Source organism: Sceloporus occidentalis, unplaced genomic scaffold (genome assembly GCF_023333645.1).
Source record: "Sceloporus occidentalis isolate IW3139 unplaced genomic scaffold, rSceOcc1.0.p SCAF_2, whole genome shotgun sequence".
Taxonomy (NCBI): Eukaryota; Metazoa; Chordata; class Lepidosauria; order Squamata; family Phrynosomatidae; genus Sceloporus; species Sceloporus occidentalis.
The window spans coordinates 186,558,103-186,691,489 of record NW_028316982.1 but is presented as its reverse complement, the minus strand read 5'-3'; the positions used below and the strand labels follow the sequence as shown (position 1 = coordinate 186,691,489).

The following is a 133,387-nucleotide window of genomic DNA, read 5'->3' as shown; positions in this document are numbered from 1 at the left end:
GGTGCGTGATCTGGTGCCTCCCTGTTTGTTCAGGTAGTACATCACCGTGGTGTTGTCCGTCCGGAGTTGTACGACCTTGTGGGAGAGGGAGGATTCGAATGCTCTTAGGGCCTTTTCCACTGACGTTAGTTCCAGGGCATTGATATGTAGGGTCCTTTCGTAGGGTGACCACACGCCTTTCGCCCAGAGATCTAGAGCGTGGGCTCCCCATCCGTCCTCCGACGCATCCGTGGTTAACACCACCTCTGGCTGAGGCTGTGAAAATGGCATGCCTGCGCAAACGTTCCAGGAATCGAGCCACCAATGGAGGGAACGGGCGACTGGTCTCGGAATGGTGAGGCGACGGGATGGAGCGTCGGTCTCCGGGTCGAAGACTGACAGGAACCAAGATTGGAGGGTTCGGGATCGAAGCCTTGCCCACAGTGTGACAAAAGTTGTCGAGGCCATGTGTCCGAGGGCCACCTGTACGTCTCTGGCGATGACTCGTCTTCGGTCCGTGCACCGTCGGATGGCCACGCAAAGGGCCCCAAAACGGTCAAGGGGTAGGGAGGCCATGCAGTTGTTGGAGTCTAGGATGGATCCAATGAATCTTATTTGTTTGGTGGGAAGGAGCTGTGACTTTTCGAGGTTGACCACTAGCCCTAAGTCCTTTAGAAGCGTTAGGGTTTCCGAGGTGTGTCGGTGAAGCTCTTGACTTGAAGGGGCCACTATCAACCAGTCGTCTAGGTACGGGAAGATCCTGATGCCCCGGCGATGGAGATGGGATACGACCGGTGCCATGCACTTGGTGAAGACCCGTGGGGCCGTGGCAAGGCCGAAGGGCAGAACATTGTAGCTGTAGACGTCCGTCCCGACTGCAAAGGCTAGGAACCGGCGGTGGCTCTCCCGGATGCTGACATGAAAGTAGGCGTCCTTCAGGTCGATGGTTGCGAACCACAGGCCCTGGTGTAACAAAGGCAAAATAGAGGCAAGTGTTACCATCCGGAACCGGTGGTAGGAGAGGTAAGTATTCAGGGCTCTCAGGTCCAAAATGGGTCTGATGCCTCCATCAGTCTTAGGAACCGTAAAATAGCGGGAGAAAAAACATCAAGGGACGTCGGCGGCATCGACGGGCGAGATGGCACCCTTGGACAGCAAGGTGCGTACTTCGTCGAGAAGGGTGTCTGAGGGGGGGTGGATAGGAAAGCTCCGGTCGGAGGGAGCTCTTCGAATTCGAGGGCATAACCCCTACAGACGATGGTGAGGGCCCAAGAATCGGTAGAGATCGAGGCCCAGTTGTTGGAGAAGGGCCTCAGTCTGTCCAGAAAACAGAGGGGAGAGGAGACGACGGAGTACGCGGCACCACTTCAGTTCCTCTTTTTATTCTGGTCGGGATCCTGCCTCCGGTAATTTTTCTTATACTTGGGAGCGGAACGGCGACCTGAAGAGGAGGAGGACTGCAAAGGGTACCTCTGCCTGGGCTGATCCTGGCGCTGGTAGGGGCGATCTTGTTGGTAGGATCTCTGGCCTTGCCCGTACCATGGACGGACGCCGGTGAAACGCTTACGGGAAGTCTGGGGAGAGGATGACATACTGTGCTTCTTCGCAGCGGTCCGCATGCGGTATTTGAAATTGAGTTTTTCATCCGTCTCCCGGTGGAAGAGGCCGTCTTCATCAAATGGCATGTCTTCAATGGTGGTACGGGCATTTTGGTTGAGGTCCGAAGATCTCAGCCAAGCATGTCTGCGCAGGGCAATCGCCGCGGCCATGGATCTTACCGAGCAATCCGTGGAGTGCCTGGCTGACGTTATCAACCAACTCCCAATGGAGTGTGCCTCATCCCGGACCTCAGAAAGAGTGGCCTGGGACTCATCAGGAAGGTCGGGAATAAGCAGGGAGATCTTCTCCATCAGCCACTGGATATAAGCTCCCATGCAGGCGTTATAGTTGGCCACTCTGATCCCCAGGGCTGATGAGAAATAGGCCTTCTTGGCCAAAGCGTCCACCTTCTTTGCCTCCTTGTCCACTGGCATCACGGACGATTTTGGGGTCGATGTCCTCGACGATAGCTGAATTTTGCCTCGGGTGTCCAAAGAGCCATGAGGGAGTGGAAGGAGCAATCCTGTAGAGGGACTCTATCCTGCGGTTGCTGGAAGCCGTCGAAGCGGGAGCTTCCCACGAGCGTCTCGCCAGCTTTTCCAGCGACAGTAGCAAGGGAATTGCGGGTGGAGTGGGAAGCTTTCCGTGGATCCTCCTCTCGATGGGGTCAGAGGCCTCATCCTCTACCTGGGAGGTTTGGATGTCAAGTGTGTTTGACATCTTGATGACGTGTTCAGCAAAGGTGCAGACATCATCAGTGGGCGACACGGCACCAGGCTGGGCAAACTCCTGGACGGAAGGCTGGTAATCCTCGGCATCCGAGGCGCCAGAGTCACTCTGGGGACGGTACCGGGTGTGAGAGAGAGTCTCCTCATCGGGGTCTAGGTCCACCACTTGGAGGTCTGGGGCCGCGCCTGCCCAACAGGAAGAAGCTGAGACGTCACGAGTAGACTTAGTGAATGGCTCTGGCCTGGACTTTCGAGATGGAGACCCAAGGCGGGATGCAACGGCGTTCCGTGGGACAGCCATGTAGTAGGTGTCCGTCTCGCTGTCATAAAGGTAGTCTGGTCTTTTCGGCTCCTTTGGAAGGGAAGGGGAGGCGGCCCGGTGGACCATGGCGGTATGGACAACCGATCTGGGCATCGGGGTGACCGAGCATTGACTATGTGTGGAGCTCGCTGGAGAGGCCGGTTCCGAGATGACGTCGATGGTGTCATCTGGCATGTGGCGAAAACTAGGCAGGGCACGACCCTCCGAGGGAGAGCTGCGACGGCGATCTGGACGAGTAGAGGGAGCCTCTGTAGTCTTGGAGCTCCCAACCCTGGAGGCCTTGTCCAGAGGGCGAGATTCCCGGGGTCTGCGCTTGGAAGCCGGCCGGTCCCGAGAGGTCTCCCTGTGCCGGGAGCCGTCGGAATCCCGCTTGTCAGAGCGGTGTCGTTTGGCCAATGGGTGCTGGTCTCCCGATGGAGGCGTATGTGTCCTCTTGGAGGCCGAGGGCGACGCGATAGCCGGAGTCGTCACCTTGGTGGTCGAAGACCTCGGAGCCGAGTCCGCTGAAGCTGAAGGCTTCGGGACCGAAGGTGTGGAACCCGAGCCCTTAGTTGAGCTCGCTGAGGTCGAGGCCTTCGGGGCCGAGGATCTCGAGGCTGACCCCTTCTGGGCGCTCGAGTCCTTTCCAGAAGCACGGCTCTCCTTAGAGCTCTTCGGGCGCTTATCCTTCTTGGACGGCCGGGAAACGTCCACCGAAGGAGTGTCGGCGTCCGGTCCCTCGCGGGGAGCCACCTCAGAGAGAGTTGGAGGGTCGGCCATGAGCTGGGTTGGGGCCTCGGGGAGAGCTGGTAACGGCACCGACCCGGTGGAAGAGGGGGCCCTAGAGAAGACATGGCACCCGCGGCAAAGACCTTGGAATAGATGGCCGCCTTTAGTCTGGTCTCTCGATTTTTTCTCGCTTGGGGAGTGAGGGATTTACACAAGGCGCAGGATGATGGGATGTGCGCCTCTCCCAAGCACAGAAGACAAGCCGAATGGGGGTCCTGGCCGGGGATTTTACCTCCGCAAACGGTGCACTTTTTGAAAGGCACCGATGGCATGATCCGCTTACGGTTCGTGGTCAACAAGCCTAGGTCAGTAACAAGAGTCAGTCCGGAGAAGAAACGCAGTCAAGGGTCAAGCAAAGAGTGGTCAAAAAACGGTCCATGGTCAAGCTACCAGTGATTCCGATGACAATAAGAAGAGCGAAGTTCCCAAAGGCAGCAAACGCGGCGGAAAAAAGGAACTGGGGAAAGAGCGGGAAAGCAGGGGCTTTATAAGGGATGGGCGGAGCTACCGCCAAAAAGTTTCTATATGTTGCAAAGAGTACTTTGCCCAGTGATTCTAGAAGTTTCCGAAGGCACTGCGCAGGCGCAGTACAACCCATTTGTATGATTCGCAGAGACCACGAAGAAGAATAATGTATACAGTATTCATGGTCTGCCAAGGCTGTGTTTGCACAACAGTACAGCAAAAAACTAGATATGAAGAACAACTGTATTTGTTTTATAAAGAGCAGACAGATTTATCATGAGTCAAACTTCTCAAATATCTTCAGCATGTAGTGATTTGGACCAATCATATAGTCTCACTGCTTCTTGCTCCCAGTCTTCATCTGAAAATAGACTTTCATTCTCAGCCAATGAACGATCACTTCCTGAACGATCACTTAAAAATGCACGATGTAGCTCCTCCTCCTGAGTGACAAAGAATATACTATTAAAAGAAGAAATTGACGTTTTGTAATTATTAGTCTCTTCTCTCCCAATTAAGTCCCTTTTTTTTTGGCACTGTTAAGGATGTGTCAGTAAAAAATGAATAATCTAATATAAAAATATAATTGCATTGGGTTTAATTAAACTATGCATTTTCAAGCTGTACAGATCCCTCTGTAATCCTCCTCCTTCCCCTGGAAATCAAACTTTATTTTGAGAAAATACGATCCAATAGTTAAGTCTTGGATTTGGGACACCAGAATTAAAATGCCAGTTATGTCATGAAACCTAGAACCTCTATATAAGTTTATATAAGTTTATATAAGGCTGACTCTGCACATCTGTTCTATTACTTTTCCTGCCATTTGTAGGCCCTGTACATATCACCTAGAGGCGGCATCCAGGCAGCGATGCTAGGGTTAGGAACTGTGCACCAACCGCACGGTCCCTAACCCTAGGACGTCCCAGCGGTGGTGTAATGGCGGGGCCGCCATCATGACATAAGCAACACGCAGCATATAGATATCGCTGTGTGTCACTTATGTCACAAGTGCACCAATGGCGCACTCGTGACGTCCACGCAGCTTCGGAAGAAGAATCCGTTTTTCCCAGGTTCTTTTTGGGGCTGAGGGACGCCACACAGTTTGGCTGCTGTGACGTCCCTCCGGAAGAAAACTGGATGCCTCCAGCCCGCCCTTTCGGAGCAGTATGTATTGGGCCTAAGTGGGAACTAATGATCCTTTGTCTCAGACAATCTACTCAAAGGAATGGTTTGAAAAATCTGGAATAGAAATAAATGTATGTTAACTTAATACATAATGAAAGACTATAGACATGATGTACACAATAACCTTCCACACATAATGTCTAAGTGTCATTTTCACCATCAGTAAAACAGTTTGTTAAGATTCAACTGTTTTCACATTGAAATTAGTAAGTTGCATATAATTCTTCCTCAAACATGTTCAAGAAAAAAAGGTAGTTAAGCACAGTATTTGTCTGTTTCCTTCATTTATCTGATGTGTCATTTGTATAGAACAAAATGCTGTCACTATCATAATATCTGAAAGGTCTTGAAATGTCCTAACAACAAAGTAGACAGTTTTCAAAGAAGAAAACACACTGGCAGAATCTTAACTGGTGAGATGGATCAGCACGTATCTGAACATTTTTCATTCATTGTACATGCTCACCTGTTTTTTCTTGGCCCTATATACTTTCCTCATTTTTGCAATCTTCTGCCGCGCTTGGTATGAGCGACGTTCAGAATGTCTGCTGACTGACATTCGATCTGCTTTTGAGAGACAGGCAGTTGTGGGACATGGTACTGGAGATCTAGAAAAGAGCCCATGTTTTTGTTTTGTTTTTACAAAACTTTAACAACATTCAACAGCCTTACATGTAGATGACGACATTGCTGGGTTAATTGTTTTACAGCTATACCTTCAATTTGTGAGTAATCTTAATGTTCTGAGAAATACGCAGAAATAAAATATGAAATCGAATGCATCAAGACATGTCTGTGCAAAGACAGACTTGCTTTCATGGCACTGCTACTTAAAACACTGTGCTATCTATTAAATGAACACATTTTTTACTAATGTGGTGCAACGTGACGGTCAATAAAATCAAAGCATTGTAAAAGCACACTTGTGTCATATTAAAATATTCACGCCACACAAAACAAAACCAACATGGGTGCAGGACACATAACCCCCCATGTGATTTTAGACTTCAAGTCCGATCAAGACAGCAGAGTTGATGTGAGTTGCAGTTTAACAACATCTGGAGGAACACAAGTTACTCCATCCTGATTGACAGCAAGAAAACAGTATCAAGAAATGAAGAATGTAGAGTAAAACTACTTAGCATTCCATGGGAGCCATGTCAAAAGAACAGCCGTTAAACACTATATGAAATTGTCTGGATCATAATAATGTATTAATCATAGCCATATGTGGGTAGTTGAGGGACAAGTAATGCATGCCTGCCTGCCTGCCTGCCTGTCTATAGAAATAAAGGCTGAATATCAGTCTTATAAACATATTCCATTCCTCATTAATCATACACTTGAGATATCCAATTATTCATTTAGGCCAGCTTATTGTTAAACAGTTTTTCCATTAATTATACAGAATGCTCATTCTGTGTAGGTGCCCCAGTCTAAGTCTGTGACCATCTGTTAAATGTGTGCCTGATTTTATTAGTCATTATTCCATAAAAGTCTTCCTATCTTGTGATGCAACTGTTCTTTACCCTGTGAGGATTGTGTTTTGTTTTGATGCAAATATACTATTTAGAGATGTGCATATACACAATAGCTTTGCAATAAAAGTTTCTATTCCTCATGCATACAGTACACAATCTGAATAACAACAGGAAATAAAAGATGCATTGGTAGAAGAAAAAATAGTGGAACAGAACTGTACTGGTTCCCCTCTTTGGCTGCATCAGCACTACAGAAATGATGCACTTTAACTACCATGGCTCCATGCTATGGAATCCTGGGATTTGTAGTTTTGTGAGAGATTTCGCCTTCTCTTTCAGAGAGCTCTGGTGCCACAACAAACTACAAATCCCAGGATTACATAGGATGGAGCCATGGCAGCTAAAGCAGGGTCAAACTGTATTAATGCTGCAGTGCAGATGCAGCTTTAGTTTGTAGTTTCTGAACAAAAAGAACAGGAAAAGGTAATCAGCACTTAAAATAATGCAATCTGATCACTAACACCTCAGTCCTGCAATAGAATATGGAGGTAATTTTGCCCAGTCTGTTATATTCAGTTCCAGTCATGAAGCCTGATGCTGGTGACAAGATCACATTTTTGGGAAATGGCTGTGCTAAGATTTCTTATGAGGCACATTATCTCTCCCAAGTGTGGTTTACCTGTGTGGGGTGCAAACACAAGTGTTGTTAAGCTAATGAATGTTTCGTACAAAATACACTGCAGAAATAATCCAGTTTGAGATCGCTTTAACTGCCCTGGTTCTGTGCTAGGGAATTGTGGGAACTGTAGTTTAATGTAGCACCAGAGATCTCTGATTGAGAAGGCTAAATGTCTCACAAAACTAAAGTTCCCAGAATTTCCTAGCACTGAGCCATGGCAGTCTCAAACTGGATTATTTCTGCAGTGTGTTTTGACATTAGTGTCTGGAGTCTTAAAAGAGGGCGTGTTTACAAGGCTTCTGAGAAGTTATGAATCCAACCTTTTTTTTTGGTCACCCTTCCCAGTGAGAAATTTTTGTTCATGCTAACCATGCCCTTTGTGCTAAATGTTTTACCACCAAAATCCCATTTGTGTTCTTACAACTATAAATGTATAGAGGTAAAGTGTTTTACTCAAATGCTATGCTATGTGATACATGAAATTTGTTCACTTCCTGGAGATTATTTAGGTTCTGGTAGTGTGCAATGTTTAGCAGCAGAATTAGTTAGAATCCTGCCGTATATACTCGACTATAAGTCGATGTTATGTATAAGTTGAGGGGAGGTTTTGGGGCTAAAATTATGAATTTTGATATTACCAGTGGGTAAATTGAGGGTAAAACATAGGGGTGTGTAACAAAAGATCTAAAAGATGAAGCAAAGGAAAACAATGCTAAAGAACACAGAATCATAGAATCGCAGAGTTGGAAGACACCACAAGGGCCATCCAGTCCAAACCCGTCATGCAGGAACTCTCAGTCAAAGTATCCCTGACCGATGGCTATCCAGCCTCTGTTTAAAGACCTCCAAGGAGGGAGACTCCATTACACTCTGAGGAAAAGTGTTCCACTGTCAAACAGCCCTTACTATCAGGAAGTTCCTCTTAATGTTGAGGTGGAATCTCTTTTCCTGTAGTTTGCATCCATTGTTCCGGGTCCTGTTCTCTGGAGCAGCAGAAAACAAGCTTGCTCCCTCCTCAATATGACATCCCTTCAAATATTTAAACAGAGCTATCATATCACCTCTTAACCTTCTTTTCTCCAGGCTAAACACCCCCAGTTCCCTAAGTCGTTCCTCATAGGACATGGTTTCCAGACCCTTCACCATTTTAGTCACCCTCCTTTGGACACACTCCAGTTTCTCAACATCCTTTTTGAATTGTGGTTCCCAGAACTGGACACAATATTCCATGTGGAGCCTGACCAAACATATGCTGCCTTTTTGTTGGTATAACAGTATACTGTATCATGAGGAGATATGAATGAGTTGGGGGTGATGGAAAACACTTTCAAAATTTTACTGTTCCCACACCACAATTTGATCTGCTACTCCTAGTTTGATCCCTGTATTCCTTTAGTGTCTTACTGCCGTACTGTTCTCCCTGTAGTAGTTTGTTAGCTGTCATGTTGGTGTAGATACATGGTCAGTGTACATTTGTTTAGTTCACATGAACTGCAGTCTAAATATCCTAAAGCCATCAGAGCCTGTCTGATCTTGGAAGCCAAGCAGGGTTACCCCTGGTTAGTATTTGGATGGGAGACTGTCAATGAATACTGGGTTCTGTGGGCTAAATTTTTAAAGAAAGAAACTGGCAAAACCATCTCTGTATTCCTTGGCTAAGAAAAGCTTATGAATTTAATGAATTCACCATAAGCTGGCAGGCAACTTGAAGATGCATACAAACACACACACACACACACACACACACACACACACACACACACAGAGGGACATGATCAGACAGAAAACTGGTTTCCCAGAATACAGGATAAAGCATATAGAGGAAAACTAATTTAAAATCCTTGATACGGTTCATTTGCTAACAACGAGGCATATCATAGACTCATGTCTGCTCCAGAACTGGAAGGGATTCCTGCACCTTGCAGATGTAGTAAGAATGGCTATAAGCCTTACTCCATCTGATACAGGCTAAGGGAGTGCAACTAGTTGTGATTGACCTACTAAAAGGTAGCACCCACTTGGCCACGAAAAGGTGGAAACTGTTACTGGTCTTCCTTTTTGTTATTTTCAAAGGAAAGTAGATGTTTAAAGTAGGAAAACCAACCAACAGGATAACCACTGATAAACATTTACCTGATTTGACAAACAGCCAGGAGCTGAGCACGAGATGTTTCTTCATTCTGTGGCCTCAGCAGCAGAAAAGGCAGCTCCAGCCTCAGTCTCTCAGACAGCTTCCCAGACTGTGCATAGTCCATGATGTCATACATTATCATTGTTCTGGGAAAGTTTTCTAATGACAGCTTTCTCCAATAGTTATGCCTACCCCCAACATATGCTGGGGTCTCATCCATGTGGCTGACATACTAGAGAGTCATAGAAGAACAATATTTATTAGAACTTGATTATACAGAATTTCTTCCTAAACCTACATTTTTGTGTACAAACATTCACTATAGTCAGCCTTAGCCCAAGAAAAAAAGTTACAATTCTATTTCCATTTACAGAAGAGTAAACCTTACTCAGTACAGTGAAAATTACTGTAGAGAAAACATAGATATGGCTGCTCTATAAATGCTTGCTTCTGCAATAATCTCTGTAGAATCTGTTTCCGGTTGATACATTTAACTGAATTCTGAAAAAATTAATTTCCTATATAATCACAGTATAATTGCTGAAGTCCAGCTCTTTTGCATATTGAGTTATTTGGCTTTGGGCTTGTTCTGATGTTACATCTTCCTTTGAACCCTTCCTTGATTTGCAATTGAGAGCAATTTGTGAATCCATTCCCTCCTTCTTCCCTTGCCACCTGTGTGTCTTCATAATTTATATTGCCATGACCTATCTTTATAGAAAATAAAACTGAACTGACTTGTTTTTCATTACCTGATCCCATAAAGGATGTGAAGAAGGAATAAGTGATGCTTACTTGGACATAATCTCTTATTGTAGCAACATCCATCTGATCTATTATTCCATATTTTTTATACTGTATTTCATCCCACAGCATTTGATTGTAATACTTCCGATACCCCATTAATTTGCAAGCATCAACAGCCGCCTATCAAACATGAGAAAACATAGAATAAAACAACCTCAGCTTCATTATAATTCCAAACCATTCTGAAATCCTCGTATGTTTTACCTCGATGGCAAACCTGGTCTGATTTAACAATTATAATGAAAAATCAGCATCAAATTTATAATTTAAAAATCCTGGGATCATTTGAAGGTGCATTTTCTAAAGCACAGTTTGTATAATTATTTGGAAGTGATCCTATTTCAGTAATGGAGGGACAGGTGCACTGTCTTTCTCCATCACAAACCTGATATAAGATGCATCAGAGACATTCCACTGGGAGGTCAAAGATCCTTAAATCTGATTTATGCAATCTTCTCTCACAAAGTGTATGAATAAGTTCTCCAAATAGAATGTCTATATCATGCATTACATGTGATTTGGTGTTTTAGTATTTTATTGTAAGTGATGGGCAAAAATTATAAATAATAAATAAATAGAAATGAAAGAGTAATGGATGGAAAGTCACATACCTATACTTTACAAGAAAAGAATTCCCAGTAAACACATGAACCTTGGTTTGAGAAGGAAAAAAGGACAATGTGAAAACTGTGACAGGGAACCAATAACAATAAGAACTGAAAGGAATCTAATGAAAATGGATAATTAAGGAACCAGTGTGGTGTAGTGGTTTGCGCATTGGACTATGAGAGCAGGCTTCGATTCCCAGCCTGGCCATGTCACACACTCTCAGCCTCAGAAAATCCTGTGATAGGTTCACCTTAGGGTCGCTGTAAATCACAACACTAATTTCAAACACAACTTGAGGAGATGGTGTGACATCTCCTGAAATGAAAACTGCAGCCAGTAGATACATACTATTTTCCCACAAGTTTTCATTTCACAGCTCTGCATACAAGCTGAAGTCTCGTTTAAAATACACAGGACCATTAGTTCAACTTGACAAGGAAAGAGTTTCAAACTTCATTTTTTATTCCTCTGGTAAAAGTGTGAAGAACAAAACCTATTTATAAAAACCCTCTAGTGAGTATATGTGGTGATTACAGTATATCACATGAAAAAGGAGCTCTGGGGCGCAGTGGTTAAATGCCTGTACTGCAGCCACTCACTCACAAAGCACAAGGTTGTGAATTCAATACTAGCCAGGGGCTCAGGGTCGACTCAGCCTGGCATTCTTCCAAGGTTGGTAAAATGAGCACCCGGTTTGTTTACACGTTGTAAACTGCTCAAAGATTGCTTAAGTGTACTAATAAGCAATATAGAAATGTACTTGCTATTGCTATATGGGGAATCACAAAGCTATCTCTTGATAGTCCATATGGCTATTTAATTCTTGTTAGAATAAGGATTATTTATTTAAATAATATCATTTAAATAATATTTATTAAAATACTGGGTTATTCACTAAGGTATTCCTTGCCACTTAACACTACAAAATAGCAAAACTGTAAACAGAGCTTGGATAAGTTAATTATTTGGGCAACAACTCCTAGAATGTGCCAAGTCAGTATCACCAGCGGTGATTATGGTTGGAGAGTTCTGGTCCAAAAACTGTAATTGTTTAAAGCTTGTAGACCATAAATCTGAACACAGTTTTCAAGGCTGCATGATGGCGTTATTTATTGCATTAATTTTTTTATTTATATCCCTCCTTCTTCTCAAAATGGGACTCAAAATGGTAAATAAACCGAACAGTGGGTTTGTTTCAAATATGTTTTTAGGATTTGTGTTACAGTTGTTTCATCTGTTAAAGAGCTGAATCCAGCAGTGTCAACCCACTGACCAAGGCATCTTTGTTATGAGAACCAGGATGGGAATTACTCCTTCTCCCACCTAAAATTCTGATATTACACCAAAACCAGCTCTGGAATCTTTCTGGATCAGATTTTTGGGCAGCACGGAGAGCTGCAAGAAAGGAGGAGAAAAGGAGAAAGTTCTGCTAACTAGCTGATTTCTAGTACAGTGTATTGCAAAGCTCAATTTAAATGGAATGTTTTAATACAATAAATATTCAGAATTTTATTGGGTAGGACTGCGAGTAGATACTATATTGATCGGAAGATACGCTAGAATCTTGGTATCCAATTGGCAAAGCAATAATTCTGCAATCAAGGATGGAAACCCCTTTTATAATGCTGGGAGCTAAAAGGAGACAGTAGAATTGTTAGCTGGTGAGGAATGTTCCAGGAGATGAGTACAGTAAAAATAAAATAAAGATGATCACTAGGTTATAGAAGGAGATCGTTTTTAATATTAGATACATTAAGATTATAAATAAATTATATAAACTATACATAATACACACACATATGTTTAAAATATATAAATCCTAAACACACTTACTGGGAAATGATCCCCAATGAACTCCATAGGACTTATTTATGGATAAAGATGTAAATGTTATTAATGTAATAATATTTGTTAGAGTTAGTCTACAAATGAATAATCTGAGGAGATAAATAAATGTATTTTAATTATCTTAATTGCAAGGTATTTATTAATCCTAAAGTTGCCACCACTACCATCATAATAATCACTGCATTCTTTTTTTTTAAAAAAATACCTAGGACATATATCTTGCTAAGCTCTCACACTAAACACTCATTTATGAGAAAGGAGACAAAAAGTGATTTTGTTTTTATACAATTTAAAGAAGCTTGTTGGAGAACACACGCTGAAGTGTATTTACAAGGCAATGATAAGTGATGGTAGCTAAATATATGAAGAGGCTGATGATAGGACAGGCAATAGTACAGCCATCCAACCCTCCCCACACCATCTGCCCCCACCCCATTTTTTAAAATGGCCAATAAAATCTTCCCTAATGCCCTCCATCCCTGTGGCCTTTTAAAGGTTGTTGTTATGCATGGTCAAGTTGGCTTCGACTTAGGATGACCTTATGATTATCAATAGATCTGTGCAAGGTCTTGCAAATTCTATCATGGATTCTTTGACTGAGGTGACCCACCAGCAATGCCATTTTATCTTGATCTACTTCTTTAAACTTTACTGAACATTATCATTTTCCCCAATGAGACATGTCATCTCATGATACGTCCGAACTATGATAGTCTCAGTTTAGTCATTAGGACTTCTAATGAAAGATCAGGATTGGTTTACTCTCAAATCCATTTATTTATCTTTTTGGTGGTCCATGGGATCTACAGAACTTTCCTCCAGAATCCCATTAAGGGCCTCTTTTTCTCAAACCAGAAGTAACTTCTGTATATTTCTTGGCTGAGAAAAAAAAAAACCCTCTGTCTTAGGCCTAAAACGCACCAGAGGTCTCAAAACAATGAAGACGTCCCCCATGCCTTGAGAGGGCACAAGGGAGTGTTGGAGCCAAAAATAAATTTTAAAAATGCTTTCCTGTGGTGGGGAGAATGAGGAAATTGCAGACCTCCCAGATTCAGCCCCTACACACAGCGGAGCAGCCTATCCCTTGATTTTTCGACGAGTCTCTGTAGCTGCTTCCACACTGCAGAATTCATGCAGTTTGACACCACTTTAACTGTCATGAGATTTGTAATTTATTGTGGCACCAGAACGCTGACAGAGCAAGCTAAATCTCTCACAAAACTACATATCCCAGAATGAGCAAGGAAGGAAACATAGTGTCTCGATCTGGCCACAGGATGAGAGACCTCACATGCTCAGAACATGTGAGAATGGAAGAAATATATAGTCCTTAGTATAGTTCTGGAAGAAAAAGTATTGTATTTTTATAACTAACAAAAATGATTCTTGAGTAGAAGAAATAACATAATACAAGTCAGTTGCATGACCATCCAAGCTTAAGTAACATAAAGTCAATATGACAGAATATCAAATAAGACTCAGTAAATAGAAAATGATCAAGATAAATAGCCAGTAAGTTACCTCACTTGTTGACGTTATTACTGTCTTCCCACTGATGTACTGATTGCCGTGCTTTGCTGATTTGCAAAATATCTTGAACACAATAAAAGGGGGGAACTCAGATCCAGCAAATCTGAAGAAGGAAAAAACACCAAGAGGTAGGATTACAGAAAAGCTTGTGGTCATATTCAGCCATGGAAAATACCATTTTCACTAAGTTTTAAACTTAAATTATATGTTTGGCAACTATTTTAAACATTCTTTTGCGGTCTACATTAACAAAGGCAACCAAAAGAATTACACCCTCAAACCTTAGTGCAGTACGTTCTCCTGAAATAAAGAGATCTGACTTCCATGTTGCCCTCCAGACGCTGTTGGGACAGCAACTGCCAGGAACCCCAACCAGCAGAGCCAGTAGTGAGCAATGTAGAGAGTTCCAGTTCAACATCATCTGGAAGGCCAAAAAGTTATCTAGCCAGATCAAGGACAGTTAAGCACTCTTGTAAGATTAAAATCTACCAACCACTCTTCTTTAAGTGACTTTAGTGACTTTTAGTAAAGCATACATAGAATATCATATATGGAACATTATCAGGTGGTGAGATACAGCATAGTAAAGTTTTTAGCAATAAGATTACACAATTCTCGAAACTCATGTAACATTTAAAATATCAGCAACATATTCAGCTCATTTCAGTTCAAATCTGAAAGACCCCCCAATCATGCCAGTAAGATACTTACCACAACTAGTCATTTTATACAGTATTCAGAACGGTGATTCAGATAATGTTAATTCTGAGAAGTACAAGCTTCATTTCCCTAGAAAAATACCTTCCCAAAAATGTTGGGTCCGGTTCCTTATGTGTAAAACATGTAGCAAAACTCCAAGGAGGAGAAAATATGAGTGATTATTTTTGCCATGTGGTTCACAATAAAGATTTCAGCTCATCATAACTTATGGATTACTGTATCTGAGCTGGCTCACTGAGTCTTTCCGACTTCCATTTTTTACTTCAGTCCAACATATGTTTTCAAATTACTGTGTTTGATAGGACTAGTTTCCTGGCTGCGTGAAAGCTGGTGATGGTATGTCTGAATGCTCTGCCCCATGTAAAAACAAATCTTGTACATGCTATATGCTAGCTCATAAAGGAGAAAAGGTCTAATTATTCTTCTCCTTGGTTGATTAGATTTCTGCTTTATGGAAAAGGGGTGTATTTAATCTGAGAAGAGCATTCAGACATATGATCTCCTACTGATTGTTTGTGAGTTTGCAACAGACAGCTTTTAAGATTTATTGAGCACAGAAGGACTTCAGTGTAAACGTATTTGATGGGACTTGTTAAGGAAGTTCTATAGAAAACATGAGCCTCAGTTGTCACTGCAGACTTTTCAAAACTGGGTATATATTGCGCCAGCTAAACATAAGTTGTTTAAAATTAGACTTCTGACTCCAAAATTACATCCAAATATAGTCTGGAATATGTGGCAGAAAACAAAAATAGTAGACCAAATATCTAAAACCTCTTAATGATTTAGTTATTTGCCTTCAGCAAAAAATAAGGTTCTGCAGGTTAACATCATACTGCTAATTCTTTTCACAGTAAACTCTTACTATAAAATTTAAAATCCCTGCAATTCTTCTCTTGCTACTATTATTACAACGCTGCTGCCACATGATAAAATAGAATAAAAAATTGGTAATTTATCAATAGTAAAAATTAATCTCTAGTCATTCTTCTTTGGAAGAAAAAGACTCCATTGAAATCAGTCTATGTGGCACTAAAGTAATGAATAAAGACAAAAAATTGTGTTAAACTGAACAATAATCATCTTGAATACCAGTGTACTGTTACCTGAATCGGACTCTATACTGAATAGTAGGGTCTTTAAGAAGTTCAGCCTCTAAAGGACTCACTCTTCTCAAAATCTCATAGCTAATGCAGTGCTCCTGAAAGAAATAATTTTTCATTCAATTACTGTATATACTCATACAGAAGACTAGAAATTTTAGTCAAAAAACTGACTCAAAACACCTAAGTCGACTTATCCATGGGTTAATGTAAGTACTGTACTTTAACTCTTATAAAAAGGGAACCTTCCCCTGGTGAAAGGCAAAAGCGTAATCTGTCCTGAAAGCACTGACACCCCCCCCCACCCGCTCTCTCTCATATATCTGGCCTTTAGTGGATAGAATTCTGTTAAGTTCTTCGGCGTCATTTTCCTTTGCTTCATCCTATAGATCCTTTGTTATGTGCCCCTAAATTTTACCCTCAACTTATACATGGGTCATATCAAAATCCGTAATTTTAGTCCCAAAACCTGCCCTCGATTTATACGTAAGGTTGATACGTATGGGCAATATGCAGTAACTTTTGTTTTTATAATCATCTTCGTTGTCGTATTACTAAGAAACTGAGATGCTGAGTTATTATGGTTTTGTAGCAAAATGAGCCTACTGGTAATGCCAGAGAGACATGTCACCATGTTCAGTTTAACTTCTATATTACATAACCTGAGTAGGTTATCCACCAAAGCAACCAAAGCTGCCTCCATCCCCAGGCCTAATTTTCATGGCCAGTGCATCTGCAGTTAGGGGACCTACTTTGAAAGCAGGGAGAGTGATAAGAAAAAATGACTGGCAAATAAAATGATTCAAATACATCAGGTCAGACATCACCAAGTATAAGGACCTACCGCGGCACAAATGGTGTGTTTCAGAAGTTTAAATAGTCTTTTCCTTATTTGAGTCCCCCATGACTTCTGAATAATGCGAACTGCAACCTCTTCATCAATCCTGCTAGGAAAGAAGCAAGAGGTAAATTGTATGACACTGAGGTAAATTTCTATGTGAAACAACTGAACAATTATTTGAATAAAAACATTGAAATCACAGAAATGTGTAGGCTGAACTCTTGTTACCACAAAGTTGGCAATATTTTAACAAGCTTGGCATGACTACATTGTCATGGAAGCCTGAATCTGAGTTGATTATCTCTATTTGAAAGTTGTTGATGGTTGTATGTCTTCAAGCCATTTCTGACTTATGTTGACTTACGGCAGTGATGGCGAACCTATGGCACGCATGCCAGAGTTGGCACTCAGAGCCCTCTCTGTGGGCACATGTGCCATCGCCCCAGCACAGAGTTTGCCAGAGTTTGTTACTAGAAAGCCAGAGGGACATGGCACTTTGCAATAGATAAGTGGGTTTTGGGTTGCAGTTTGGGCACTCGGCCTTTAAAAGGTTCACCATCACTGACTTATGGGGTTTTCTTGGCAAGATTTATTCAGAAAGGGGTTGCCATTATCTTTCTCTGAGGCTGAGAAAGTGTGGCTTGTCCAAGGTCACCCAAGAGGCTTTAGTCCAAAGCTCAAACCACTGCACCACGCTGGCTCATCTCTATTGCAATAGATACATGGAATGCCTCCAAACTAAGATGACAAATTCAAAGTGGTCCTAGGCAAAGTGGATTAGTCCGGATACGTAGGGGCCCATTCACAATATGGAAATAACCTGGTATGAAACTTGCACCTGGTGTGGTTGGGGGGGGATGCTGGTGAAGAACCCATTTAACCCGGTGCATTTTGCACCAGGTACCTAACCGCATCTTTTTTTAAGAGCCAGAGCGATCCGAATCTTTGGTAGTGCGAATGTGCTACCAAATCAATCCGGATTGCTAGGATTGTTCCTGGCCATGAGGCAAGGCCATGCTGATGTGAGGGAGTACCATTGTGAATGCCAGACTGGGTTAGAATGCCTTGGAGAGATTCGATCACAGTAAATGGTGGCTGTGAACTGCATTTATGGCAACCCTAAGGTGAACCTATCATGGGGTTTTGACATTTATTCAGAAAGCGTTTGCCTATGCCTTTGCCTTCCTCTGAGGCTGAGAGTGTGTGACTTGCCCAAGGGCAACCAGGGTCTTTCACGGCCGAGCCAGGAACCGAACCATGGTCTCCGGAGCCACGGTCAAACCACAACACCACAATGCTTCTCTATGATTCAAAGGCCTAGAACAGCGGCTTTAACTCATTGTCTGGCTCTTTGCTATGGAATTCTGGGAGTTGGAGTTTGTTGTGGGGCCCAGAGCGGCCCAGAATTCCATAGCAAAGAGCCAGGGCAGTTAAAGCGCTCCGAAACCGGGTTATTTCTCCAGTGTGGACGCAGCCAACCAGAACCATCCACAGTACTGTGCTTTGACCCCCATTCAGGGAATGTAATAAAGGGCGCCTTTGCCTCCGCCCCGCTTCTTCTCCCTGCAGTTTATCGTCGTCATCAGGCAGCACGATCCGAATAGTGCGGGAGATAGCTGCGGTCATTTCCCTCCAAGGCCTAGGGTCCCTTCTTTCCCTTGGTTGCCTAGATACCAGGACGCGCCGGCGCACCGGAAATGACGTCGGGCGCCGCCTTTCGAGTTTATGCCTAGAGCGCCCCATGCGGGTCGCTTAGCGCATGACGTCATCGCTGCTGCTGCAGCGCCGCTGTCCCCGCTATGCTCAAGGCGAGTACGTTTTCCCAGTTTATGCCTAGAGCGGCCCGATCCGGGGGCCCTTGCGCGTCGCTTTGCGTTTTACGTCATCGCCGCTGCGCCGCCATTCAGGAGCGGCGCTGTCCTCGCTGCTATGTTCAAGGTGAGAAAGTTTTCATTAGGGAGAGAAGTAGTTGGGTCCATGCCTTTTTGTTCCTTATAGGACGCCGTCGCCGTCCGCTGTTTGCTTTTGTGGGTTGCGGCGATGAGAAAAAGCCGCCCTCCTCTTTCCCAGGGTTGCCATGGAAAGGTGCCAGTGATAGCGGGGGCTGGTGCATCCATTGAGGGACTGAGGAGAAACTGGGGCGGGGCTTTCTGAGGCTGAGAGAGTGTGACTTCTTGCCCAAGGTCACCCCTGTGGGTTTATATATGGCAGAGCAAGGATTCAAACCCTGGTCTCCAGAGTCATAGAATCATAGAGTTGGAAGACACCCCAAGGGCCCTGATCCAGCCCAGCCCCATTCTGCCATGCAGGAACTCTCAGTCAAAGCATCCCTGACAGATGGCCATCCAGCCCCTGTTTAAAGACCTCCAAGGAGGGAGACTCCACGACACTTCGAGGAAGGAGAAGAGAAGGTTAAGAGGTGGTATGATAGCCCTGTTTAAGTATTTGAAAGGATGTCATATTGAGGAGGGAGCAAGCTTGTTTTCTGCTGCTCCAGAGACTAGGACCCAGAACAATGGATGCAAGCTACAGGAAAAGAGATTCCACCTCAACATTGGGAGGAACTTCCTGACAGTGAGGGCTGTTTGACAGTGGAACACACTTCCCCGGAGTGTAGTGGAGTCTCCTTCCTTAGAGGTCTTCAAACAGAGGCTGGATGGCCATCTGTTGGGGATGCTTTGATTTGGATTTCCTGCATGGCAGAATAGGGCTGGGCTTGATGGCCCTTGGGGTCTCTTCCAACTCTACACTTCTATGATTCTTTGTAGTCTGATGCTGGTGACAAGATCACATTTTTGGAAAATGGCTGTGCTAAGATTTCTTATGAGGCACACTATGTATTTCTCCCAAGTGTGGTTTACCTGTGTGGGGCACAAACACAAGTGTTGTTAAGATGTCTAATGAATCTTAGGTCCAAAACACAGTACAGCAGCCATAGTGTTGGCCTTAAGTGAGTTCAGTCCTCATAATTCAGTTTCTGTTTTCTCCCTTTAACAAGAGGCACATAATGGCTTTACTATGATACAGCAACCAAATTTACATGGAGTGAAATAAATAATAAATCAGGCTCTTGACTGTTGAAGCGTCTCTTACAGTAATATAACAGTCCTGCGGTTATGTAATCAGAAACATGTCCTAAGTTCAATGGTGTTTACTCTCAAGACAGTAGATGTATGCTTACAGCCTTAAAATATATTACTGTGGAGTAGGTTTTCTGAATTGGAAGCAACAAAAGCACCTTTAGCGTCTTAAAGAAACAGGTTTATTTTAACTAGACATTCAGTAAAAATTAATCGGCCTCAAGTAACGTAGTTTACATTTTGTGATTTTTGGTATCTTGCAGCAGATATTGTAGAAACAAACAAAACAATTTCTTCTTTGAAAGAAAAACATATGCAATACAAATGTATCAGTCATCTACCTTCATTTTTTAGCATGGTGACTGATCTTCATAGACACTGTGCAGCAGTTTAGCTTCAAGGCGGTTTTGCTTCTGATAAGAATGCACATATAGGCTGTTATAGTCTACTTGTTAAAGTAATTTACTATGCTTTAGTGACTGATGTGTATTTGTTAGTTCTCTGTTTTGTCTTCTGCTTTCCTACAGGGGGAGCTATAGGCTTAAATTCTGAATCAGAAGCGTGTTTTTAAGAAACAATATAATCCTGAAGTGAATTCCTTCAAGTGGTTTCATGCAGTTCATATTTCTGATCAGTTTCTTGGGGGGGGGGGGGGGACCACATGTGCTCTTAACATGACTTTGGTTAAATCATCCACACATACATCATTAAGCAATTGGATGGATAGATAGATAGATAGATAGATAGATAGATAGATATCCTTCCAGCATTATTCCACTGTTCCAAAATGTCATCCCCCCCCCAAGAATCCTGCTAAATTGTATTATTCATGATACATTTATTTTTTGTGCCAAACATTACTTCCCTATTCTCTTAAAGGTCTTTTTTGTTGTTGTTGATCCTTCTTCAGTTCTTCATTTTTATTATTAGTGTCCAAACTGAAATTAATACATTGACAACCCTGTTTCTACTTTTGAATGCTCCTTGTCCACCCAAGAGGAACGTTAAGCCCATTATACCAAATAACTCTTTCAACACACCTGTTTACAGAAACTCAGAACTTGTTTAGGTTTTTCACTTTGAAAATCCTAGAGGTTTATGATACTGTAGTGCTAAGAACAAGAAAATGCAATCAGTTTGCATAATAAACAATAAAATAATGATAACCTTTTGAGAATGATGAGATAAGAATGCTGTGATCAAAGAATAGAAATCCAATGGAATGAGATGTAAATTGACTTGAATGGTGCTTACAGTCAAAATACAGTTAGGATTGCAGCCTTAATGAGAGCAAATTACACAAATAAAAGATAACTGATTACCTGTTACCTTCTGAATATCATATATTTTGTTACTAAAGCTTTGGTTTTTAATAGAGAAATAAGTAGCAGTATTTGTGGTTTGTACATCGCCTGAAGGCACAAAGCAACAATAAATTAAACAGTAAATTAATAGAATATAAGAATTAATATAAATTTTTGATTATGCACTTTCCCCCCAAGATCTAAGTGGCATCAGTTGCTCAGGTAATTAGTCCAGTCTTTTTGTATGACCCACTGTAACAGGGTTTTCCCATTCAATTATATGCTGTGACCATGATATAAAAATTAATAGGTGGAGGTTTACAGCCTTGAACTGAGCTAGTGTGGTGGGAGACTTGTATGTACAAGATCATATCTTCATGGCCTAAATAATTGTTTCTAAGAATTGCCAACCTGCTGGAGGAAAAGGACTGAAAAGTCTTAAAGGAGATTCTGAATTATGATTGTGTTTTTAAATCCTACAGTACAGTCTTGTACATGCTTCCCCAGAAGTAAGTTCCTTCAAGTTCAGCAATATTTGATTTCAGGTACCATAGGATTACACTGCAGGGAGGCAGGAGTATTGTACTTTGGTCACTTATTTGTGTTGAGGATTTCTTGGGTGTGGGCAACATGTGTGCCACAGGTACCTCTCCAGCTCTTGTTACAGCTTCTGTCAAGGTTCCCTGTTCCCCACTACTGAAGATGCAGTGAATTTTTGATGCCATGATAACTGCTTTTCAGCATGTAAACAAGACACAAAAAGTTGCTCGTTTTGCTTGTAAGTAAAATTACATTTTCAGGAGCTTGATTACTTTAAAACAATACACTCCCCCCCCCGCCCCGTGTAGTTTGTTTACGTGGAAGGAACAAATGATTTTCCTACTACCACTGAGTTAAAAATTGCTACCTGTCTGACTGTAAACAAAATGTGTGGAGCCTGTTTGTGATTTTGTTGCCACCATTGGCAGTGAATTCAGCAGGGTGTGGTATCACCCTGAGGGTTTTTAGAAGGCGACACTGTGGATCCCTTGTCTCTGGAAATTGTCTACCACTCCTTCAAGAAACACACACACACACCACCACCACCATTTTACTCTTATTGTTTAAACTGTTCAGTCCTGTTCAGCAATGCTATACACAGACTGCAGCGTGAGTGAAGGTTATGTACTTAGAGTTTTTCCATTTGTTTTGAATACTGTAAAGGGATGGCTAAATCTTCACAGAACTGAAAGCAGTGTTTTCTTGAGATTATTTTTTATTATTTTTAATACAATTAATCTAATTTACAATCAAAATATTATACAATCAAAGATAAAGAAATGGGGGGGGGGGCAGAAAAAGAAGGGGTAAAAAAATTAAAAAAGGGAAGCAGGAAGGAAAGAAAAGGGACAAAACATAGAAAGGAAAAAGAAAACCCATACATAGTAGGGATCTGACCTCCCCAATCCTGACTGTAATGAAAATAAAAAGAGAAAAAATGTATTAGTTTACCATTACAGATCTGATTAAATAATCCTAAAATTACTAATAACAATATCTTCAGATTATCATAACATTAGATTTCTTATTGTTCAAAATGTCTATATAAGGTTTCCAATCTTTCAAAGGGTCTTCAATGGGCTTATCTTTTGGAACCCATCTTAATTTGGACATTTGAGGTAACAACTTTAACAATCTATTCTTCCATGATCAGTACTTCAGTTCATTTCCATGTTTGAGCAAACATATTCTTGCTACTGCTGCCATATATCAAATAAGTGATCTATGTTTACTATCCAGTTTTTTCTCCATAATGCCCGACAAAAACATTTCTAGTAACATTACAAAATTTAGCTTTCAATTTTTTGTATTAAAATCTAAATCTAAGGCAGTAACCTTTCACCTTCTTACAAGTCCACTACAGATGAAAAAGGTGCCTTCCTTTTCTTGAAAACCCTAACACTGATTTGAAATGTTTTGGGCCATTTTTGACAGTATATTTGGCTTCAGAAATCATGTACTCTTACAGGCTTACCTTCTGTCCTAGAATCAGAAGTTATTTATATACTTTTTAATTACATGGTGATCATCTTTACACAACTCTAAATAAAACTAATTTTCTCTAACCTCTGTGGCTGCATTTCTCTTGCTTTGATTAAATTTGTCCTTCAGTTGCATGCAAGCAAACCAATTAAGATCTTTGCCTCCCTTAAGAATCTTCTTTCTTGATTTAAATTTCCAGCTATCTTATTCAAAATACAAAAGATCATCATAGAACAACCATCTCTAATTTTTAACCCATTCTTTCATTAAAAAAAAAAGGTTTCCTGAAGTGAGATGGGCAATACTATCTTAGGAAGAAAGTCTCTGGTCTTAAACACATTGCATAAATAATCCAGTTTGAAACCACTTTAACTGCCCTGGCTCAGTGGTAGGGAATTCTGGGAACTGTAGTTTTTGGAGGCTAGGAACTTTGCTTATCATTAAGCAGTGTTGTAAACTTTATCTGGGTTTCTTTGCTTGCTGCCAGATCTAGAAATCTCTTTTTGCCATTGCACAAAAGGTATTCCTTTTCTCATAATTGGGATCTTTTGAAAGCGAAATAGGCCTGGACAAAACATTTGCCTTATTACTCCAATTCTACCCAAAAGGGACAAGTTTAATTTCTTCCATTTAGTCACTTTCAGTTTCTTTGCAGATGTTTTCATAGTTTTGAAATAATATGAATTTAACTGCCAAATATTTCATCTCCTTTTTTCTACTTCAAAATTGGAAAAAAGCAGTTAATCGTCCTCTTCTGAAGTAATATTTTTAGTCAGCAATTTTGTTGTTTTCACTTCAAGTCTGGAGCATGTCCCAAAGACCTTACCCCCCTCCCCCCCCCCCCAAAAAAAAGAGGCTTCATTGAGTCCAGTGGATTTCATGTCATTATCACACAGTCATTTGCATAGTCTCTCAGTTTTTACCCTCACCCCATAGATTCTGTCCTTGAAAGCAATGTTTTTCATATTGGACTTTCTTGAAAGCTTATCAGGGTTTACTGATTTATCTACACTGTCCAGGTTTAGCTGCCAACACAAATGTGACTAACATACTAACCTCAAGCAATGCCAACAAAGATAAACTATGGATGAAACTGAAGATCAGTAGTGGTCAACATGTTTTTCTGAAAGCTGGTTTGCCCAGCTTCTCTCTTCTACTATGGACTGTAGCCAAATATGTTTTCTAAAATGTGCCCTTGGTTTGTGCAGGACAACAGTGGGTCACAATATGCCATCAAAGATGGCTGTGTACTCTTGATAATACTCCAGAATAGCAGAATATACAGATTCATTAGTAGATGAATTGGCATAGTAAGAGTTCCCTGAGTTAGAAAGTCTGTAAGCTGAAAATGTTGACTACTTTGAATATTGTATAACTTAGTAAACACAAGGTGTTTTTTTTAAATGTTCTATGAATGTGAATAATATCTCTTTAAGATATCTGTGTTTTACCAGATTTTTGTTGTGCTGTGCATTTCTACAAGATGTGTCAGTACTTGTAGGTTGGGGGAACAGATCAAATATACAAAGAATGCCTGTGAAAAGGTGTCTTTTTAAAATGGCTTTTAAAATATGAGCAAACTGACTACAAACAAAACTGAGCATTCCAGGAATATTCATTATTGTCCTCCAAGTGGTATATTTTAGATGACACTAATGAATAATTAAGGACTAATTATGATTTTTTAAACTTCAGACCACTTTTTATGCGACTAATTGTTGATCCTGCATGCCACTTCCACATATAACAACCTGATGTGGGAAGGTGGAAAATACTGGTGAAATGAAGAGTACCTTCTGAATCAAGGTCTGCCTGCACAGGTGTTACTATATGAGCAGTTCTCCCCCAAATGTTGCATGTTTTCCTAGCCAGAGAATGGCATACGGTCACTTCACTGTATCCATGGATCCTGCATCCACAGATTTTAAAACATTTACTACTCCATTGTATACAGTGGGACTTAAGCATCTGTGGATTTTGGTATCTGCAGGAGATCCTGGAACCAAATACCAGCAGATACCAAGGAAACCATTGTATAATGTTTATAATACTGTACCTGGTTCCTGAGTTCTTATTGATATGCTGGTCTTTCTAACAAACCTGTTTAAATGGAATCTTTTCTAAATAATGCCCAAATAGTTCTAACAGCAGAATATTACATACCTTTTTCTTGAGCAGAAACTAAGACTTTTTGCTACTTCTTTGTATCAATAGTCCCCCCCCCCCCATTTACTTTGGCTTAATTATTATTGCCTGTAGGAGAGAAAAAGTTATTTTCTTACTCTGAAACAGCTTTAAGAGAACCAAGGCAGCAATACATCAAAGAAGCACAGTAATAGAGTTCAGTAATAAATGTTGCAACATCTGATTGTCCTGATCTGGACAAGAAGCCACAGTCAGGGCACAATATGGAGACTCAGTCAGAATGGTTTCCCATTGGCAAGGAAGTCAGACAAGGCTGTGCTTTATTATTTCATCTGTTTAATTTATATGCAGAACATATCATTTGGAAAGCTGGATTAGACTCAGAGGATGCAGCCAGGAAAAATGAATGAAGGAACATAAAAAATTTAAGATATGCAGATAATACCATATTGTATGCAGAAAATACCAAATAAAATATTGATATTATTGTTGATGAAAGTTACAGAAGAAAATGCAAAAGTAGGGTTATAGTAGAATATTAAGAAGACACCATAATAACCACAGGTGATTTGCATAACTTTAAAAGTAGGCAACAAAGGCACTATAATAGTGAAAAGAATTTCTGTATTTTGACTCAGGTCATTAATGAAATGGAGACTTCTGTCAAGAAATCAGAAGAAGGTTAAGGCTGCATCTGAACTGCAGAAATAATCCAGATTGACATTTCTTTAAGTGCTGTGGCTCAATGCTGTGGAATTCTGGGAATGGTTGTTTGTTGCTCCGCTCTGGTTCTGCAACAAATGACCATTCCCAGAATTTTATAGCACTGAGCCACGGCACTTAAAGCAATGTGAAACTGGATTAGTTTTGCAGTGTAGATGCAGCCTAAGACTTGGAAAGGTAGCCATAACACAGTCGGTTCTTCTTATACATGGATTTTTTATACACGGATTCAAGCACCCACTGTTTGAAAATGTTCCAAAAAAGTATAAATTTCAAATAGCAAACCTTGATTTTCCATTTTTTATAAGGGACACCATTTTTCTATGTTATTATATTTAATGGGACTTGAGCATACATGGATTTTATTATACACAAGAGTTCTTGGATCCAAACCCCAGCGTATAACAAGGGTCCACTGTAGAATGAAATAAAATCCACAAATGTAAAGGCATATCATTCAATAAAAGGTCAGAATCGTACAGGCCATGTATGGGTGTGACAGCTGGACAATGAAGAAAGTTGACAGGAAGAAAATAAATTTATTGGAGACATGCTGCTGGAGGACTTTTCTATGGATTCTATGTGCTGCCAAAAAGACAAATGAATGGGTCTTAGAGAAAATCAAGCTAGAACTTTTTCTAAAGGCCAAACTGCGTAAATTGAGGACATAGCATGAAACAACGTTACTCATTAGAAAAAACAATAATGCTCAGTAAACTGGAAGGCCACTGGAAATGAGGAAGACCATATTACAGGCAAATTTGTCGTGGCAAGGAGACGCAGAGACGAGAGTGGGGTTCACAAGCCTCCTCACAAGCTTCCCCCAGCCATATCTTGGCTGGGCCTTTTATTGTCATCTTGCTTACTTCCGTCCATTCTTTTCCTTACAATCATTGATGATAGCCTTGCTCCTAGGTCATCTGACTGGCATGCCAGGTGCATGATCAGTGCATGCTAGGTGCGTGCTTCAGAGGCAAGGAAGCAGGATATGGAGACCAGCTAAGCTAGCCGAATCAACATGGGCTTATCTATCTAATTATGGATAAAGCATTGTCATCTCGAGAGGGGGTCACCCTTCCGTGGTTTGCCAGCGGAACTGTGACATCTCAATCTTGATGAACATTGCTATCCTGGGAGGGGGTCGCATCCCCGGGACTTGCCAGGGAATGCTACATCTCCCTCTTTTTTGTTTTTTATGAGCTGGCATACATATCCTGCGAACCGCTGCTTTTCTGCGGCCGTCATTACCTTTACGAAGGCATAGCGCATAAGGTATGAATACATTGGATGAAACAGCAAAATAGGATCATAATACAAAAGTGACAATGCCATATACAAGAAGTTGTTTCAGCCAATGAAAGTCTGGCAAACAGTAAATCAAGCAGCTTCATAGTCCAGAATATCCAATGTTTTGGTGGACCTGAGTCAGGTAAATCATGTAGTTCTTCAATCCAATTATTAATGGAACAAGAGTTATCTGACAATTTGAAACAACACATATCTTGACGTCTTCACACAGCAAAAGTATTCAGTTGGGCTATGGAGGTATATTGTAGAGTCATAGTCAGGGGTGAGTGTTACTGCTCTTTGAACCCTGGAAACATCCAAGATAAAAGGGTGTTCATGGAGTCCTCTCTTTCATAGGGTCACAATAAGTGGTAGTAGACTTGACAGCAAACAACAACAATTGGCAATCATGGAAATGATTAGGTTCTGTTTGTTTGCCTGTGCAGGTTACCTCTGTCCCTTTTCTGCCATGGCAGCAGACAAATAATGCATAATTGAATATATAAATTTTCTTCTGGGAGTGGCAGCAATTGGAGACCTTGCCAAGCACTGCATGATGAGAATGACATGATTACCCCCTCTTGGGCTCAAATGCTCAACCCCCCCCCCTTTTCTCTCTCTCTCTTCAGCCCACAATGAAGAGGAGTTCACATTTCATTTCTGGTTTTGTGTAACCACATCCTGTGGTATCATCCAAACTGAATCTGTCACCAACTGGAATTTCTTTGAAACAAGTCACCTTGAAAACATCTCCCCACCAAATTTGTGGTAAATGGCCTGGAAAAATGTTTTGAATTACATCTTTCACAATTCCCAACCCTTAGCAATGTTAAGAGATAGAAACATCTGGAGGGTATTGGATAGTGTACCCTTGCATGGAACATAATGTTTGAATAAGGGCAGAAACATTTCAGTCTTATAGTCCTGTTTGCATGATTTCATACACATTTCTACATAGGCAATGAATGTGGACATGCTGTCTGGAAAGGGAGGGATGCATACAGTTCAGTTGATAAATATTCCGCTACTGGGCTCTGGCAGTTATGAAAAGGGACTGTTTAGAAAGGTTACAGCAAAGAATCATTGTTTAAAAACATTTAGGGCAGTGTTCTTTTAATACTTTATTTTAAAAAAATAGTTGTCAAGTTTTTAAAATTAAAATTTGTAAACCTCATGCTCTCCAATTGTCCCGGTTTGTCAGGGACAGTCCCAGTTTATCTTAGGTCATCCCGTTTTTTCAGCTGCTTTTAAAATGTCCCAGTTTCTCTCTCCTCTTCTTTTCCTCCTTTGTCTTCAACTTATTGCTTCAAACAGAGTTCAAAGTGCAAAATGATTTGTACTTAACCTGAGAAAGAGCACAGAAGGGGGCAGAGTCTTGCCCTTTCCCCTTTGCAGAAGGGGAAAAAGCAGGAGGTCAGGCAAAGGCAAACTACTGCAGCCTCTCCTGGTTTGTGTGTTATTCATTAATAAACTTTGCCATGTTGCTCATATTCTGGTCTTGCTTGTCTACCTGTGTCCCAGTTTTTATCTGTGAAATGATAGAGAGTGTACCACATAGAAGAAATGGCCCTTATAGCACTGGAGTACAATATAACTGCTTCAGCACATCAGTAGTCTGCTTTAGCTATAGAATTAAAGAGCTTGTCTCCCAGTGAGCTCCAGTTTGTAACAATTCTTTAGCATTCTAAGAAGTTGCCTGCACAGGTGGAAAAAATTGGAAAAATCCCAGTTCTGTAGGAAGACACAACATGCACCCTGTTTCACAGTGAAATTGTTTCTTTTAGGCATTAATACAAATGTTACAAACTCCCTTTTTAAAACATGTATGCCAAGATTGGGGTGATATCAGGCTGGTTGAGCTAATTGGAGGGCAGGACTAGTATGGCAAGCTTGGTATGTATTGCCTTTTTAGGGCTTCTGAAATTAATCCATATTTAGTGTTTTATTGTTTTATATACTTTCATACCTGACGTTGTCCCTCTGTATTTGTGGGGTTGGTATCCCCAGCCACATGTGTTCTCCCTTGCTTATCCACTTATTTGCTCACTTGGTCCGGCAGCAATTTCTGCAGTGATTCGTCAAAATAAATGTGTTTCCATGTTTGTTCTTGCTTTCTCTCTGAATGTATTTACACTCTGAGCAAGATAACTTGTAAAAGTTCAGGATGAAAGGATGTGTCTGTATTTCCCAGAACTGTTGTTGAACTAGAATGCAAATTGAAAGTCCAAGCTCTTAAGCTTGCTTTTTGGTTCTTGTACACCCTAAGATGTCTTGCAAGGCTTAGGACTGAGCAATTGACATCTTTCATTAATTGATATCATGTTAAAGAGCTCTATGTCTGTCTAGTAGAGAGGTCTGACTTAGACACTAGGGAGACTTCAAGCCAGCCGTCACAAGTCAGAGATTGTAAGGGAGGGGGGTTGCAGGGGATCAGAAAACATAAAAAGCAGGAGTATATGTCTGAGGAGAATCAGAGAAAAGAGGGAGAATTAGCAGAAAGAGACCTCAAAGAAATAGGTATAAGTGGGGTTAAAACCAGCACTTTCAGAAGGAAGGGGCCGAGGTTGTGTGTGATGTGATAAAAGATTCAGAGGAAGTAGCAGCTGAAGGGGAACTGCTTGTTATGTACAGTCAGCCCTCCATATCCACGGGTTCTTTATCCATGGATTCAAGTATCCACGGCTTGAATATATTTACAAATATATGTAACTTCTAAAATACAAACTTTGGTTTTGCCATTTAATCTAAGGGACACCATTTTACTAGCTATTGTATTTAATAGGACTTGAACTTCCATGGATTTTGGAATCCACAGGGGGTCCTGGAACCAAAGCTCAGTAGATACCAAGGGCCCACTGTAAATAGCTAGTGTGCTGACACTTGATATAACTAAAGGGTTACTGAGTTTGAAATAAATTAAGACATCTTATACTTGTTACTTCGATTAAAATTACTGTTTGTTTTCATATAAACACCAAGACAGTCTGTGTGCTTTATTTTTCAGAAATACGCTACCAGTTACACCAACATATTTGGTTACTGGAGTAAACAGTAGGGTTCTTAGACCTGGGACACAAAGGGGGTGTCTGGTGAAGTTAAGTAGGAGAAAGTGCTGGGGAAAGGACAAGAGCAGGGCTTTTATTCAAGGTGAGACTGAGAGCCAGTCTAAGAAGGAATAAGGGTCTGTCCCTGCCTGTCACAAGAGATAAAGAACCTCTGGCTGTCTGGATGTTTTAGATTCCCAACTCCCACAATCCCTTATCATTAGCCAAGCTGCTGGGGCTTCTGGTTGTTGGTGGTGATGGTGTGAGGAAGGAGGAATCATCAAACATTCCCTCCCTTGGTCTTGTATACACAGTGCATCTCGGTTAAAAAAATGAGTTTGGCCAAAGTGGTTTAATGGGATGACTTCTAACCCAGAATGTGATCACATTTTCAGAAGTCCTTTTCTGTAAATCAGTGGTTCTCATCCTTTGGTCCTCTAGATTTTTGAGACTTCAACTCCCAGAATTCCTGAACAATGAGCATACTGACTGGGACTTCTGGGAACTGAAGTCCAAAACATCTGGAGGCCCAAAGGTTGAGAACCACTGCTGTAAATGGTACAATCTAGAGTCTTGATTTTTTACTCTTCATCTTTAGACAAACAGGGTAAATCCATTCACAGGTTCACAGGCCATCTATCTCTCCAGCTGGGCACCTTCAAAGTATCGCCTAATGATAACGATCATAGTAATGAATGTACTATATCTATAGCTACTTTCTGTTTTTGCTCAGGCAGTTCTGTCTTGTTAACTGGAAAGTTTTAGAATCAAATCTTCAAGAACACAGGTTTCTTTTTATATGCTTCTTAGCAAAGTGTCTGAAATTTTTCTAAAGGAAAAAACTTGATTTATTTTTTGTGGATGTGGGTGTGGTGGGGAGTGTTGCCCTCCAAAATCTCCTGGGGTGCTAATGCTTGCTCCTAGCATTCCACATTTTTGCACCCCTGATTTAGTGAGTCTATTCTGCTGGTGACTATGGTGGCAAGGCCATAAATGCCTTCCTTCCCATATCAGACAGGTTAATCTGAAGACCTACCCACTCAGAGCAGTTAGTTGCTAGTGAAATGCCACTCTTCCCTATAACTAGCACCAGTTTGCCACTAAGTTCTTGTGAGTATTTGGTTATGTGACTGTCAAGAGCAAATAGCAGATAACATCATTAAAGGCAAGATGTTCAGGTTGCAGTTACACTAGTGAAATGTCTCCTTGTTCATTTTAACATCTAGCTTACTTCTTTCAGTATTTTGTGGAATAATCGATATGTTAGGTCTTCAAAAAGAGCCTTACTCCTGTTTAAACATTTGGAAAAAAGATGATTTTTTTTAATGTGGGGAAAATGGCATGTCATTATTTTATTTGTAGCGTTGATCATTTTGTCCATTTGAGAGTATGTTCGTACTTTTGGGAGAGGCAGTGAATAGTTCCATTGTAGTTTGATGAACAAGTAAAATGTCTTTCAAAATTATGTTTAAATCTTGCTTTGTCAACATCTACAGTGCAGAAATAATCCAGTTTGACACCACATTAACTGCCATGGCTCATGGAATTCTGGAAATGGTAGTTTGTTGTGGCACCAGAGCTCTCTGACAGAGAAGTCTAAATGTCTCATAAAACTACAATTCCCAAAAATTCCAATTAAAGTGGTGTCAATCTGGATTATTTCTGCAGTGCAGATGCAGCCCTTGTAAAATGTGGCTGCATGTTTCTCCATCTTCTATTTCAGTAGTGCCCTTTGTTCTAGGTGCTTGGCTCCTGTGCAGTAATGTAGTTCCACTAAAAGAGATTGTTACTCAACAAGGTCTTATATACCATCTCTAACAAACTCAACATGTACCTAATAGACTGTGCCTCTCAATTTACATGTAGATTTGATATGTAGTGTGTGATCATGTATCTGTATTATATATTTAATTTAGTCACATAAAATGCATATACTTTCATTATATTTAGGTTAAGCAGTTGGTGGCTGCTCCTGCTAGCCTGAGTTTCCTTACTGTCCAGGTATATGCTGCTGCTCCAGAAAAAGAAGCTTCCAAAAAGAACCTACTGAGAGTTGATGAGGTAAGATTTGTTCCCCTTTGTAAACAACAGGCTGAGAATACCCCCCCCCCCCCAGTTTCTCTGGGTAGATTCATAATAAAGATGGTTTCTATTTCTTGTTATCTGAATCTTTTCACACAAAGAAGGGTTTTGCAGTGAAGAGTATTGCATAATGCTTGTTTATTGTACATTAGATAGGGATTGAGAGCTTCCCAAATTCTTAGTTTCACTGCAAAGTAAATAACTGTGTGCTGCTTTTCACAGCTTTCACTCTATACTAGTCCAGCAGCAAAATCAAAGTATGTGGAAGATCCACGAACACAGTTGGAGGAAGGCATTGGTCATGTGCGGCACTCCTTGGAGCCATATACAGGCTGGTTTCAGGTACAGTAGTTTGTAATCCTGAGAGAAGTCCCAGAAACTGAATAATTCATGTCAGTATATAGCTTTTACTCCATAAATTGTGATGGAGATTTTTTGTGAATGTCAAACTTGGGGACCAAACCTAAAATTTAAAATTTTGATTTTTGTATACAGAGTTAAAGCTTATGGCTCAGTTGACCTTTGTCACTGTGGCCCTTGTCACAGATGGTAAACATCCAGTTGATGAGAGTTCTGACCAACCAGCTTCTCTCCCAAACATATTCACTTGCTCAGTGCTAGAGAAAGGTTATCTTTCACTAGCACTGAACAAGAAAAGACAAGCATTTTGTGCAAGGAGAGATAGAGACAGAACAATCACTCTGTCTCTCTCATCACGGAGAAAGAGACTCTGATACCATAAGGGGAAAGGGGAGTTTTGTGTTGCTCATCCTTGCCCTGTGCCTACTGGTATTTTCCTCTTGTGCATGGGTAGTAGCATAGGCCTGAAGCCAGATATAAGGAAAATTATTCATTTGCTATAATAGGTTGTAAAATTACTACATACCAGTTCTCACTGAATCTGTAGCAAGTCTTAAATCTTGTTGTTTTGTACTAGGTAAATATGTCAGTGTTCATGCTGTCTTCATAAGCTGTTTATTTTATAGCTGCATGGTATTAGCCAGTTGTTTATGAAATTGATTTAATGATTCAAAGGATGAAGAGCAAACCAAGTCAGAAAAAAAACACACATTCAGATTATATTTATACCTCAGTTAACAAAGTAGATGTGTTCCTGGGATTTACTTCTTTAGTGGAAACCTTGTTACCAAAGGCAGAAATTACAGTATGTGGAAAGAATAGGGATAAGTTCCTACACCATTAAAAAGAAGAGCATTTTGCTATGTTTCAGCAAATCTTTTATTCAAAACTAACAATATGCACATGTGAAATGAAACAGTTAGGTCAGACAAGCCTTGCATGAGTAAGCAAAAACATTTTGAACCTTCTAGAGGTCATTTCAAGGCTTATTTTAAAAATTATTCTGGGGTGACTTTCTTTCACTAGTCTCCACTTTTCTTTTGGTTTTTATTTTAGAAATTTAGAAATGTTTGTATTGTGAGAATCACTGGATTTGATTCCTTTCTGTTATTGCAATTCATTTGGAAGGCTGGAGCCAGTGTGTAGTTAGCAGTTCTGCCCCTTAATTATACTATACATTGACTTAATATCTGCAAAAGTTCTATTTAATTAGATTGGAAATAAATGTACATTCGCCTTTCCTTTCTCATGGACTTGAGATCCGTGTTCTTGCTTATACACAGAGGGGTGACCTCCGTTAACCCCAAATGTACACCCCATTCAAGCCTATGGGACTTGAATACATGCAAGTCTCTATTTTCATGGGGGGGTGTCCAGAACGGATCCCCCACAAAAACAGAGAGTCGACTGTAATGTTAAGTGCTTACAACACAGGAATGAATAGCCGTTTTACCTTTTACTCCTTTGCTTTAGGATTTTTCTGGTAAAGCCAAGCCCAAAGTAGAAATGGCAGCTGAATATGGTAGAGGTAAGATCAGTGTTTTGTAGTCTGCTTTACAATTCTACTGAATGTTCTGCTTTATGTTTGCGACCATTGTTTTACAATTATAACTGCAATCATATGCCTGTCTTAAAATAACAGTAGAGGATTACATAAATTTTGGATCATAAAAGTGTCATGTGGGTACCATTTAATATAATTGACCCAGTCAAACAACTAGATTGTATCTATGCATTCAAGTCAAAGAATACTGTATATCATCAACTGGTGAGCAGTTTCATAAAGCTTCATTTTGAACAGGGATGTAACCTGCCTAATGGTGCAGGGGAAAGGGATTAAGGATTCTAAACACTCAAAACATAGTTTAACTCGGATAGTAAATATGACAGCCTGTTTTGTTATTTTATAGTCTATAATAGTACGGTATTATACTTGAATTGTGTATTATAAAATACATAAATCTACTGTTAAAAATCCATAGTACCATTGAGATTAATTGTGAAAAAGAAATTTCTGGCATAATCTTTTGTGAATTCCAGTCTCTCAGATATATCTGATGTAGTATAGAAAGGGATGAAGTGCCAATTATTTATGACATATTCATTTCCTGCAGTGCATTGGGATTTATTGGAGCATATTAGACTCAAAACAAAGTGAAACAGAAAGATAAAATATCTATTTGAACCAAGTCAAGTCACTTTATTATGGTCATAGACCAGCACAGGTAAAAAGGGGATGCAGAATAAAAGAAGGTAAAGCAAGGTAAAAATAAGGTAAAATACAGGTTAAAAACAGTATTTAAAGTATCTTTTTTAAAAATCCAGTGTGGCAGGGTAAGATTGGTACTAGCTTACTGTGGAGGTCATTGCCTGACTGATTTTAACCGCAGCTGCACAGAATCTGGCATCATTATTTGTTATATCGGGGTTGGTGTCTGCAAGCAGCGAATACCAAGGGATGACTGTAATGCTAAGGAAGGTAGAGGACAGTAAAAAAAAAAAAAGAACACTACATGCCAGATGGATAGACTCAATCAGGGAGGTTATGGGTCTGAATTTACAGGGCCTAAGCAGAGCAGTGGAGGATAGGGAGCTAGGAGACCACAGGGTTGCCACAAGTCAGTGCTGACTTGAGGGCAGTTGACAACAACAACAAGCACATAAAGATTCTGGCTCAAATCCCCACTTGCTTGTTGTGGTCGTGGACAATGGTGGGCTAGTCACTACCTCTCAGACTGACCTACCTCATGAGATGGACTGTGAGGACAAAATACAGGTTAGAATTGCTTACATTACCTTGATCTCCTTGGAGAAAAAGTAGGACATAAAAAAAAAAATTAAGTAAGAAAGAGAAATACAAATAATACTTTTTGGTGATATTATGGTAGATATTTCCTGCATGCATTTGTGCAATGTCCTGTGGTTTACTTTTATTTTAAAAGGATATGACCTACTCAAAAACCCACCTCCAGGATTTTACCCAAGGCTTGGTGTCATAGGTTTTGCTGGTGTTATTGGATTGTTCCTGGCTAGAGGTATGCAATATTTTACCACATCTGTATTTACTCTGAATTTACTCCTCCAGTGAGGCAATGATAATAATAATAATAATAATAATAATAATAATAATAGTTTATTTGTATTTTCCCGCTTCTCCCACTGGATCGAAGCGGGATTACAACCAGACTATAGCTAGGAAAAGATGATAAATTCTTTGGAAGGACCTGTTCTTGAGGAACTCTTGCTTCATGCCTGTCACACGACATGCGGAGGGTGGGGGGGAATTAGATCAGTTTTATTATATTCTTATGTTGAACATGTAGGTCACATCCCTGGAAGTTACTAAATAAAATAGTGCTTGAAGATCTTTAATTCTTACTCAGATTGCTATGTTTTGAAAGCTAATGAGCAATAGCTGTATGGATCCACATTATTTCCCTTCTCACAAAGAAGTTGGTAACTTTCTTTTGCTACTGGCACACTTTGGTTTCACTTTAAAAAAAAATCATGACCCTCATCTTAATAATTTCAGAGAATAGTTTGGAATCATATAGACAGGATCTTCTAGAGGTTCAGAAATCGGGCTGGAGCACCCTTGTGTTTACCATAGTATTATTATTTGTTATACTGCTCTTAAAATCCTCACCACCCACCCATTTTACTTGATTGAGTCCCATTGTTTAGCCATTCCATCCCAATCAACTCTCAGAATAATTTCTATGATAAATTACTATATGTAAATGTGCATAGCTCAGTCTGGCCAAAGAATACATGGACTACCTTATTTAGTACAGCAGTTTCAAATAAATGATGCTGACACTGTGAAAAGTAATGTATTTTCTGTGAAACAGGTTCCAAAGTCAAGAGGTTTGTGTATCCAGTAAGCTTCATAGGGATTTGTGCCTCTCTCTACTATCCACAGCAGGCCATTGCTATTGGCAAGGTTAGTGCCTATGGGTTGATAATACATTCTTCCTATTTGTGTACCTTTTTATGTCACTTTTAATGTAGGAAAAGCTCTGGTCTGCTTTTCTTACATCTTTTTTCTTGCAAGTAGTTTACATTAATAGCCTAGGCTAGAATGTCAGAATGCCACAATATAGGCTGATCTACTGTATATACTTAACTATAATTCAATCTCATGTGTAAGTTGCCTTGTTTGGGGTTCAAAATTGGATAAGTCAAGGGTGAAACTTTGAGGCTCCTCAGATCCACAGTGGCCCTTTGGTGTTTCCCCACTGCCATGTACAGAGGTCACTTCTCTACTGTGCTGGCAAAATCATACCAAGGAGCAGAGATGCCAAGAAGAGTATTTTTATAGTAGGCTCTCACAGGACAGAATCTTCACCATCCACCTCCCCTCAGTTGTGTACAGCATGCCTGCTTGTCTCCTCAAGGGTGGAGAGAAGGAGAAGATGGCAAGTGGGCCAGTTGCAGACAACCTTGAGTGGGCAGATGGTGAAAGGTCCACCCAGGAAGAGTCTACTGTAAAAGAAGCACCAGCCTCGCCATTCTGTCTGCTTAGCAGCAGCAACTCTTCAAAGTTCACTGTTGAAGCAGAGAGAGTAGAATGGAGGATAGTGTTCTTTGACAGTAAAAGAAGTGCCTGTTCCCGTTCACCACTAAGACTGAGAGAGTGGAAAGACGTGATTGGCACTTCTTTTATTATCAAGAAGCATCAGTCCCATTTTGCCCCCCCCCCCCGCCTGCCTCAGCAGCAAGTTTTATGAGGTTCACTGGCAGATAGCAAGAGTGGGGTGTGGGGGATGGTTGGCACATTATTATTATTAACTTTTGCTTTCAGAGAAACACAGATTTCCCTCTCAGTCTCCCTGCCTGAGCAGCAGCTCTTTCGGAGTTCACTGCCAAGGCAGAGGGAGTGAAGAGGGACGATTGGCTCTTTTTAAAAGACACCCTCTGCTATCCCCACCACAGGAGAGAAACCCATAAGAGCTGCCTTTCGGAGCACTATCACCATATTGACCTGTATGTAAATTGAGCCAGGATTTTGGGGTCAGTTTTTTGGCATAAATTTTTTGACTTATAAACAAGTATATACAATACTTCAGTTGTTTTCTACTATTGTGTCAAAATGTCAGTGAGATAGGCTTTACGTTTTTGTAAATGAGTGTTCTTTGAATTATCTGTGAAGTTTACAATATGAAAAGCATGCGTGGGCTGTTTTCTCATATTTAAAGTTCATCTGTCTCTTCCTTAAATCCTGTGTTTATGGTACCACACTGCACAATTATGTAGTTGTTCTCTGAATTTCCTTTCAAGATCGAGTTCTGCCTTATTCATGTGCTTGCTTGCTTGTCAAATGAGACTGAGAGGTTTATCTTCCTTACCATAGCTAATTTTGAAGAAATAGCATCCTGCTCAGCAGATGTTTTTATACTATCATGCTTTCTGACATGATAGGAAAAAAACAGTCTGCTCAGTATTTGCTATCGTGTCTGAAAGCTTGATAGTATAAAAACAAGTATTTGTTCTTATTACAAGTTTTATGTTTCTTTGTTTTAACCTATAGTATAGTGCTCAAAAAACTCCAAAATGCCTGTTGAAATTGTATGTTTGCTTCCTAAACTAGGTGCCAGAACAGACAGCCCATAAAAGATGCCTTTAGGGTGTCATCAGAGTACTGCGTTTACATGCTACATGCTCTGATGATGCCCTGAAGCCACTTGGAAGCCATGCAGCCACCCAGATGTGGCCAGCCTCAAGACGCTCCAGAGGTGTGGCTTTTAGACACTGTCCACCGCCAGAGTGGCTTGCAGCCAGCTTTGAACCACAGCAGGGCAGGAAAAGCCAACTTTTTGCCTGCTGAAAAAGGAGCAGATCTTTACCGGTCTTTTTTGGATGGCTTCAAGACAGATTGGGGTCTCAGCGTGTGGTTGCTGTGGCCCCTATCCATCTTCAGAAGGGGCAGCTTCAAGCCTGCCCCTTCAGGGGCATCTGTTTCTAGGTAACCAGTTGCAACTCCCCCACATATATTTATGGCTTAACCACATGCTACCTGAGTATTCTCTGTAATAGCACAATGCATTCCGACACATTAATTGCTGAACCATAAAACAAAGTGCTTTATTGATTGAGCACTGAAAGTAATTGAAATGCAAAGACATTATGTACAGATGAAGCACAAGCTGTTTACAGTCTGGTGTCGTATAGTCTCATTAATGATTAATTGGGGTGGCTGCATGTCAGCTTTTGCAGCTGATGTTTTGCGCTGCTCTTTTTAGATTTACCTGTATCTTTCAACTTTCTTATGAAGAACTAATTTTTATCTTATTTTCTAAAGCCACTGTGTGCTTCTTTTAATTATCTTTTAGTGAATATTTATCTATACTCATATAAGGCTGTGATGCTTTTTTATTGACTTGATTGCAAAGATAACTTACAAGAATCCACAGAAGTAATGTTTCCACCACTTCCCCCATCTTCAGACCCTGACAAAACCTCTCTAGGGTCCTTCTTGAGCCTTCTGAGGTAGAGGATTGTTGAGGGAGAGGGCTGACTTTCCTCCATGAATTTCCTTTAGTTATCCTATATTAGAATCAAGACCAAAATCAGTGGAATGGCATGGCTCTAAAACGTGTTTTGTAGTTGTAGTAAAAGTGAACAACAGCATACATTGCAGGAAAGGCTAGTAAGAAAGAGGTTGTGTGATCAGGGAAGGGGTGAAGGAGGAAAGAATTTGTAGTGCAGAGTCTTGGGAATAATTGAAAGTAGTATCAGAATTTAGTGATGCTTTAAATTAAAATGGAAAAGAATCTGAAATAAAAGTAACCCTGACGGTGACAGAAGTGTAGGAAAGTTTTGGTGGCAAGACTGTTGGCTTTGTCTACAGCATTCAGCTCTATTATTTTTGTGATAATTTGAATAGTTAAATGTAGTACATCAATTACCATTTAAAAATAGTGTCATTTGACAGCACATTTCAGAGCATATTTTGTTTGCTTTGTGTTGGATTTTATTTTTTGTTCTACCTGGTCTACCTCATGTTCTGTTACTGTCACTATTATTGACACATATAAATATTTAATAAAGTAACTCTGATAGTGGTATTGGTCAAGCCGAAGATGTTTTCATTATTTGTGTTATATGCCTGTTAGATGATAAACTGAGAGAGACTTTTTTACCCATTTTCTGTCCTTACATATATAATTACATATAAAATTGATATTAAAAATCAAAATTCCATTTATGGGTTGTCCTTTGTTTTCTGGCAACAGAACTTTAGGGGAAACATTTTGAGAGTAGTTCAGCTGTACAGGTATCCTATTGGGATAACTGATATAATGTTTTACTGGCTAATGTATAATGTTCCTCGTATTCATTTAGAAGGGTTAATTTTGTTGTAGCTGCTTATTGCTAAATACAGTATAAGTGACTCAACTAGCAATCCTGATAAACTTTCTCAGCTAAAAGCTCATAAAGCCTAAGATAAATTTAAAATGTTAGAAACATGACTGTTAAAATAATCCAGAAACATGGCTGACTTTATTGAATCTCTGGCTTTTGCAAGGTAACTGGTTCCCAACTGTACAATTGGAGTCTACAGGCATACATAAATATAGAATCTCTCTGGAAAGATACCCCCAAAAAGAAAAAATCTGCAAAAACAAGCGACAAGGTATGGCATAAGTTTTTGCAAGGCCCCTTTGTTGTAGTTCTTGTTCTGATTTGGAATGTCTTACATTGTTTCATGATTTTAGTGTGCAACAGCTGTGCAAAAGATGTCAAATCAATTTCAAGTGCCATTCTGCTGCTCCTAATTCAAATCCTCATAACTACGGAAGACAATAAATTACTAGAAATGATATTCTATTTCAGAGATTGGAAATCTCTGAAATAGAATTTCAGATTGGAAATTCAAGTAATATGTTACTGCTGCTTTTAACTGAACTTACTAAAAATAGATGTACTGTGATAGGTCAGTTGAACTCTCTGTACAGTGTGTTGATAACTATTGTTAATCTTCCATTTTAATGGATTGTATGTAGTATTAACCATTTACCAGCTGAACAGGTTCCACTGAAGGATTGGTTTCCATCCATACCACCCTCATGTCCCCATCTGATGCAGAAGTGAAGTTCTCATTCTTCCCATGTTTCTTTAAGTTGTACTATATCACTTTAAGACCATCATATGTCAAATATCAGTAATCCTGTACAATAAACAAGGAAACTTCAAACTTTGGAAAAGAATGCAGATACTATATACTAGGGAGTCCAAAGATTAACAGCTACAGAGAAACATTGGTTTTAATGAGGATACTGTTGATAAGGAGATTTTAACCTCCCACTTTTTAACCTTCCCAGTCCTTTGTGGATGGGCCATGCAGCCATTTACATATCAGCTCACTTTGCATGTGACATTTGGGGCCCAAGTGGTTCCCCACCTATCTGGTGTGTGCCTATCTGCTCTTCAAACTTATCTATTGACATAGAACTTATGTGCCCTTGTGAATTATAACTAATACAATACATATATGCTTCAAATGCAATGAATACAGTGAATTTGAAGGGGGGAAATCATGTTTTTACAGGGGGTAGAGGTAGACTAGGGAACCACACATATTAAATTCTAAGATGTTCCAGATGGGGTGACATAAGGATAACCACATAGTTTTTGAAGCAATTATTGCACATGAGGGTAAATTCTCCACAGCAAATATTGATGCCTGCAGTAAGCCAGTTAATATCAGAATATGTGTACAGTACTTAAATAAAACACACCCATTGGAAGTAATATAAAACCTTGTTAAGACTTTCTTTTGACAGTGTAATTTGTTCTAGATAGTGGGAAGTGCTGTAATCACTAGAATGTTCTGAAAGACAGAAGTTTTCTAGGTTTTTTTAATAGGTGTAGAGCTTTCCTACTTTAGTTAGTCATTTCTTCTAGCTGACAAAAAAAATTAGTAGCAACAACATCATACAGCTGCCTGAAATAGCAATCTCTAACCTATTGGTTTCCAATGATTAGGGACTGCAATCCCCATTATCCCCATTTAGTATGTTCATTGATTGTGCTGAGTAGGGATTATGTTTCTTGTAGTCTAAGGTGTAGGAAAACTGGTTAAAAGCATGGTGTGATCAGAAATAAGTGACAGTGAGCCTTGAGCTTGTGCCTACAGTCTCACTCTTTTTCCTCTGAAGGAGAAGATAAAAGTTTTCTCTTTCCTGCTGTAATTCAGAAGGCTATGGATTGTTTTTAACACAGTTAGTTTAACAAGCCAGTTCAAACCACAATTTCAGATCTTGGTAAGAACAAACCATTCTTTCCTGAGTTTTGATGTAATGTGGAACTATGTTTTGTTCTAAAGTGAAAGTCATTAAGTCATATGACGATAGAGAGGTAAGAAACCATGTCAAAGGCTGAACTTTTTGTGAGTCGTTATTCAGGTATTGTTCTCAATGAGTAACATGTTAGCTAATCAGATTGGTTAAGCAGTCATTCAGAATAATAAATACGTGACTCTTAAATGAAAAGTACCTAAGAAAAACAATCAGAATCAATCCTAAATGCATATATAATCCTAAAATTTATATCAGTGAGTTGGAACCTCCATACATAAAGCAATACTTCTTCATATATATGTCTGCCCAAGGGGAGAGATCTACTGGAGGGGCCCTACTCTGTGACTCACCAGTTGAAGCAATATGTTGCAGGAGGAATGGGAGTGGGTTTTCTCTGCTGTGCTTTTTTAGAGGTCCAATTGACACCAGTTGGTTTCTTTTCTGGAGGAAGGTCAAAACATGGCTTTTTATTAAAGTCATTGGCTTCTATTTACTTTTCAGATGTGCATATGCATGGTTTTAATGGGTTTAACTCTTTATGCTGTTTTAACTTGTCAAATTGTTTAATATGTCTTTATTTTATTTATTTTTCTTTTACATTGCTATTATCATTACCATTATCATTTATATAACACTATAAGTCTACATGGCATTTTACATGAGCTAGTTACAGTTGTTAATTTGACAGTACCCTGCCCTGAGGCTTGCAATCCAAAAAGACACAACCCACAAGGAAAAAGGAGATGGTAGATGCTGGAGACTGTGATGTCCAGTCTCTTTCCAAGACCACAGCAGTGGCAGGTGCAATGGAGGAAGTGCCTACTAAGGGCAAGGCAGTTTCTGATAATGATGATAATAATAATAATAATAATAATAATAATAATATAGTTTATTTATACCTCCCGCCTCTCCCACGGATTGAGGCGGGATTACAACCTTAAAAGACACTTAGTACAATTTACAATCAATACAACAATAAAATACTAACACTGAATTTACCAAGAATTCCTATTCTCCAAAAATTACAATTCATCCATTAGCCAACTATCAGAGTCAAGGAAGAGCAGTCGTCATAACCTTTTTATATGGAATTCAGTGGATAAGCCCGCCAGAAGAGATCTGTTTTGAGTAAAACATAATGGAACTGTATCTACTTGTTTATTAGGTTATTTGTTTCTTGCCAATATAAGGTGGAATATACTGTAAATATTTAATAAATAAAAATGAACTATTTCCCCTAAATAGTGTAACTTGTCCTGAGCAAACCTATCTTGCTTTCTTTTCCACATATCTTATTCATTCAAATTATCTTATTAAATAACTCAAGACAGAACTCTTTTGTCCAAAGATTAGGCTAAGAAATTTGAGTCAGTCTCTTTGCAACATATGGCAATTATTTTTCTGAAAATCCAAAATGACCTACAGCTGGGCCTCATTATTTGTGGATGGCAAACTTCATTGTCCCCGATGGTAGTTTGTGCATGTGGCTGCGCTAGAGTCTGCACACACGTTGTGCTGCCATTAGGGACTTGAAGTTCTGCATTTTTTCATATCTGTGGGTTGGGGTATGGAACAAATCCCCCGAGGATACCAAGGTCTGACTGTATTTGTTATTTTGGGCATACAAATAGTTTTGGAAGAATTTCTGTGCTTGTTAAGTTGTCTGGCTTTTGTGCCCATGTAATGTTAATCTGTATGTCTTTAAGGCTGATGCAGAGCGTGACAAAATGGTGAAAGTACAAGAAGAAAAAGCAATAAAATAGGATTCTCCACTGTTTCTTATTTTAAAAGGTAAGCTTAAGTAAAGCTCTCTCTTATGTTAAAAATTACCATTATTGTTCAAGGCAATAATTTTAAAAACCTTGTTCTTCTTGTGAGGAAAACAAGTGGTAGTGAACAAAGAAAAGCATTACATGTTCATTGTGGTCTCTGTGACTTATACAAATGGGTTATCCTGTGCCTCTGCACAGTGCCTTTTTTGGAGCATTGTGTAACATACTAAAGAGTTTTGGTGGTAGCCCTGCCCAACTTCAACAACTATATATATATGGGACTTCCAGCCAAAATCTGCCAACTCCTTTTCATCCACCACTGTAGCTATCTCATCAGGAACAGGAACATTCACTCAAGTTGGAAGACATCTTCTGAGGCTTGATCACTGGTTTTGGCTGTCTAGCCACACTAGCCCTTGGGGCTTTCTCAAAACCACTGGCTTCTGTTAATAAGTGCATTGAATATAGAACTAAGATTCCAAGCTGAGATGAGCATTTGAGATGCCTTCAGTGTTCGAGCGATTCCCATATTGTTGCCTCAGGTGCAGTTTTAACACTACAAGCCAGATGCAACAAAGAGTTCAACCTTAAAGCTCTTCTATGTGAGCAGGCCTTGAAAACACAACAGCCTATGTGTCGTCAACAACCTTCTTGTATGACACATTGAAGCAGCACTTGTTGTGGTTATGATTGATGACTGTGTTTTCAGTAAATTTTGGTTGTTTGCACTGATCATCTCCTACTTCTTGTAGCTTGCAAGTCTCCCATTTGTGTGAGTCACAGAGATCACAAAGATGGAGGACAGGTTGCATATCTGTTACTGTCATTTTTTGAGTGGTCATCTATGAACTCACACAACCTTACCCATCCTGTCCTTGTCTTGTCTTGGTGGTTCACATGGATGGCTTTACCAGTGGCCTATGGAACTGTCAGGTTTTGCTTGGAAGTTCCTTTTATATGGCTGCTGGAGGTCTAGAATGCTGCAGAACACTCCAAAAGAAGCACTGCACAGGTGCAAGATAACCCATTTGTGTGAGTGCACAGATGACCACTCAAAGAACTACAGTTACAGGCATGCAACCTGTCTTTCATATCCTCCTGAACTTAAAATTAGTTTAAATCTTAACCTTGGTTAATAGAAATTAGTCAGCTTTATTTGATCTTAGCTTGATTCCACTAATCATCATTAAGATTAATCGTAGTTTGTTTATAGTTTTTCTGTATTTGTTTAACACAATAAGCAGATGATGCTTCCTGTGTCATTACCAAAATAATTCAGTGGGCTTTGGATACTTTGAGTGATTTTTGGGGGTCTGACTTTCAGTGGGCCTTGAGTCTGACTTTTGGAAGTAATGGGCGCAATTTACTGCTCCACATGGAGAGGAAAATGTTTTAAGTAGCCCTGAAACTAGCCTAATGTCTGACCTGGTTATAAGAGAGTTTCATATATACTCTTTGGCTGTAGAACAATATATATGTAAGAAAGAAAGTTCACTTAACAACTGCATATATATTGTTCAATTAAAAATAGATTTGTTCTCCCATCTCCTCCCTTTTGGGGGATTTTAGAGACACAGTTATTCAAATAGAACAAAACACATTTTGTACTGCCATTTTTAAAGTCATTAACTGTGTTTTATTACACTTGTTATCTCTCCTGACCATTCCAAAGGTATGGTGAGATGTTTAATATTTTAACAAGGGCAATAAATGCTTTTAAAAACTTACTGTTCTAACTCAGTAAAAAGTTCTAACTCTGTAAAAGCATATCTTTTTAAATAGGAGCACAAAGTATAAATCATTCTGGTGTTTTATCTCTAGAGCATGAGTTCACATATTCTGCCTACCTGCATAAGTGCACTGGTAGAAATCATGTTTCGCAGTGCCTGGCATTTCCAATCCAAAATATTTTGGATAGGAGAGAGAGAGAGATCTTGAAGAGCTGATGCCAATTATAGAAGACTGTATTTGTCAAAATGGGTAAATGGTCTGATTATAAAGTTTTGTATTTTTTCTTCTTCCTTTTAAATATAATGTTTAAGATCTGGAAGAGGCACAATTGCCCACTGGAGTCTCGGGTAATGAGATGTCACTTCTAAACTATTGAATATTTCAATGTTTGACAAAGCCTTTTGAGATAAAAAGGGACGGGGTGAAAAAACGTATTTTCCTCAAACTCCTTTACTGTTAGAAGGTCTACAAACTTTTGAGAAAATATCAAAGGTGCCATCACAGAATAATGGATAACTCATTTGCAAAATATGTATGATTCCCATTAACCTCTATATAGCAGAAAGGTAAACTACTACAGCTCTCTGCACCTCTGCACCAGCCAGGTCACCCTCCCATTGTTCTTCATTGCCATCATAGCCTGCTTTCCGGGCTTCTTTCTTCCACACTATCAGGTCACTCCATGTTCTCTAGTTGTCCTGCTTCTACCCCAGTAATGGGCACAATATACTGCTCCACATCAAGAACAGTGAGGTCTGTTCCCCCCCTCTCTTTTCTTCCCCCAGGGCAGCCAGGAATTTCTCAGAACATAATACTGACTTCCATCTGTCCACCTTCTTTATGCCTAAGAAATCTTTGGTTTCACATGAAACCAGAGATATTTGGGGAGTTAAAGATATGAGGCAACTGAATACCAGTTCCACATTCCTAGTTGTCTGGAAAATAGAGGCAAAGAATAGGTTGTCCAGTGACAGTGGCAGCCACTTTTGCCATTTTTTGGACGATCAGTCTACAGGGGTCATCCTATTCCCTCCTTGGCAAATCAAGGAGAACAGTCACTGTGTTTCCAGTACAATTTTCAGTGGGAGGCAGGGCAAAAGTTTTCAAAGTTATTAAAGTGTTTCATTACCATTTATAAAGAAGCTGTGTATATTTTACCCATCTGCAAAATCAGCAGTGTGGAAATGCTTCCTCTAGATTTCCTGGTAAGGAAGGGCAAAGGGTACTTATCTGTCTTATCTCAGTCTGTTTCACACTTGTTAGCAATAAAAATAATTAACATCCTGACTGGCAGGGAGCTATCTGACAGCCATGAGAGGAAATCTTTCCCCTCTTCCCAGCCTCCTCTTTGGAATGGCGTTTACACTCTTTCCTCTGATGTTTAGATCAGCACCTAAAGTAAAGGGAACATTAAAAAAAAAAGACTTGGGGAAAGATAGAAATTAAAATATCTTAGTTGTGAATTCCTGTGGACAGAGCAATTATTTTGATCCATCCAAAGCACTAGCAGCAAGCACTAGAGTACATTTGGAAAGGTAAAGCTGTATTTTGAGTATATTCTAATTTTGCATTCTTTACCACAGACATATTTGCATCACTATGCTTTTTTTTTACTTTATATTGATAGATTCATTCTTGATATCACTGTGTTCTTTAATATAGGAATTGAACAAAACTGAGCTAGTCTTGTTTCTGTGAACATAATGTGTTCATGCCTTTTCACATATGTAAAGAAATAGAAAGAAGTTCTTGCATTTGGTTCAGTATATGAAGAAACACTGGAAAGGGAGAAGACCACTTGTGGGCCTCCTGGTGTTGTTGCACTGCAATCCCTTTCATCTCTTACTATGAGACTACTGCTTAGAACAGATGCTGGGAGGCTTGTGTTCATCACCCACTGCCCTAAGGGATGGATCTAATTCCTACTGAAACCTTTCCTTCTCTGTGCAGAATTCCTCTGCCACTGCTCCTATCCCCATAAGTTTATGTAGGAATCAGACTAGATGATGCCCCTAGTTTTCACCTGCTGCTTAAAGGATGGCCCCATGACATAGATGTATATCTAAAGAAAATTGGCTGAAAAAGTGATAGGTTGAAAATCATCCCTCAGGTCCAGGAGCCTGCTTAGGAATCAGGAAATCTTTCTTGATTTAATAGTAGCCATCATGGACAAAGAATGTCCTACATTAGGCAAATGTACAGTTATATAGTTACATTTTGTAACTTAAGGAAACTGCAGTATTTCATTATTTAAATGCTTGCAGTAGTATCTGTAAAGTTATCTGCCTAATAATGTTTAACCATATCAACCTCTTAGGTTCAGCTGCACCATCATAATTCCATGTTGCTGGCATGTGAAGATTTTTTTTTCTGGTACATTTTGACCATTATACTGCTACTCTTGGTTCTTTATGAAAGCTGGAGCATCAAGCAATTTTTAGCCCTGGTTTTAACCAGGAGAGTTTATAGGGAAAAGTATACACAGGATGCTATGTTTTGCTTGGATTTCTTCATGTGGTTAAAATCTTTAAAACTAATTGTTGACTTAAACTGAATTGGAGCATCAACTTTTCCAGGCTCACCACCTATCCTGTCCAGTAAAAGTCTTGAATACATTGCACTTGATTGTAAATTAGTTTTAAAAATTAACTCAGATTTTTTTTTCTTTTCAGTATAAATGAATAGAGAGCTTACAGAGGATCAGCAGTTTCCTAGAAAATCGCAGCATCTGTCATGACCGTGACTACAGTTTACCTGTGTTTTAGATGCAGAAAGAATGGATCTTGCAGGGTGTCGGAAAAGCACCCTGTCTGAATGTGAAAAGACACAGGCGTGCCTCTTCCACTTATGCTCTTTAGATTGGAGTTCTGTGGTGTGACTCAGAGCCTGCTTCAGGACCTGCAACTATAAACTGTAATCCTGATCTGAATTTGCACGGAAGTATGTTCCATTGAACTTAGTGGGACTTAATTCCAAGTAAATGCTTGGGACTGGGCTGTGAATTGAGCCTCAAAACTCGCCAATCTCTTGTTACTATTTATAAGGCTTAAATAAAGTGAAGATTTGAAAATACTATTTTTTCTCTTTTTTCTCTCACATTCAGTCATTTAGCCATACCCTTACGTTGTGTTAGTGAGAACAAAGCTTATTTGTGTTATGGTGGGAGACAATGAGCTAAACAGCATTAAAACTGTGTCTAACAGTAAGTTTGCAAATTTGACAACTGAAACATAAATACAATGGCTGCCTCTTTTGTTCGAGCCTCCTCGCCTTTCCTCTACAAATCAAACTCTACTGGATGACAAAGATCAGTGGGAAATGTATAATGGAGCATCTGTGAGCTTGTTTCTATAGATTGATGGGAACAGAACTCTTTGTGCTTTTGTAAGGGATTTTTTCTTGCCTCAGTGCACAGCTAAGTAAGGGCCAGAATGCTGAACTGGTGGGAACTTGCTATAACATAGCTAATGATTTATTCTTGGCCAGCTAGAAAGGAGAACTATAAAACAATAGAATACAGACATCTTGTGTAACAGATAAAGATTTATTGCTTACAGTCATTTTCTATATATTTATGTCCAAAGTGAATATAACCTGGAAGAACGATAAAAGTACTAGCAACACTGAGCAGTTTTGGGAATTCTATACCATCAAAATGAGAAGAATTTTATTTCAATGTTTTGATGGGATAGCACTGCCAAATACCATGCACTGTCTTATGTGATTATTTGTGTAGTTCTTCTGTTACAATTCAGGAAGTGGTTAGGTGATCTGGAAAATCCTATATAATTGTCGTTCTGTGTCCTATTAAATAGAACAATTGCATGCCAGCTGAGTATATATACAGACGAGGGAAGCTACACAATAGACCTCAGTCTTGCAGACTATTGAGTAATGTAATAACGCCCCCAGCTTTTTCTAAAAAGCCCCTGCTGTTCTTACTCTTCCCTCCGCCCCATGCTGGAACACAGGCACTTCTGTTTCCATGCATGACATTTCAATATTAACAATTTACTTCATTAGTTGGGCCTCTTTCCATCATAAAGATAAATATGTGTCACCTTACTAACTTCATTTTAGATCTTAGCCCACAATTCTAAGAATTAAACAAAAATGAATAATAACAACATGCATTGGTGTAGGACATGTTCTAGGCCAATTGCCTAGAAGCTAAGCCATTTTCATTTTGAGGAAATCATTTCCTTAAGCGATTTGGGTCTGTATAGTTGCAGTAGTTGCCAGCTAGATACATCCAGGATCAAAAACAGGGCATGAAGCTGATATCTTGTTTGTCCTCCATCTGGTAAATTGTCTTTAGGCAATATATTCATTTAAGTTTTGTAGCTAATTGGCTCTTTTTCCTCTTCTGTGGTGCCAACCAGTGATTGGACTACATTAAATTATATAGAAATATCCCTTTAAACATCTATATATTTTTATTTAAGATGGATAACATCTTTAATAAAACCCACAGTTAAAACGATGAGTTGATATTGTCTATGACATGTAAGGATGTTTGCCGATATTTTACACCAGCTACTTAGTTATGTGTGTGTAACAAAATAATGTTTCCTGGTCCAACTCTCCCACCCCACCTTAACAGCCAGCAGCTAAATAATATGAAGGAGGTCTGTTGAGCTGCCAGTTGGAGCACAAGGAGGAGGATGTTTTCACCCTGGGCCCACCAGTGAGTGAGGCTGTGACAAGGAGTTGTGATAGGTCCTGCTTCTGATTGTCACAGTAAAATTTCATAGGCTTACTGAATGCCAAGCAGTTATGAGTCCATAACTCAAGATTACAAATCCATAACTGTGATATATAATGCCAGCCATCATCTGTACTGGTTTGTAGGAGATATAAATGGAGCTTACTCTTATATCTCTTACAGCAATGTCCCATTGCTACATTAGATTCTGTATTCAAGCACTGCTAATGGCTTAGTTACCCCAGTTTGGGGGTTCTTCTGGATCCATCACTACAATTATCATCTCAAGTAGATGCAATGGCCAGAAGTGCCTGATACTAACTTCGGTTGATACGCCAACTGTGTCCCTACCTGGACCGAAAGGACCTTGAAGCAGTGGTATTTGCGCTAGTAATCTCTCGTTTAGATTTCTGCAATGTGCTCTACATGGGGCTACCTTTGTATCAAGTTCGGAAACTTCAATTGGTACAAAACGCGGCAGCCAGATTGGTCACCAGTACACCTAGGACTGACCATATAACACCAATCTTAAGATCTCTTCACTGGCTTCCTATTAGTTTCCGGGTGCAGTACAAAGTGTTGGTTATCACCTTTAAAGCCCTACATGGCTTGGGCCCGAGTTACTTGAAGGAATGCCTTTCCCTACACAATCCGCCCCGCACTCTCAGAACAACTGGGAAGAACCTATTGGATTGTCCAAAGACCAGATTAAGATCTACTTCTCATAGGGCATTCACTGTGATGGCTCCCAAACTGTGGAATGGCTTGCCGGAGGAGATCCGACTTATTACCACCTTAGATGCCTTCAAGAAGGCAATTAAGACAGATCTCTTCCGGTGAGCCTATTATAGCAGGTCAGGAGCCTATCCCCCTGACCTGCTATAACAGCTTAAGATGGTACTCTACTCGTAACTTTGATGAGGATTTAAACATGATATTGCACATGTACAGGTTTTTGATGTGTTTTTAAGTTTTCCTATGTACAATGACTATATATTTTAACTACTTGTAATTTTATACATATGTTGTTCTCCCGCCTCGATCCATAGGGAGAGGCGGGATATATATAAATAAAAATTATTATTATTATTATTATTATTATTATTATTACAACTAAAGCTCCAGGAAAACTTTGAATCTCTTCATATGTAACATTATTTGAAAAAAAAAAACACTTTAAAACATTAACATGGATTAAAGGTAGTTGACTCATTGTATAGCATTTCTGTAAAGGATCATAGAATACCTGGTTGGAAGAGACCACAAGGGCCATCCAGTCCAACTCTTTGCCATGCGGGAATACACAATCAAAATAATGACAGAGGTCCATCCAGCTGCTGTTTAAAGATCTCCAAAGGAGACTCCACCACCCTCTGAGGCAGTGTATTCCACTTTTAAACACTTACTGTCAGGAAGTCCTTTCTAATGTTGAGGCGGAACCTCTTTTCCTATAGTTTGAACCCATTGCTCCATGTTCTAGTCTCTGGACCAGCACAAAACAAGCATGTTCCATCCTCAGTTTGGTATTTAAACAGGCCTATCATATTACCTCTTCACCTCAAGGCTAAACATAGCCAGCTCCCTAAGTTGCTCCTCATAGGGCATGGTTTCCAGACCCTTCACCATTTTGATCACCTTTCTCTGGACACACTTCAGCTTGTCAACATCCTTTTTGAATTGTGCCCAGAACTGGACACAGTATTTCAGGTGAAGCCTGACCAAAGCAGAATAGATTGGCACCATTACAATACTTCCCTTGATGCGTCTGGTGCTGACTTACATAACAGTCCAGTAGGGTTCAGTGGTAGCTTTTGAGACTACATCTGTATCACTGCTGTTGTGATTGATTGTGTGGATATAATCAAGGGCAGAAATTCAATGGAGTATCAAACACTGAAGAAAAAGCAAGTATTAATGACAGACTTTGGCTAAGCTTACTATGTACAGACAGGTATGAAAGTTAATTCTCACAAGTAATCTATCAGTTTAAGCAGGGAAGTCCTGAGAAGGCTTTGACTTTTAACAGGCTCTTTTAAAAAAAAAACCCTCTAAAATAAAATGCTCCGTCCACTTTTGGAAATGAACTCCCCCTCCCACCCTTTAAAAACTGGGTTGGTTGAGTGTTGAAAAATAAGTCTTATTTCCTGTTTGAGTAAAAGCACAGAAGTTGATTTTCTTGTTCTGATGAAGCACTGTGGTATATGAGCTGTATGTTTATGCAAGAATAAAGAAATACTTGGCTGACATCATTCTATTCTGTGCCTGCACATTGTCTTATAGTTCAAGTGTTCAGTTTTTCTTTGTAACAGGATTGCTGGGACTAGCACGACAGTTAAAAAACAAACTCATATTCCTGCTTATGTAATTCTTCACATTATTGCCCTGCTGAAGCAATCTGAATACTATCATGGAACTAGAGCCAAAAGTATGGCAAATGGTTTATATGTCATTTGCCTGAAAATATATGGCCCAAGAAGAATCAAAGAATTTCAGAGTTGGAAGAGACCACAAGGGACATCCAGTGTAACCCAGAGTCATTACCACGAATAAAAGCTTGTATTTACTGTTAAGAAAATGATTTCTTTACTTGACTGTCTTTTCTTGGTTAATTCATTTTAGAGTAAATCTGCTAGGTGGCATACAACCAAACTTAAAACCATAGACCATAATAAATCATTTGACAGATAAAAACATAAGAACAGCTTTGCTGTATCAGACCAAAAGTCTGTTTAGTAGAACATTTTGTTCTCACAGTAGACAACTCAGTTGTCTAGGTGGAGCCCAAAAACAGGATATGCCCCACTTCTGATTGTGTTACTGCATAACTGTCATTCACAGACATATGTCCTTGATCCTGGAAGATAATATGAGTTAGCCAGCATGATCAATAGCTCTTAGCTATGAAGTGAAGAACCATTTTTGCCACAAGTGATAAGTAAGGATGTGATAAGTAAGTATGTAACTTAGCAAATTCTATACTTCAACAAATGCAAAACAGATAGTATCTGCAGTAATCATATGGTTTTGTGTGTGAACACAATTTGTAGTTTATATAAATCTTACTCGGAGTATAATTCATCATGCAGTAAGAGAACTGAAAACAGTAAGATTCAGTATAATTTGTGTGGCCATCTGTATTTCCAATATAATGTCATCTATGTGTTGCACCTATGGTGCTTCTGCCTCATTCTTTGGGCACCAGAAGCATCCCATCATCATATCAATACAGTGGACCCTTGTTATACGCTGGGGTTTGGTTCCAAGATCCCCTGTGGATAACAAAATCCGTGGATACTCAAGTCCCATTAAATATGACATAGCAAAATGGTGTCCCTTATAAAAATTGGAAAATCAAGGTTTGATATTTGAATCTGTGTATAAAAAATCAGTGTATAAGAAGGGCCAACTGTGCTAGCATATCTATGTCTGTCTGTCTGTCTGTCTATCCATCCAGCCATGTGTGTCGGGGATGGGCAACAGTACAAAGTTTATCCTCTTCTTCCTACTCATAGGCTTATGTAATTAACCCTATAAAAACTTAGTTACTTCAGACCCTCTTCAGACAATATTAAAAAATTCTGAAGCAAGGTGGGGAGGTTTATCTTACACAGCCAGACGTACAAAGTATAAAGATTGTATCTGATGATTAGGTTTGAGGTTAATGATTAAACTAGGTATTGAGTAGTACTGTCTTAAGCAGACTGCATCCAGGATTTCTTGATAGGTGCCTATGCTAGGAATACTTTTACCAAACAAAATGAAGGAAAAAGATTGGCAATGAGTTCTGTCTTGAGAAAATGTAAATAGAAAAAGCTTTCTTTTTAAATGAATTTAATTTGCTATTTTATCAAATGGACATTTTCAACATCTTTTGAAATTAGCAAAATATGGATCGTGAACCCCATTTGTTACTTCAGGTGTTTATAAGTAGGCCGTTATTTGTTTGTTCACCCTACCAACAAATGGCAATAGTATTTCCATCTGTGCTTAGGTACAACTTCTGTCTTATTAGCCACTCGGTTGCCTATGCTCATAGCTTAGACTTGGTTGGAGCACCAGGAATGTTGTAGGCTAACACCAGGACTCTCTTTTCCCCATATTGACTGTATGAGCTTAACTAACCATCCATTAAGAAGCCAAGCCCGCCCTCCAGTCCATCTCCCCTGATCCAGGCCTTGGAAGTAGAGAACTGCTGGCCCTCATCCCCTTCCCCACCACCACTCCCTTCTCCTTTTGTGTCGTGTCTTTTTAGATTGTAAGCCTGAGGGCAGGGAACCGTTCAATTAAAAAGATTGTATGTACAGCGCTGTGTAAATTTACAGTGCTTTATAAATAAAGGTTAATAATAATAATAATAACAACAGACACTGCAAAACCAGCAGACTGTACGATGGGATTTTGTGGTTAGACTGTGAAACATTTTTGCGTCCTGGCTCCGCTTACCACTCAGCCCTTGCCAGTCCTTATCCTTATTAGTCAGCATTCCATATCCACAGATTCAACCAGCCATGGCTTGAAAATATTCAAAAAATAGAAATTTCAAATAGCAAATCTTGATTTTGCCATTTTATATGGAAAGAATTTCCTAGGCCATTATATTTAGTGGGATTTGAGCATCCATAGATTTTGGTATCCATGGGGAGGAGGGGGTGGGATGGTGGTTCCAGGATATCAAGTGCATACCAAGGGCCCACTGTATATTTATGAAATCTGGTTTTGAGTTTCATTGCTGTTTGAGTAGCTTTGGGCAAATTTGAATCTTAAACCTCAGCTTTTATTGAAAACCAGTAAAACCAGTATGTTTCATAACTATATAATTGACAGTTCCTGTCTTTCTCTTTTAATCTTATATAAGAAGGAAAATGCTTGGAAACAGCTTTTGCAAGCCATGAATATGTCACAGAAGCAGTAGGCAGATACCGAGTTGATGAGGAGGGAAAAAGGATTGTTAGAATACAGCTTGATGGGTCTGTGAACTGATTGAAAAGGAAAGTGAAAATGTGATAGATTGCATGATATTGTATGATTTTCCCATTGGTTTATACTGCTTGGTTGCAGTGAGGACAGAGCAATTCAACCCAACTTTGAACTTTATCACATGGGGAAAATTGGGGGTTTAAACACCGAAAACCATGTGGAAAATCGTGCAATCACAATTAACATTTTCACAAACATCATGATTAAAGAAATAAACGAAATAAACAACAAAAAACTATTCATCGGACTTCTCCATGCAAGATTTGTTGCTGTCTATTCCCAGGATAATGGCACTTTAATCACGACGTCATGTGAAAATGTTAATCACAATTGCATGATTTTCACTGTTTAAACCCCCGATTTTTCCTGTGTGCTAAGTCTATACAAAGGGGAATCAGTAAGCAGGCCTCCTTTCTTTTCCCACCATATTCAATACTTTATCCCCCTACTATCATGTTTTCCTTCTGCTGCCAGACTGGAACATCCTTTATGATGAGGCCAGTTAAATTTCTCCAGACCAGTATTATTTATATCAAAATCTCACAGAAAACCTTTTATTCTAGGTGTCCAGTACCATATTGGAAACTTTCAGTGTACCTTCAAGTCATTTCTGAACTTATGGCAACCCTAAGGTGAACCTATCACAGGATTTTCTTGGCCAGATTTGTTTGAGGGATGGATAGATTCCCATGGCTTTCTTCTGTGGCTGAGAGTTTGACTTGCCTACTGTCACCAAATGAATTTCTATGAGCCGAGTGAGGATTTAGATTCTGGTCTCCTAGAGTACTACACTCCAAACACTACACCATGCAGGTCTTGAAGTTAACAATGGACAAAGAAGAGGAAATATGAAGGATAGCATACTGGGCTTAGTAACAAGTTAAGTTTTAACAGAAGCAGGAAACATTTCATGGCTATGTAATACATCATGAACTGGAGCAACCAAAACCCAGATTAAAAGAGGATACCAATTTATTGTCACTAACATGAAAAACATAGTTTATTATGAGCAAAAATAATTTAATAACAAAAATAATAGCAAAAATAATTACAAAACCTCTACTGGTGTCATTATGACACTTACAAGAATGAAGTTATACACAATATACATTTTAGGATCACAAATATACTGATAGGAGGATGGAGACAAGCACCTCAACTGACTCTGCAACTGTCACCAACTGTTAGACTGGAGTCCTAAAAATCCGACACACCATTTTATTTATGCCACTGATAATGAGCCTTTTGAATCAGGGTCCATACAACTATTTCAAAATAAACTATTTCAAAATAAAGTCATTGAAAATAAGGTGGGAAGACAATATTAAAAAAGAAATAATTGGAAAAATTTGCTATTGTTCTGCAAAATTCTTCACTCTTCAGATGCCATCTTTATCAAATACTCCTTGTCTATTTTGAAGAGTCTCCAGCCTTCCTCAGACGACAGGTCAGAAGCTCCCCGTCGCTTGTAGAACTTGATGGAAGGTTCATTCCACTCTGCCACTAGGAAGTGCATGCTGCTGCAACGACATTTGACAGCCATCTAGGGAAAGCACAGAAGGTATGAACAACAAAAGGAGTATTTTTGTGTCCTGGGGCATGATTGACAGTGATTATTTTATTTCATTGACTCCCTGCTGAAACTATTCTTCATACTCCCAAATTGTCTTCCCCTTGGAATTGCTCAAGAAATTAATGATTTCAAGATAGCTTCTTGAAATACTATATTCCTAGTATGCTTACTAATCACTTTGTAATCTTAAAAATTTACATCAATTTAAAACAATTTAAAAAAATACCACAGTACAACATAAAATATCTGAATGGTATGGTAGACAACAAAATAAGCAGACAGTCATACATTCCAAAAGTATTGTGCTATTTAATTGGAACAAAGTTTATGGGACCCTGGACTAAGGCTGAATCTGCACTGCAAAAATAATGCGGTTTGGCCATGGCTCAATGCTGGGATCTCTAGTGTGTCATGGCACCAGAGCGCTCTGACAGAGAAGGCTAAATATCTCACAAAGCTACAAATCCCAGAATTCCACAGCATTGAGTCATAGCAATTAAAAGTAGTGTCAAACTGCATTATTTCTGCAGTGCAGATTTGTTCTAAGTCGCATTCCTCTTAGGCACATGACTTCTTGTTTCTGCTGGATTTGTGAGGATGGCAAATCTGCCACTCTCAGAATTATGATTCAGAATGTTACCACACACACTTTGGTGTGCTACTATGAACAATAATGTGGGTTTGGTTGGGAACGTGTTTCTACAGTTATTGCAATAGCTGTTTTGTATGAGATCCATCAGATGACTATTTGTTACCTGTGAGGCGTTACAGAACCTTGAATGAACGACGTGTCAGCAACAATACCCAGTGGTATTAAGTGTGGTGCTGTTTAACTGGACACTTTAGAAAATAGGTTTCTGTTACATGATGGAAAGCTACCAGTGACTATAGTCAGCCTTTCAAATTATAGATTTTTCACCTGCAGATTCAACTATCTATGGCTTAATTTAAAAAAAAATATCCAAAAAGCAAATCTTGATTTTGCCTTTTTATCTAAGGGACACCATTTTACTACCCCATCGTATGTAATGGGACTCAAGCATCCATGGATTTTGGTATTCCTTGGGGTTTCTGGAACCAAACCACAACAGATAGTAAGAGTACTTACCTTACTCAGATTCTTCAGAATTTCTGAACCAATGCCCAAGCCTAAAAAGGAAAGAATTGCAGTTTTTAGTAATGTGTTTAGAAGGCTTGCATCTCTAGTAGTATATGATATTCCTTAATTACCTCTGTACTCATTCATCACAAAGAAATCTTCAAGATATAACAGTTTTCCAATCCATGGATCATAAGTGAAATAATACATGGCAAAGCCCACGATACTATAACCTGCAACAAAATTATATATTTACCATAAACAAACATACCAATATATTTAAAAAGCAATGTTAGTATATTTTAAGTCTTACATGCATATGTCAAAATGGTAATTCTGAACATGCAAAATTAATTTGTTGAGCTACAATAGGCGAAGTTTATAATGCAATGTCACAAGGACTAATGTCCAAGTAGAGTAGAGATTCCCATTGAGTAAAAATGGTCTCAGACTGCTCCAAAGCTAGCAGCACATTTACTAGGTACAATTAGCAGAACGTTGCTTCAATAATCAGGAACTGCACTACTGTAGTAGATGGAAAGTTGGGTTGACATTATTCAACTAGTACAGTTTTCTGCTAGAGATGCTCAGCACACAGTCTATTTATACCACGTTGAGATACAATTCAGACTTCTTCAATTTTACACGGCAGATCAGAATGTTATTATCTCAGCTCTGTTTCCTTTTACATTTTGGAACATGAGATTCACAAAGCAAAACCCCTCATGTTTGTCTTCTAAGTCAATTTATGTTCACAATGCATTCACTCTTTAAGAGAGACTGCAGCGTTGCTTTGTCTGTGACAGCCAAGTTTAAAACTCAGATTTGATCTTTTATTCATGAAACGTTTTATACATGTGATGAGGCACAGAGATACACATAGGATTTCTGATCTACCGAGTGTTTTGCATATGCTTTTTCACTTTCTTTTCGAGGTCAATGTTTGGGAATAATATTCATCCCTGGAGACCTTACCTCATATATCATGATCATCTACTTTATTGTGTAACGGATCTTTTAGTTACCTCCCCGCCCATCCATGTACACGGAAGGGCCATGTACATGGCGAAGCTAGAGACTGTAACCTGAAGATTGGGGACAAATTGAAGAAAACATGTGATTCAACAGGATTACAAAGTGATAAATTAGGGTCAAACAAGAACAACCATGTAATGAACTGAATTACAACATCATTATTACTATTATACCAGGTTCTCCATGGTCTTCAAAATAGCTGAACATTTCAGAAGAGACACTGGATTGGATCCAGAGCTGGCTCCCACTAGCGGGCGCACTCCCTGAGTGCAGTGCTCAGTACACTCTAGCCAACAAGAAAGGCAGGGGAGGTGATTTTTGCCAATTCCCCCCTCCCCCTGCAACCCCCCCAGTACCACCTCCCACAGTTCCAGAGCATACATTCTGGAACATATTTTAGGGAGGAAGAGTGTAGGAAGCTGCAGGGGGAAATCAGCAAAAATTGCTTCCTTCCCCATGCTGCCATTGGAAATACTCTGCTGGCTCGAAAGCCCTCTGCAGACAGAAGGAGTTCTTCCATTTGCGGAAAGCAAGGTCTGGATCCAAGCCAACATTTTCACATTTCAGTAAGCTTAAGCATTCACCCTCAGCACCAGGCAGACCTAAAGACTCACATATTGTCCCTAACATTATTTAGGTTGTTGTTTACAATCTGTTCTTTTATACTAGAGGAACTAAAAAAAACCAAGCTTCACCTTCAGGAGTCCAACGTTCTTTTGGCACTTCTGCAACGAGGCAGTGGTAGAAAGGGTGTTCTCCAAAGCCATCTTCAAGTAGATCTGCAGAACAACAGCAAATGGATTATTTTGATACCATTTTCCTTCCCTTGAATGATTTTTATTTTTACAAAATTGTCCAGAGAAGTTGATTGATAAATATTACCTTTTTCAGTCAGTACTACTTGATCCTCCATGTCTTCATATTTAGCAAGCGCCTGCCAAAACAAAACACACATGTTTTGATAGCTTTCATTGGTCTGTCTTTCTTGTTCCATACAAATGCAGAGAAAACCTATTTATTTTTCCTTTAAAGAACACTTCTCTCACCTACATAAAATACCATGTCTGCTGTTGTTATAAGAAATGTGAACATCTAGGAAATAACTATATAGATCATGGATAGTCTACATCATAAAAAGAACAGCAAAAATAAAAAGAAAAAATTAAAAAGAAGAAAAAGAAGACTGAGGCTGCAATTTTTACACTTGTCTTACTGAATACAACAGGGCTTACTTCCGAGTAAACACTGATAGGTCTGCAATAGACGTCTTGTACAATATTACCTCAGTGCACTGAACAAACACAATGGGACTTACTTCCCAAGTAAAGATTTATGGACGTGAGATGGAAACACGCTTTGAACTTGGAATGTGACGAAGAAGAGCATGAGCAACAATTCAGTTAATGAGTTTAAGTTAAACAAATGTAAACTCACGTTAACGTTAGGAAATGTTCCTTGCATTAAAAGGCCCGTCCCATAGGAGATTACAGTCTGACTAAGGTCAGATCTAATCCATTATAAATAGGTCAACCTCTCTTGCAAAAAAGTTCAACCAGAGGAACTGTTGACTCACTTTCCATGACGTCTGATCCCCCCTCCCCTGGTTTACAGCACCAGCTTTGAGATGAGGGAGGAGACTGTACAGCCTCTTGCACAAGACCAGGGAGGGGATGTTTTGCTAACTTGGGAGGGCAAAGTGTTTCTGCACGCAAGAAGGGAGGCTGTTCAGGTATGGCACAAACAGTTCTCATTAAGAGCAGATCTACCTTTGCCCCCAATCTGTATTTTCCAAGGCATTTTCAGTACAAGTAGATTATGGATTATGGGACTCTAAAGGCACACACAGCTCCACCTTCCAGAACAATGGATGTATACTGGAATCCCACATGTTTACTGACACTTCAGTCCAACTCAGTCCAAAGGGGCTTGCTTCCAAGTAATTAGGTATTTAAGTTTTGTGTATGGGGAAGAGAGGCCTAATTACCCCAAAGACACCAGATCTAGTTAGATCGTGGAAGATAAGCCCTGGGGAGCACAGTGGGCCCTTGGTATCTGCTAGGGTTTGGTCCCAGGACACCCCCCCCCCCCTGTGGATACCAACATTAGTAGATGAAGTCCTACTAAGTAAATAGTAAAATGGTATCTCTTATATAAAAGGGCAAAATCAAGGTTTGCTTTTTGGAATGTATCTATTTTTGAACTATTTTCAAGCCAGGGATGATGGGATCCACAAAAAATCCTTGGATGTAGGAATGAGTGTACTTGGATGGGAGTGAATGCTAGGTGCTGCATTTCAGGGGAAGGGAAAGCCACCTTGCCTGAGAAACCCCCATAGAAGTGACTTGGGAGCACACACACACACACACACACACACACACACACAGCTGCCATCAGCACTGATCCAGACACAAACTTCTTGCAGCAGCAGCTGATGTGGAGCAAGACAAGCAAGAGCAAAGCCCTCCCCCTTCTTGTTTTTGAGGCATCTTTCTTTCCGTGCGCATGCGTGCTTTCTTCAAAGCCTGGAGCCATCTGGAGTTAGAGGACTACATATAAAAAAAGGCAGCAGAGTTTTGTGTGAGTCACCAAAGGCTGCCCTCCTGGCTGCCTGGCAATAGCCCTGACACCTTCTTCCCCTTTTCGGTTCAGGCTCCATTTCCTTTTTAAGGGCCATTCTGGTCACCTAAAAAGAGCTCCATCTGAACAGAGATGGCTGGGAAGATGCTCTTTGTGGACTACAGCTCCCAGAATCCCCATCTGCTGAGTAGCAGCCCCCCTTCCCACCCAACACCTGCATGCCCCCCTCTGCTCTCTTTGTTCCTCGTGTGCCTTCTTCAAGTTGTTTTCCATCCTAGGGCAACCCTATCATGGGGCTTCCTTGGCAGGTTTCTTCAGAGAGGGCGTGCCCTTGCCTTCCTCCAAATAACCCGCTTCGAGAGCGCTTTAAGTCTTTAAAGCGCTCTGGAAGCGCCTTATCCGTGCGCCCAGACGGCGCCGTACCTTGATGAGCCGGAGGAGGTCGGCGCAGTCCCCGGGCCTGGCGGGGCGGATGTGGAAGGAGGCCATTTTCGGCGGCGCTTCCCTCTGCGTCCCCCGCCTCGAGTCACCAGTCCCCGGTAGTTGAAGAGCAAGAGGAGCAGCTTCTTCATTCGCAGAGGCCCCGGAGCAGAGGAGGAGGCGGAGGCGGCGGAGGCACTGGCGCAGTCAGGCGGACAGCATCCCTCGGCAGAGGACGACAGCGACGCCCGCTCTTGCTTTCTTTCTCTGCCCAGCAGCAGCCTGCCTCCAGGGCTCTATATAAATGTGTTCCTCGGCGGCCCCGCCTTCCCCGCGCTTCCCTCCGAGGAGCGCCGGGCGCCGCCTCCACTGACCTCACCTTCCTGGGCCTCCTCCAGAGAGAGAGAGAGAGAGCGACGCCTCATGGGCCACACTCAGTCAGGCCTCAGGCCGCCACTCTAAGCCCCTCTCGCCCTGAAGGAGCCCAGTCACACAAGCACAGCCCCACACGCCCACGCCCGCCTTTTAGCCACGGATACAAACACCCACCGCTTCAGATAGATAGATGTCTCTGTGTGTGATATGATGATAGATTATATATATGTCGTGTGTATGTGATATATATGACAATACATTATATATATGTGGGTCATATATATGATGATAGATTATATCTGGGTGTGTATGATAGATAGACAGGTTTTTCAAGCCGTGGATGGTTCAAGACATGGATAAAAATAACCTTGAGAGGTGTCTCAAGACACATACATCTCGCTCTTTTCCACCCGGACCACAAGTATAGACAGTTTCACCTATCTATCTAATATATATATCTATTCATCTATAAATTTTAATCTATCTATCTAATATCTAACCATCTATGTAATATAATATATATCTATATGTAATACATCTAATATATATTTATATGTATCTATCTAATGTATATTTCTATCAAGATATATATATATATCTAATATATGTTTATCTAATATATCTATGTAATATATCTATCTAATATATATTTACATCTATCTATCTATCTATCTATCTATCTATCTATCTATCTATCAATCTGAGATGGTTATACTTGTGGTCCTAGTGGAATATACTGTGTGTGTGTGTGTGTGTGTATATAGAGAGAGAGGTATATATACATCCATCTATAGAGAAATATATATATACACACACACACACACACACACACATATACCTATACAGTCAGCTCTTATACACAGATTTTTTATACACAGATTCAAGCATCCATGGTTTGAAAATGTTCCAAAAAGTATAAATTTCAAATATGAAACCTTGATTTTCCATTTTTTATAAGGGATGCCATTTTGGTATGTCATTATATTTAATGGGACTTGAGCATCCACGGATTTTGTTATCCACAGGGGATCCTGGAACCAAACCTCAGTGTATAACAAGGGTCCATTGTGTGTGTGTGTGTGTGTATATATATATAGAGAGAGATGCTTTCAAAGTAGTGGAGACACACCCCAGGCATATCTACTTACCTCAGCTTCAACCCCATTGAACTCAGTGGGAATGGCTTCTGAACAGACAGTAATATGGTTTCACTGTACAAAGAAATGGTTATAAAACAGGGTGTTGTTGGACTGCAGTTCCCAGCATTCCTCACTATTAACTATGTTGGTCATGGCTGATGGGACTTGCTGGCCAACATTTACAGAGCCACCTGATTTCCACCTTTATTTTATTTTTTAAAAACATTTTTATTCAGAAACAAAACAAAACATAATTCTCAGCATTTCAAACAAATTACACATCATTTCCTTTTAGTATTTTTCCAATTAATAGCTTTGATCCCTTTTACATTTTCCAATATCCTTTCAATATTCAATATTTCTGCCTTTGTTTTAGAGTAACCTGTAGAGTCATTGACACCCAGAACTCTTTGCTCTTCTGCTTCCTTCCTTGTTCCTGTTCCTAAATAAAGATCATTTTTCCTAGCCATGTGATTGCAGCAAACCACAAAACCTGCACTGTGTTGCTTCTCTGAAAGCTTGCCTTCCAGATCCAGAAGAAAACCAACACACCATCCACTCTGTTGCTGGCTATATGTTTTGCCTCCCAAAGCTAGAAACAGAAGTAATTTTGTTTTTTCTGGATTAAATATATTTCCAGTCTTACTGGCGACACGGTTCAGACGAAATGCTGCCAAGGACCTAACTAAAACAAGAAAGCAAAAGGAAACAGTTATTGTGACGCCCCTAATCCTCCCCAAACACTGTGGGAAAGAAACTGTGAAAAATAACAACCAGAAGAAGATTTATCCTAAGAGAGCAAAACAGGCAGATAGGAATTTGCATCAGAGGTTTGGTCTGTCTAGGCCTGTACAGTCAATGCGGACAGGATTCCTGAGAGGATTAGATCCCTGGTGGTCTCCCATCCAAGTACCAATCTGTCCTCACCCTGGTTAGTTTATGAAGTGAGACGTGCCTCTTTTTGTAAACAGTAGCTTATGTTGAAAGTCCCATTAAACACATGCCTACCCACACTGAGAGCCAGCATGGTGTAATGGTTTAAGTGTTGGGGCTACAACTCCGGAGACCAGGATCTGATTCCTCGCTTGGCCATGAAACCCAGTGGGTGACCTTAGGCAAGTCACACTCTCTCAGCCTAGTCTGAGGAAGACAAATGCAAACATCCTCTGAACAAATGTTGTCAAGAAAACCCCATGACAGCTTCGCCTTAGGGTCACTATAAGTCAGAAATGACTTGAAGGCACACAACAACAACAACAACAACAACAAAACTACAGCAGAGACAACATCTATACAAAACGTAGGCCTGTGACTCCCACAGTCTCTTCCTCTTGGATGCTTTTGTAAACAAATTCTGCCTGAGGAAGAAGCCAGTGGAGCTTCCAAACCTTGCACAGTGTGTTTTGTCTATTTTGGCTGGCCAATAAAGCCCCCATTCTTTGGTGGGTTTTGGATTTTATTGAGCTATCCCTGTTTTTCATAGGTAGCCTCTTTCACAGCTACCCCTGACTATGGGCCAAAACACCCTGCAGAAATAATCCAGTGTGAGACTGCTTTAACTGGCTCAGTGCTAGGGAATCCTGGGATTTGTAGTTTATTGTGGGTGGCACAGAGCTCTCTCTGACAGAGAAGGTTAAATGTCTCACAAAACTACAGTTCCCAGAATTCCCTAGCACTGAGCCAGGGCAGTTAAAGCCCTCTCAAACTGGGTTATTTCTGTAGTGTTTCGGAGCAAATGTCACAAGCCAGAGGCACTCACCCCTGTCTCTGAAATGGAGGAGCCCGGCTCCCAGTGGAGGAGACCAGCCTTGGGAGGAACCATTTGGGGGAAGAGGGGTGAACAGCAGTAGAAGAAGAAAGCTCTGCTACTATTAAGACCTTGGCAGCCGAACCAGCCAGCAGGGCTGAATTCCTGACCGAGGCGTGGCGAAAGAGCCCTCCAGCAACAGGAAGCTTCAGGCGGGGCTGCATAGGCCAGTTCCCAAAGGGGCCAGAGGTTGGGGTCTTGCAGCTCCAGCAGAATGCTGTCCCGCAGGTAAGGCCAGCAGACTCTTGCTTCCCTTGGGCCTTTTGTGCAGCTGTTTTTATTTTGGTTTCTATTGTGCAAGAGCAGAGAGAGGAGACCCTTGGGGCTCTGGAACACAGGGCCAGGCCCTCCTTCCTTCCTCCCTCCTTCCCCTTCTTTGCTTGTCTTCAGCACGCGGGTCGGTAGCAATGGCAAGTGCATTTCTATACCACTTATCAGTGCACTTAAGCACTCCTTGAAGGGTTTACAATGTGTGCCCCCAACAATTGGAGAAGAGAAGGTTAAGAGGTGATATGATAGCCCTGGTTAAATACTTGAAGGGTTGTCATATTAAGGAGGCAGCTAGCTTGTTTCCTGCTGCTCCAGAGACTAGGACCCGGAGCAATGGATGCAAGCTACAGGAAAAGAGATTCCACCTCAACATTGGGAGGAACTTCCTGACAGTGAGGGCTGTTCGACAGTGGAACACACTTCCCCGGAGTGTAGTGGAGTCTCCTTCCTTAGAGGTCTTCAAACAGAGGCTGGATGGCCATCTGTTGGGGATGCTTTGATTTGGATTTCCTGCATGGCAGAATGGGGTTGGACTGGATGGCCCTTGTGGTCTCTTCCAACTCTACACTTCTATGATTCTATAACAAGCTAGGTACTAATTTTAGTGACTTAGAAAGGATACAAGGCTGAGCGGACCCTGAGCGGACCCTGATTGGATTGAGCCCACAACCTTGTGGTTTGTGAATGAGTGGCTCCAGTACAGGCATTTAACCACTGTGTGACCAAGGGAGTTGCTGGGGGTGCAGAGTGCAGGAGGTGACATACCACTGCTCCTCAAACACCTGCCTTTGGGCAGAGTTCGCCTGTGTCCCATTAAAATGCTGAAGAGATGGGGTGAGAGGCTCACTAGATTACTGCACTACACTCTTATAGCGCTGTTATTCCACTTTAACGGCCCCGGCTGTCTCCTCCTGTTGCATTCTGGGACTTGCAGTTTAGCATTCTCAGCCAGAGAGCTCTTAGGCTTTACTGAACTACAAATCCCAGAATGCAACAGGAGGCAGCCAAAGCAGTAAAAGTGGAATAGCAGCAATATAAGTGGATAGTGCAGTAATGGGGTGTGAGAATGAAGAGGCCCCAGTTTTCAAATTTTAATTTTTTAAATTAAATTTTATTTTAAAATGTTTTAAAATTTTATTTAAAATGTTTTTAAATTTTATTTTAAAACATCACATTTTACCAATTTTTCACTTCAGCCGCATGAAGCTATGTACAGTCAGCCCTCCACGTTTGCGGCTTTGACTTTTGCGGCTTTGGTTATTTGTGGTCTTGATTAATATGTTCTCTCTGGACTTGTTTTTATCCCCTTCTCCTTTTGTATCATGTCTTTTTAGATTGTAAACCCAAGGGCAGGGAACGGTCTAACAATTTGTAAGGTGCTCTGAGAGTCTTTTTGGCTGAAGAGTGGGGTATAAATACTCCAAATAAATAAAATAGGAATCTCTAGGTCCTCCAGTGCAACTCTGCCAGAAGTTGACCGTAGACTTGTGCTGGAGACGTTCCTTGAAAAAACACTCCTCTAGGCATTTGTAGGTCCTCCAGCATGATTCTGTGGCCTGTTACAGACTGCCAAAATAAAGCTGCTTCGAGTCTCTTTGGAGGTATGCTGTTTAAATGATGCATGGGTCCTAAGAATCCGGAAGCTGCACCAAAGCTGCACTCCAGTGCTTAGGAATGGAGTGTGGCTTTGACGCGACCTCCGGACTCTTAGGACCCATGCATCATTTAAACAGCATATCTCCAAAGAGACTCGAAGCAGCTTTATTTTGGCAGTCTGTAACAGGCCTGTGATTAACTTCTGGCAAATGTTGACCATAGAGTTGCACTGAAGGACCTGGAGATTCCTAGAAAGGTGTTCTCTCAGGTAAAAAGAATAGTGGTTTTGTTTTTTTTTGTAATTTGCGTTTTTTCCGCATTCACGGGGGTCCTTCACTCTTATTATTATTATTATTATTATTATTAACCTTTATTTATAAAGCGCTGTAAATTTACACAGCGCTGTACATACAATCTTTTTAATTGGATGGTTCCCTGCCCTCAGGCTTACAATCTAAAAAGACACGACACAAAAGGGGAAAGGAGAGGTGGTGGGGAAGGGGCCTCTCTAGTAGGGTAATACATATGAAATACATAGCAATACAGGAAATGATTCAATAAAACAGGCAAGAAAAGAACATCAAATAGCAAGTGACAATTCTGCAATGCCTGGGAACGCTGCCCTGAACAGAATGGTCTTTAACTCCGTTTTGAAGCTGGTTAAAGAAGTGATGGCTCTTGCTTGCGGGGCAAGAAGGTTCCAGGAGTGAGGGGCAGCAAGTGAAAAGGGGCGAATCCTAGATGGGGTAGAGGAAATCCTGGGCTGAGACAGCAGACCTAGACTACCAGAACGGAGGGCCCTAGTGGGAAGGTGAGGAGAAAGAAGGTCTGATAAGTAAGGAGGGGCCAGTCCATGGAGGGCTTTAAATGTCGACAGCAGGAGCTTATACTGAATACGAAAAGGGAGCGAGAGCCAGTGAAGGGATGCCAAAACAGGAGAGATATGGTCAGAGCACTGGGCAGTAGTGATAATCTGTGCAGCTGAATGCTGGACAGAGATTAAAGGATGGAGGTGAGAAAGAGGAAGCCCAGCCAGGAGGACGTTACAGTAATCAAGTCATGAGATCACTAAGGCATGGACCAGGATCTTGGCAGTAGAGGTGGAGAAATATGGTCGGATTTTGGCAATATTGTACAAAAAGAATCTACAAGCCTTGGCTGTGGTCTGGATCTGAGGGATACACGACAGAGAAGAGTCAAAGATAAAACCAAGACTGCGGGCTTGCTGGACTGGTTGAATAGAAATGTTGTCCACAGAGACAGAAAAGGAGTGTTGAAGGGTGGACTTAGGAGGAAAGACAAGAAGCTCCGTCTTGGACATGTTGAGCTTCAAACGCCGATGGCCCATCCACTGCGAGACAGCTGTGAGACAAGATGAAACTTGCTGTTCAAGCCTTGGAGAAAGGTCAGGGGTAGAAAGATATAACTGGGTGTCATCGGCATACTGATGGTAGGAAAAACCAAAAGAGCTAATGAGTTTACCTAAGGACAGTGTGTAGAGAGAAAACAGAAGGGGATCCAGAACAGAGCCCTGGGGGACTCCAACAGATAAGGGAACAGGAGAAGTCTGGCCCCCTGCAACTACTGCAAAAGATCTGCCAGACAAGTAAGATGGTCCACCCTCGAAGGCTAATGGAACCCAAAAGGTTCCAGGAAGCCCTAGAGGGATACATGGTTGGAAGTGACGGCGATTCTGTTGATGCCCTGACTGGTATCTGGAATACCGGTCTCTCGAGGGCTATACACAGTATCGCTCCCAAGCGCCCTCTCAGACCCGCTTCCAAACGTAAGCCCTGGTATATGGAAGATCTCCGGGCAAGGAAGCGGGGGCTGCGACGGCTAGAGTACCGTTGGCGGAAACACCTTCGCTTAGACGACAAGACTCTCCTAGCCCAACGGTTAGAGGACTATGGAGAGGCGATACGAGCAGCAAAGAATTCGTTCTATGGTGCTCGCATCGCGTCCGCGGAGTCGCGGCCAGCAGAGTTGTTCAGGGTAGTCAGAGAGCTAACTCAGCTCCCTCCTGCCCTGAACCAGATCCTTGAACCTTCTAAGGCCTGCTGTGACCAATTTAACAACTTCTTCGCGGATAAAACTTCTTGGATAAGCGAAGGTCTTAACGCTGACATTCAGGCAGAACCTAGGGTAGAGGCATCCAGAGCCTCCGTGGACTTTGTTAAACTGGATCGGTTTGAGTTGGTAAGTACCGATGATGTGGACAAGATCCTCGGAAGTGTTCGGAAGACAACCTGCTCTCTCGATCCCTGTCCCTCGTGGCTAGCAGCCCAGGGGGGACCGGCTGTGACTTTATTGTTACGCCGGATTATTAATACATCCTTAAGGGAAGGGCAATTTCCATCTGATCTTAAATTGGCCATTGTAAAACCTTTATTAAAAAAGCCCTCCCTCGACCCCCTGGTACATAATAATTATCGGCCAGTTTCACTGCTGCCATTCTTGGGGAAGGTGATCGAGAGGGCGGTTGCAATCCAGCTTCAGGCGGTCTTGGATGAAACGGATTATCTGGACCCATTTCAAACTGGCTTTCGGGCGGGTTACGGGGTTGAGACGGCCATGGTCGCCTTGGTCGATGATCTCCGTCTGGGCATCGACAGGGGAAGCGTGTCCCTGTTGGTGCTCTTGGACATCTCAGCGGCTTTCGATACCATAGACAATGGTATCCTTCTGGGGCGCCTGGCAGAGGTGGGAATCGGGGGCACTGCGCTCCAGTGGTTCCGGTCCTACCTCTCCGGGAGGTCCCAGATGGTGCAGCTGGGAGACGTGTGCTCCGATGAGAGGGCCCTTAAAACTGGGGTCCCTCAAGGAGCCATTCTGTCTCCCATGCTATTTAACATTTACATGAAACCGCTGGGAGAGATCATCCGGAGACATGGGGCGCGGGGTTATCAGTACGCTGATGACACCCAAATAATTTTCTCTATGTCTCCGACTGATGCAGTGACTGAGGATGGCGTCTCTCCTCTCGTGGCCTGTCTGGAGTCAGTAATGGGCTGGATGAGGGAAAACCGACTCAAGCTGAATCCAGAGAAAACGGAGGTACTCGTGATAGGTTCCCCTGGTCCGGGAATGGCGGTGGTTCCACCTGTCCTGAACGGGGTCACGCTCCCTGTGAAGGACTCCGTGCGCAGTCTGGGGGTGCTTCTTGACTCGTCCCTTCGCCTGACTACTCAGGTGAATGCGACGGTCAAGAGCACCTGTCATCAGCTTCGGCTTATTCGCCAGCTGCGCCCATACCTGGCCCAGAGGGACCTTGAAACTGTGGTACATGCTCTGGTAACCTCGAGACTGGACTTCTGCAATGTACTCTACATGGGGCAACCCTTATACCAAACCCGGAAGCTACAAATGGTGCAGAACATGGCAGCCAGGCTGGTCACTGGTACTTCCAGGGCCAGCCATATAACACCGGTGCTAAAAGATCTCCATTGGCTGCCCATTCGCTTCCGGGCGCAATATAAGGCGTTGGTGATGACCTATAAAGCCCTAAATGGCTTGGGCCCAGGATACCTGAAGGACCGCCTCTTCCCATACATTCCGCCCCGCACCCTCAGAACATCTGGGCAGCAACTACTTAGGGTTCCCGGGGCGAGGTTTGTCTCCACTACTAGGAGGACATTTTCCATCGCCGCCCCAGCCCTTTGGAACATGCTGCCCATAGAGCTCCGCTCAGCTACCTCCCTGGCCCAATTCAGACGGGACCTAAAGACCTTCCTGTTTGGGACTGCATTCCCTGATTAAAGTCCCTTAGGCCTCCTTCCTCCGCACTGGCAAAGGGACTGGCTAACCCGGGGCTTTTTTTGTCTTTGTTTTTGATGAAATTGTTGTATGGTTTTATTGTTTCTTCTACTGTTTTTAACCTGTTGTAAACCGCCCTGATCTGTTGGAAGGGCGGTATATAAATAAAATTTTTATTTATTATTATTTATTATTATTAAGATCTAAACCAGTCAAGAACAGAGTCTGAGAACCCAAGGTCAGAAAGTATATCAACTAGAAGACAGTGATCAACGGTGTCAAAGGCTGCAGACAAATCAAGAAGGATGAGAACAGAGTAAAGGCCATTAGCCTTGACCTGTAAAAGGTCATTCGAGATCTTAGTGAGAGCTGTCTCTGTAGAACCTCAGCGAATGTGGAGGGAGCACTGTATATGTAAATACATTTAAACTGTGTGTGTGATGTTGTAACTGAAAAGTATAATTTTAATTTTGCTAGGTTTTTATGTCAAAACTATTACAATTACATCCAGCAATATACAGGAATTATGATTGTGAGTAACATTAGTTAAAAAAATTGTTAAGGGTTCTGTATGGTGTGGAATGGGAGAAGGTTGATGGGGGTGTAACACCATGAGTTACCACACCGGGTGACACCAAACCTAGTGACGCCACTGTCTTAATGCCCAGTTTCTGGCATTTGGCCTTCTCTGGCTTGGATGGGAGAGGAGCTTCTAGAGCAGTGGTTCTCAAACTTTTTTTCATCCTTGTGATCCCCTTTACATCTCCATAGGCACATGCTCTCAGCCTCAGGGGAAGGCTGTGGCAAACCTCCTCTGAACAAATCCTGCCAAAAGAGCCCATTGGGTCGCCATAAGTCTGGAAGGCACACATCACCACCACCATGGACATTACAACTCTCCCTTGCTCACTAAAAATTCCCAGGAGGAATTTCAAAATGTCCTCCTTTTGGAGCATGACTAAGAAGCAGAAATGTATGTTTATAGGACTATTTTTGACTTTTATTTTGTAACGTCCTACATCTCCCCCCAGTGTCCTACATTTCCCCCTGACTTGTCCTCTTTTGCAATTAGGACATCTGGTCAACCTGAGTGTGCATATTTCCATTTGCACATTCACATATATTCATATTTGAATATTTTTATAAGGAAATAAAATTGTTAAGATTAGAACAGTTTTATTGAAATAAATTCAGTACTTTACTCTGTTGTTGTTTTGTCCCTTCAAGTCATTTCTGACTTATGGCGGCCCTAAGGCAAACCTAATATGAGGTTTCGTTACCATCATTTCACCCACAACTCAGCCTTTTTCATTGTCATATCTCAGGTATTCCTATAGCAGTAGTGGTATAACTTGTGTTCTGTCAGTATAGTGGGGCTGTTCTTGTATATCAGGGTGTAATGGGGTCTAACTGTTGCTGGACTGCAGCTCCTAGCATGTCACACTATTGGCTATGTGGGCAAGAGTTAAGGTGGAAGTTAAGAAGCCAATAGCATTTGGAATGTTATATGAGTCCTATCACTATTTTCCATCATGAGGGCCAGCAGACCTCAAGGACTGTGCCCTTAGTGTATGCTATGGTGATACAATTTGTGTTTGACAGGGTTCAATTCTTCTTTTGGTGCAGAGTGTTTTTGTTACACAAGGTCTGTCCTGTCCTGGCTAGGAATCTGACATCATCCACCAGTGGCTCCCAGCCTACTCAACATATGGAAGAAGGTAATATATCAGAGCTATGCAACACGTGAAATATGACCAGTAAAGCACATCTGCTTTTTTTACAGACTGTCCTATAAAAGAATAAGATAGTGGTAAAAGTGACACTGTACCTTGTGGTTTTATCTCAGTACATCTTGGAATCTGCAGGATTGTGAAGGAGGAAATATAGTTGCAATTTTTTTAAAAAAAGTTAAATCTTGTAACAATGGGAAAAATTTATGACGAGAAGGAATATTGAGCTCCTGGCACCTTGTTTAATGTGAGACTTCTCTTTCCAGCAGGAACAGAGAAAAATGATCACATAAATGGGGGATAACATGGAACTGAGCATGAAGGGAAAGAAAATACAATTATTCAATATTCTGCAGTGCTATATATTTCTGAAAAAATATGTGGAAGTATATAACTCTGGAGTGAAAATAAATTATTACTAGAATAAAATAAGTTAAGAGGCAGTTGTGAATGTTCTTGTGTTTCGTGACTGAGTGCAGTAAGGACAGAAGAATAATGCAAATTGTTTTTCTCCCTCCCCCCCTTTTTTTTTTTTTTACATTTATGCTGTTAATCTAAATTGCTTTTTCTCCTTCACAGGACAGTTACCGATTCATGTGAATAATGGTGTGTTGTGGTAACCTGTACGCATTTTAATTTGACTATGTATCTACTGCTATCTTTCTCCTATCAATCTTTGTTGGAAAGTTAATGAAAAATCCACATTCTTATTTTCTGGCAATGATTCTCAGTCACTGAGATTCACTAAACGATTTCAACCTGTAAAGCAAAAACAGCATGTCTTATTAATCATAATATAATCTATGTATCTTTACAGCTTCTTCTGTTATGCATGTTGACAAGATGTCAGGAAGATAAGAGGTTTTTTTAAAATATAGATTTGTGTTATTGATTCTGGAAGGCATCAGTTTCTTCTTAGCTCCCTAACCCACAGTATCAAGTGCTCTAAAACTCTCTTAGGCGGGATACATACCGCCATTTAGTACGTATAGGATACGTACTAGGGTTAGGAAGGGGCGGTGCTTCCGCACCCCCCTAACCCTAGTACGTATCCTATACGTACAAGATGGCGGCGCCCCTTCCACATGGGCGCCGCCATCTTTACGTATCGGACGCTGAGCGTCCGTACGTGTCGCAGCCTTTATGACGTAGCGAGTGCGCCCCTGGCGCCTCGCTACGTCACAAACGTGACTGAAAAAGAAGCTCCATTTTGGAGCTTCTTTTTCGGTCCGCGCGGGAGCCGCGCCGTCTGAAGGCTCCGGCTCCCCCACGGATCTACCGGCGGCGGCGGCAGACCGCCGCAAAGCGGCGGTTTGTACCCCGCCTTAGGGACACTACATTTTGACCAATCATACCTATTATACTGAATAAGATGAATGAAAGACAGCTTCTATGGCAGTTCTCTACACTTTGAAATGAATATTGGTCCAGCCGCATATATACAGTCTCATCAACCTGTCCTGTTCCTAGGTTTTTCATTTTGTTGAATTCTCATTGGCTGTTCCTTATAGCAATAGCAATAGCAAGTACATTTCTACACCGCTTATCAGTGCTCTTAAGCACTCCCTAAGCGGTTTACAAAGTGTATGCTAATTGCCCCCAACAATCTGGGTACTCATTTTAGCGACCTCAGAAGGATGCAAGCCTGAGTAGAGCTTGAGCCCTTTCGCTGGTATTGAACTCGCAACCTTATGGTTTGTGAGTGAGTGGCTGCAATACAGACATTTAACCACTGCACCACCAGGGCTCCTTATGACAGTTCCATTCTTTTCTTAAAGGGTCCATCTATCTCACCAATTATTTTCCCCATTTGTAACTTCTTTGCCTACTTTATACCCTTCCTAGAGCTACTTTGCCTTTGCATCCTGGTACTCTTCCTTTGTCTGCTTCACATGATGTTGCATTCATGACTACTCTTATTTCAGTGATAACAGAAAATGGGAACCTCAACATGCTTTATTTGTAGTTTAGAATGCTGGGTTCATGTATGCCTTCAAGATTACGGTCTCTCTAAAGAGCTACACAGTTTTGTTTGGGGTGATCAGAAAGCCTTATATGAGTCAGTGTGTTGCTGTCAGCAGTATTTCTTTCTTTCATAGTTTTCCTTATAATTTATAAAACCCTATACAACTTAGATCGGGGCTATCTGATAGATTATATTTCCTCCTACAAGCCTTTGCAGCTCTTGAGGGTTTTTTTTTTTTTTGGAGAGGCCCTTCTTCCAGTCTTAGTACCTTCACAGGAATGGTTGGTATGGATATAAGATAGGGCCTTCTCAGTGGCTGCCCCTAAATTCTGGCATTCCCTCTCCAGGGATGCTAGAATGGCCCTCTCCTTGTTTTCCTTCTGTTGATCAATGAAGACTTTTTTTTAAAAAAAATCTGACAATCTTTTGGTTTTTAAAAAGAGGACTTTTAAGAGGGTGCTGTATAGTTTTAAATATACTATTTTAAAATAGCTTTTAATCCTTTTACCCCTTTTCTGTATCCATGGGGGAGGGGTGTCCTGGAACCAAACCCCAGCTGATACCAAGGGTCCATTGTATATTTGTATTATTAAAGCTGCCCCCAAAAAGAGTTTTTTGATGGTGAAATATGCATATCCCAATAAATCTGCTTCAAGTACATCTCTGATGCTTCTCCTTCTCTTCTTGCACTGTTTTGGGCCACTAAATAGATAATCAATCCCATTACTGTTCTAGTGCACCACGATGCCATGCTGTAAATTCTTATCCAACTGAATCATGGTTCCTTCTGTGAGTTTAACATGTTTGTCTTTTGTGGTTCAAAGCAAGTTCTGAAAATGATCTGGTTTGTTTAATTGTTCCTGCAACATCTAGTTTATAGGAGTTGAAATGTACTTTTTGGGGATATTTGGTTAATTGAAAAGTTTAAATTCAGTATACAGTATATATTTTAAAAGCCATGCTACAAAAACAGAAGGCATGTATTTCATTATCAATGTTGTCATGGTCTTACCTGCTTAGGGAGCCAGTTTGGTATAGTGATCTGAGTGTTGGACTATATCTCTCGAGACCAGGATTCGATTCCCAGCTTGGCCATGAAATGCACTGTAAGACCTTGAGCAAGTCACATGCTCTCAACCTCAGAGGAAGGCAATGGCAAATCTCCTCTGAACAAACCCTGCCAAGAAAACACCATTATAGGTTTGCTTTAGAGTCATCATAACTCAGAAACGACTTGAAGGCACATGGCGACAACTCCCCTATTTATTAAGGCATGATTGGATTATTCCACTAGAGCAGGAATGAACCTGTCTAACGGGATTTAAAGGGGAGATAAATTAAATTTGAATGTAAACAGAACCTGCAAATTTGGGAAGTTTATCACACTGAATTGCTGCTAAAGTGAAATGACGTGAAGTTAAACCAAAGTTAAAGCGGAGAAAAACACCACCTTTTTAGGAATTTCCCGAAAGTAAAAAAACTGCAGTTTTTCTCCGGCTTTACTTTGGTTTAACTTCACATTATTTCATGTTAACAGTGATGTCATGTGATAAAGTTTGGGCAGTTCTGAGGTTTTCTCCAATTTAACTCTCCTTTAAATCTTGTTTTCCCATAGGATCTCGCTAGTGTGATAAACTCCCGAGTATTGCATTTCAGCTGCTCTTTGCATGACTTTGCTTACACTTACATATCTTGCGAGATTAGCAAAAACCTTTGACCATTGTTATACCATCAGGTCTTTCTGACTAATCATTGTTTTCTTTCAGTGCGAAATAAACTGAGAGAGATAGTAGGAGCATCTACTAACTGGAGGTATGAAACTTGTAAACTTCAGTTTTTTTTTGTAGTTTTTCATACTATATGAAATAGCACTGTGATAGTGAAAAAGACTGCCATACATCCTTTAGAAACGAAACTAGCTCTTCCTTGAATTACTGAGGATCTGGCGTTGTCCAAAGGACCACTTTAGTTTCTTACAGCAGAGTAGCAATAACAACTGAGATTCTTAAATGGTAACAACAACAACAATAATAATGTTTATTTTTTCCTGCCTCTCCTCAAGGTTTGAGGCAGGGTACAACATGTTAAAATACAGAACACAATTAAAAAAGAAAATACATAAAACCAGCAGTCAAAATACAGTACTATAAAACCATTAAAGTACACTCATTAAAATACATTCTTTAAAATAAACAAATTAAAAATTCAGCCTTTCATCTACCAGATTTTTTGAAGTTAATGATGGATGATGATCTAAGTGCACATAATATCATATGATCAATCCTTGAGAACAAACTGCAACCCTTGAGGAAATGTTAGTGTCATTCTTCCTACATTGCAAAAAATGGTTTGAACTTGGTAGTAACTTGTCTAAGGTCTTGGCTAAACTAAGTCATGGTTAAACTAAGGTTTGAACTGATAACGTCCAGCTAAAAATGAATGATTTTAATAATTATGTTAAAGCAGCTGCACATTGGCCCTAGGTACTGTTTTCCCCTCTCATTTAGAATAATTTGGTTTGGTTGCCTTCCTGTCCCAGTGACCATGTACAAGCAATGAATGAACGAAAAGCCTTACATACACTCCTTGCTGAAAGCCAAGCTGTCTTGCCCCCAAGGAAGATGAGTGACAGCTATATAGAAGTTATTCTGCCTTTGGGAAGCCAGCCTGAAATAAGAGAGAAATACCTTAATGTACATAACACAGTCAGGTAAATAAAGTTCTATTTTTAATTTTACTTTAATAGAGTGGACAGGCTGTGTATTTGGGGCCCTAGCATTCATGCTCTTTTATTTATTGTGTTACACTTTTATTTTAACAGGTTTGGCCGAATTCTTGAAGATCTTGATAGCTTAGGAGGTATGTAACAAATACATTTCATTTATCTAGTGATCTGATGATTGAATAATGAGCAAAATTCTCTTTAGAAAAATGAACGCTTTACCATTTGGAAATGTACAGTTCATTACCATCTGTAACTCACAACATTTTGTGAAGTTGATGTATGTATTTTACCCCTAGGTTTTCCATTGGGACTATGGCTGACCTGAGATTTGAACTCTGTCCTCTGCATATCTAGCATTTTCCCCCACTGAATTGCTGAGATGTTGTTACCTGCATTGTTCTTATAAAAAGCAGTTGCTTTCTTCAGCAAAGAAATGGTTGCAATCTGTAATTAAGTTTGATGATAGGTGAGGGAATACATGTATCATATGGGTCTGTACAATTTCATACAATTGCCTTTTTTCCTTGCTCCCTCTTATTTCTGATAATAATCATCAAGTTAACTGGCTTAGATTAGAGGGGAGTGTTAAAGGCTACTGTGTTAATCATTTGGAAGTCCTTTCAATTTTTTTGTCATTGTTCTGGTGATTTACTGCTTGTAGGAATGAGGAATACGGTAGAAGTATGTATGGCACATGCTTTGTGCTGCCCTAGTTATGTGTAGTCTTAAGCCTCCTGCTATAGTGCTTCACCTGTAATTACATGAAGGAAGAAATATGGCAGGAGCTCAAAGATGTTTTGGGTGTACAGAAGTTATTGTAATTCTGTATATCATTATTTTAATTTCAAGCTGATTGCTGATGTCAGAACTCGATGTCTGAACATATCTGAGGGTGGTTTCAGACAATACATAGAATTAGGGTATCATAAGAGAAAGTGCTTCCAGCACTTGGGAATTGGGAACTTACACACTCCTGCCCCCAACAGTTTTATGTTTGAATTCCTCTCTAAATTTTGATCATAAATCATACTAGGCAGAAGAAGTACAAATGCCTCCTTTAGACAATTCTACAGAGAGCACAGAAATATAAGCGTGCATGGGTCCACAAACACTGCTGAATTTGGAAACCAAGGCGGGTTACAGACCGCCTATTTGGGGCGGGCTGTACCCGCCCCTTTCACCGGTGTATCGGGGCCTCAGCGGCTAGAACGGCAGCCGCTGAGGCCCCGATCCGCCGCTTTTCAGGCTGCGGGGAAGCGGCAAAACGCCGCTTCCCTGCAGCCTGAAAAGGGGTGTCCTTGGGGCTTCAAGCCCCAAGGACACCCCGCGGAGGCGGGGAGGGGGAGAAAGGGGCTGCTTGGCCCCTTTCTCCCTTGCTTCGCTGGGCGCAGCCGTCTGAAGGCTGCGCCCAGTGAAGCAAAGCAGCGCCTCAAACCAGGAAGGAGCTCCGAAACGGAGCTCCTTCCTGGTTTGCGCAAAGGGCGCCCTAGGCGCCCTGGTGCGGAGCGAGGACGTCACGTCCGCGCCGCCTTGTGTAGAGGCGGCGCGGCTGTGACGTCCTCATGATGGCGGCCGTCTGGAACGGCCGCCGTCATTTTTTACGCGCAGAGCGCGTATTAGGGTTAAGGAGGTGCGGAAGCACCGCACCTCCCTAACCCTAGTACATGCTCTGCGCGTACTTTAATGGCGGTCTATAACCCGCCCATGTCATTATTGCTAGAATTATTGTTGTTGTTAACTGCTGTCGACTCAATTTCAACCAGTGGTGACCCTGTGAATGAGAGCTTTCCAGATCCTCATGATATCAATAGTCCTGTTGAGGTATTGCAGATTCAGGGCCATGGCTTCCTTGATTGAGTCTTGCCATCTGTAATGTGATCTTCCTCTTTTCCTACTGCCTTACCAAACATTATTGTCTCTTCTAATGAGCCATCTCATGATATCTCCAAAGTACAACAGTAGTTATATTGACTTCTAGGGAGAGTTCAGGCTTGATTTCCTCTTCATTCTGTTTCTTTGTCTTTTTGGCCATTTATGGTATCCATAGAACTCTCTTCCAGCACTACAATTCAAATGAATTGATTCTCTCCCTTTCTTCACTGTTCACTTTTCACAATCATACATAGAAATTGGTTGCTATAAAAGCATGCCCTACACCTTGAGAGAAATCCTATACTTGAAGGGAGGAGAATTGTGTGGCCCATCAAATGTTGGACTGTAACTCCTATCATTCCTTACCATTGGCTATGCTAGCTAGGACTACTTATGGTTGCCATTCAAGTACATCTGGAAGACTGCATACTATCCACTCATCTCACCATAGCATAAGTGGCAAATGGACATGTAGGAGTTTATCACATGGGAGGAATTTCTCTTAATTTCGAATGAAAAGAAAGTGGGGCCAGAACGTATTCACGTGAATTCACTAGTTCAGCGAATTTACATGAATTTGAATTGCGTTTGAACTACTCCCCATTGTCTGAAAATAGCTTGCCATTGCCTGAAATTGTGTGTGGTAGTCTATCACGCAATAACGTGAAACCCCATGATTGCATTCGGACTGACTTCCCATTGCCCGAAATTGCGTGTGGTGGGTTATCACACAATAACGTTAAACCCCATGATTGCATTTGGATTGCCATTGGATTATACTTCCAATTTCCCTCGTCTGATAAACTCCATAGATCCCTGATTTTGAGTCCCATTGGCAGAATTTTAAAGCATACTTTTTAGATGTATGTGTCACCAAAATTGGGAATCACTTGAAAGTGCATATTTATATTTCTGCAGTCCATGAGCTTAAGCTCTTTATTTGACTGACTGAACCATTATAACAACACTGTGAATGAGATGATATATAATTTTTTTCTTGTTTGTTTGAGCTCTGGCTGACACAAAGACCACATTGTAGAACTGGATTCTCAAAAGAAAGCGTGTTTTAGAAGAAAATACTCCTTAAATGAAGACATTTTATAAACTCCAAGAATAATTAATAGTCTTTCTTATTACTTTTTTACAGTTCTGATTTGTTATACTCACACAAAACATGATGCTGCTCAGAGATCTCCTCTGTCTATTGTTACAGCACTGGTGGATAAAATTGGTAAGTGATTAATTCATTAATTAACCCCTGTTCTGGCAGTGTACACTGTGGGTAGATAACTGGGACAGAGGCAGGCAAAATTTCTGATCCAGAAACAAGCAGAGACCTTTTGATGTAGGCAGGCTTATGCCAACTGACTGTATCATAAAATTGCTTTCCACATTATTAGGTTTATGGGAGCAGCACATTTATCCAGATCGTGATATCAAGTTTGTTGGAAATGTTTCATGGGTAGGAAGGACTTCAATGGAAGTGAAGATGCACATGCTTCAGGTTAGTGACAGCAAATTATTCCAAATAATAAAATTACTTAATAAAAATAAGAAATTCTTGATCTGATTAGTTACAATGCAGAGCTTGTAAATCTTATTGGCCTGGGATTGTGAGAGCTGTATTTAAAAAAAAAAAAAAAAGGGGGGGGGGAGTGAAGAGCTTTTTCTAAACTCTAGTTCAATAATGGAATATTTTTATTCATAAGAGGACTGAGCAGATTGGCCAGGATAGATTTTGACCCCATTGCTCAGTTGGGTTGGTCCCCAGGTTGGTGCAGGGATGGATGGGTGTTTACCATACCCATTCCCATGCCAACCTGGAACCCACTACTGGCACACACTCCTTACCTTGCCATGCTATTGCTGCTACTCAGAAACCTCCCGTCACTGCATCTTACATGGAAACAGAGCACCTGGCTGCACCCACATGGCCTGTTTTTGCATCAGACACAGTGATGTTGAATGGCTTCTAAGTACAAGCAAGGTAAGGAGTGAAGGGGGCTGTGTAAATAGATGGGGGTTATTGTGTAGTTTCCAGTAAATTCTTTGGCAAACCAGGGGTCATATTACCTTTGGTTATTTATCCCTGGTAAAGGCTATTTACCTGGGATCAAGCTGGATCTACTGGATCCATGTCCAGTTTACCAGGATCGGGCCTAATCTTGACCCTGGATTTTTGGCCTGTGTTGTCTGAACTAGGCCATGCAAGGGTGGGGATAATATGGGTCTTTTGTCCTGTGCGTACAACCCCTGTGTCAGTAATGTGAAGAGTACTTACGATTGTGCTGAAAGCTGAGTTATAGAAGGACTACAAGAGCCTTTAACAAGAGCCCTTACCAGTAGCTACTCTTTGTACACTATACTATAACTTAGGGTGGCTTCAGGGTATGTTAGTCCTTTTAATGGTACATCCAAATGATTTATTGGTTTTTGGTGTAGGTATCTGTGGCTACTGGTATATTGCAGAATTAATGCAGTTTGACACCGCTTTAACTGTCATGGCTCCATCCTATGGAACCCTGGGATGTATAGTTTGTTGGAACATCTGACAGAAGGCTAAATATTTCTCAAAACTACAAATTCCAGAATTCCATAGCATTGAGTCATTGTAGTTAAAGTGGTGTCAAACTAAATTAATTTGGTAATGCTGATGCTGCCACAGTGTATAGCTTTGAGGTTTGTTGTATAATCTCCTTGTTATTTTAGTGTATTCCTGAAATTTGTAACATTTTATAACTGAATTGGTGTTTGGTAAATATTGTTTATTGTAGGTTTATTGTAGGATTTGTATTTTGCGTCTTAATTGTTTTATTGTCAGTTAAGGTTTCAGATTGTCTGTCTCTTGGTATTTTAGCCACATTCTGTCCCTTTGATAGGATAGGGATAGATGACATCTAGACCTATATAAAGCATTCTTATTACTTTTCAATGTAACTGTCCAATATAGATCTTGAATGTATTCTGTTTAAGCAGTTGTTCTTTTCAGAGAGGGGATTCATACAATGTGAGATCAAAGGTGCAGTCTAGCAGAATTTCACCCTTGAAAATACAGTATTAAATGGGTCTTCCAAAGGCAATGCTCTTTTTGATGGTGATTATATGTGCTTGTCATCAGATTGTGTCCTAATTCTGGAGTTATCATAGGGTATTTTTGATTTCTGTTTTCAGGGATGATAACAGTGAGAACCTGTGAATACAGTTACTTATCATTTATCTCTATAGAAAGCAGTATACATTATAATAAAGCAATGCTTTTAATGAAACTGGGGTTTTCTTTTTCTTCCATTCGTGGCAGGAATACTTGAAAGTTCTAATAGAATAGGAGGAAAAAACATCCATGTCTTCATTGCATTATCAGTTGGAACTAGCTCATCAAATGTGATTTACCTCCTATTGTTTCCTTTTAGTTAAATGATGGTATCTACAGCCCTGTGTTAGATGCAACTTTTGTCATGGTGGCTCGTGATCCAGAAAACAAAAGGTAATGCTTCCAACAAGTCATTGAAAGTAATTGTACAGTGAGAAGGGATATAACCTTTCTAACTGTGGACAGAGAAGGGAATGGAAACAGGCAGATAAAATAGGAGGTTTGTTCCTTCACCTCTTTTAGTCTAGGACAATGGTTCCCAACCTTCCTAATGCCACGACCCTTTAATACAGTTCCTCATGTTGTGGTGACCCAACCCATGAAATTATTTTTGTTGCTACTTCATAACTGTAATTAAATAGGTGTTTTCCAATGGTCTTAGGCGACCCCCATGAAAGGGTCATTTGACCCCCAAAGGAGTCCCAACCCACAGGTTGGGAACCACTGGTCTAGAAAATCTTTTAATTAGTTTCTCATGCAGTGTGCCGTAGTGATTTGAGTGTTGGACTACGACTCTGAAGACCAGGGTTCGATTCCCAGCTTAGCCTTGAAACCCACCTTGGGCAAATCACACACTGTCAGCCTGAGGGGAAGGCAAGGGCAAACCTCCTCTAAACAAATCTTGCCAAGAAAACCCCATGATAGGTTCACTTTAGGATTGCCATAAGTCAGAAATGACAACAACAACAGAATTTCTCATGAATATCATTAGTGTTCTGAATCAGGATGGAAATATGATTTAATGCTTTGCAAAACAAACTGGAACCTAAGTGTAAATGTACCGTAGCAAATAGATTTAAATGTACTACATAGCAGACTGAGGGTAATCCTTAATTTCAAGTCATAAGTATGTAAGGCAAGTACTTTTTCTGAATTGCAAAACAGTGGTTGACATGAAAGGATGTTTGGGTTTTTGAGCTGTTTGAGTTTACCATTGAAGAAAATGATATTGAAATATTAATTTTTTCTACGATAATCTGTGTTTATTTACTTCATAAGAGCCTAAAAGGATAAGGAGAAAAAAGTGAATTTTTACAGCAAGAGTGGATTTGTGTTTGCATTTATGTGTGGAACCCACACTTCTCTTCAATAGATCTGAAGCAAGTTACCTAACCGTTAGTTTCACTTCTTTGCTTCTGTATGAAATAAATATCCATTATTCTCCAAATGGAAACCATTTTGTAATTTCATCCTTGTTACTTAGGGTCTAAACAGACTGGCCAAAAGGGCTGGGGTCAGGATGGAGTGGTGGTGTGGTGGCCGCACAGTGCATGCCCTGACTCTGCTTCCAAGTTGCCGTCATGCTGACTGACCACCTACATGACAGTCAGTGTTATGGCACTCCTTTGGCGCGGTGGTCAGATGATGCATGCCAAAAGGAGCACCGGAAAGTGTTGCAGTGGCAACAAAGGCGTCCTTTTTCTGGCTCTAAGAGAAGCGGCATTTTGCCACTTCTTATGGGGCTGGAAAAATGCTGGATCAGGGCCATGGCATGCGGTTGCTGCAGCCCCGATCTGGCGCTCAGAGGGGCGGTGACAAGTCACTCCTTTGGGGCCATCATTTCTCAAAAGTCCAGGGTGTCCACCAGCTCAAAAAATGTTGGGGACCCAGACATAAGCTAATACATGAACATGTTTTGATTTGTATAGGCTATTCAAACCACTATTTGTATAGGCTCTTCAAACCACTACTTTTTCAGTTTAAATAATTCATATTGTGGTCCAAAACACACTGCAGAAATAATCCAGTTTGAGATCACTTTAACTGGCCTGGCTGAGTGCTAGGGAATTCTTGGAACTGTAGTTTTGAGAGACATTTAGCCTTCTCTGTCAAAGAGCTATGATGCCACAATACACTACAATTGCCAGGATTCCCTAGCACTGAGCCAGGGCAGTTAAAGCAGTCTCAAACTGGATTATTTCAGCAATGTGTTTTGGACCTTTGTTGGTAACCAAATGTTATATGTGTATGACAATGTTGGACAGGAGCCAGGGTAAGGGCTCATTTTTCCCCATGAAAAACATTTTGTTTTGAATGTATTTTTTAAATCATCTATCTATAGGCCAGCATTTGTGAATCCATTGATTCTTGAGACCCCAGAGGAGGAAAAAATCTTCAAGGAAGGAGAATGTATGTGGTGCATTCCTTTGGTTAGTGGGGGTATTTCTGGATGTGGCAATTCTTAAAATGAAGAATGTTGAATTTTGTAACAGAAGGTAGCATGAATTAGACATTCTTACACTTCCTGTTACCTCTTTACTTTTATAAAATTTAGCGATGCAGAAATATATTTGTAGGGTTCCTGCTCCTCTCTGCATTTATAAGTAATTTAAGATGATGTGGTTTATCAAATAATTAAATTTAATTCTTTTCATTAATTTGTTGCAAACCTGTTATCCAGTCATACTTAGACACTATCTTCATTTTCATATGTTGATGACTGAATGGGTTATAAATGAAAAATAATTTGAAATGAATACTTTCTGAAGCAAGTTTTTTTTTATGACATAAGAGATGGTGGTCTGAATCTAGCCAACAAAGCATTATTGGTAGTTCTCTTTCTCTTGTTTTTCATGTAGTATTGAGATCAGGGAGAGAACTTCTATGCAGTTCCAAGGTGCCTAAATGGTTGACTTGGAGCTGTTTCCTGTATTGCAAATTGCCAGTTTTCATTAACTCATTGGTTTCTAGACTTAATCCCACTGAATCTTATTAAGGTTCTGTCTGTTCAGTTGTACCAATTGATCTGCCCTTTTCAGTCATTGTGTGCTGCTTCCTCACTTGTACAAACTTTAGTCCTAGCATGGGGAGACAAGCAGAAAAAGTGGATTAGGTGTGGATAGTGCTGGATCTGAGAGTATAGGCCTTCAGATGTGGTTAGTTGCTTAATCTCATTTGATGTTAGTGCCAACCAAGAGTCCTGCTTGAAGCAATTTTGGACTATTTTGGAAATGGACAATTGTTCCATTGTCTCTAGTCTCTTTCTAGAGGATGAGTTCACATATTATTAATAGACAACTCCTGTTTCAAGTGATGGCTTGCATGGGAACAGCGACCATCAGATATTGGGATGTGCTGCTTCCATATCATTTGATGTTGAACTCACCTCTACTCAGATCCACAAGATTCCTTCTAAAGAAGAAAGGTAGCAAGATTATGTGTCAACCCCATACCACAAATAGAAGATTTCCTTCCGCCTGAGCACAGCTGAGGTTGCTTGTCTAGATGATACCCTGTTCAAGGGAGCTTCTATAGGGAGCGATCCGCTGCCAATTGTTAGGAACTCCATCCCAGTTCTAGATATTCCCTGTTTATCCCCAGAGCCTAAGGAGTCATGGCCCAGATGGGTCCTGTGATGAAATGTCCATTTAATAGCATGAGTCCTTTTCCATTTGGCAATCAACTCTGAAGTCATATAAAGTGCGCCTGCATCATATGCAGACGTGCCATACGCTGAAAGCCACACACCGGAAAAGGCAATGGTGCTTGTGCCATGCCACGTGCATTGTTTTCAATGGGGCTCGAGCATTCGCTGAATTTCCCTTACATGGGGGGATCCAGAATGGATCCCCCAGATAAGGGAAGGGCACGCTGTACATGCTTCAGATCTAGAAAGTAATAGGAGCCACTGAGTTTCTGTAAGGGCTATTAGTCACTTTTATCTAGAGTCATAAACTATGTTGGTTTTACTGGGAATCATACTCAGTTCAATACTTACGTAGTAGTAGTAGTAGTAGTAGTAGTAGTAGTAACAGAAGCAGAAGCAGTAGTGTGTCCATTTAAGTTGCCTATTGATTTATGGCAACCTCATGAATTTCATAGGGTTTTCTTAGGTAAGGAAAATTTAGAGGTAGTGTGCAATTGCCTTCCTCTGAAGGTAGCCTACAGTACCTGGTATTCCCTGGTGGGCTCCTTTTCAAGTATTAATCTTGCTTAGCTTCTGAGATCAGATGGAATCTGGACCCTTTAGAACTAGTTTAAAAAATAAGTATTTAAAGAAAAGGTAGCTGTTTTCTTTTGTAGTAGTATACTCTGCAAACAAAATCTTATACAGCCTGAAGTGTGCTTATAGATATGTAAAGCATAACAGTCTTGCTTGAAAGAAAAGTAGAGTGGATAATGTGGATATAATTTTAATCCTATATTATTTCATTTGTTTTATTATCTTTTCCCCTCTTCAATGATTAGTGAACAAGTCAAGAAGAATTGATTCCAGTAAAGCCTCCTTACTAAAAATGGCTCCTACTGCAGAAGAAAGAAACGTTATTCACAACTTGTTTCTTAATACGCTGGACACAAGGTAGATGGTAGTCTCTAATTTTTTGATTTGTGTATTCTTGCATGGCAGGGGGTTGGACTGGATGGCCCTTGTGGCCTTTTCCAGTTCTGTGATTCTATTATTCTAATGCTTATAGCCACAACCTAGGGCTGGGTTTACTGATTTTGAATATTAAAAGTTGCAGCTGATAATTTCTCTTTCTCACTTGCCATCACTGATGCATACCCTTTCTAAGCTTTGAAGGGGGAAAGCTAAATCCTGTTTCTAGTCCTACCTAGAATAGATCCATTGAATCAATTGTTGAATGGTTAAATCAAGACTCACGTAAGTCCCATTGAATCAGTGGGTCAATTCTACATGAAACCAACAATTAGATTTTGCCCAGTGCCATTGTACCAAAGTAAAAGGTAGTAATAATAGCAAAAGAATTAACAGAGTGCAAATATTTTCAAACTCTTCCATATTAATAAGGCTTGTGCACAGTTTACTTAAAGTTTATGTACGGAGATTGGCACCTTCTGTGCATAGGCTAGAGGGAACAAAAAAATATGCAGAGTACCCCTCACTTTTAATAAAATTAAGGAGGGGGACTCTCAAAAGTAGTCCAATGAGGAATGAACATTCTCACTCACCATAAAATACTGGCAGAGTGTCTTGGGACAGGACATGGTTAACCCAAATAGGAATTCCAAATAGAAGTGTTCCAGTTGTGAACATAAGCATTCTAGAATAAGACTGCTGCTTTACCAATCCTGTGTATTCCACTGCCCATTTTTCTTGACATTAGCCAACCAGATGGCTCTGGAAACTCCATAAGCAAGACATTGGAGCTGATAGTTTTCTTCTGCAGTTGTTCTCCATATCTGGCAGTTTAGAGACAAATTGTCTCTGAATCTGGAGGTAGCGATCATGACTGGAGGAACTGAATTTTTCTGTATTTATTTTTGTCTTTCCTTTTTAAAACCATGTAACGGTAGCTGTCATTATATCTTGTGGCTGAATTCTGTAAGCAAACAAGAGCTTCCTTGGTAATATTGGCATGAGATGGCAGCTTTGCAAGTTCAGTTCTTCCTTTTTCTAGGACAGTAAGTTTTCGGAGTCGAGTGTTGCCACACAACTCAGCTTGGATGCAAGATACATCATTAAAAAGTCTGGAGATCTGCCATCCTGAGGTATCTGCAATTTTAGCACTTTTAAATGAACAAGTTAAGAGGTGATATGATAGCCCTGTTTAAATACTTGAAGGGATGTCATATTGAGGAGAGAACTAACTTGTTTTCTGCTGCTCCAGAGACTAGGACCTGGAGCAATGGATGCAAGCTACAGGAAAAGAGATTCCACTTCAACAGGAGTGTAGTGGAGTCTCCTTCCTTAGAGGTCTTTAAACAGAGGCTGGATGGCCATCTGTTGGGGATGCTTTGATTTCCTGCATGGAAGGGGTTGGACTGGATGGCCCTTGCGGTCTCTTCCAATTCTATGGCCCGTTACAAACGGGCCTTTTAGTATGGAGTGAGTCCGTACTAGGGTTAGGAAGATGTGGTGCTTCCGCACCCCCCTAACCCTAGTATGGACTGAGTCTGTACAAAATGGCAGCGCCCCATCTACATGGGGGCCGCCATGACGACGTCACAACCGTGCCGGCTCTATACGGGGCGGCGCAGATGTGACGTCGTCGCTCCGCCCCAGGGCGCTCTCCTCCCCACCGCTGCGGGGTGTCCTTGGGGCTTGAAGCCCCAAGGACACCCCTTTCCAGGCTGCAGGAAAGCTGCCTTTTGCCGCTTCCCCGCAGCCTGGAAAGCGGCGGATCGGGGCCTCAGTGGCTGCCGTTCTAGCCACTGAGGCCCCAATACCCCGCGGAAAAGGGCGGGTACAGGCCGCCGCTTTTCGGCGGTCTGTAACGCACCAATGATTCTATGAAGTTAGGTTCTTTTTGCTCTTGATTAATAGATATTTGAGTCTGATCAAAACTGATATTGTGCTTTCTCCAACAGATACATTGTATTTAAAATTTACAACTTCTAGTAGTTTTGTAAGATGGCTGTTGTACGTTGTATGTTATTTGATCATACTGATAACTGGATCAATTATACAATTATGCACTTATACGCATGCTCAGATTGTGCTTACCACTTTATACCAGGCACTTTTATCTCTAAATCTGCCTGCTGCTTGTGGAATAACATGTATTTCCAGAATTATATGTCCTTGGTAGTAAAAAAGTCAGCAAGCATTTAGTGCTGCAGTGTATTTTAGACACAGACCATGAATCAGTTGGTTTGGGACTCCATGTAAATGCTGATCACTTATTTAGAAGCAAGTTTAATAGCTTTCAGCAGAATTCTACTTTCAAGAAAGGGTTACCATATTTTCCGGCGTATAAGACAACTTTTTGACTCTTGAAAATTGGGTCAAAAGTTGGGGGCCATCTTATACGCCGGGTGCGCGTGCTCAGCCGCCAGCTTCTCAGGCCTCCAGAGGCCTGAGAAGCCGGCGCGCGCACTCTCGGGGCTGCCGGGCTCTTAGGCCTCCGGAGGCCTGAGAAACCTGCAGCCCCGCATTGGCTTCTGAGGGGCCTTCGGAGGCCCCTGAGAAGCCGGCGCGCATGCTCTCAGGGCTGCCGGCCTCTCAGGCTTCCGGAGGCCTGAGAAACCTGCAGCCCTGCACCGGCTTCTGAGGGGCCTTCGGAGGCCCCTGAGAAGCCGGCGCGCGCGCTCTCTGGGCTGCCGGCCTCTCAGGAGGAGGGGTAGCCTTATACGCTGAGTATAGGCTAAAGCCTATAATTTCCTTTAAAAAGTTGGGGGTCATCTTATAGGCCCAGTCGTCTTATACATTGGAAAATACGGTAATTAAGATTGCTGTCATAAAATGCTGATAAATACACTGTAATTAGGATTTGTATTTCTTTTTCAAGCAGAGGAATCTTTAGTAGCTTTATGTTCAGTTTTAAGGATATTAATGGCTCATCTGTATACTGTCTCTTTTTTAGATTCCCAATTTATACATTCCTGAAATGGCTACAAATATCAATGAAAATTGAATTAATAAAATTCTACAATTGAACCAGTCCATTTAAAATACAACATCCTAAAATCATAAATAAGATGTGATAGCCAATAAATACAAACACATTCAGAAAGATATATAGGTAGAGAAGGAATGAAATCTGGAGCCATGAAACAGTCAGCAATAGAGTCTAAAGTGAAGATGTAACTATAACCCAGAGAAGTTGCTGTTACAATAGCAAAATGTCCATGTGTCTTTTTATCTTCTCATTCTAGGAGAGGACAATTTATGCACCCATTATTATAGTCCAGTTTCTTCATGTACCAACAGGTCATATACATGGGACTGCCAATTTTCTACTCTTTGTTAGAGTTTCCAATAATCTGAACAGCTGCTTATTAGTCTTTAATTGACATCTTGATGGAGATCTAGAAACAAAGTTGTGTTCAAGGCAATATGCTCTGTAAGATGTTGGTATCAATCTTTGCTATTTCTGTCCATGTTTCCTCATACAGAAACGCAACATTTTTAACAGAATTTTTGGAGGATTTCTCATGAGAAAGGCATATGAACTTGGATGGGCTTGTGCTTACAGCTTTGGGTAAGTTATAAGCTGCAACAAGTTTCAGAATCATGGTGAGGATGGCTCATCTTGCTGGCCCTCACACTTCTTCCTTCCCTATGGGTGGATAGAACATCTCTCTTTTTCTCTCTGTACAACATAAGCAAGGAGACCGCACACATAAACTGATTTCTATTGCAGATCCTATGCAGACCAATGATATTTGGGCTATCTTTATAGGAAATGGTATGTGAAGTGTGACCTGTACAGTAAGTGAAAGGTCAAACTGTGTGAGACAATAAATGAATATTCACCATGCTGGACAATAAAGGTCTTAGTAACTTCTAGCACTTCTTTTTCACAAAATAAGACTTTACATTGTTATAATTATAATCCAGTTTCTACTATGATTCTTCTACATGCTAAAAATCTGCTCCTGATTGCTCTAGTGAATACCTAATTTGATTCTAAGTGTCAATAAATTTATGGATGTGGATAAGATCTTCTGATTTGCAAAGTACACACAATTAGTGATTCTGCACTAAATCACATTTCATTCTAATTTCTAACTGTTAAGGCTTCAGAGGTAAACAATTGCTTGTCGTCCATCTCAACATATTTCTTTCCAACTAATTCTTAGCAGGGTGTTGATCACCTTTCTATACTGCTATTCACAATGAATTTAGCAGTACCACAATCAATAATGGCAGTCAGGGATCATAAAAATATAATAATGTAAGGACTATGTTCTGGTCAACAGCTGTGAGGGTTTTCCTCTAGTGAGGATGGAAGTTAAATGGTTCAGGTGGAAAGCAGTCAAAGTATGAGGGAAACACTGCTACCTTTAGGGCAGGAGAGGACACGCTCCAGGGCTTTGGGGCCATTTTTCTGGTCATAGGACTCTCACCATAACCTCCATATCAAACTAAAAGGAAAAACACTTCATTTTGATCCCTCCCCCATAAATTATCAGCTAAAAATGAGGTGTGGGACCCTGGCCCATGCCTTGGTTTAGAGCAGCATTATTCAAAGTGGTGTTATTGAAAGAGTCCATGAGCCTTTAGCTGCCAGTCCATGGCATGTTTTGGAAGAGAGCCAGGGTGTTAATAGTGGTTTGAGCATTGGCCCGTGACTCTGGATGCCAGGGTTTGCATCTCCTCTTGGCCATGGAACCCCATTGGGCAACCTTGGGCAAGCCACACTTTCTCAATCTCAGATGATGGAAACAGCAAACCACTCTGAATATACTTGCCAAGAATATAGGTTCTCCTTAGGGTTGCTATAAGTCAGAAACAACTTGAAATCATAACAACAACAGATCAGGAACTGGCTTAAGAAAACTATTACAAGTTACTTTGTTCATATAGTACTTTCCCTGCAACTGTTTTTGGAAAATTAGTCAAATCATATTTCTGATAGGTACGATTTGGGAGAAAGAGTATGAAATTCATGGGGTTACTGTAAGTCGAAAGGTGAATTGAAGGCACACACACACATGATGTTACAAGTTCTTCTGTGATGGTTGTGAAATTGCTGCGATAGTTCATAATGTTCTGTCGTCATATCTGTGGCCTGGTTGACATTTCAACATGCATTAGTCATTCAGCTTATATGCTATGAAATCAGCCCCTTGTAGAAGTCCTTATAGGTCGATTTTGATTGAATAAGATAATAATTAGAGCCTTTATATGCTGTTGTAGACACATCATCCTACAATTAAAATTTAGGAATTTGAGGACAAGTTGGACCTTAATCTGATGATCAGATGAATGTTTTGCTATGAGTTTGTGTAATTTTGATGCTTTGAAGAAACCACTTTGCAAAATAGCTTTCAGTGACATTCTCATTAATATCTGTTTGATTCCTTGAACGTATCTGTAATGAATCTTACTTTTGCTTATTACTTTTGCATATTATTAAGTATAGTTTTCAGGTTTACTTTCTAAAAAGTGGTTTTTCATTCACCCCAGAAACTCCAGACCTTATGTGGTAGCTGTAGATGATATTATGTTTCAAAAACCAGTTGAGATTGGATCATTATTGCTACTTTCTTCCCAGGTAACCAGTTTCTTTTATTAAATGATCTTTACAGATGTTACTCTGACAGTAAGCAATGCCAAGTCAGAGATTGTCATGTCTGCTTTGTTTAATACTTATTTGCAATACTAGTAATTTTTTCATCCTAATTTTTAAAGGTATGTTACACTGAAAATAATTACATCCAGGTTCGGGTGCACAGTGAAGTTTATGATCCAGATTCTCGAGTGCACCAAACAACCAATGTCTTTCATTTCACATTTATGTTAGAAACGGAGATACCAGTTATTGTCCCCAAGACATATGGTGGTAAGTAGGCATTTGGATGCCTTGCTGCAGCTGTGTGAGTGGTGTTGTGTGATTAATTTTAATGTGTTGTAGGTATAATGACTTTGTAGAATCCTGTTGAGTTTTGCTCCCCATGTTCCCCTTTATATCCCTCCACCTCTCCCCCTGAGTTTATGTGATCTTGAGGAATACTGCATACTAATATATGTGGTTTTCAGTGTTAAGGTACTTCAGATTTTATTTGAATTCAGGCAAGAAGTTCATATGCAATTTTTAGTATTTTAAAATACTGATCTGTCAACGTCTTCACCTTTCTTATTTGAACCATCTTAAGTGGAAGAGAGAGCCAGTGTTGTGTAGTGGTCTGAGCACTGGGTTTATATGATGCACACCCCCAAAGCAGCTGGAAGCTGCACCGAGACCCCAAAGTGAGCCTGAAGCCACTGCAAAAAGGAGTCAGTTTAAACTGCCTCCTGGCCGACATGGCTTGGGACTGCAGGTGGCAGCCTACTTTGGAAGTGGGTTGTGCAGACACCACAGTCGCAGCCTGATTGTGGCCAGAGACTACTCCTTCCTGGTTGTCTGCTTGACCCCTATGACTTAAGAGAGGAGGGTTCAGTCCCCTGCTTGGCCATGGAAACCCACTGGATGACCTTGGGTGAGTCACACACTCTTGGCCCAAGAAAACCTGATGATAGGCTCACCTTAGGGTTACCATAAGTCAGAAACGACTTGAAGGCAGACAATAAAGTGGAACTACTCAGACATTCCCAATGATAATGAAGATAATGTTCTACTTGTTTTCATCCCAACTGTGGCAAAAGATGAGCTTAAAAAGAAAGGAAAACCTACAGTCTGTAAACAAGGCATGTGATCAATGAAGGCAACTGAGCATTTCTGAACAACAAACCATATTATCTTAGGGAGCTTTAGAAACATCATTGTAGATGCTTTCAGTTTGATAGATGCTGCTATAGTTGGCCTAATTCCCCTCTTCTTTTTGTTTCAGAATCCATGTTGTATTTGGATGGGAAACGACATTTTGAGTCAGCTATGAAAGAGAACAATGTATAGTTATAAGTGAAGTGGATTACGGCAAATCTGTCATTTTTGGATTACCTTGGACATTTCATTGGACATTTCAGAAACGTGCTTATTAGAGGAATACGGGACAGCCTATCCTAAAAACAGTATCATGGAATGCAGAAATACTCCAAAGAAGTTAGCTTTTTATCCTGATATTATAGTTTATTTCTAAATACTTTTTGCCTTTTTCTCAATTCAGAAGTGGTGATCCATATACATTTAAATTCTGTAACACTACTGGATGATTAAAATGACCTGTATTTATCCACATCAACTGTAAATGATTACTAGTTGCATAGTGTGAAAATCAAATCAAGATCCAGTGAGACCTCACAAAGGGATCTTGTAGCACTTTTGAAACTAGGTCTGCTTCCTCATATACTTTTTCCAGCTTTCTAATTAAGTCATAGATTTGTCTAATGAGATTTGCAAAAATCTCCTCTCCTGTCCATTTATTCATCACATAGCCTAAGAATATGGTCTGGTCTGGTTTATGCTACTGACTGCTCTGCAGAACAAACCATAAACCATAGTTTATGGCTACGTGGCCATGTTCTAGAAGAGTTTATTCCTGACGTTTTGCCAGCATCTGCAGCTGGCATCTTCAGAGAAGAAACCATAAACCACTTCCTAATGGATCTCATAGACTAGATCCCCAGACAGGCCTAAAGGAGTGGAGTAAGTCTGTGCCAGTGCCATTCATGTTAGAACTGGGCAACCGTTCTGGTCCTAATCTGGGTCGCCGCTGTGGTCCTGAAACCAAGTCATCAGAAGGAGCGGATTCTATCCATTTGTTCTTGGCCCAGTTCTTTTTCATTGGTGCGGCCTCAACACACTTTCAGGCTGCATTTAGGGTGTGCATTATCTCTAAACCCATGCCCCCAGCACAGTCTGAAGCTGCATCATTTTGCCTGTATGTTTTGGGCCTTGGTCTGCTTCCTCAGTTGCATGAAGTGAGGTTCGTCTAATGCATTGGCGAAGTAGATCTAGTCTACAAAAGCTGGATCTACAAGTTCTTTCACACAGTCTCAAAGGTGCTACAAAACCTCTTTTCATACTGACATTACAGACTAACACCCCCATTGAGACCTTGGTTTGGCCAAATCAGTTGTGGCCTATATAGCATATCACTCATGGGGTGGTTATTCTGAGTATAAGAGATAAAAATTGTTGAGTGGGGGCTTGGCAAATCAGATGGTACATATTGTAAAAATCTCCTCTCCCTATACATTTGGCCCTCGTATCCGCAGGAGAGCCATTCTGGAGCCACATGGATACCAAAATCTGCAGATGCTCAAGCCCACGCTACCCCCAATGGCAGCATGTGCCCATGGCCATACTATTAGGGACAGCCCCTGTTATCTTGTGGCAATGTGTACACGTGGCTGTGCCACCACTGGGGACAACGGAATGTAATGGCAGCACGACCATGGGCACATGCCGCCATGGGAGAAAGGGGGCTGTCCCTGATGGCACTGTGGCCGTGGGCATGTGCCACCACTGTGTCTGGAGAGTTCATGGCAAGTCCGTGGATACCAAGGGCTGTTTGTATTTGTCATATGGCCTTAGAATATCATCTTATTTAAACTGCTGATTGCTTTTCAGAACAAATAATAAACCATGGAGAGTCAGAAAATGCTAACAGATGAATACTGATTGTGGCCTAGGCTCAGTTCATGAGACAGTTTTCACAAAAAACTACAGCCAGTTACTACTGCCATTGGATGCTACTTCAAACTACCTTGAATTTAATCAAGAATGCATCATGACTCCAGCCTTTGATACACTCTCATCATATACTGAAATGTTTTATTAAACAATGTGTATGCTTTAATAAAATATAAATATCTCATTGAAATAATCTATCTGTTTTAAGTTACATCAGGTACAGGAATACTATGTCCTGTTTCTTACTAATTTGTTGGTATGGCTGATATGGTCAAGAACGTGACTCCATTATCTTGCTTTGAAGACACACTGCTTCTGGTTGGTTGAAGCGGCTTTCTTAAAGACCTTAAGTAGGAGAGTCTTGAGTCGCAAAACCATACTGTTGTGTTGGCATGGCAGTGTTGCTTTGCTATTCCAGTCCAAATCTTCAGCTTTACAACAACTTCACTTGGTTCCCTTCTAGAGACTCTAGTTTGGGGCCATCTGATGCAAAAGGAATGGCAACGCATATACTTAAAGACAAAGAAAATGGTGACACTGGTGTGGTTACTACTTCTAAGGATTGACTGAGACTCCTGGCAGTACCTTCAAAGAATTCTGTTGAAAGGTCTCATCCTAAGACTTCATTTGTTGGAAGGGCAGCTAATGTAAATTTAGCTAATGTAGCCTCTCAGTTGGTCAGGAAGGCTCTTAGAAATGTGAATTGGCCTTTGTCAGCTACAAAGACTTGGCCAGGATACAGACCGCTCCTTTGCGCCATGTAAAATGCCGCTTCTCCCTGGTCCTGAAAAGGCGTGTCTTTGGGCTTCATGCACCAGGACACCCTGGGAGCTGCTCCCGGTGCCATTCCTGCAGCAATCTAGTTGTTGCGGGAATGAGGCACCCTCAAGGAAGGAGCTCAGTTTTGGAGCTCCTTCCTGTGCCATGGTTAGGCCGCCACAAGTGGCCTGACACAGCACAAAGACCTCACACCCGCACCGTTTGGACGCGATGCGGCTGTCATGTCAAATGGCGGCACCCATGTGTACAGGGTGCTGCCATTTTTATGTACGGAATATGTTCTACAAGGCCCGTCTGGAGAGGGCCTCAGTTTTCTAAAGGAAAGAAGTTATTTATAAAAAAGGCTACTGAGAATGCAAATAAAATTGAAGGCTGCAGCATGGTTCCTTAAGACTGTCCAGAAAAAGAGAATCTCTTTCCCTAGAATCCTCTAGACTTGAGAGTTTTGAGGTTCCTGAGGAGCACAGACGGAGCCACCTGCCACTGATTGGCGTTACTCTCATGACATTTTAAAAAAGCATCTGACCGATTTACAAGCACAATCTCTGCACCCATCAATCAACCTTTGATTTCATGCTGTTATGATAATCTGTCAGATACTCTGCAATCAACTAAAGATTTCCTGGCTACCCTGGATGATATAATAATCAGTCTCATATATATATATATATATATATATATATATATATATATATATATATAACTGAATTCAAAGCTTTATCAGTTCACAATAACGTTGAAGACTCTTCTGTTCAAGAGGCTAGATTTACACAGCCATTGAAGTTCCATAGTTCTTAGTATTTTGATAGTCTGTCTGTTGCTTTTGATTTAGAATTCTCCAAGAGACTGGTAGAATCCCATAAGGAACACCAGATAGATTATTATTATTTTTAAAAATAAAATTAAAAAAAGGTGACATCAGGTTTCAAAGTGAGTACTTGGGTTATTTGTTGGAAGTCTCTAGGAGGCCTGTTGATTCCAAAGGGGCCTACTTCCTAGTCAGCCTGGGTAGGATTGCACTGTTCAGGCTTGTGGCCCAGAATTTTATTTCTTTTCACCTTCCAAACTTCAGGACAGAGTAGGTGGAAGGAAAAAGGCTTCCAGGTATTGAAGACACCTCAGCTTCTGTCTTCTTCCTTGTTGGGAAGTGCAGTCGTTGAAATAATATTACTAAGGGGGTACTTTGCATCTCTAAATGTTGGTACATTGTTATAATCCAATTTGTCAGTGGCAATTCAGATCTCTTTTATGTGAAGCTGTTGGTTACTTCATTTATGTATGTTATGTCAAGAACGTAGTCTTCAAATTGTGTCCTAACTTAACCAAAAGTTAATTGGAAGCTGATCAGTACTTTTCATTAGGGCAGGCAAACAGTGGATCCTGAAAAATTGCCTATCCTACTACCAGTTTTGATCTCTGCTGTAGTGTGAAGTTGCAGAGAACCGATCGTAGTCTAAGCTCAGTTCATGAGTCAGCAATCCAAGCCATAGAAGACATGGGGCCAGTTTTTGCCTCTGTGTCCTCCTAATGGGCTACACTATCAAAAATCAGCAGACAAGTGCCCTGAAAACAAAACTACAAATAATGCCATTTCTTTTTTTAACCATTCCTGTTTTTTTGGGGAAAGGGTATTTTCAAGTTTTCCACAACTGAAAGCTCCTAGAAATGGATTTTGAGTTTTGGAGGCTCTTTCATCTCTAGTTTTTTTGGGGGGTGGGGGTGGGGATTAGGGGGAAGCCTGATAGGCTACCAAAGAAAGTGGGCTGTAATTTGTCACTTCCTGCACTTTCTTAAAATGGTTCTCAGTGTGTAAACTGATGAAGGTTAAATACAAGTAAGTGTAAGGCCATTTTTAACATGGCTTTTAAGTCTTATTATGTTGCCTTGACCAACTATAGAAAGCGAGCTCATAGATTTATTCCTAACAATTAAACATGTTAAGTCAGTAGGCCTTGCAACTTTGTGAGCAGGTTGCAGTGAATTCACTGATCACTCAGTGGCTTCCTAATCTCTAGGTTACTTTACTATGATAAACAATGGACATCACTGATGATCATTTGCAAAATTTAACTGGTGTAGAACACAATGATCTGTCTCCTCTCTAGGGTGGCACATAGCTTATTTACACCAATGCTTTTCCTTTGGCTTGACTTCCTCTCTGTTGAGCATAACTAAAGATAAATTCATTCTCAAGGTGGAGACTTGACTGTTTTCCAGTCTCTGCACAAGACAGATGGGATGACTTTTTAACAGGTGGGCTTTTAGTGCTGGGCATACCATGAAGGTTTTCCATATAAAACAAAATATAGGTAAAAGGTTTTGGATTACTGCAAATGGACTAGGGTCAATTATTTCTACATTTGTCTGTTGTAGTTCAGATATTTTGGTCCATTCTCTGGTAGAGGTAACTACCATAATATTCTCTGCCAATGTTTTGCTACTAGACGTTGTTGGGTTGATTCTCAAGCAGCACTTTTTTCTGTAATTAGACACCATCACCTTAGGTATAGCGTCCTTGGGGTGGAGAAAAACAGACTACCCACCCAGACTGACTAGATGAGTAACTACTGAATATTCCATTCTTATTTGAGACAGAGCATTTGGCTTACTGTTGATCTACTTTTGCAAAACAAAGCAAAATCCCCCTCCAATGAAGTCATTGTTTTTTCTGAGGGCCTCTTAGTCACATCCACCCTAACTTATTAGTCAGGTTTATCGAAATGTGGTTTATTTCTTTTCATCTTCAGGTTTTTTCCATCTAATTTTTTTTTTATGCTGCTTGCTTTTAAAGTATTAGATGGGATACTCTTCCCTCAGCTTCAGAGCTTCCAAAACTAAGAAAGCTACTCCCCCTGGTGGAAGTTTGAAACACAGTCTTGACAACTGTGAGTGGGAGAAGCTGCACATCACAACCTTGGAAGTCCTTTATCTGGGAACTGGTGGATATGGAAAAAAGATAATCTTGACGTTTTATTTTAGTATTTTAAAGGATGTTTAATTTTACTTACTTTTATAGTATTTAGCTTATACTTGGATTGAATAGGTTCTGAATTTCATCTAATTAAAAATGTATCCTGATATGGAATATGCATGTAGAATCAGTATGATACTTTTTCAGTGTTGTTTCTTTTGCATGTGTAGATTTCAGCTCATTGATTGTAATTCAGTCCTTGCTACATTGTCCAGTAAGTGGATTTGTAATCACGTTCCATCTCATACTACTACCTCTGCTAGAATCTAAGCAATGAACAGACAAATGCACTAGAAACCGTCTAGTGATTGATCCACAAATTTTGAACTACCTTCTTCAAAATCACCCCCCCGCCCCAATTTGTTTTTCATGGTTTTCACAGTGGTAATCGCAGAATATTGAAAGGCTGAATAACTGAATCTGATTATACAATTATAATAAAATTATTATATAATTATACAATTTAGGCTCTGTGATTTCCTGAAATGGGCCCTTTCAGAATAACCTAAAAACTAAAAAATGACTAGCTTTGTGGGGAGTACTAGTGTATTTCTGGTAAATATTTTCACCTGAATATTAAAGTGAATTCAGGATTCTACTAGAGACTGTAGAACCTGTAACTAAATCTATAAATTTAATTGAACTCCAAGTAAGATGCTTATTTCAGAGTAACCATACAGCCAGTTTATAAGTCTTGTGGATTCATCTCTTAGTGTGTTAAGAGGCATCTAAATCTGTGAGAGGAATATTGCATGCTAATTTTTGGGCAGTGCTTTCACTAATGTCAATCATTGTATTGTATCTCCAGCACCTATACCCTCCACCACAAACTGACAGGCAAGCAATTATCAAAAGTAACAGAACTTTATTAACAATTTCTTAGTTGTTGAGTTTTAAGAAAAATGCAGTTAGTTGACTTTACCAAAATACTTCAGTTTTCCTGCAGGATCCGGAATTATCTGTTTAAAAGAGAGAAAGTGTCATAAAGAAAACCCAGTTAGTTGTGCTGTTTTGCGACATATATGCTAAATATACTGAAATGGTGCCTAGCTGATTAAGAAGTGTGTATTAATGACACAACTCTGAAATGATTTCCCTAAATTAACATCTGTGCTCAATTAACCAAGTCACCATATTCACAAAGCATCTTCAGGTCTGATCTATCCGTATTTAGAAAGCATGGCTATAGATGTAAATGCACTTTGGTATGGCTGCATGCATGTGTGCACTCACACATGTACACAAGCTTACTTGAACATACTGTTGATTTTTCATATATTAATTTTCCTAAAATATTTTATCCGACCTTTCTTTTAAATAAGAGAGAGAAAACTCTACCAAAATCTATTATAGTTTTTATAGCTACACAACTTCTATAAATTATCCAGTCTTACATAAATACAGTGGACCCTTCGTCCTGGTAGTGTATCACCATGCCCCATATTATTCAATGCCAGTGTGTGTGGATGTGCATGTTTCCACCACTAAATAATATGAGGCACTTTCATATACTGTATTGCTTTCATTACAACCTACTATGATGCTAGCTTCTTGTAGATCAACTCTGTAACATATAAGCTCCTTTTGAAAGTAGTCTTATCCCACCCACCCTGGCAAAAGTGAAACAGTACAAATTATATTCTAGAAAACCAAGGAAAATAGAAAAGGAGAAGTAAAAGGGAGTGCCTATCCATAATGTTCTGTCCCAAATAACTGAAATAATTAGTTCCTGATGCAGAATTGTATTTCTAAGGTTGTATTGTTACGAATGATCATTAAATTACTGCTGCATCTTTCAGGAACACTAGTGAAATATAGTGTGCCCACGTCATACGCGAGCATGCCATATGCGGCTTTCAGCTTATGCTGAAAGCTGTGCACTGGAAAAGGTAATGGTGTCCATGCCCGTGGCACACCACGGGCACAAGCCCCATTGTTTCTAATGGGGGTCCAACATATGTAATATTTCCCTTACGTGAGGAGGGGGGGTTCAGAACGGATCCCCCGTGTAAGGGAAGGGCACACTGTATTATTAACTTGAGTAGATGTTAACTATTTGGAGTTCAAGGACAATTCAGGCCCTAAATTCTACAAAGAGGGTAGCAGTGTGATGAAGCACATGAAATATCACAAAGGTCTCAAGCCAGTTTATTTTTTTCTTCAGGGGAGGCAATTAAGTAGCAAGTAGCACTCATATTATACCTGCTACTTTTGGTGTGGTAATGACATTCCTTACAACATACAACAGGAGCATTTTTCAAATGAGAATAATAACTGTTTTTCAAACAATAATATAGACTTAAACACAACTTACTGTTTCGCTGCCCGGCTTCCAACCAGCAGGGCAAACTGATAAGGCAAGGAAAGAAGACATTAATCTGATGGTTTCTAAAAAATTGCTGTCCTATTCATGTTTTGGAGATTAATGCAGCCAAATATCTATTATAAAGATGAGAAAACAGATTATGTCCTAAAGCCAAAACATAAAGACCAAAGCTAACTGGGGGAAAGGATATCCATAACACTTTCCACACTTTAATTTGCTTTTAATTACCATCTTTCCAAGGAAAAGTGAAATAGCCCAGCTATATCCATGAGTCTACAGTAAAACCAAATTGAAAAACTGCTGGTAAATTCCATTTTCACTCTCTTCAACAATTTGCTGAATTGATGATGTAAATAATCTTGAGAGAAATATAGAAAGCTTCTTCACTACAGATTTCTTATAGACTAATGTGTGTCGTCTGTTCATCATTGGAAACTTCTGCTTATAATGGCGGAGTTTTGTGACTGGGTTCTGGGGACTGTAAATCTAGAAAATTATTTTGCCTAACATGTAAATGCCCTACACCAATGATTCCCAAACTTTGGTCCTCCAGATGTTTTGGACTTCAGGTCCCAGAATTCCTGACTGTTGGCCAAGCTGGCTGGGGCTTCTGGGAGTTGAAGTCCAAAAAAGCTGAAGGAAAAAAGTTTGGGAATTACTGCCCTATACTTTTTGTAGAAATTCTTATCTGAACACAGGAAATGAAGATGGCAAAATGTTCACTGCTACCAATCCTTTTTAGATGGTTTCCAAACAGTACAGATAGGGAGAAAAAACTTCAACTTAACTTGGAAGTAACCCCTTACAATAACAAGCTGGCTGTGGAATAACAGCATGAATTACTTTCAAAAGTAACATTCCAGCTCTGCTGCAATTTCAGAGCTGCTAATCTTCAAATGGTGAGATTTTAATGTAAAAACTATAGGATACAAGTACAAGTCTAACAATTCTCATCATCAAAGTACTTAAAGGTGGATATACCTTCTCCATGTTTATCAGTGTACTGGAATGCTTGCACTAGACGAAGAGTTTCATCCACAGATCTTCCAACAGGAAGATCGTTCATAGTTATTTGTCGAAGAATTTTCTTGTCATCAATAATGAACAGGCCTCTGAGAAAACATGAAAAAATACAAGAGAAAAGTCAGTCCATTCACTTCACACATATAGCAAAATGAGTGCTCCTACTTCTTTAAATGCCAGATAACCCATGCCTGCCCACAGCAAAACACACATTGTAAGTACCTAGTTTTTTTTTAAGCCAAGTCTTCTGTGACGAATATAATGGGAAGTGGCAACAATCTGAAATGCTTAAAACCAGATGTGTTTGGAATTTTTCAGATTTTGGAATATTTTAATATACATAATGAGATATTTTAGGGATGGGACCCTAGTCTAAACATGAAATTAATTTATGTTTCGTATACAACTTATACACACAGCCTGAAAGTAATTTCATACAATATTTTTTTTAAAATGTGCATGATCCAAAGTTGTGTACACTGAACCATCAAAAAGCAAAGGTATCACTATCTCAGCCACTCGTGTGGACAATTTTGGATTTTGGAGTATTTCCAATTTTGGAATTCCAGATAAGGAGTACTCAACCTGTAATGGAAATAATAATGAACAAAGTTGGAAATAATCCTTAATTCTTCCATATTTACACCAGCAGGAGGAATAAGAAGTGAACAGTTGACAGTATACCTAAGAGCATGTCCTTGGTCTTCTAGATATACACCATAATCTTTTGAAATCTGGTGTGTCAAATCTGAAAGAAGTGGTATCTTTAAAGGTCCAAGTCCTCCTTGTTTTCGTGGTGTATTAATCCTATTGTAGAGAAAATCACCAAATATATCAGTAAGGATTGTTTCATACTTTTTGTATTTGTACATTGAATTTGTGATCTACAACCCTTTTTTTGCCCAAAATATAGATTACTACCACTTTTAGTTCCATAGATTAAACAAAAATTTACAAAAAGGTTACCATGTAGCACTGCCACTGACCTACATGTTTCTTTAAAGTAAATGTTTCATTGACTGTCACATCATATATGATTCTATGACACTTTCTGAATTCTTTTTACAAGAGTTGCAAATGTGAATTCCCTAAATGACTTTTCCCCCTAGCATCTAGTTCTGCACATGAGCTAGGGAATTTCACAAGCCTGATCCAGGCACATCTTTGCCACATCCTTATTTGCACAGTATTCCATACATACATGTTTACAGCCACCAAGTTCCTCACCTCATTCAGAGAACACATGCGAATGGGCACCCAAGGTTATGCAATAGTTGTGGCGACATAATGGCACACAAACAGAGTGAACTGGACTGGGTTCTAGGTTTCCTAAAATTCCTTGAAACAAGACTTTTGATTTGCTTATTCAACTCAAACAGTCAGCTATTACTGACATGTATTAAAATGGAGGGAATAAAAAAGGACATACCATGCTAAATGAGTGAACTGTGAATCTACAGAGCAAGCAATTACTTCAGCACCTATTGATCTGAATTCTTCAATTCTGTCACTGAAGGCAATTATCTCCGTTGGACACACAAATGTGCTAAATTAAAACAAAACAAAAGATTACATTCTAAATTTCAGAGAGCTAAAAGAACAGTTTATTTTTGTTACATCTCTTAAAGCACAGATAAACTGATTCCCTGAAAGCACAAATAAACTGCTCTAAACCACAGATAAAATGATTTCCTGAAAGTACTACATTTCCAACAATGTATAAAACAAGATTTGTTTTACGGTGACCTTTATATATAAATTAATTAACATTATCTTCTAAACATTTCTGATAGTGGTGATGCTGGAATAAAATCCATTCATATCATGTTTTCAAAGCATTTCCCACAGCTTACCTCACTGGATAGGTAGACTTTAGTTATATCACTCCAAGCTCAATTAAAATTATTCTTAGAATCTCAGAAATATTTATAAAATGCTACCCTTTGATCTAGAACATTAGGCAGCAAATTCTGGATTTTCATGGATAGAAAAATGGAACTGAGAGAGGAGAGATCTCCCTTTCTTCCTGTAGTCCCCCTGGCACCCCCTTCCCAAAACCGGCAAACCATCTGGAACTGATTTTGGTGTACCCCCAAAGTGCTGCAGTGGGGAAAAGAGGTGAACTATCACACTGGCGATAAACAACAGCTTGGCACTGGATTTAGGACAGTGATCTAATTTCACTTTCCCCTGTTCAGAAGTACAAATATGTCAGAGCCACAGTTACAAGATTTACAGCATGACCTGTCAACCTTCAACTCCTCCCTCCTCCATTTTAACATTTCCAACATGATAGAATAATAAAATCTTTAATAAAATCTTCTAGAGATATCTTTTAATTAAGAAATTTTACTCTCTAAAGTGTCAACAATATCTCCTATAAGCCCTTTGGGTAACACAAAACTTGTTTTGAAAATATTTATATATTACAATTGCAACAGTTTTGCTTACAAGTCAAGAGGATAAAAGAAGAAAACAAGGTATTTTCCTTCATAATCTGTCAATTTCAGCTCTTTAAACTCTCCATTGATGACTGCTGTTCCTTCCCAGTCAGGTGCAGGTTTAGAAACTGTAGATAAATAAATAAAAAGAACTCAATCAACTTTCCCCCAAACAAACACAGAATCTAGGTATACATGAGGGATTTTTAAAATCTGGTCAAAGAATATGAATTAAAAATGCTTCTTCATTGCTGTTCTTGTTACTGAAAAAATAATTTCCTTTTTATAGAGACAATCCTAGAAAAACTCAAGGGTGATATTATTTCAGGTGTGACTCTTATGATTTGCTGCAACACCACATATGTTCCTAGGAATTGGTCTACTAACAAATAAACTGGTGCACACTGCACTTATACCTTTCTCCTTATGAGATCCACATGTCAGGACAGATGTATAGGATCCAAAGGTACAGCTTTTATTGCAGGGAAACAATTACCTTTTCAAACCTTTCTCTCTGGTACAAAAATGCACAAGTTTCAATTAAAATAAACAGATGTTAGGTTCTGTTGAACTTGCTATATTTCAATTTACAAAAAGTTACTGCAGTAGGAACCTGGATTTTCAAACAATACCTGTCATACAGGCCTATTTTGCACATGATTTGGATATAATCTGGATTAGAAAAGGACTGAAAATACTTGAATTTAAATTGGTGTAGAAGAAATGTTGGCTGAACAGTAATGGCACTATAATGCAGTGCTGAAAATTTTCTTCAACCAGTTCAATAACATTCAGCCATGGGACGAATATGGTGGGCTGGGATTTGGTTCCAAGAGCAGCTATGAAGAAACTAGACAAGATCCTGAAGCATAAAGATATATCAATAAATACTAAAGTTAGGATTGTTCATGCCTCTGTATTTCCCATTTCTATGTATGGATGTGAGGTGAAAAGTGAAGGAAGCTGATAGGAAGAAAAAAAGTTCTGTGAATACTCTATAGACTGCTAAATAGACCCCCAAAACCAACGGGTGAGTCCTTGAGCAAATCAGGTCCAAACTCTCCATAGAAACAAAGATGACTAAACTGAGGTTGCTGTATTTTTGCCATTTTGCGAGAAGAAGGGACTTGCAAGAAAAGATTATAATGCTTGGTAAAGTTGAGGGCAATAGGAAAAGACCCTATACCAGATGGATAGATTCAATCAGAGACGCTGCAAGACCTGGAGGTCTCTCATTCATAGGGCTGCATAGGTCGAAGTCAACTTGAAGCCAGTTATTAACACCTTAGCCATTTGGCAATGCAAACTAAAAATCTATTATTTGCAATTCAGTCCTGTCGTCCCTCAAAAGACAGGAAAAGCTTCCAGAAATACAGTACTGTATATTCATTCAATGCGGTAATGCAGTAGCACACAATGTGCTTCTACCATTTTGAAATGATTTAAACTAACATGTTTTCTGGATGCAACAACTCTTTCCTTCAGTCTTCTGAACAAACTCTTGTCTCCTGCCTCTCTGCACTTTTAAACCAGTAAGGTTTGCATGACGTGTCCTCTCTCAAAAGTCTTTATCAACTTAGGCAAAGGAAAGCAAACACATGGAACAAATAAGGAGGTGTGCTGGTACTGCTTATTTCCACCCTGCTATGAGTGGAAGAGCAGGGAGAGAGGGGACTGGTGAATGCTTGGTTTTTCATTTTTAGACTGATAAACATTTCTGGCTTTACACTTGTTTTTTTCCCCCCAGGAAGGAAAGCTGATGAAGCCATACGCAAGCAGCCTGTGGCAATTCAGACAGAACAGATTTATTGTGGCACACATCTTCCTTGCTATTTGACGATTGCAGCAGTTTCTGCCACAAGAGAACTGTTAGTCATCCCAGTCTCTGCGCAGGCTTTCTGCCGCTCAGGCCCACGGGGTCATCTTCCCCCGCAACCAAGAAGCCGCATTTTAGCCAAATGCTTGTTCTTCCCTCCTCAGGAAGTCCCTCGTTCTGCAAAGGGACACGTCTGCCTTTCCCTCTTTGCTGCAGCTCCTAAATTGTACTCCTTGCTTCCAGAAGCTGCAAAACTGATAATCAGAATCAGTGGGGTTGTGTGTGCCAGAGGCAGCTGCGAGACAAATAATAATAATAATAATAATATGTATGAATTGTCACAGGCTACTTGCATGTGGCTTCATCAGCTTTCCTTCCTAAAACAATAAAAACATGAAGTTAGAAAAGATCAATAACAATAATGCTATTGTTGCTAAATAAGCAGGGTCAGCCCTGGTTAGTACTTGGATGGGAGACTCTTTGTCTGAGTCCTTGCTATGGAATTCTGGGAGTTGGAGTTTGTTGTGGGGCCCAGAGCGGAGTTCTGCTCCGCTCTGGGCCCCACAACAAACTCCAACTCCCAGAATTCCATAGCAAGGACTCAGACAAAGAGATAAAGCGCTGCCAAACCGGGTTATTTCCCCAGTGTGGATGCAATCTCATATCCTCCCCCCCTTTTAGGCCGAAGATGAGGCGATGGCGAGAGGGTCGTGGTGTTGTCGTCGTCCCCCTCCGCGGCCGCCATGCTCCCCCTGCTCCCTCTGGGCACGTACTCTTGGCCTTGCTGAGGTGGAGCGAGTGGTCCTTGACGGTCACCCTCCCCGCCTCGCCGGGGTACACCTCTCCCCCGGCGTAGTAGTGGCACTTCTCGTCGCCCCAGCCCTGCGAGGAGGCGGACTCTGACGCCGCCTCAGCCGCCATCATCATCGCCCCAGCAGCCGCCAAGAGGCAGAAAACGGCCGGCAACGGCGCCCTGAGGGAGGGCAACCGCCGCCTCGTCGCCCCCTCCGCCGCCATGGCCACCTCAGCAGCAGCAGCAGCAGCCTCGCCTGGGGAAAAGGAGGAGGATGGAGGCCTGGGGCCTCGGGGCGGACCCTGGTGGCGGAGCTGCGGCTGCTGGTGGTGGTGCTAGGGGCGGGCCCTGGGCCTACGAAGAGAGGGAGGCGCCCACCCTCGAGTTGCTGCCTGCCTGCCTGTCTGTCTCCCAAAATTGCCTTCATTCTTTCCCAGAAAACCAAGGCTAAAGTACGACACACTCTCCACATTCGCAGGGGTTAAGGGGCCACAGCAGGGACCCCGTGAATGTGGAAAACACAAAAGCAAACACGCAAATAACAGCAATAAACCACCACCACACTTTAAATAATTAATCAATAAAACTTTTATTCGCACCCCACTTTCCTGTGAAAGAACAGTCGAAGCGGCTAACAACGTCATTAAAAACATCCAGCATACGACATACTTTGTGTTTTTTGAAACCTGAGAGAACCCCACTCTCTGGGTCCTCCAGGGCAAACTCTTGTGGCTTGTCAGGCCTTGCAGGTTTATCACACAATGGGATTTAAAAAAACACACCTCCAAAACCTAAGAAGACACGCAAAAGCGTGTTTGGTTTTCAGACACATCAGGGCTGACGTGATGTTAAACCGGCAAGAAGGTTGACAAAATGAGATTCTTACGTTTAGGGTTTTCCAGAAGTAAAAAAGTTTTGTCAGCTTTCTAGCAGGGTTAATGTCACGTTAATGCACCTTGACAGGGATGTCGTTTGAAAATCAATTGTGCTTTTGCGTGTCTTTTCTGTTTTCTGTCTGGGTTAAAGTTGGGTTAACCTGGAAGTTGTCCGATAATAAATTTGCTTTTGTGGGGTTTTCTTCACTTTAAATCCCATTTTTGCACAGGATCCTTCCCATGTGATAAACCCCATCGACCATAGAATTACACGGGTTGACATCTATGGAGTGTTGTCTCTAGGAATCTCTAGGTTCTCCAGTACAACTATCTACATTTGTAGCCAGATGTTGACCAGCGCAATTCTGTGGTTGCCTAGTGAAATGCTCTCTCTAGGAATCTCTTCTAGGTCCTTCAGTGAGACTTTGGGTTCAAGTTGACCATACACTTGCACTGGAGAGCCTAGATATCCCCAGAGAGAACATATTAATAAAATCAGTGAATAATCAAATCTGCAAAAGTCAAAGCCACAAATGTGAAGGGATAACTGTAGGATAAAAGGATTGGGGCGGATTATAAATGCCCCCCCAAACTCCACACAATGCACCAGTGGCACCCCTAGGATTGGTGTCACCCCCCCATTAACCTCCACCTCCTCCCATTTCACACCATACAGACTCCTTAGCCATGCTTTTTTGCACCAATGTTACTCTTCAGTCATCGTTCCCATACACTGATGAACATCATGCTGATAGTTGTGACAAAAACAACTAGACAAATAAAAATTATACCTTCAAATTACAATCTCGTACGCACAGCCTAAATGTATTAAATGACTTAATTGTACCTAAATTAAATGTACTTAAGTGACTTAAAAGAAGGAGAAGTGAAGATAGGAGGAAGTGTATTTCTTCATGGCAGCATATTGGACATGGTGGCCCTTGAGGCCTCATATGATTCTATGATTCTATAAACACTGACAATCTAAGATATGTGGATGATACCATATTAGTAGCAGAAAACATCATGGACTTGGAACAATTATTAGGGAAGGTCAAGGAAGAAAGTGTAAAGGCAGGCTTATTATTATTATTATTATTATTATTATTAACCTTTATTTATAAAGCGCTGTAAATTTACACAGCGCTGTACATGCAATCTTTTTAATTGGATGGTTCGCTGCCCTCAGGCGTACAATCTAGAAAGACACGACTCAAAAGGAGAAGGGAGTGGTGGTGGGGAAGGGGCCTTTCTAGTAGGATAATACATATAAAATACATAGCAATACAGGAAATGATTCAATAAACAGACAACAAAAGAGCATCAAATAGCAAGTGACAATTATGCAATGCTTACTGCTGAACATAAAGAAAACAAAAATAATGATCACAGAGGATCTACGTAAATTCAACCTAGATAATGAGGACCTCAGTATAGTTAAAGGTTTCCTGTACCATGGATCAAACATTGATCAGAATGGAGACTGAAGCCAAGAGATAAGAGGAAGACTAGGAATGGTAAGGGCAGCCATGAAAGAATAGACAAGGTCCTAAAGTGTAAAGATACATGAGCACTAAAGTTAGAATTGTCTAGACCACTATATTCACCATCACCATGTCTGGATGTGAGAGCTGGACAGTGAAGAAAGCTGACAGAAAGAAATTTAACTCATGTGGTGCTGGAAGAGAGTGCTGAGGATACTGTGGACAGCCAGAAAGACAAACAAATGGATCTTGAACAGATTAAGTTTGAATTCTCTTTTGAAACCAAGATGATGACATTGAGGCTGTTGTACTTTGGCCACATCTTGCAAAGGCATGACTTGCTAGACAATAATGCTAGGGAAGTTAAGGCAGTAAAAAGAGAGGAAGACCGCATGTCAGATGGATAGACTCAATCAGGGAGGTCACAGGCCTTAATTTATAGGTCCCAAAGCAGAGCAGTCGATAGGGGATCTTGGAGATGTGTTATCTACAGGATCGCCATGAGTTGGAGCCAACTTGTGGGCAGTTAACAACAAGAAAAAACTCCTGTGAAATTCATGGGGTTGCCATAAGTCAGTAGGTGACTTGAACTCACATGTACAAACAAATACTAACAGCAGTTGACCAGTCACTGTTTGTTGTCCTCTCTCAGAATGAAGTTTACAAAAATAAGAACAGTACAGCCCTTGTTTACAAAAGAACAATGCTTACCATTATGATTTGAATCTTGTAGCTTTTGGGAATAAAATATCAGACCAGAAAGGAAGACGAGGAGGGAAGAAAGAATATTACAGCAAAATCATTCATCTTATAATTATAGTTGATTGTTATGTGCCTTTGGGATGATTCTGATTTATGGCGAACCTATCCCAGGGCTTTCTTGGTGAAGTATCTTAATCATTGCTTTGCCATTGCCTTCCTGTTAGGGTGCAAGAGTGCAGCCAGCTCAAGGTCACCCAGTGTGTTTTCATGGCTGCTTTCTCACACTGGTTCTCAGTGTTTTTTAGTATAGTGTTTTCAGTAAAGACATACAATTGATGATATTATGATGATTTAATACTATAGAACATTTCTTAGAAATTAAATATAAGTCACTAGCAAAAACTATGAATGTGCATGATGTTATGTGTGTTCAAGCTGACTTTGACTTATGGCAACCATATCCTAGGGTTTGCTTGGCATGGTATCTTCAAAGTAGGTTTGCCACTGCCTTCCTCTTATGCTGAAAGAGTGTGACTTTCCCAAGGTCATGGAATCTTAGAATTTTAGAGATGGAAGGGACCGCAAGGGCCATTTTGTTCAATTCACTGCCATGCACTACTAAAGCACTCCTGAAAAACGCCCCTCCAACTTCTGTTTAAGGATGTCCTAATATAGAGAGAGTCCAGCACCCTCCAAGGCAGTCTGTTCCACTGTCATACAATTCTTACATTTAAAAAGTTCTTCCTAATGTTTAGGTAGAATTTCTTTTCTTGTAATTTGTACCCAGTTGTTCATGTTTTTGTATCTAGAGCAGCAGAAAACAAACTCACTACATCTTCTACATGGCACCCCTTCTGCTGTTTAACAATGCCTATCATGTCTCCTCTTGGTCTTCCCCAAGCTAAATATCCCTGACTTCCATAGCCATTCTTTATAAGACTTGGTTGGCAATTTTGGTCTCCTGTCTCTGAACATATTCTGGCTTCTCAATATCCTCCTTGAACTGTGGTGACCAGAACTGAATACAGTATTCCAGGTGAAGTTTGAACAAAGCAGAGTGGTACTACTACTACAATGGCTCATGACACTGTTTTGGTCACTGCATCACATGGTTGACTCAAATCCCTAGATTCTCTACTAAGATCCTTTTCACATGTATGTATTGCATTCAAGCCAGGTGTAACCCCTCCAGTGGGTTTCCATGGCTGAACATGGATTCACATCTTGGTCTCCTGGAGTCCTTTGTCCACTTAAACCACTACACCAGTCTTGCACTGGCTACTTTGAAACTGAAACTGAAAAGAGTATTTCAACAGATATATGGCATTCTTTGTCTTATATTAAAGAAAATCTTATATTAAAGAAAATCTAGAATGTACAGGTATATCTGTTACCCTAGGGAATAAAACTATTTAGTTCCAAGGAGCTATTATGCTCAGTAGAATGGATATAATTAAAATTACCAGTTGTGAGATTAAATGCTTTGGCTCTCAGTAAGGCATACTATAGATCGAGTTGTGCAGTGACTGCAAAATGTCTCTAAATAGGAATTCCACACAAATAAAGATTTGGTTTGCTAAGCAACATTAGCTTTTAAATAATTTATCTTGTCTACAGACAAATTCTGGCAATGTCAATTTGTTAAACAAAATTAAAAAATAAGATGAATGAACAAAAGAGAAAAAATATCTTTTTTTGCACTTTATTTAGAACACATTTCTGATTATTGCATTTGAACTTATGGGTGATACATGTTCATATTTTTCAGATCTGGTCATGGCTCAACAAAACACACAGGGAACTTAGTTGATCTGATTTTTCTGATGCTCACAAGGAATAGATCAATAATTTCAGATATAGTACAAGCTGAATAGTCCCCATGGAAGAGAATTTGGATCATCCCAGTTATACACAATACTATCTGTGTATATTATACAAGCAGGACCTGCACCAAAAAATGGGAATGCCTAGAGATGGACTTGAAAAATGCTCATGAAAAACAACAGAGAAATAAAAGATTAATAGAGCTGGCACTGGGTGCAGCTGTGTCCACCTTATCACCATCATGCCTTCTAAAAAAATAAACCAATAACCAAAATGGAAAAGGAAAGAACAAAGTCAAGAAAATGGAAAAGGAGAGACAAAAATAGACATAAAAATCAAAATAAGACATGGGATGCTCTTGAATAAAGCACATGGAGCACTCTACTGTGTTGTACTTTTCAGTGCGGCACCCATTTTTTTATTTTAGGAAGCCCTGATCATGGTCCTCCATTCCATTCTATTCTATAACATTCCAGTTGGTGAGCATTCTGTGACTACTAAATATTTAATCTGCATTCAGCAGTTGCGGGAGGTGGAGCACTTTCTTAATTTGTAACATAAAGAATTTCCAAGAGATTTTCTGAAAAATTTAAGCTTCCCCTAAACATGCTGATAGCTTCCTCTTATGCTTAGATGTACCATTACATAAGGCACTTGGATAGTGAATTTCCTATACAAGTAGGGACATGACACACTATTGATGCTAGAGGTCCAATAACTCCAACCCTATTCCCACTTACTACCATTTCTTCTCCTGTTCACCCAGTAATACAAAGAGTCTGTCCTCACTGAGCATGTTCAGTCATAGTTTTGCCACTTTCCTCCAATTTTACTTGTTTATGTTTCTTATTCTCTGTTTTGTTTATTCCCTTTTCATTTTGGCATCTATAGCTGCAGTGTAATAAAATTGTGTTAAGAAATGTTAATTGGTTGTATAATATCAGGTAGTGACTTATTCAAAGAGGGTTCTTTTATACTGTTCCTTTAATGCAGCCTTCTCTCCCCAGCACCCCTGGGAAATGTTGGGCTATAGCTCCCAAATCTATCATGAGGGTGGCTGCGTCTACACTGCAGAATTAATGCAGTTTGACACTGCTTTATCTGCTATGGCTCAATGCTATGAAATTCTGGGATTTGTAGTTTTGTGAGATATTTAGTCTTTTTTGTCAGAGAGCTCTGGTGCTGCACCAAACTACGCGTCCCAGGATTCCATAGGATGGGGCCATGACATTTCAAATCATGCCAAACTGCATTAATTCTGCAGTGTGGCAGAAGCTTATAACAGCCGAAGAAAGCCATTTTAATATCTATGTATTGATGCTTTCCTTCCATTATTTATATCACTGAATTCTTATGGAGTTCTTTTGGGGTCCCTTGCTTTGTCCCCCTCCCCCCAATTCTAGAGACTTATTTAGGCATTGTAAACTTCAAAATGTCCAAATCTGCTGTTATCTCTCTATTGTGATACTGTGATTTTGGTTACATAACACTGGAAGATGTAAACCAGTATTATGAAGAACTATTATTAAAATATTCCTCCATGGAGTCCTCTTGCACCATATTTCAATAATTTAGCCATGTACTCCTCCAGAGTCAGTCATTCTGTTTCCCATTCCACCTGTAGGTTGTGGTGGTGGTTGTGTTTCTCATTGAGGATTCTATGACAAAATCATTAGTCCTTCATGGAATCCTTAGCTCATTGAAGGTGATATATTGTCAAAACAGTTTCTCTGACTACCATTCATTTCCATATATGATTCAAAGTGCCGGTTATGTCCTCTAAAGCCTTGTACGACTTAAGTTCAGATTGTATGAAAAACCATATCTCTGTATATGAGCCTGCACAAATTTTAAGATCTTTGGGGGAGGGCTGTCTCTCATTCCCGCTGCTGGGTGGACTTGATAAGAACATGACAAAGAGTCTTCTCAGTGTCTCCTGTTAGGCTGTGGAATTCTCTCCCATGGGAGATAAGGCTGGACCTCTCTCTGCTTTTCTGTCTGGCAGGTAAAAACTCAACAGCTATTTGGTGAGTACTTGGTTAAGCACAAAAGTCTTTTAATGAGGTGTGTGTATACTGTTCATATATTGTTATTGTCATTTTCACTGTTTTAAAGTATTGATGTTTCCCAGTACAGTATATTTAATTGCTTAAAAACTTTTTAAATAATTATTCTCTTTAGATGTACTCTGTTTTAATTCATGTTGTGAGCTGCATTGATCCCATGTCAAGAGAAAGGTGGCATATTAAATAAATATATAACGTCTATGACTATGAATATGTTAATTCCACATTGGTCTATTTTCAATATTCTCCATCTCCGGGGGGGGGGGGGGTGTTCCATCAATTTGTAAAAATATTTATTTTATTTTATTTACATCCTGCCTTTCTCCCAGTAAACAGCAAATCCAATTAAAATATTAATTTAAAATAAAGAAACATTCAACGCATATTGCATATTAAATATACAATAATCCTGTTGAACAGCCTTCTGTCCCAACCATTTAAAGGCTGAAGGCCTATCTAAAGAGAAGCTGCCTGTTGGTGAAAAGTGAAGAGAGAGAGGGCCAATCAAGTCTCCCTTTTTTAGAATGTGTTTCATAGTTTAGGAGCAGCCACAAAGAAGGTTCTCTCCTGTGTCCTTATGCAACAAGGCTGTGAGGTTGAAAAGTCTCCTCTGAAAATCATAAGATTTAGACAGATTTTCACTTCTGCAAATCTTAGGGTCACACCAAGCATTCTGATACCTCCCTTTCTTCCATAATGACATTGTGCTTATATGGAGCTGGACTTGGATAATTGAGTTCATAGTGATATAATGATAATACTTCAGTTATGGCCTAAGCAGAAAAGCAAATTTATGAGAAATTTTGCATGCACACATGCCAATTTTGACATGCACTATGTGCTAGTGTTGTGGCACAAACCAAGATGCCAACTCTGCCTGCACATTTAGCCAGGAAATGTCATCACAAGACTAATGGCATCACCCACAATATTAGGGGGACCTTCACATGCTCATCCTCCAATGTGATTTATGCTATACTATATCATCAGTGCTCACCAGCACTCTATATTGGGCAAACAGGCCAGTCCCTGTACCAGAGAATAAATGGACATAAATTAGACATTAGGAATGGGAATACACAAAAACTGGTGGGAGAACATTTCAGTCTCCCTGGGCATTCCATCTCAGACCTCAGAACAGCTGTCCTTGAACAAAAGAACTACAAAGGTAGATTGAAAAGGGAAACAGCAGAATTAGAATTATGGATGGAATTCATCCATAAACTACAGTCCCTCAGCAATGGATTGAACAGGGACAATTGCGTCCTGCCTGACTACACACATTTTAACACTATCTGACCCCATGCTCATGGGGGTGTCCTAAACTCATCTATTCTCTTCACATGCAGGCTAGTTTCCAAGGTCAAACTGATCTTGCCACCTCATTTCCATATCCAGTTGGCTATGTCTTTGCCCACAAATGACCATCATTAAAACTGGACTTGCTACTTCATTTCTATACCCAAAGGATTTTAAATGTGAATTAACATTCTCACATACCTATGGGGTATATATGTCTGTCCCTGGCTTCCACTCTACTAAAAGCATCTGAGGAAGTAGACTGAAGCCTATGAAAGGTAATGCTGCTAACTTTTTTCTTTCAGTTTGTCTCAAAGGTACTACAAGATCCCTCTAAGACATACTGATTCTATGGACTGACATGGCTATATCTTTGAATTCTAAGATAGAAATAGGCCCGTTCCGCACGGGCAGAAAGTACATGCGCGGCACGTACTAGGGTTAGAAAGGGGCATCCTTTCCGGACGCCCTTAACCCTAGTACGCGCTGAGCTCGTACAAAATGGCGGCGCCCATTCTACATGGGTGCCGCCATTTTGACGTAGCAGACGCTTAGCATCCGCACGTCTCGGCACCATTATGACGCTGCGTGCGCCATTGGCGCCTTGCGGCATCATAAGGGCGTCGCAAGAAGAAGCTGCATTTTGCAGCTTCTTTTTGTTGTGCAGAGTCGTCACACGGTTTGACCGCTGGGACTCCTCCGTGCAACAAATGACGGCACTGGCAGACTGTCCTTTTTGGGCAGTCTGTAAAGCGCCTATGGCCCATTCCGCACGGGTGGAAAGTACGTGCACGGCACATACTAGGGTTAGAAAGGGGTGTCCTTTCCGGACACCCCTAACCCTAGTATGTGCCAAGCGTGTACAAAATGGCGGCACCTCTTCTACACGGGTGCCACCATTTTGACGTCTTAGCATCCGCATGTCTCGGCGCCTTTATGATGCCGCAAGTGCGCCATTGGCACCTTGCGGCATCATAAGGGCGCCACAAGAAGAAGCTGCATTTTGCAGTTTCTTTTTTGTTACATGGAGGAGTTGTGTGGTTTGGCCGCTGGGGCTCCTCTGCGCAGCAAATGATGGCGCTGGCAGACTGCCCTTTTTTGGCGGTCTGTAAAGCGCCATAGTTACATTACTTACCTATATCTCTCATTTTTTCAAAAAATAATTTAATTTGAAAATTTGATATTTACCATTACTAGCTCTCATGTGTGAGAACCATATGGTACTGTATTCACTAGCATATGGTAAAGCAGCAAGATTTTTTAGTGCCACATGACTGGACATTAAATTCCATCTAGCACAAGTTATTGCTTGAGCACTAACAGGGGGCAAAACTACCTCTTTCTTGAATTTTGATAAACAAAACATACTAATGCCAAATGAGTGAAAGTGGAAATCATTACTGCTACTATATGATACATTTAGGTTCACTGTATTAGTTATTATGAATAATGGCAAGGAAAGCAGTTTTAAATACATCTTTTCTGCTCTGAAAAAAGCTTGTTATTTATTGGACAAAGCTAGAATATTGTGACTAGTATACTATCATGTCTTAACATGCCATGTGTTTCTGTCTTCACTATAATCCTTGGGTGGGATAAAGAACCATGTATATATAGGAATGGTTCCAGTAAAAGAGAAGGAAAGTGACAAACTCAATGTGAAGTCGAAGGCTTTCATGGCCATCATCCATAGTTTTTTTGTGGGTTTTTTGGGCTATGTGGCCATGTTCTATAAGAGTTTATTCCTGATGTTTTTCCTGTAGCTGTGGCTGGCTTGGCAAACTCAAGTCAGTCAATCTTTAGTGTTTTCCATCATCGTGTCTGTGTAACATATATATGAGTCTGAGCCTACACACAAAAAAACTTTGAAAAGATCCAGATTCCAACTGCAATCCTGTTCCTTCTATCTTATGTACATGTTTATATTGCTCATTGATTTCTACTTTGTTCACCACTACACTTGGGGCTTTCATTTAGTGGCTTATATTTTGGCATGTTGTATTGGTTTACATAATCTTTGGTCTTTTGGGCCTGATTTTTTTTTTAACAGAGGGAGTATTCTGATTTGCTTAGCTCTATTTGAGACTCTTTCAGGTTGAGTTTATTTGTCATACCGAGATGTAAACTCTACATCTATCTGTGTGACTTCCCCATAATCAACATTCTTCACTGATGGACCCACATCTCTCATCTTAGAGAGTATGCTCCTTCCCCCCCAGATATTATGCTCAATATGGGTGCCTATAAACCAGAATAGGAAATACATTGATGTGATTTTCAGATTCAGGGTTGATGGTTGCAGAGCAGCAATTTCTCCATATTAACATGTTGGTTGTGATTATGATGACTGAGATCAGCTGACCCTCCATCCCCTTCTCATGGACTGTATGACAAAGATAATGTTAGAAAGTACCAAAGCAAGGTAGTATTTCAGGAAACAAGGGGACATTCATTCCATCTCTTGTTACTCATTTGGCTCTTGTGTGTCTGTCATCAGATATTTCTGATACCCATTCACATAGCAAGGGGGGAGAATAGATGGACAGACTGGCTGAGTTGGTTTGACAAGGAGGATATGAGTGGATCCTCAGCTTGATGCTCTGTCACTCTCTCTTCTGTCACCGAGGAAAGGTACACATAAACTTGTTCTCATGTTATAAAAAAGAAGACTTGGGGTTTTCTTTGTTACCTTGTTGCAGCAGTGCTTCCTTGGTCCTGGCATCCTTGTTGGCCTCACTATTCATGTTTCTAGAAGTTAAACATTTCCTTTGTTGTCTCCAGAATATCCTCTCATATAGGTCTCCTTCATCGCCACCATAAGTCTGCCTGTGGTAATCTCCTGGCTCACTATGCACCTGTTTCAGCACCTCAGCTCAGCATCATTAGATTATCACATCACAAGATGGCTTTTTTGATAGCTATAAGCACTGTAGTGCTAGTGCATTGTATACCTTAGATTGGGCCAAACATATATTACTCAACACAGAGACAAGGTGATGTCTAGTGATTCTTCTGACTTATGGTTGTAGCCTTTTGGCACCTCTTGATGTCTGCAGGGCATTGGTCTTTTATACTGAGTGAACTGTGCCTTTCCATGCCAGCCAGATGTTGTTTACCTGCCATTCTGAGCCAAATGAAGGGCAATCCTCGTGCTTACAAATATTTGCCAAGTGGGTTGCAAAAATCAACATTTTAGTCTAGAGAAAGCTGGCTAAGTTGCCACTTCCTGTACTTCCCTGTGGTCGCTCTATGAGAGATACGGCTGTTTTGACCACCTTTTAAAGGAGCACCAGAACTTGAGATAGAACTGTTGAGGTAGGACCACCTAGACTCAGATAAGAGAGTGCCTTGGAGGATTCTCATTCATCATCATAAATCAAAGCCAACTTGACAACAATTAACAACAAAACCACCTTGATGCTTGTGTCAAGGCAGATGAGACTTTTGGAAGAGCCATCAGCCCCCCCCCCCCCTTATGTGCTCATATGTGTAAGACACTGGGACCACAAAAAAGAAGACCACCCAGTTACCCTGTTACAAGCAGCGAGAAAAATGGTGACAGCGAGTGGAATAAATATATAAAGAGAATCATCACAAGGGGAAGCTAGTGGTATTATTTATTGTTTACACTGCTCCTACTATCTGCTATTGCTTATACAGTACTTGGTGTTATATGTATTTATAATTTCATCTGAAAAGGCTAAGAGGCTGTGTAGTGTCAGACTGGCCTCCAATTGCTCACTTTTGCTCCCTGCAATCTGTCATCTGATGCCTGAGGTGGTCACCTTACTTTGTGCAATGGTTAGGCCAGCTTTGGTATCTTTTTGTCGGCAGTTCCAGGAGCAACCCATCTTGTAGCACCCTTAAAGACATGGTGGAAGAGTCAAGAGTCCAACCAGGGACTTCCTGATTGCTTAGCTAATGCCCTACACATCCAGGAATATACAGTAATTGACAAATGTAGCTAAAGCAAAACAGAAGTTTGAATAACAGACACTGCATAAATACAAGTTATTAATCCATGTGAAAGTCTACGGAGTTTTACAATGAGTTTGAATTTTTTTCAGAAGCAAGTAAATATATTGTTATCTAGTGGTATGCAATGTTTCAATAGGTGGCAGTGTTCTCTTATTTTTACACTTAGATGGTAGCTTCCAAAGAGAAAAACTGTAAGATAATGGGCCAAGCCCAAATAACAACCAAAACTAAGTTGGACTATTGCAGTATCTTTTCTGTAGGGCTGCCTGGTGTGCTTCTGAGGGCAATTGGAGGAAATAATTGTTGTTTTCTTTAAAGCTTTACATGATTTTTGTGGGTCTGGGATATCTGAATGACTTCTGCTCATGCCTGCCCAATTAAAATTGTCTGGGAAAACTCTGCTCCACACCTTCCCAGCATCTGAGATGTGCTTCCTGACAGTGACAGGACATGGTTCCTTAGTAAGCGAGTATCAGCTCTAGAACTTCCTCCCTTGGAAAGCTTGCATAGACTCTCCTCCTCATAGCCTTCAGGAAGGAAACCTCATTTAACTGTGAATTTAAATATGTGGGCTACAATCCTATTGGGTAGTTACGTACACATAACTCTATATTTCTTTGTATTCACAATCCCTATGTATCCCTTCATTTAGGGGCTACATAGAGGGGAGGCCAAGAAAGTACCCTAATGCCCATTTACCAGGCAGCAGTCACTGCAATTGATGCGGATCTGTTCCCTTGTCACTCAGGAAGCAGCTGCCTGATGTTCTCACCTCCCCTTGTACAAGCAATCTCTGCTACAAAGTGAGATAGCAACAACGACCCTGTTTCTGCTTGTTACAACAGAGATCACTTGTGCAAGTGGGATGGAAATGTGTCATTTTTTGAGTGACAGGGCAGCAGACTCTCATTGATAGCAGAGGCTGCTGACCAGAAAGTGGGGATTCTTGGGTTGGGATTGGGCTGGAATTCAGTACACAGCTATGTAACTACCATGGCTACGTAACAATGTAGTGTATAGATTGTTCTGGCCATTGTTTTATTATGTTTATAAGTTGTTTTAGGGGCACTATATGAGGCTGAAAAGTGATTGTAAGCATATTAAAAAATCATAGCATCATATAGAATCATAGAGTTGGAAGAGACCACAAGGGCCATCCAGTCCAACCCCATTCTGCCATGCAGGAACTCTCAATCAAAGCATCCCCGACAGATGGCCATCCAGCCTCTGTTTAAAGACCTCCAAGGAGGGAGACTCCACCACTCTCTCAGGGAGTTTGTTCCACTGTCGAACAGCCCTTACTATCAGGAAGTTCCTCCTAATGCTGAGGTGGAATTTCTTTTCCTGCAGTTTGCATCCATTGTTCTGTGTCCTGTTCTCTGGAGCAACAGAAAACAAGCTTGCTCCCTCCTCAGTATGACATCCCTTCAATTATTTAAACAGGTCTATCATATCACCTCTTAACCTTTTCTTCTCCAGACTAAACATCCCCAGCTCCCTAAGGCATTCCTCATAGGGCATGGTTTCAAGACCCTTCACCATTACTGCTAAAAGTTCTTTCTGACTGCACTTTTTATACTCTACATATCCCCCTCTCTCCAAACATGGTATAGCCGGCTTTGAAAAGAATATGAGTTTTGCAAAGATAGATTGCATCATTTTAAGATGCTGATACAGAATACCATTATAGATAGTGTTCTATGGCTGTATTCACATGACACAATTGCAGCAGGTTGATGCTTCCTTACTTTCCATGGCTCCCTCCTAAGGAATTCTGAGATTTGCAGTTTGGTATGGGTCATAGAATTCTCTAGTGCAGTAGTTCCCAACTTGTGCTTTAAGGAGCCCTAAAGGCTTCTCATGCACTTCTCCATGGCTGCTCCCGGAAAATGAAAGAAATAAAAATGGAATGAAATTAAAGAATAAGAATATATTCTTATATACTAAACGCCATTAACTTGTAAGACATAGGATAGGCATCACAGAAATTAGGGCTCCGTGAGTCAAAAAGGTTGGGAACCCCTGCCCTAGTGCAATCCCCTGAAACATAGTGTTAGAACTCTCTGGCAGAGAGATTTGCTAAGATTTGCAAACCCCAGGATTTCCTAAGACGGAGCCATGCCAGTTAAAGAGGTATCAAACCGTTATAATTATGGATCCAGATGGATGCATGATGGCTCTTGGGGAGTTTCCTTTCACCTTGCAATGTGTATACACCCTCTATAAAAATCCCCTTCAAGGAAAACATAGCTATTGTGGGGGGTGGGAGGTTATTAGCCTGCTCCCCTACCTGAAAGGGATATAAGGGGCTGCCTGGGTGGCTTGAGGAAATCAGCACACTCCAGAGAAAGAACCACCAACATGTCTGCAGGGCTGAGGGACTGATTAAGATGGTCCACCCTAGGAGGATTATGGATCCAGATGAATGCATGATGGCTCTTGGGGAGTTTCCTTTTACCTTGGTGAGTGATCCTGTCAAGATCTTGGCTAATCTTTGCAATAGGGAAATGGCCAGGGCAGTGGACATGATTGCTCCTAAGCATCCTCTTCCATGGAGCTAAGCAAGCAGCCTGGTTTATCTGGGAGCTGATGGCGATGAAACGAGTGGGACAGAGACTAGTGCGACAATGGTGGAAGACTCAGAGCGAGTCCAACTGAACATGTGCTAGAGCTCATTGGAAAGTCTATGCCATGGCAGTGGTGGCAGTGAAGAAATCCTTCTTCACTGCCACCATTGCATCTGCACAATGTCTCTCAGTAAAGCTGTTTGAAGTGGTCAGGGGCCTGTAACAAACAAGGAAGACCTTGAGATGAAACTGAAATGATTGCAGCAGGTATTAAATAAATTACTGTCTTGAATTTTCAAGAGTTTAGTCAATTGCATTTAGTAGGTAAGTACCCAGTGTTTCAAACTAAATTAAATTAGACTAAATTAATTTTGCCTGAAAAAGCACAAACTCTTACTTGTATTTATAGACAGGACATGAAATGTAGGTTTTACCCCATACCTTGTGACAGAGAGAGCTACCCCTTATCTTGTTTCAGCAGACAGTAATATTTCAACTGTCTTGCTGCAGAAATTATCCTAGACTTTTATTATGGATGTTTTTTAAAGTCTGAAGTAAACCATATATACCCAGACAGTGGGAAACACTGCTCTTTAACAATATTTTTACTTTCTGGCATGATCAGTAATAATGAGAAAATCTCATCATCATTTCAAATGTATGCTGCTTTTTCATGACAAGCTGTGCTCAAACATGGCTTGCTCAAACATTAGAAAATTAAAATATAACATTTCAGTATGATTCACTAACAAAAGCTCCTCAATTTAAATAACTACACAAATTAATACATTGAGATTAAAAATCCACTAATAAATCATACTGGGATCTACTTATGGAAATACAAAATTACAATCCAAATAGCATTTAAAATAATACGGGATATCCAAGACTAAATTCCCCAGCAACAACTTATCAACTCTGATAATTTCTGAGTACTTTCATTAGGAAGCAGCTTTACAGCTGGAATGACTCAAGAACCCTGCTTCCCAGACCAGATGGAAATGAACCAGACAGAGGAACTGGTGAAAAGCTCAGTCAAAATTGTGACCCAGATTCCATATTGGGGATCAATGGTTGCAAGATTTATGGGATTGGTTTAGGGAAAAAAGGTGAGTAAAGGGAGACATGATAGAAGTTGTTATATTTAGGATTGGGTATGAAGAATGTGGACAAAGAAATGCTTCTTTCCTTCTCTCATAACATGAGAACCCAATGAAGCAAGTGGTAGTCATTCAAAACAGGCAAATGATAGCATGTCTTTGAACTCACAGTCCATAGTATAACTATAGAATTTGATATCACAAGATAAAATGATGACCAACTTGGATGGCTTACAAAGGGCATTAGATCAATTAATGGATGATAAGGCTATCAAGGCCTAATAATTCTTACTGGGGTCTACTTCTGTGGAAATACAAAATTACAAACCTCTGATATTAAATCTGACATCAGAGGTGATATTCCTCTAAACATTAGTTGTTGGAGGATGTGATGGTATTCATGTCCCACTTGTAGGATCATCACAGGTATCTGGTTGGCCATTTTGGGAATAAAGGTTGAACTAAATAAGATTTTTGGTGTGATCCAGTAGGTTCTTAGGACTCAGTGGACTCATAACTGGATCACCAAAAGCATATGAGATAGGAAGACTTACAAGAACATATAATGAAGAGGTAAGGATGAATCCATAGCCAGTCCTAATCATTCATAAACATTGTCTGGAATTAAGGTTGGGACATCTGCATGTGAACGTGTAACTTGCAGGTGCAGATCTGATTTTTGGGTGCTGCAGGTGTTGGTATTCCTATTCTCTAAGCACAGCACCAAAGCCCTCTCCCAACTTACTTTAAAGCCCCAAAGTGCATTTTCTGCTTCAATGTGAACAGGTATTGTAATGATGATAACAATTCATCTGAAAAGGTAGTGTCTCAGGCTTTGGCAAAAGAGTATAGGGAAGCAGCAATATTAAGCAAAAAACCAAAAACCAACCATTGTTCTGTTAACAGGACAAATGATCCACACTGGCATGGAAGATACATTCAATTTTTAAAAAATAAAAATAAATTAAAAATAATTAAAATAATGATTGTGCATACCATAGGCTTGATTATTTTATGTATTTGTGTAAGTGTGGCAGTATGGTATTCAAATCTGATAAAATTTAACTCACATCTTTATTTTCTGGAGAAAATATGTTCTTTTACTATTTCTAAATAATAGTTTTGACCAAATAATCCATCCAAATTGCAAAGACATATATTGACTCTGAAAAGTGATAAAAACATTTGCAGTGCTAACATGTCAACATTTGTATTATTACATTACAAAAGCTTATAATTTGATCTATTGATCTGCACCCTTAATTGTCAAATCTGAGCCGTACTCTTCTATGCGACAGAATATTCATCCATTTGGAATGATGTGTTTGGGAACATAAAATCCTGGCTAGTAATATTTCTTGATTCAGTCTACTTAAAAAAGGCAAATGCAGAGTTGAATTTGTAATGGGAAAGCCATTCAAGTGGATGAGCACATTAAACTTTGCTTATGCAAGCTTTGCTAAGTGTTAGTTGTATAACTGAACAGTGATAATAAATCTGGAGGTTTTTTGTTTTTTTAAACTTGCTTCACATCTTGTATTTAAAAGTAAAGAAGAAAATGCATAAGTTCATAATGATGGCATAGTCAAATCACAGCATTGTCTGCAATAGCAGAAACCAGTTCCACAGTAAATTTTAGGCCACAGTATCTTTATTTGTGTTTGTTTGTATTTGTATCCAATTCTTCATCCACCAAGTCCAGGGCTATAACTCAGTTTATACAGAATAGAAAGTATAAGTACTAGATGGCAGGATTAAGTTGCTACCTGTATTCCAGTTCTAAAAATATTGAGGTGTTACAGGGCTGCTGTGCTTACTTGGGCTTGTCTATGGAAGGAGGCTTATGGCATTTTCTAATGTCTGCATATATTTATAATTATCCACTAATTAACATGAGTTAATTTTTCACAGACAAAAACTCAGCTGCCTGAGTCTGACTCAGAAATGGCAGTACAGCCTTTCTGTTTTCCACACAGGCATATGCCCAGAAATAGGAACTCTAGGGTCAGAAAGTTATCAATTAATTAAACATTTTCTAATGAACATGGACAACTTATCTTTTTTTTTTTTTTAGCTACAGTGATTGACTTAAGTTGCAATTTCAGCAGTAACTTAATTTCAGTATTACAGTCTTGACTAAGCTATTATTGAATGAGAGACAGGGAAAGAGCCGAGCCATTTGATACTCCTAGTTAGTTCTTTACTCAAAGGCTAGTTCTCTTGAATTTTTTGTAAACCCAATTACTATAGTATTTAAGTTAGAGAATTACAAGTTTTAGATCACAGGATCCAGCTTAAAGAGGGATGTATGTAAAAATAGAAGGTTACAAAGGTGTTGGAAAATAAAAGCAAGAGTGAATTTCCATGGGGTGGATGAGAAATGGGATGTTTAAAAATTTGTAGATGTTTCCTATTCTCCAAAGGACAAAACAGGGAAAAGAGATGGAGGTAGGAATAAAATGATGGATGGCATTTTCTGTTTCATGCTGGTCATGCTTTTAGTGCAGGCAGTTAAATTTAATTAAATGATAATTTAAATACATCAACATAAACTATAACATTAAATTTCTCCCTTTCTATGGGACACCTAATGAATTAATTGTTAGAGGTTTTTAATGATTACCTAAACACATTAATTGGCATCTGGCTCCATCCTGGCTTCTGAGGGAGAGAGAAGGTAGGCCAATCCCACCAGGCCTCCCCAAAGGAACTGAGCCCTTCCCAGAAGGCATCTGGCTCCATCTTCCACTCCCTTCCCCTTTTGTGTCATGTCTTCTTAGATTGTAAGCCTGCGGGCAGGGAACCGTCTAATTAAAAGATTGTATGTACAGTGCTGTGTAAATTTACAGTGCTATATAAATAAAGCTTAATAATAATAATAATAATAATAATAATTCTGACTCTGCCCCTGCCAAGTAAATGAGCAAGAGAAATTTCCCCCCTCATTCAGGTATATTCAGGTATATCCCTGCCTTTAAGGACACTCATTGAGAGCCATCAGTCCATAGTTTTCAGAACAAAGGATATTCATTAAGGAAGTAGATCCTGCAGAGAACTTATTTTCTCAATGTCATTAAGTATTGCCATGAAAAAGCTTAAAGGCCATGACATACTCTAAAGGTAAGTATGTAAAGAGATTTTGTAGCACCTTTGAGACTAACTGAAAGAGAGAAGTTGGTAGCATGAGCTCTGTTTCCTCAGATGCATTTGTAGTAGACTTAAGTAGACTTAAGGGATGTGGTGGCTCAAGTTTTAAGACGCTGACTCTGTTGAAGGTCTGAGTGCTATATGATAGAATGAGCTCCCATCACTAGTCCCAGCTTCTGCCAACCTAGCAGTTTGAAAGCATGCAAATGCAAGTAGATAAATAGGTACCACTCTGGTGGGAAGGTAAACAGCATTCTGTGCAATCATGCTGGCTACATGATCACAGAGTAGTCTCTGATAGTGCTGGCTCTTCGGTTTAATAATGGAGATGAACACCACCTCCTATGGTCGGATATGACTTGACAACCTTGTCAATGGGGAATACCTTTAACTTTACCTAAGGAGACTTAAGTAGACTTAAGTTTACAAAACCTCATGCTGCCAATTTCTTTCTTTCAATTAGCCTGAAAGGTGCTACAAGATCTCTCTATATAATGATTCTACAGACTAACATGGCTACATCTTTGAATTCTAAAGGTAAGGATACTCTAAACCTCCACTATTGCTTCTTATTGTCCAAATCATTCCTGAACCTAAAACTGATGATTCATGAAATCTAACCACTTTCAATGTATTGTGGAAAACAATGTGGGATATATTCTGAATATCCTAGATAGAAATATATTATGCTTCACTTTTTTACACAATATAATTTGTTCTGTTTTATCCACTGTTCATTCATTGCTGAAGGTATTTTCTGCCACATCTTGCCTTGTTCTTAAAGCTTAGGTGCTTGGTATTCAATGTGTGTGCAGATTGAAAGGATATAGCCATCTCACTGGTACTACCAAACTACATCTGACTGACATTTTTCTCAAGTATGAATTTGAGCTATGGATTGGATGTCCTTGAAGAAAGGGTGTGGAGAGTAGTCTGGCTCCTAAGCATAGAAATAAAATAAAAGTATGCTTCTCTTGTCTCATTGAGGCACACAAGCCTTTTTTAGCGAATTGACCCTTCAAGCAATTGATCTTGATCCTCAATTTGTTAAGCATCTGTCGCTTTTAAAAGAAATAATTTCTGTCTATTCTTTCATGCCAGGTAATAATGGAACCCACTTACAAAGGTACATCTAGTACAGTAGTTTGACCTTCCTTGCTGAAGCCATGTATATTATCAAGGATGCAAACAGTAACACAAAGTCACATAGATGGAGCTATTGGATTTGATTTGATTTTGTAAAGTTAATATTCATCTGACAGATGAAGTGTTATTGAAAAACATAGGACTGAAAAGTACATTGTTATGCTGATGATAAACCTACAACTCCTTCCCAGCATACAAAATGAATGGTGCCTCTCGGAGGTGATATCACCAAGTATGGTGCCTTTGGTACCTCTTGGGATCTCTTTAAACCATGTAAGTTTTTTTGTTTGAGTTTCATCTTTTATGATGCTGTATTACAAAGAGAATTACAATTAATTTGTCAGATTATACAGTTATCTGTTCAAAAAATGAAGAAGATGATTTGAGTCCTTGGATGATACGGAATGAGCCATGATTGGAAGAGAGAAAACAGAAAGAATAATTCTTTAATGTACCTACCATAAGGGGAAAGTCAGTGGAGTGGAGGATTTATTGAACTACATAACATCCGTTTGAGTTACTATTATCAAAGCAGCACAGATGGTCAGACAAAGGAGCATATAATGAAATAAATAAAAAAGAAACACTCAGTGATGTTAGAACAGATGTATCAGGCTCCTTAAATATTTCTAGAATAAATCTGTTGAATGGCCTGCTGTTCTAAACAAAAGCTATGTTACAGCATTGCAGGTTTGTCTTATTAAAAAAACGGAGAGGTTAGACACTTGAGATTTGGAGTACCTCATATTCACATGGGTTGTATATAGTGAATTTCCCATTGTTTGACCTGCTTACAGCCTGCTTGTTAGTGCTAGCCACCTCCATTTTTGTTTCCAGATATCTAACAGTCTTCTTTCTACATAAGCAGTTGCTAGTATTAAGCATTCTGTCCTCTAGTAGATTCAGAATGGGACAAAGAGATGCCAGGAATGTAAAAGGAAATTTGGGGAAAGAACAAGGAAACAGTGTGTAAAAGATGTAAAGATGGCTCACCTGACTGAAGGTAATAGCCAACTAACCCTTTCTGTCAATGAAACAGCTTTCACAGGGGGCAGGGAAAATTTCACTGGAGGGGTATGTGCAAAGTATGACAGCCTCAGTTTAGTCATCTTAGGCGTGTTACAGACCGCCTAAAAGCGGCGGTCTGCCGCCGCCGCCGGTTGCTGTGTCCAGGAACCGCAGCGGCCAAACCGCATGGTTCCCGGGTGCAGCAAAAAAGAAGTGCCAAAATGGCACTTCTTTTTGTGCCCCAGAAGTGGCGCCATGAGGCGTTAGTCGCACGCTCGTGGTGTCACTTCCACCGCACGATGTCCGGACACTATGTGTCCGCGACGTCAAAATAGCAGCGCCCGTGTAGAACGGGCGCCGCCATTTTCTATGGACCGAGTCCGTACTAGGGTTAGGGGCATCAGGAAGTGACGCCCCTTCCTAACCCTAGTATGTCCTGGGGATGTACTATATGCCCATCCGGAATGGGCATTAGTCTCTCTGTCTCCCCAAGGTTCCCCCCATCTACTCCTCAGAATCTGCTGTAGAGGGAGGGAAAGGCAAATGTGTGTGTGTGTGTGTGTGTGTGTGTGATAAGTATGAAATGCAAGTATAATTAATTATTTTGAGTAGCAACAAAGATGTAAAACAAAATATACACTTGTAATATAGAAAGCTGTTTGAAAGTATATTTTTGTGTATGATTGTGAAAGATAGGCAGTGAAGAAAGTTGACAGAAAGAAAATTAACTCATTGGAAATGTGGTGCAGGAGGAGAGATCTTGTTAACAGCCACCACATGACTTCAACCTATGTTGATCCTATGAATGAGAGACCTCCAAGTTACCTTATCATCAACAGCCCCATTCAGATCTTGCAAACTCAGGGCCATGGCTCCTTTGATCAAATCTATCCATCTGTAAAGGGGTCTTCCTCTTTTCCTACTGCTTTTACCATGCTAGCCATTATTGCCTTTTCCAGTAAGTAATGTCTTCTGATGATACAGCCAAAGTATGCAGTCTCAGTTTAGTCAACTTGGCTTCTAGGGAGGGTTAAGACTTCATTTGCTCTAGGACCCATTTATTTGTATTTTTAGTATTCCAAGGTATTTGTGCAACTCTCCTCCAGCACCACATTTCAAATTTCCCTCTCTTAGCTTTCTTCAGTGTCCATGGGCCTGTACAGACCAGCCCGAAAGGCTGGACTGTGGGAGGAGTCAGCGCACAGTGTCCTGATGATGCTTGCCCTAACACCACCCCTAGAGTGCCATGATGGTGTGCACTGCTCCAAACGGTGTGCACCATCATGACGCACCTCCAGCGCTGCATCCAAATGATGCAGCGCTGAAGGGGCACCTTATAGCCGTGCCACTGTGGCTATGGTGCCCTTTGGAGGACGCAAAAAGGAGCCGCTTTTTGTGGCTCCTTTTTGAGTCCTCCAAAGGCTGGCTCAGGGCCACGGCATGACGTTGCCGCAGTCCTAATCCAGCCAGGAAAGGGCAGCTGCAGGCCGCCCCTTTGAGGTGGTCTGTATAGCCCCCATCTTTCACAACCATACATAGAAATGGGAAATACAATGGCATAGACAATCCTGATTTTAGTATTCAATGATATATCTTTACACATGAGGATCTTGTCTAGTTACTTCGTAGCTGCCCTTTCACACCTTAGTCTTCTGATTTCTCGGCAGCAATCCCTATTTTGATTAATGACTGAGCCAAGGTATTGGAAATCTTCTACAGACATATATATCCTAGAGCAAATTAAGGCTGAATTCTCACCAGAAGCAAAGATGATTAAAGTGAGACTATTGTCTGTGTGTTTGGTTTTATTAACTGCCCTCATGATGACCTAGTAAATGAGGCACCTCCAAGATCTCCTGTCCTCAACTTGTCTGCTCAGGTCCTGCAGCCCAGGGTTCTGGCTTTTCTGACTGAGTCTATCCATCTGGTATGTGGTCTTCCTCTCCTTTTACTGCCCTCCACCTTTGGTCTTTTCTTGAGAGTCATACTTTCTTAGGATATATCCAAGGTATGATAGCCTCTGTTTAAACATCTTAGTTCCAGGGAGAGTTTAGGCCTGATTTGTTCTAGGACCCATTTGTTTTATTCTCTTGGACAAACTTTGAACATATTATGATCAAAGTCAATAATGCTCAGTAAAATGGAAGTTAATAGGAAATGAGGAAGACCACATTACATTTACTCAGGGCCTTTACAGACTGGCCTAAAAGGCTGGCCTGGGGGTAGAGTCAGGGAGCAGCGTCCTGATGATGCATGTCTGACTCTGCCCCCCGGGTGCTCTGATGCCGTGCGCTACTCCAGACAGTGCTTGGCATCATGACACACTTCCAGTGCTGCATCCAGATGACACAGCGCTGAAGGGGTGCTATATAGCCATGCTGGCGTGGCTATGGTGCCCTTTAGAGGGTAGAAAAAGGAGCTGCTTTTTGCAGCTCCTTTTTGTGACCTTGGAAGGCTGGATTGGGGCCGCAGTGTGAGGTTGCCGGGGCCCTGATCCGGCACGAAAAGGGTCAGTCTGTAGAGCCCCTCAGTCAAGGAAGCACACATTTGACTTTGTAAAATGTATCCAGGGATAACATTTTCTTTCACCAGACTCTACTCTGGCCATTTTGGTGGCCAGACATACAGATTTATGTTTTGTTTTGTTTGTTCAGCATGTTGTGGGTAGCAAGATTACCTGCTCTGCGTTGTTTTGCTGTTGACATATGCTGAGTAAGGGATTCTGATGGCAGCTGCTGTTTACATTGGCTGTTGTTGTCAAACATACCTGGCTATAGTAAGATCAGTTATAGGTCTTTCCCAGTCCAGACTTTTTTATTGCATTGTTTACTGCAAACAAGCATATGTAACTTGAAATGAAATGTCTATGTTTCTCCAGCCCTCCTTCACCATCATTCCAATGCCAATGTTGCTAAAAATGTACAGATAAACAGAAGATGTGAAGGAAAAAAGGATGGAAGGGGCGTGTGTGAAAAAACTTTATAAAAAAGTATTTCTTTGTTAGATGCTTTGTTAACTGACATTTTCCTGTAGTGTGTGAAGATACTGTTAGGTAAAGCAGTCTGATTCCATGGCTCTAATCTGCTGTGTAGATTTGGAGAATATGAGGAATCCAACTGGTTAGCAAGTGAAAATGGTTCACTTCACATGGTGCTTGTATTTTTAATGACATTAACAACATGTGTAATACTTGACTGCTCTGGGTGTATGTGAATATTGAAAGAAGATACTGATTTGAAGCATGCATGATCTCATATTAGTGCACAAGATGGTGCTCTGTGCTTGCTTCAAAAAGAAAGTGTAATATCTTTTCCATATAAAGTTCTGACATAACAGTGACATGCATAATAAGACTAATACTCCTCCTGCTAATAATACTAGATAAGCCTATGGTATTTTGTGAGAAAGAACAATGGCACAGAGCTTTCGCTAGACTGAACTGCTTAGTCTCAACTGGCATTTGATTATACAATTGAATTGGCTCCTAGCTTGATTTACACAACAGTAACAGGGCAACAATAATTTTAGCTAGCAATGCCAAAGCAGTGGAATTATTTTTGATGAGGTTTCATCCAATCCAGGAAAACAGAAGAGAAATAGTGTGTGATCTTGTTGCTATTATTAGTCCTAGGCCCCTAGCCTGACAAATAAGAATATCAAAACATTCTGGACGTAAGCTAAAAAGCATGAAATAATTATAAATGGCATAAAACATGCTTTCACTTACTTTCAAGCAAAGCTGCAGAAAGGAATGGGAAGCTTTGTGTGTTCATGTGTACACATTCAGGGAGCATCAACTTCTTGTTCTTGTTCTTGTTCTTCTTCTTCTTCCTCCTCCTCCTCCTCTTCCTCTTCCTCCTCCTTCTCCCCCTCCATCTATTTATATCCCACTTTCCCCCCAAAATTGAGACTCAAAGTGGCTTACAATTTAAATGAACAGTACAATAAAAAACATACAAACGTGAATATTAAAATAGTATTAAAAAACATAACAAACATGAAAAGAATGAAGTGCAGTTAAAAAAAGATAAAAGCACTAAACACTTAAAAAATAGTACAGTTAAGACAGTGCAACACCCCAAGTCTGTTCTTTAAAGACTTTCTGTTTTAAAAGCCTATCTGAATAAAAATGTTGTAACCTGCCAACAGAAAGACAACAAGGAGGAGGTCATTCCAGTCTCTCTGGGAAGGGAGTTCAAGAGTCTAGGGGCAGCCATCGAGAAGGCCCTCTCTTGTGTCCCCACTAACTGTGCTTGAGATGTTTGTGGGTTTTAAATGTTACTTTTTACTGGAGTATTCAAATTCTTAATTTTTGGTTTTATTGTATCTTAACATGCTTTTGCTGATTTACAGGCCCCTGGGATTAAAAAAATGGTATGACAATGAAGGGTGCAATGTTATTATTCTTAAGAATAACAGTAACAAAACATTATGTAGGTCAATGTTTTTCAGGGTATCTGATGTGCAGAAGTTACT

The 133,387-nt window shown here is 40.4% G+C and overlaps 5 protein-coding genes and 1 pseudogene across 15 annotated transcripts; 3 read left to right on the top strand and 3 right to left on the bottom strand.

Annotated features, from left to right (window-relative positions):
* Positions 1–4,118: 4,118 nt before the first annotated feature.
* On the bottom strand, positions 4,119–18,472 carry LOC149319464 (uncharacterized protein CXorf58-like). Its single transcript, XM_089508072.1, has 8 exons — positions 18,342–18,472; positions 16,802–16,901; positions 15,961–16,055; positions 14,126–14,237; positions 10,136–10,267; positions 9,343–9,572; positions 5,516–5,657; positions 4,119–4,304 (listed from the first exon to the last, which is right to left on the bottom strand). Exons 1-8 carry the CDS (start codon positions 18,422–18,424, stop codon positions 4,152–4,154), a joined length of 1,047 nt encoding a protein of 348 aa, XP_089364198.1. The 5' UTR covers positions 18,425–18,472; the 3' UTR covers positions 4,119–4,151.
* Positions 18,473–18,627: 155 nt separating this feature from the next.
* On the top strand, positions 18,628–48,740 carry LOC149319463 (MICOS complex subunit MIC26-like). The gene is made up of 9 exons (XM_089511764.1): positions 18,628–18,736; positions 32,354–32,464; positions 32,708–32,827; positions 34,319–34,373; positions 35,785–35,880; positions 36,697–36,788; positions 40,374–40,481; positions 43,854–43,938; positions 48,323–48,740. The coding sequence occupies exons 1-8, from the start codon at positions 18,728–18,730 to the stop codon at positions 43,908–43,910; spliced, it is 648 nt and encodes a 215-aa protein (XP_089367890.1). The 5' UTR covers positions 18,628–18,727; the 3' UTR covers positions 43,911–43,938; positions 48,323–48,740.
* Positions 48,741–56,303: 7,563 nt separating this feature from the next.
* LOC149319462 (diamine acetyltransferase 1) lies at positions 56,304–62,375 on the bottom strand. Of its 3 annotated transcripts, none has more exons than XM_089511761.1 (6): positions 62,040–62,375; positions 59,922–59,973; positions 59,735–59,818; positions 58,136–58,237; positions 58,014–58,054; positions 56,304–56,875 (listed from the first exon to the last, which is right to left on the bottom strand). In XM_089511761.1, exons 1-6 carry the CDS (start codon positions 62,103–62,105, stop codon positions 56,705–56,707), a joined length of 516 nt encoding a protein of 171 aa, XP_089367887.1. In that variant the 5' UTR covers positions 62,106–62,375; the 3' UTR covers positions 56,304–56,704. The 3 variants fall into 3 exon arrangements, with proteins under 3 accessions (XP_089367887.1, XP_089367888.1, XP_089367889.1); XM_089511762.1 differs by lacking the exon at positions 62,040–62,375 and adding an exon at positions 60,474–61,778; XM_089511763.1 differs by lacking the exon at positions 58,136–58,237 and having other exon boundaries at positions 62,040–62,372.
* Positions 62,376–65,404: 3,029 nt separating this feature from the next.
* Positions 65,405–95,742, top strand: ACOT9 (acyl-CoA thioesterase 9). 7 transcript variants are annotated; one of them, XR_016280194.1, is made up of 17 exons: positions 65,424–65,585; positions 72,606–72,697; positions 73,289–73,315; positions 76,442–76,487; positions 77,215–77,385; positions 77,497–77,534; positions 80,420–80,503; positions 80,673–80,776; positions 82,683–82,756; positions 84,705–84,772; positions 86,831–86,942; positions 88,003–88,093; positions 90,440–90,525; positions 92,457–92,544; positions 92,682–92,832; positions 93,821–94,032; positions 95,503–95,742. XR_016280194.1 is itself a non-coding variant. In XM_089511755.1 (16 exons), the coding sequence occupies exons 1-16, from the start codon at positions 65,572–65,574 to the stop codon at positions 93,883–93,885; spliced, it is 1,311 nt and encodes a 436-aa protein (XP_089367881.1). In that variant the 5' UTR covers positions 65,424–65,571; the 3' UTR covers positions 93,886–95,742. The 7 variants fall into 7 exon arrangements, 5 of the variants coding, with proteins under 5 accessions (XP_089367881.1, XP_089367882.1, XP_089367885.1 ...); XM_089511755.1 differs by having other exon boundaries at positions 93,821–95,742; XM_089511759.1 differs by lacking the exon at positions 65,424–65,585 and adding an exon at positions 71,200–71,217 and having other exon boundaries at positions 93,821–95,741.
* A 320-nt stretch (positions 95,743–96,062) lies between these two features.
* Positions 96,063–99,593, top strand: LOC149319460 (securin-like; annotated as a pseudogene).
* Positions 99,594–100,161: 568 nt separating this feature from the next.
* LOC149319459 (peroxiredoxin-4-like) lies at positions 100,162–132,720 on the bottom strand. Of its 3 annotated transcripts, none has more exons than XM_089511754.1 (7): positions 132,639–132,720; positions 105,117–105,234; positions 104,095–104,211; positions 103,350–103,472; positions 102,624–102,754; positions 101,631–101,665; positions 100,162–100,275 (listed from the first exon to the last, which is right to left on the bottom strand). In XM_089511754.1, the coding sequence occupies exons 1-7, from the start codon at positions 132,703–132,705 to the stop codon at positions 100,225–100,227; spliced, it is 642 nt and encodes a 213-aa protein (XP_089367880.1). In that variant the 5' UTR covers positions 132,706–132,720; the 3' UTR covers positions 100,162–100,224. The 3 variants fall into 3 exon arrangements, with proteins under 3 accessions (XP_089367880.1, XP_089367878.1, XP_089367879.1); XM_089511752.1 differs by lacking the exon at positions 132,639–132,720 and adding an exon at positions 107,696–107,991; XM_089511753.1 differs by lacking the exons at positions 100,162–100,275; positions 101,631–101,665; positions 132,639–132,720 and adding exons at positions 101,674–101,755; positions 107,696–108,004.
* Between the last annotated feature and the right edge of the window lie 667 nt (positions 132,721–133,387).

What these genes read in the sequence shown, in the direction of transcription:
- ACOT9 (XM_089511755.1), top strand. An exon ending in TACTCAACATATGGAAGAAG is followed by an intron (nt 72,698 to 73,288) that starts GTAATATATCAG and finishes TCTCCTTCACAG; the next exon opens with GACAGTTACCGATTCATGTG. An exon ending in AATGTACATAACACAGTCAG is followed by an intron (nt 77,386 to 77,496) that starts GTAAATAAAGTT and finishes TTATTTTAACAG; the next exon opens with GTTTGGCCGAATTCTTGAAG.
- LOC149319463 (XM_089511764.1), top strand. An exon ending in CATATACAGGCTGGTTTCAG is followed by an intron (nt 32,828 to 34,318) that starts GTACAGTAGTTT and finishes CCTTTGCTTTAG; the next exon opens with GATTTTTCTGGTAAAGCCAA. An exon ending in GGCAGCTGAATATGGTAGAG is followed by an intron (nt 34,374 to 35,784) that starts GTAAGATCAGTG and finishes CTTTTATTTTAA; the next exon opens with AAGGATATGACCTACTCAAA.
- LOC149319464 (XM_089508072.1), bottom strand. Translation starts at nt 18,424, where the DNA reads ATGACCGCAGCTATCTCCCGCACTATTCGGATCGTGCTGCCTGATGAC. An exon ending in GGAGAAGAAGCGGGGCGGAG is followed by an intron (nt 16,902 to 18,341) that starts GCAAAGGCGCCC and finishes CTTTCCTAGCAG; the next exon opens with GATTGATGAAGAGGTTGCAG. An exon ending in CAGTATAGAGTCCGATTCAG is followed by an intron (nt 14,238 to 15,960) that starts GTAACAGTACAC and finishes TTCCTTCTTCAG; the next exon opens with ATTTGCTGGATCTGAGTTCC.
- LOC149319462 (XM_089511761.1), bottom strand. Translation starts at nt 62,105, where the DNA reads ATGGCCTCCTTCCACATCCGCCCCGCCAGGCCCGGGGACTGCGCCGAC. An exon ending in AGTAGTACTGACTGAAAAAG is followed by an intron (nt 59,819 to 59,921) that starts GTAATATTTATC and finishes GTTGTTCTGCAG; the next exon opens with ATCTACTTGAAGATGGCTTT. An exon ending in TTCTGAAGAATCTGAGTAAG is followed by an intron (nt 56,876 to 58,013) that starts GTAAGTACTCTT and finishes TGCTTTCCCTAG; the next exon opens with ATGGCTGTCAAATGTCGTTG.
- LOC149319459 (XM_089511752.1), bottom strand. Translation starts at nt 107,939, where the DNA reads ATGGCGGCGGAGGGGGCGACGAGGCGGCGGTTGCCCTCCCTCAGGGCG. An exon ending in CCACCTCAGCAAGGCCAAGA is followed by an intron (nt 105,235 to 107,695) that starts GTACGTGCCCAG and finishes ATTTATCTACAG; the next exon opens with TTTCTAAACCTGCACCTGAC. An exon ending in TTCTTTTATCCTCTTGACTT is followed by an intron (nt 104,212 to 105,116) that starts GTAAGCAAAACT and finishes GTTTTAATTTAG; the next exon opens with CACATTTGTGTGTCCAACGG.